Source organism: Rhyacophila brunnea, unplaced genomic scaffold (assembly GCF_057557595.1).
Source record: "Rhyacophila brunnea isolate RB1 unplaced genomic scaffold, BYU_Rbru_1.0 scaffold_22, whole genome shotgun sequence".
Classification (NCBI taxonomy): Eukaryota; Metazoa; Arthropoda; class Insecta; order Trichoptera; family Rhyacophilidae; genus Rhyacophila; species Rhyacophila brunnea.
In genome coordinates, this window is record NW_028232882.1 from 20,357,286 (window position 1) to 20,487,562 (window position 130,277).

Sequence of the window (130,277 nt, forward strand, 5' to 3'; positions counted from 1 at the left end):
ATTGAACGAATAACTCACTTCGTATTTTATCTTGGAGAGAACTGTCACTAAGTGTCATCACTCATCATACATTGGGAAAAACTACCTAGGTACTTCGCTGTTATCTTTTATAATTGTAGGTGTCTATGTAAACTGTACCTGTCAAATCGGAAATAAACTCGCCAGCTCCGCCAGCAATTACAAGTCTTCATACTTTACACATCATCTCCTCATCTAACATCATCATCTCCAAAGCATTCCAAATATTTGACAGTTAGTAGACTATAGTAGACAGTTGACGCAGTGCGTAACACGCTTTCCACCTAAAGCATGCGCAAAACAACTGTGTAAAACCAGAATTAAACAAAATTTCGTGAAGTGGAAGATGAAGTGAACAAAATGTAGACCTATTGAGCAAGCAATGTAAATTTTTACGTTGCACTGATTTAGCTTCCCTGGCGTAGAGAAGAGAATGTTCATACGTGAAACAGTTTCACATTGATCTATTTATTTACTGCGTACAATAGTACATTATCTACCTGCATACTTATATTTCAATAGATCGCTCTTTTCGTATTCACTGTAAACCAACGTTTTCTAAACTTTGTATTTCTAACTATCATCATCGGCCGGGGTCAATCCACTGCTGGATGAAGGCCTCCCCAAGCTTCTTCCAACTCTCTCGATCCTGTGTCGTTCGCTGCCACGTATTTCCGCCGAACTTTACCAGTTCGTCAATCCAGCGGCTTTTAAAGCGACCCTGTGGCCGTTTTGTGACCCTAGGGTACCACTGGATGACGGCATTTGTCCAGCGGCCCTGCCCATCTCCATTTCAGCTGTTTGGCAACGTCTATTACATCGCGTACTCCTGTCTGCTTCCTAACCCATTCGTTTCTCTTACGGTCCTTTCGCGTGATGCCCAACGTACACCTCTCCATGCCTCGCTGTGCGACTCTTAGCTTTTGGACATCTCTCGTGTTAAGGGTCCACGTCTCGCAGCCATACGTGAGCACGGGTAGCACACATTGGTCGAACACCCTACGCTTAAGACACAATGGTAGGTCACTTTTGAAGTCAGACGTCCGAAAGCACTCCATCCCAACTTTGTTCTTCGAGCAATTTCATCAATAACTACGAGTATAATAGTAGTTAATTATACTACCTACACCACGTTTGTTTTTATTCATTATTCTTGGCGTTGGATCAGTGACGTCCCTATACAGAATGCCGCCCCTATGCAGCGCCAAAATGCCGCCTCACTCTTGATACAGTATTTTTTTATCATCCTTTCATGACTTCAATATCTAAGAAATGTGTTGTATGGATACATTACTAACAAAATATAGACTGTAATTATTCGCAAATCTGCTCGTGTCGTTTCTGGTCACCAAGGACACCGAAGGGCAACGGAAATAAACTAGACATCGCGAACCCAACAAAAAATTAGTCTTGTTAAACCTTTTATGTTAATTAATACCTTATGTTTCCAACCAGTAAGCTGGATTTTTAATAGAAAAATATTTTCGTTATTACTAAGTTTAGATAGCTATTTCTCCTCGATTTGCCGCCCTTCGAGTAACTGCCGCCCCCAAGCGACGCTCAATCTGCCTACCCCCACGGGAGGTCACTGCGTTGGATTCCTTGACCATTCATATTGAAGGAAATAGCAAAACATGTTTTATTATTAAAATTGTTAGTGTTTTATATTTCTGGCATGTTCGACGAAGTAGATCGTCAATCGTACAACGATGTCCAAAACGTTTTACCTTAGAATTGCGGATTTGAATAAATAAATATAGTGAAAGAAAAATTATATCACGGTATAGATAAAGAAGTTCCCTGTTAGTAAATATAAGGTTTTAACTGATAAGATACCCAAGATCGAGGAGACGGGTTAGGAAAATAGGCCTCGATAACTGCGTTCCGGCGGGTATTTTATACGCAACTAGTCTGTAAGTTTACGATGTAATTTGTAAATTACATTCAATTAATAAAACAGATTGTTTGAATTGATAGACGTTCTACGTTCATTAACTTCACTAGAACCACTGAATCTACATGTGTTATTCCAGTAATAACGTATGCTTGTGAAATAAGAATTTAGCTAGAAGTTAAAATATGAACACAATGCAGTATGGAGATACGCTTGTTGGGCATTAGATTCAGGGATCAAATTAAAAACGTAAAGGAGCGAATTAAACTGGTGGACATTATACAATGCGTGTAGACATCTAAATGGAGATGGCTATTCCACATCATTAAATCGAAGAACAAATCATTTCTGGAAAAATCATGAGATATTAAACAATAGGTAAAGATCAGCATATCCGCTGAAGTAATAAGATAGACGAATTGATACAGTTCAAAGAGAGGTCTTTATTTTAGCTGTGGATTAAGAGTCAGTGAGATGAATGAATTAATATTTCCCCTGTAGAACTTTTAATGATAAACCAAGACCGATTTCGTCGTATATAGGTACAACATCTTCAATTAGTGACAAATAGTTTTATTTAAAACATATTAATAACTTTAGGTCGTTAGGTAGTAAGAATCTTTAGATTCTATAAAATAGCATAAAACAAAACGAACCTATCATATAGGTACAACCTTTTTTATGACCACCACAAGTATGCGTAGTTTATTAAGAATTGATCAGTCACACGAAAGTCACTTTCTAATAATATTAGTTTACGATATTATGTAGGTACCTAACCATATGTAATACATGCATTCGTTATTCGTTATAAGGAATGAGGAAATATCTACATATTACAAAAATGAATTATTAAATACACTGTAGGTAGAGACTTGTATACTATTAATTATTATCATGTCTGGCAATTAAATGCCATCAACATCATCAGCCGGGGTCAATCAACATGCCGATGAAGGCCGCCCTTAGCTTCTTCCATTATTCTAAGACCCTAGTTCTTCGCTGCGAAGTAAATCCGCTGAACTTTATAAGTTTTTTGATCCAGCGACTTTTAGGGTGTCTCACTCATTGGGTAGAGGAAGGACAGATTCTTCTGACATTGCAGCCACGATGAAATCATTTTGGAACGTGTTTTCGTTTCGTTTGAAAGTAATTATAGTCTCCTGTACTGCCAGAAGAATCGGACACCATTTTTCTTACCACTGTAGAACTGCATTTGTCTAGCGGTTGTCTACAGTCTACAACTCTACACCTACACAATGCCAATTCATCAGTTTCTGTGACCTCTATCGCACACGTACTCTTGTCTGCATCCTTATCTATTGGTTTACTTTATGATATTTCCTCATTATGCCCTACATTGCAGTTTATTCGTCGTTTTCCGGGAAAACATTTTTATTCAAAATAGTCTGCGCTCTATTGGGAGACCACCCAAAGTCGCTCACGCCACAGCTTTGGAAACTCTGCTCTTAACAGATACACAGAATAGCCGTCTGGTTAACTTTATTATGCAAATCATTTTTTGAAAAACTTTCACGGGCAAACAAGTCGTTGGCTGCCTGAGTTTGCAGACCGAAACAAAAAAAAAACGAACGCTGTGATTAATGCTATATTATATTTTCCCAACACCTTGCACTTGCAGTGATCTTGAATTTAAAATCAACTCATTTTTTTTATTAAAACAGTCATCATTATCAGCCGGGGTCGATCCACTACTGGATGAAGGCATCCCCTAGTTGTGTCAAATCTTCTCGGTTCCTAGTTCTTCGCTGCAACGTACATCCACCGAATTTAATGATGTAACTTGTTAGTGGTTTTACGGGGGGCGCTGTTTGTAGTCGTTACAGTGATGCCGTATAACTGCAATTTTACAGCGGTCGTCTTTCAATGGGTAATTTCCCTCTCTCATAACATTGGCGAAGAGTAGAGGTAGGTTGTGGAGATCCAACATGAATAGTGCACGTAAAACTATGTCAGCCATACCTATATGTTTTCATTGAACTAATAATACAAATTGATGGTATTGGTTAGTTTTTAAAAGGCATTTAAGCCCAACAAAACCATAATAGATAAAAAAAATTCTATCTTTTCATTCATAATTTTAGACATTTTACAGGTATAAGAATATCTTGTATCTATTATGGTTTGGTTTAGGCATGGTTTACTTGCATTACAACGTTTTTCTTAGCTAGTATTCTTATTTGTCCGGTGGTTCTTTGTCCGGTACAAATCTTGCAATCGATTTTTAACTAACTTCCCGACTAGCTAGACATTTGAAACTTTTAGAATATATCAGAACACGATGCCAATGCATTTTTTAAATACTTTTAGCCATCTTTAAGAAGAATTGAATTAATTTTCAGTTAATTCTGTTTTTTATGAAAACTTATTTCGACACCATTATAGGTTGCTAGGGGTCTGGGGTCCTAGCAACAAAATTATTAATATATACGTGCGTTACTATGGAAATCAATATGACATGTCAAAATGACATTTCAGTATTATTTCTATCAAGTACAAATTTTGTTGATCGTTTAAGCTAGTCAAGTCAAGTTTATATGATTCAACAGAAAATTTAAAAACGTTGTAGGTATATAAAAAGTTATTTTTATCTTGTAATTATTTTAAACTAACCAACAATATCCGCAATTGGTATACTTCGCTCAATGAAAACAACAAAGAATGTCTGAAAAAATTTGTGTGTGTGCATTATTTATGTCGGATCTCCACAACCTACTTCCACCTTTCGTGATTTCGCACTGTGAGGCTCGAAATGATAACCAACACTGTGGTGATCATGGGAAGAGCCAGTAAGTATTTTTAATGGCAGTAAAATGGAAATTCCATTTTTAAAAACGATACATGGATTTTGCATAATTTATAATGGCAATGTTGGCATTTTACTTGGCCTAGAAAGTGATATTGTAATGCTAGGCTAACAAATTTTCTTTCCGTAAATAAATGGGTCAATTATATTTAAGTTAATATCGATCGCGTATTACGCTGCCAGGGAGAGAAGAGCGCTGTATCTTCTAGAACAGACAAGTCCATTGTCCAACTATCCAGCATCAAAACTTTTAGTAATCTACCGCAGTCTCCCCTTGTCATTCTTCAAGAAGAAAATATATTAAGCATTCACTATCAAGAAATACTCATCCCTCGGGAAAATGGTAAGTCTACGACCTACGTCGTCTTTTGTGCACTCTTTGGACCTATATCTATCTATAGTCTATGCTTTGGACTCATCGTCGAAGTGTTTCTCTACTGTGCAAAGAGCCTACTGCGTGAAAGTAAAGGGAAGCTAAATTTCAGTTTAAAACACGGGGTTTTACATCGTCGCTTTCTTTCACGTATGGAGCATGCCGTGAGTGATACAATACAATTTATCAGGTAGTTAATACGACGAGGTCCCGTGGGCATCCTCATGGTTATTTGAAAACGAATTTCAGTAAATAAAAATATAAGTAAATAATTAGTGGTTAATACTTCCCCTTTAAAACGTCAATGGAATCATATTAAGTAAGTATAAAATAACGAATTTACATACTATTTACATTGTGCTTACATCTACAAGTATGACACCGCTTACCTACTGACATCATCTACTTCTACTATATTGATTTCCCTGATCTGTCGATCTTTGGTTTCGTCGGGGGTTCCGTCAAGCCAGGAGAATCTTGGTGTCTGTTGACAAGATGGTTTTGGATGCCTCTGCGATGGATACACTCGCGGCACCTCACCTGAATAACTCAGTATCAGGAGCTCTTTTAGATGAGTCTAATAAAGCGAAAAAATACGACTGTCTGTCTCCTGAATTCCTGTCTCAAGACATTTGGACCCTGGGAACCCTCTGTTTTGAAAACGGTGGCTAAGATCGTCGCTTGACTGACAAAAGAGGTTAGTGCCGTTTAATTGAGTACCTGACGAATAAGCATTACAAAGGTAATGCAGTCTCTGTTTTAGATACTCGTACTTGAGGTATCCAGAGGATTGTAGGATATATTTTGTATATTTGGAGAAATTCAGTGGTACCTACATCAATAGCTTTATAATTATTGTTATTAGTAGTATATTAGTGGCTTAAGAACCTCCGTTATTGGTACGAGTGCAGCTCCACTGAACTGTTCCGGGTAGAAGACGACAAAGCTAAGATCCCCTTGATGGTGGCCGACCTCCGCTAGGGGATGGCACAATAAGAAGAAGTAGTATATTGGTTTATATACTTATATGTACTTATATCGTTGAAATTTACACCTTTCTCAATTGTTTTGTTTTACTCTCTTACTATTATAATATAGTATTGTTTACCTATTTATTAATCCTATATGTAACACTCAATGTAATATATTATGTAGCTACCTATTCAACTGTTTGTTTGCAAATAAAAAAAATAAATTATAAAATTGAGTTGTAGGTATTTTATGATTCTGTCCAAATTGGATTAGACTGCGGCTCTATATTGAGATATACATGTCACCGAGGTCGTTTCTGCAACTAAAACCGTTGCAATACCGCAGGCATGCAAAAAGCGTATGACACTGACGTAGAAGTCAATATAATATAGAGGCGCACAGTAGCTGTCATTGTCAATTGTCATATACCTGGTTGTCTGCCAGTGAGCCATTTATGAAGAAGGCCACACGGACGTCAACCATCGGCAGCATTCAGGGAAAGAAAACAGCAACGATGAGTGAAGTTCCTGTTCCTTAAGCCGCGTTGACACGGTCCAAGTACGATCCAAGTACACTTGGACCGAGCGCCATCCAAGCGCACTCATACGGGACAGCTTCAACTAATTACTCCTATCCAAGCTACTCAGACCGCGTCCTACTAATCCAAGCTAGCTTGGATAGGAATAATTAGTATGAAGATGTCTCGAACGAGTGTGCTCGGTCCAAGTCAACTTGGATCGTGTCACCGCGGCTTTAGCAAGCTTACAATAATTATATATTTTAATACATGCCTCTCCATTGGGAATGGGACAACTGGACGCCAGGACAATTGGACGCCGCACTGTCGTAGACACGTATACAGAACGTAGACGAGGAATTTTAATCAGTTTCTATCTACTACTTAGTATTTTTAATTCACTTCACTATTAACATAATGTTTTTTTTATTGCGGATTGAGAATTAACATGCCTAAGGCTTTATATAAAATAAAAAAAACTATTTTTCGTTGGAACTTAAACATATGCACGATTAAATCATTATTTACGGGTGCATATTTAAATTCTCACCAACTCTTAAATATAAATATAATAATTTAAATATACTTACTTAAATAATAATATTAAATATTTTTTTTAAAGTACCTATAAGTACCAAACGTATATTTATTTTCGAATTGCGTGGCCTCCAGTAGGTTGTCCCGGCGCCAAATCGTCCTAGACCCCTCTCCATCGTCATGTTCTTGTGGATTATTGAATTCGCATCCTTAGGTATATTGTCCTTTTTACGTACCTATATATTTTATGACAATCGTTGACATTTTATACGCCATCGATCAACTTTTATCAGGTAAACTATACCTTTTCCGAAAATTCTAAAGACTCAATACACGCACAACTATCTTTATCTATATGCATAAAATCCATTATTAAAATTGGGGACATAGCTTAGCTATCATGTTATTATACCTACAAAGTATAAAGAAGCTTTATAGCATCAAATTATTGGGCTCTTGAGTCTTGGGTTGGTTTCATGAATGTTAACTCAGGTCGAAGCCATGATTTATTTTAGTTACGTCCATTTATGACCTCAATTTGTTTGAATTATATAAGCAGTATTGCCAAACTAGCGCTTTTCTTGCTAGATCTAGCATTTTTAAATAGGTATCTAGCTCGCATCTGGTGTATGACGTTAAATTTAGTGTTATTCGACACAGTAAACAATTGGTGTAAACTTAGAAATCGAGTGCATCCGTTGTTATTCCGTTGTATTCAATTTCTAAACTATCCTAAACGGCAATTTTTCGAAATACGTTTTTTACGTCAATCGATTCTCGATGAAATTTTCCAACATTTCTGTATAAACCTAAATGCATAGGATTATATTGAATTTAAGAAACAATTATTTTCATTTCTTCTTCTTCTTCTTTCAATGTATTGCATTTTTCATAAATTTTAAATTGGAAAAAAATTCCCAAAATTTATTCTACTTAATTTGAAACACTTTTTTTTTTTTTTTTTTTTTAAATATTTCTATATTAGGTACAGAACTAAAATCGAATTAAGTATAGGTTCGTAATTTCTAAATTTCGCTTTCCTGCACATTTTATGGTTTGGCGTTTAGGATAGCTTAGAATTATTGAATATACCATAATATACCATATTATGGTTTTTTTCTCCCAAGGTGCAGAACTAACCTGCCATTAGTAATACCAATTGGGAGAGCAATAACTATGTTTAATCAAATCGCTTCGGATATTGATATATATATTCCACTTACGTGAGGTGGATTTAGGTGAATGTCGTTTTATGAGTTTTTAAGATAGGGTCTATCAACCTAGTTCACTCTGTGTGCTTCCATGTACTTTTATTTTTCTTGTGTTATTATTGTATTATTTACTCACATTACCTACTGAAGGCCTCCGACTTCCTGACTAGCTCAGGCACTTGGAAGTGGAGGTTCATTAATATGGAGGAACAGGCAGGAATCTCATAGATGTGGAGTAACCAAGAAGTTACGGTAGAGAAAAAAAGTCGATAACTCAAGAAAACACTGGTTAAACCTCGTATTATCAATGTTGTTACACAATTTAACTTATGGTCACCCTTTATTCAAAAGTTTATAATCAAATGTCAATGAAATAATGTTTATATGTAACTAGATTCTCGTTAAACAATCACAGTAAGTCGAATGTCAAAATTATTTAACGTCTACAAGCCACAATTATCCAAAAGGAAAAGGTCTGAATTGTTCGCATCCGACATTCACAAGTAAATTATGAAAAGTCATTTATTTAAATCTTGAAATTCAAAAAAAAACATTTAAAAACGTCTGATTTATTTATATCTCGAAGTCCACAAAATAACCACATTTATTACTGATTAGTTAAAAATTAATTCGAATATTATTAATTAATTATTTTAAAATTAACTTGATTATTATTAACTAATTATTTAACATTAACTTAATTATTTCTAATTAGTTATGCAGACGAGATCGTAAGGGTCCCGGGGCAACAAAGCGTCGTAGAGGCGACCCCCGGAATCCACAAAACAGACTGATATCGGATTTTAGAATCTTGCCTTTTTATCCGTTAGGGGTGGTCGTATTTCTTACCCATTCACACCGATACCGCCATATGCTACACATTTATATAAGGTTGACGGATGTCAGTCTATCAACCAAACATATAGTGATATCGATGTACATAATATGATTAATATTAATATTACTTTAATTACATTAATTACCATATACTATTAACGCCCGTCCATATGTCCCACTTTATTATTTCGCTAACCCATTGCATATTACATTTAATTAACCATTATATTACAATTATACATTACCAATTATCTTACAACCAAATCATATTTTATATTTAATCTATCTTAATTAACCCTTTACCTAAGCATATTATATTTAGTCAAAATTTAATCCAATTATCTTATTATCTATATGTACATGGTCTGTGACCGACTTATCTCTTCCACAGTTCACCCTGAGAAGTGGTGGGACTTGTCAGAGCAAAGTGCGGGACTTCTACATATATTAAATATTGTTCTGCTTTGTCGAGGGTCGTAATCATCTAACCGGTGGTACATTGACTACCAGGATCAGACCGAGCGGTTGGGAGGCACTACTCCTTATGGGAGCGCCCCCCACAGGGGCGGAAAATTAAGTGTGCGTCACTACCCTGTAGTTTTATTTGAAAATTGTGAACACTTATTTTAATTACTTATGTCATGTCGTGAACGATTTGAATTTATAATTTGTCATGTGCATTATAATATGTAAAATAAATTTGAAATTTGAATATGAAATTTATAATAAAGCTAGACTATTAGGTAAACCAGATTTGCTTGAACATCATAAACATACTGGTCTTTTATACTATATTAATCATATATATTATGTTATATACACAATGTATTTTATATTATATACAAAATTTCTTACCTGCATTAATTTTTAATTTTATTAGTAGTAACTTCTAGGTATACTTAACACGAAATTATTCTGCGAAACCTGTTTTTGTAATAACAATGTTAATATTTATAACATATTATTTGAAATGCTAGTTTCTAGACATTTTTTTAATTTTGAGAAAATCTAACATTTTTTTCTGCTATCTAACATATTTTCTCACCCTTTCTTCGATATTATTGTGAATGCCAGTTGGCAACACTGTATATAAGCCACCATTTATTTGTACAATAATTAATTATTAGTTATGTGCTATTTTAATGAATGATTCCGCTTTTTATGTACCTATTCGCTAATTTTCCTAGTTTAATTCAATTTCGTGTATTTATGTATTGACTATCTTACATAATTACAAGGGATGTCAACCCTGTATCTATAGTCTAAGATGTCAACGGTTTTTTTAGTCGTGGATGACCAAAAGTACGACTGATTTTGAGGACGTACCTACGTCCTAGGACCTACACGATAAAAAAATAAACACATAAAATCCAACTACCAACGTAGACACAGCAAAAATATCAATGTAGGTATTTCATTTCTAGAATCACACCATGAATCTGATGACATATAATAATAAGTATACCTATTGAGTGGTTATGTAGTTATTTTATACCGCTTATACCCATTTGATGTGGATAATATTTTATACTTAATTTGTAATCATTTAAAAAAGAATATGTGTTACATCGCGGCCGGTCATACGCCAAAAAGCGTTACATCGGCGCGTCACACGCGAAAAATACATTCCGATCTGTTTTCCCAAACGCTCCAAAAGAAGTATAACTTCAAAAAATTAGTATAGATAATAAAAACCGATTGAATTAATAACTTACATTGCGATAAGGGTCATTATTGTAAATTGGCGTTACGTTGATATAATATATAGCATTGTTGTTATATTAGGGGTTGACGTTTGAAGATATGTTATCAGACCGGGCACAACTAATCTAGCAGTCGCATGATGGAGGTTACCATCAAGTTGGCACACCATTATGGACACATATTTTTACAATCTTATGATTTTTTTTCTGCATTTATTTTACATTATAAAAAGGATTCCGATTGGACCCAATCTAAATCGGCTCTATATAATTTTGTGACGCCACTGTAGAACAATACTGATCCATGAATGAAGTTCACGGCTAATGAACTTCGCGTGTAGCGTAGAAGTAGGGTTGCCAACCGTCCCGGATTTTATAGGATAATCCCGGAATGAATGTTTCTGTCCATAATCATCGTTTGCATCATATCCACGACGCATAATCACCTGGAATTTTAAGAAAGTACACATAGTTTAATGCATTTATCAGTTTATCACATACAACTATTTTCATAATAAGTAGGTACTTACCTATTAATTCACAAAGTTTATTGTTTTTTTATCTCCATTTAAGTGACATACTAATTAATAGTTTATGATAACAAGATGGCCATCTCGTTTACCAGCTGTTGGGCGAATGTAATATTATAATTGGCGAGTGTTGAATGCTTACTTTTGATCCATCGTAAAGGAATGCTGTTCTGATCTATTTTAAGCCGAATGTTCGGATTCAACTCACAACTGGCTAGCAGGCACAGTGTTTTATCAAAGTACATTTACATCCAGTGCAAGAACCCAATGGGTTAACGTTAGACAAAATGGTTAAACCTTAAAATTATGTTATTCAGTGACTTGTGGTGAATTTTTCTTGTAGGCATTGTAGGATGACTAATCTAATTTTGACGAAGGGGCTGATGATGTAGTACCTATTTCATGTGATGTTGCATTTAGATAGTTCTGATTATATTTAAAAACACATGTAATACTACTTTATCGATTATTTCTGCGGATGCTCCTTGTATATAGCATCTATGAGGCGCACGCCACTGATATTCATATATTCTCCGTCAGGTCTTATTGAGTAGAGGTATTGCGAAAATAATTACATATTTACCTAATACTTTAAATTCTTGTTTTGGGCAATGTGTGCCGGAATTGACTTGGCAACCCTAAGAATAGTTGTGCATCCCGCGGCACGTGACTCGTGTCGCATGCTACTTCTGCCGAGTCGTACAATGTTTTCAACCGTACTATAGTTATGGTATTTGTACTATAATTTTTGTCCGCGTACAATTTAAAGCGGACCAACGAAATGAAACGCTATAAATACTATCGGTTATGCCATAAAACCCAAGAAATACAAAGCATGCCGAGTGTCCTCAAATATAACCAATATTGAATGTGCATTTCGTTTATATATTATGGACACATGTAACTATTGAAAATAACATATTCTTTAACTTAACACATGTTGAAGTTTATTCCATATTTCCCACACGGAAAATTATACGTTCTTACGGCAACACTCATTTGGTAACCTATTTTTATCATAGCGAGGTGCGAATGAAAAATCCCGCGGCTACGTGTACATTATACGATATACGTATTAAATTTCACCGTCGCACAGTTCACTGTGAGCTGTCGTGTCAGAAAGGGATGGCCGTATATGACTGGGATCTAAAATTGTGGCATTGTTCGTGGAGCATTGCAGACAGTAATGCTCCAAGTTTAGTGATATCAAATGAATAATACATTTATTGGATAAATGTCAATAGCAAATATTGTTTATTTCATGCATAAATTTCCAAGAATTGGATAATTACCATGGGGAAAATAAAAACCCAACAATTATGCGACCTTAAAATAAAATTGCTATTAAGGATTTGAGATCACCCCACAGGAAATAATCACAGGGGTCAATCGAGCGACCATACAGGCCAGTTTACGTCCCCTCTCAGGGAAATCAGCCACCTGGGGGAGGCTTGTCTCAAAAAATCCATTGACATCTTGGCGGTGTGGGCTGTGGCACCATCTTGCTGAATCCACACATTGTGCAGTTCCATTTCGTCGAGACCAAGCAAAAAAAAAACTCCTGGATCGTCAAATAACGGTCTGTATTCACGGTTACAGCACAACCGTTTTCTTGAAAAAACTAGGGGCCGATGATTCCTACTATTGAAATTGAACACCATACCGTAGCACGACCCGAATGAAGGGGTCTCTCATGAAGTACCCTGGAATTTGTTTCACTCCAGTACCAGCATATTCTGTTTGTTAACAAAGCGACTAAGGTGAAAATGTGCCTCGTCAGACAACACAAGTACGTCGTTTGCTGAGGTGTCAACCAGCAGCTCACATGATGTTTGTCGGGTTATAATAACATACACATAAACGACAAACCTTAAATCTCATTGAGCTCTTCCTCTCCCCTCTGTGACCCCCACTAACTTCCCATGCTGTTTTTAAAAAAGGAAGTCCCCACGCCCCACCCTGTACAAGCATGTCTAGTAGGAGATTGTATATTATATTTTAAAAAGAATAAAACGCCTTTTTGAAAAAATGTTTCAGAATAAATTTAAAATTTGGACAGCTGATTATTTACTGGTCACTTCAGTTTTCATCAATACCTTTTTAGTACAGCTAGTATTGCAGCAGAATTGTAAAGATATATTACGTACTACAATTTTCTCTAAAATGTACTATAATTCCGTTAAGAAAACGTGGCTAAACTAGTGGTGTAGCCTGGCATGCGACTATTGCCACTGGAAGTGACTGACACATTTCCCATGACTTTTCCCGACTGCGGAAGCGATCGCTGAAACTAGACCACTCCGCATTGTTTATCAAAATACACACATTATGGGTTTACCTATGTGAATTGCTGATTTATTTATAGCGGAATGTATTAATTATTGATGAAAATGGAAAGCTACTGTATGCCTACAATGGCTTTGCTGCTCACGATTCGAGAATATATTGATTCCATGTTATATTACATTGTATGTATTTAATTATCTATTTAAAAACCAGCAAATATTACCACTTGTTAACATTCTCATATTATGTCTACGTATATGTTCTGTCTTTGTCCTGGTGTTTCAGACCCAATTATTAGTTTGTGAGCTGCTGCTTCTGCCTGGCGGAGTCTTTGTAGAGTCTCCTGACTTTACCGAGCACTCTATCGCTGGAGTCGTACATTTGTCAAGCGACGATGCTCAAAACAGCTGATGTTTCTTCCTCATCCATTATGTTTCTATTGATTGTGTATGTTGCATTAAGTTGCAGTCAGTATGTTACAGCACCCTATCGCCATTATAATTAGCTTCTCCTGGATAACACACTAATTTCTCGATATTTTAATCACTCGATATTCTAATACCGTATTGTAAGCAGCTGTCAAACTATAGATAATATAATTTTGTTTTTTGATTTTTCAAATTTAGAATTTGCGTTTATACGTGTATGTTTAATACATTTTCTCCTGTTTTTTTCTCATGCGTTGCAGATAATTAAAGACAAATGTACTCACCTACCTACATAACAAAACATAATTTGAAAACACTTCCGAGAATTGATATAGGTATACTTAACCACTAGAAAAAAAATTGACAAAAATACGCCACCCAGGATTTGAAACTGTGCCCCTCGAAATTCGCGCCCATATACACTGACCACTATACTGTGTCCTATCTAATTGCGACAGAGTTAACTAGGTATTTTTTTTAAAAGATACTAGCTAGGTACAATACTGAGAGGAGTGGGGCCTTGATAGGTAATTCATCCGGATCACGATCCTCAGTCATGAGGTCCTAAAATAAATTAAAATAAAATAAGAAGTAATATTTCATTCACATAAATTATTTGTAATTTTCCGTTCCGGGGAGGGGGGTCCGGAGCCGAACCCGTGTTAGGGACAAAGCACACTGCGACTGGGCATGCGATGCGCGCGTGGAGCGAGACGCATGAAAAGCAAATGCCATTTAGGCATAAAGCCCATTGACGCAGCGAGTGAGGCGCTCGCGCAAAATTTCTACAAGTGGCGCGTAAATCGTCGAAAATACAACGTAATCAAATACGCCAGCGCACACTGGATTTGACGACGCCTTGTGCCCCGCCTGCCGCATGAGTCACCGTTTTTCGCTTCTTAGCGATACGATTTAACGAAAATACAATGGAGTCCATTCATTGAACACAGCAAGCAAAATCACGCTCCTCGAAGCGTCGTCGATAAGACGGGCGAGAAGCCATTATTAAGAACAGTGTACGCTTTGTTTAGTTATTGCGTGTCCGATATTTAATTACAAGCCCCGAGAAATAATATAATATTTTTATTGCTTTGTTATGAGAGACGCTGTAATAATAATTATTTTGTGCTTATTGGGCCCCTTATTACGTCCGTCTTGATGGGCTTTATGCCTTAGGCCCTCTGCGCCATACGCGCATCGCACGGCTTCTTGCACTCTTCCAGTGTGCTCTGCCAGTTACATTGATCTACCCGCGCTGGTCGTACCCGTGAACCGTAAACGTACCCGAGCTTGATACGACAGACATCACCCCATTAAGTCAATCAATATTACCAGTCACAATAATATCGTATATTTTGTATGAAGTAAAGGTCAATTAATAAATCCACGACGCATGGACGATGAAACAACAATTTATTTTAAACTACCTTCGGTCCGAGGAATCGTTGTAATAATGAACCAATTAAAGCGGGCTATTAAAAAATAATAATCCCATTAAAACTGCACCCACATGCACTGTTTATTTGGTAAGCGAACTCTTTTGAATACGCCTACCGCATACCTCAGCGTTTCACAAAATATGTGCCGCGTTGGTTTAGTGTGCCGAGGCGAGGTGCCCCGATGTGCCACCAAATCAATGTTTGTGTATTTTACACGGATTGTTCTTTATATTTGCATGACTTCGTTACATTTAGAATTTTGCTGCATCCTACTGCGAATGTGACAGCAGTTTTGTAATAGCATTTCATTTCACATATTTCCATTTTTAGCTCTACGTGGTCGTCTTTTCGGTAGGCACTCGTAGTTTAAAGTCTTGTAAACTAAATCAAAGCATACTTCAATGCGTGGTGACCTCAGTTATGGGGAACCGCTCCTGTGACATTCACAGGCATATAAAAAAACTGATGAGGTGTTATAACCAAGCACAGAGCCACGCGATTCGTATGATGTGGTACGGGGCGGTTTGTTTTGGACAGGAACAGGAAAACGACAATTACAGTTTATGACCATAATTATGAATACATATATATAATTATTATACATGCAGCCGGCACCTAGTAAGGCTAAGGCATAAAGCCCACCAAAAAAGCGTTCGGTGCGCTCACTACTGAGTAGGCCCCCTCCCACCCGCGCATTATCCTTCACCTATGTAATAAGGGGCTCAAGGAGCACAAAATAATTATTATTATCAGCGTCTCTCATAACAAAGCAATAAAATTTTATTAAATTTCTCGGGGCTTGTAATTAATATCGGACACGCAATAACTAAACAAAGAGTTCACTGTTCTTATATAATGGCTTCTCGCCCGTCTGTCGACGACGCTTCGAGGAGCGTGATTTTGCTTGCCGTGTTCAATGAATGGACTACGTTGTATTTTCGTTAATTCGTATCGCTGAGAAGCGAAAAACGGTGACTCATGGGGCAGGCGGGCACAATGTGTCGTCAAATCCAGTGTGCGCTGGCGTATTTGATTACGTTGTATTTTCGATGATTTACATAGAAAATGCGCGAGCGCCCCGCAAGCCTACTTTAGTGGACTTTATGCCTAAGGGCCATGTAGCCGAGTGACTTCTTACTTGTGTGACCTCAGGTGCGTGGCATGTGACGACAATATCTGATTATCGCCCTTCTCGCTTTTAATTTTACCTGGGATCGACGTGTCTCTGACCCTGTCTGTGTACCCTTCTAACAATTTTGGGTACGCTAACATTCGATAGGGCAGACATTTGATTATGATTTACAAATTTAAAATATACAATTAATAATCACCTAATGGAGTACAACGTAGTGTTGATCTTAGATAAATTACAGTTAGGTCCTGGCTTTAAAACCGCCTGAAGCCTGTTACGGCTTAATTCCCGATGGGGGTCAATAATGTGGATGTTAGCATTTATTATCAATTCAAAATAAATTAAGTTTAAATATTTAGATTATTTCATTTATTTTCTGTTGACAGTTCTAAGCCAAAATTAATTTTAAGGCCACTTAGTATACATACTTTTATAGCATGTTTCTCTTCTTCTTTATTGTTCCCTCATGGCTGACAATCGTGACCATCTTGAAATTCAGTCATATTCTGAGCGACCAAGACTTTCCACCAGGGAACTCAGAAATAATGGGAACTGAAATATACAACGGGTAAGGCGATAGCAGGTAACCGACTCGAGTAAGGATGAACCCGGGTTAAACTTACACACGTGTCTAGAATACGTTTAACATCGAATACTGAAAACTGCTCTCGGTTTATGCATTTACGCTCATTAAATGCTGGTGTATTACACACACTATTGCACGTGCATAATGCGTGCTTCATTTTCGTAGGACACTCACACATTTAAAAACCTGCTTCACCATGCGGCGTATTGAATATAGCCTATTGGTATTCTATTTATTATCTGTTCTGTGTTTTCCACACTTCTTGATCCTTTGCTTCTCTCAGGATAGAGTGAAGGCTGCCCTCAGTAAGCCAGTGACGTCCCTAGATAAATTGCCGCCCCTAGGCAGCGCCAAAACGCCGCTCAATTTTTTAGACAGTATTTTTACGAGTATCATCCTTTCATGAGTCCAATATCTAAGAAATGTGTTGTATAGATACATTACTAACAAAATATCAGACTGCAATTATTCGCAAATCTGCACGTGTCGTCTCTGGTCACCAAAGACGTCGAAGGGCAACGGAAGTAAACTAGATATCGCGAACCCGATAAAACCAGTGAGCTGATTTTTTTAATGGAAAGATATTTTCGTTATTATGTACCTACTAAGTTTTGGTAGCTATTTCTATATATATTCCAAATGATTCTCCTCAATTTGCCGCCCTTCGAGTAACTGCCGCCCCCAAGCGACGCTCAATCTGCCTACCCCCACGGGACGTCACTGCAGTAAGCTCATTCACTTGGTCGCTCCAGTGCGCCGACGCTCTTCGTCTACTTCGCCTTCCCTGGAGGCTACCCAAAACCACCAGTCTCTCAGTAAGTCACCCAACATGTTTTGCGAGCAGCTATTATTTAAAAAGGCCAAAAAATAATTACTTCGCACGTAGTAATATCACATGATATTTCAAACTTTATTCTTTTTTTGTGTGTTTCCTCGACAATACATTTGAGGAACCCTGTGTAGCAAATTATTATAATTGTATTCAATATTTACTTCCCGTACATAGTGTTGTACGATCAGCTGTTAAACACAAATTTTACTCGTCTATTTTTTTAATATGTGGTAATAAAATGTATGTCTATCTAGTGTTATGAATGTAGGGGCGGATGATATGTATGTAAAGAGGACGATTAAAGCGTACACATTAATTATTATCAGAATGCAGATTTCCTTATGATTGTTATTTCAGGCTTGCTAATGGACAGGAACCGAGTAACTTCGTATCTGCACGACTTCAGATGAACGTCAAGTGACAACACTATGTAATCATCACCCATTTTTACTAATCGATGGCTTTATCTTTACCTGAATGCCGACACTGGCTGATGGCTAGGTAAAGATATGTTACAATCTACAATGACAGATACATAAAATACCTACAACTAAATCATACAAATTTAATACATTTTAAATTGAAGCAACTCCCAGTTAAAAGACCACCCGAAGTCGGTTCCGGCGAATCTCCGAAGAGGAATCAATATAGTGGATGTCAGTAATTTTCATGCAAATCACTAATAATTACCAAATTCGGTTAGATATCTTTTCTGAGCATCGACAATTTTACGATAACGACTTAGTTACCTACTGACTGTTTTTTCGAATCCAATGAACAGTGATGTCCCGTGCGGGTAAGCAGATTGAGCGTCGCTTGAGGGCGGCAGTTACTCGAAGGGCGGCAAATCAATGAAAATCATTTGGAATATATGGAAATAGCCAGCGCTCGAAGTGAAAAAGTTTACGAACCGGAGCACTCGACAGTTTTCTGAAGAACAATACATAGTTATCATAGTTAGAAGACATAGTTATCAAATTTAATGTGTATTTCATAAAAATAAGTGTGTTAGATTTTCTATTATATGGCCTATCTACTATTATACGGTCAAATATTTTTTTCCACGAGACGGAGCAATAATTTTACCGATTTCACGAACAGGAACGGCGTTCCGGTGCGCTCCGTTCCATTTCGAACCCTGGAAATAGCTAAGTACCTTAACTTAGTAACAACGAAAATATCTTTCCATTAAAAAATCAGTTCACTGGTTTTGTCGGGTTCGCGATATCTAGTTTACTTACGTTGCCCTTCGACGTCCTTGGTGACCAGAAACGACACGTGCAGAATTGCGAATAATAAAATTAGTCTGATATTTGGTTAGTAATGTATACAACACATTTCTTAGATATTGGACTCATGAAAGGATGATAAAAATAATGTATTAACAAATGAGGCGGCATTTTGGCGCTGCCTAGGGGCGGCATTTTATCTAGGGACGTCACTGCCAATGAATACTCGAAGATGTCTTCTAGAAAGTTGGGAAAACCGCGACTCCGCTGGATCGATAGAATACGATAAAGCGTTGGAGCTGTCTGGCGTTATGTATCTACCTACAGGAATAATTATATGGCTAGACTGCTAGAAAACGGAATAATGGATGACGAGAATTAGAATCGAGGAAAGCCATGATTGTAACAAGGTATTCAAGAATAATAAAACTATTATTGGAGTTTTGTTTATGACCATTACAAAAAAATCATGAGGAAAGTGAAATAAATATTATTAATTATTGTCTATTAAAAAGATGCTGATTTACATACTTACCTTCTAGGTAAAATTTATACCTATCTGATGCATTGTGTTTTCCCTCGCTTTCTAGACATTGCCAGTATTACAGTTTTTTTTTTAAATATTAAACGAGGAATGAATGAAGAGTAATTCATTTGTCATAAAGACGATTATTGTTTTTGCGAACGTTTCTATTCCGTGTTGCTCTGAATTCATTCATGGAACAGCCATATGTGTGCGTTATGGATTGTATTTAACATGATCTATTGAAATATATATATCTTAATATGAAAACACGCGTTTGAACATTCATATGTTTAATTTACATTTTTATCGTTCCGGTTATTGGAAGAGTCGGACGACGCAATGATGTCCAATGCGGTTAGGCGGGCAATAAATACATTGCAAAAATTAACAAAAACAAAATGTTTCGTGGAGGTGAGATTGTTTTGTACGTAATCGTTTTATAAAGCCAAATAGATAGTGTTGCATGTCAGAAATTAAAAGATTTTCATTCCATTTTTCAATTTATGAAAAGACAAAAGAACACAATTCATAAATAATGGATTTAAAATAAATTTAAGACTGAAAGTGTATTATTTATTAATCGAATGTAGTGACCTAAAGAAAATTAAATGCTCATGTTATTTAAAAGTACTTAAATATAATTAGTACTTTTTTTTTTTCTAATTGGCGTTATAATCCCGTCTGATGAAACATACGGATAGTAAGAACTAAAAATAATAAAATCACAGAATAGGTCACCGACCACCGAGTCGTGAAATCAATCCGCGCACCAGCCTCGGGCTTAGTTTGCCATGACTGAAACTCCTTAAGGCTATACTTCAGTCGAGACATGGTCTAAAAAGATCGTGGGTAGGCGATGCGCGGATTGTGCAAACGACGTTTGTCATATAAATCCAACATGCGTCCATTTAATGTTATGTTTATTGTTATATTTTTTCCCGGCCATGTCCGATCCTAATAGGATCATATGGGCCTCCACAGAGTAGAGGTTTGTATTAACACGTTTGTATTACGAGAAATGGATGTTAGCCACTTGCTCAACCTATTAGGTCCATACCCTGACTCACACACAAATTGAAAAACAATATGTGTACTTGCCAGACCCAGGATTCGAACCTGAGACCCACGGCATCATAGTCCAACGCTCTAGCCGCGCGGCCACCGTGGGTGTTAACTTAGTTGTAAGTACTAATAATAATAGTATATTCATTGACATGTTTTCTTTTTTAAGTACATACGTAAAGTTTTTTAGTCATCTTTACACGATTTAAGAATATTTTCATCCGACGCCATGACAAAACAAATCGACGTGCGGACACCTCGACTGTCGGTCGCCGATTGGCGACTAGTGAGAAATTTCGTCGCACCTACTGTTGAAAATTATTTACCGTTTCACTGAAGTACGCTCTTGGGGAAGGCATACATGTTGCACGACTCCCAGCATGTGCTCTGTCGTCTGAATCTCACCACACTCTAAAGTGGGGACTCTTTCAAGTCCCAAATAATATTCATCATATAAGAATAAGCACGTCTGTGGGTCTATTCACTCTATTCTATACTTATCGACCTCTAAAGTGATAACGTGATAAATATTATCAAACTTAGGGTAGTTTTCTATCAAAGTATTAGCACTTATTGTAACAATTACCTACAATAAGTTGGCTAATAAGTAGCAATTTTTTTGCAATAAGTGTTTTATGTTAACAGCAGCAAGAGAGGTGCTGTTAAAATATTTCACTTATTGCAACAATTACAACCAATTTATTGTAATTGTTACAATACGTGCTAATACTTTGATACAAACCTACCCTAGTATTTATCGTATTTATCATTTTAATACTTAAGCGGTCGATAAGTATAGAATAGACCCACTGGAATGAAAAAATAATTTGTTGATATGTCCTTCATGCAGTTCATTCGACTGAACAAGTCGTAACTGTCGAGGAGTTTTGACGATCTGAAAAGACGCGCAGAAGAAGAATGAAAAAGAATGTTTCCTAAAAATTAATCTTATATGCGTCGATTTGAAAGTTGATTTTTTTTAGCTGGGAGAAATCTTTGTTCACTGAATCGATCTATGAAGTAGGTAGGTATATAATAGAATCTATTTACTAATTACCCGAACATCTACTAAATAGATGTTCGGTAATTAGTAAATTAATATTATTAACATGCAAATTTAAACAATTTATTGTTGCTTACATTTTCAAAGCTGATAAGTCCACATATGGTAAATGTGAAGTGAATGTATGACGTATGACTTCTAAAACACGCTAATAGCATAAAAAAGGTTTAAAAAGGTAATTATTACATATTTACAGAAACCAATTAATCAAATTTACAAATAATTTCCGACGTATCGTCGTATAAAAGTTTCATAGGCTAATAAAAAATAGCTAACCTATTGTTCTAGTATTTAAGATACAATTCAGTGGAAAAAGTAACTAACATTAAAATCAACCCCTTAACCGGCTCTCACATCTAAACTCGCCTCGTCTGCCGCACAGCCATAAATCAAACCTTCCAAGAACGTCGATCTGGTGTTGCATATGAAGATCGCGCACATCTACCTAGGACTCGCACATTTCCTTCGAAACGTATAGATATTTGGATGCGGCGATCGGCGAGCAGGTATAGGAATGACCAATTCGTAGGTATTCATTTGCGTGCACTTCGAGACTAGCAGCCCGAGACGCATGCAACATGTCGATTGTAACAGTTTTTTTTTTTCAAATAAAGATGTCGCATTCGACTAATCTGCAGAGCTCCATTATTGGCAACTTGTGTTTCGTGAATAACAATGACGTTACATCGACGTATTTGACGCGTTGCAGGCGGACGAATTTTGATGTGAGAGCCGGCTTATTCTTGAAACACAACAACGTCGTTTAGGTACAACAAAAACATTAAATACATTATGGATATATCCAGATTTGCATAATTCACATGGTATGGAAATTTTGATTATATCCCAAAACGGTTAAAAAAAAAACACGAAAACATCTGTCGAAAACGCCGGCTGACCGAACCTTCAATTATTGAGAACATCAAAAGATCCATTACGAAAACAATAGACAATTATTTGAGGTAGGAGCAATAAATAATAAGACACACAACACGTTTGAGGCGAAATCAAAACCGTGCGCTCCCATTAAAATGGCGAGAGAAAAATGCTGCGATAATAATATGTAAAAATATAAAGAAAAAGTGAGAAACGAGCCACATAATTGATTCGAGATTGGCGTGTGATTTCAGCTGTGCAGTGGAAGATAATAATCATTATTGTTAACTGGAGGAATCATCCGGCGATACCTAAGATACAATATTATTTATTACTATTTTTCGTGATTTAGTTTAGACTTTAGATTATATATTTTTGTTCAAGGATGTTGAAGAAGAGCATCCCTAGACAAGGGGAAATGTAATATGGTCCTTACTACCTCCCCTATGCCCGTGGCAGTCAATGTTTTAGGCCGGGCAGTGACGTCCCGTGGGGGTATGCAGATTGAGCGTCGCTTGGGGGCGGCAGTTACTCGAAGGGCGGCAAATCGAGGAGAATCATTTGGTGTATATAGAAATAGCTTCGTAAACTTAGTACTTAATAACGAAAATAACTTCTCATTAAAAATTCAGCTCACTGGATGGAAACAGAATGTATTAATTAACATAAAAGGTTTAATAGTACTGTATTTTTTGTCGTGTTCGCGATGTCTAGTTTACATCCATTGTCCTTCGACGACCTTAGTGACCAAAAAACTATAGTGTACGGATGATAAAAAATAGTGTATAAAAGATTGGGCGGCATCTTGTCTCGGGGCGTCACTGAGGCCGGGTCCATTTTGGTCGATTTTTAAGGCGTCCCACGACGGCCGAGCGGCTTACGCATCGGTTTATAATATCGTGGGTCCCAGGTTCGAATAAACCCTACTTGTCAGAAAGCAAGGCAGAGGAATTTTTCGCGCTTTTGTAGCTTTTGTAGCTTCGCGCAATGTAGCTTTTGGCGACCGCATTTCAACGTCGCCCATACAGACTACGGCTCCAAACCATACTTATCGAACATTAGTACGTACATCGCATTAGCATATCGTATAGAATGTAATGCCAAATCCTTCTCACTCACGTTGTTGCAAGGATAATAAAATTACCAGGTCGTGTAATCTCAAGAAATGCGAATCAGAATTAGCCAACACGATCGTATGATTTGATACCATGACCATGTGACTTATTTCTTTAGGGTTTTTTGAAGTTGCATGTTGTGTATGCCAATAGGACACAAACAATTCTTGAGTAAAGGCGGCTAATGTGTAATAATAAAATTGTCAGTAGTTGTCACAGTCGACCGACAATTAAAAAGAGTAAGGCCCGTTTCAGACGGGACACCGGTGTCGCGCTCGATATAATATAGGAGGCCTTTGTATTCGAATAAAGGGATCTTTGTATTATGTTTATGAACGACCCAGAGCTAATGAGTCAACGCATAATTTAGCGTTATAAATTAGTACATAAAACTGGCTGCGGTAATAAAAACAAGTGTATCGGCGGCTTGAGAATTTAGCGGCCGATGGAAAAGTGTACCGGACACGCGTTGACTCATTAGCTCTGGGGCATTCATAAACATAATAGAAAGGCGTCTTTATTCGAATACAAAGGCCTCCCACATTATATCGAGCGCGACACCGGTGTCCGTCTGAAACGGGCCTAAGAGTTTGCCAATAGAGCCGTGGTGAACATTAATTTGTCTGATATTTTGTTCCATACGTCATAATCCCAACATTATTTATTGTACTTTACAACGAACCAATAATACTATCACTTTTCGAATAATTACTAATGTATTTAATTCAAAAACTATTTCCGTTGCTCATATTGGAAGACTCTATATATGTACCTAGGCCCTAGGGGGTTACTTACAAAATGATATTTTTGTTTCAATTGTATTGTTACTTTGTCTAAGCTAAGCAATGACTCACCGTGTAAAACAAAAGACAAAGTAGGCCGCAGGCTCCAAACTTTGTTAGTAAGGGAGTGATTTCGTAAATATTAAATATATCTTTAATATTTAGGTAGGTATACAAGTATTTATATTGTTTCCTTATATCGCCACCCTAGAAATCGTGGTGAGTAAACACCAGACAAAAGAAAGGGTGGGATGGTTTGGCGTGTTAGAGTGGGTGATCGACGGGTTGAGATCAGAGGTGGAAATGGAACCGGAACTGAACCCTGGAAAAATAAGAACCCATTTGTTATTATTGGGGAATCGGAACCCTTTCAGAATGACGGAGTTTCGGAGATTCTATGTTTCTTATTTTTTCGATCATCATTCACACAATATGCTGCAGTTATTGCAAAAATTGTAATTGATATAAGTACCTATACTATGTATTGTGATTGTACATTGTAATTTTTTTTACTAATGTAATTGAATGTCTACAAATTGTCATGTCCTTATGCTCCAGCTGGTAAGAATATATTGAAAAAGATAGTACTCGTACCTACCTAAAGACTTGTTGAATTTTAAAAAAAAACATAAAACACCCATAATATACGTAGGTATAAAGTAACTAGGTATTTAAAGTACCTGAACACAACCCTGGAACAGGGGTTCCGACTTTTTACTTGTTGGAACTGACTCACCTTTCGATTTCTCCACTGGTATTGAATCCGGAACCGAAGCTTTAAAATAATCTGGGTTCTAAAAGCTTTAATTGGGATGGTTTGTCGGTGAACAAATTAGATAGGTATATAAGTAAGTGTCTATAATCATCTGTCCCATCGCTAATGTCCATGCACAAACATTTGTTTGAAATTATCGCACTTCCACAGCTGCGCAAACATTGCTATCAAATTAAATGTAGTTTGGACAGACGATATCATACAAATTTGCGTTCTTTAATCAAAACAAAATTTCAAGAGACCACGCTTCGCTACTTCTGATGAAACACTCCTTAAAGGATTCCCTCAAACAAGAGCACACTTGTGTGTTTGTCAGTATTTTTGCAAATACGAGTAGTTTCCATCCGCGACGGAAAACAGAAAAATATAGACATTTTTATCTAAACATTTGAAATCTTCCTACGCAAATGTTTGGAAACATTTTTTTCTTTCGTACAGCTTTTTTTAACAATGTTCATTTGTTTGCATACAATCATAAAATTAATGTATCTTGGTCTAGTTTGTTCAGGGTTTATGCATGCTCAGTTGAGTTAATACTACTACTACTTTACCATGTTTGATCCTGAGTGGATCATATGGACCCCCATAGAGTGTAGTTTGTATTAACAAATTTTATTTCTACGAGAAATGGATGTTAGCCACTTGCTCAACCTATTAGGTCCATACTCTGACTCATACACAAATTGAAAAACAATATGTGTACTTGCCGCCAGACTAAGGATCCGCAACTGGGACCCACGACATTATTACTACTGATATATAAGTAAAAAAAGTCTCACCATCATAAATAAGAAAATAATGTAATCATTAAAATCTAAATACAAAACTCCATCCATTTGACAGTAATATTAAAAAAAAACGTTTGTAAATGGAAATTACAGAGGAAACTTTAAATGAATGTAATATATTTTTATTGCATTTTACATTCGAAGACATCAAGATTAAAACGCTGGTCTGTCTATGGCGTAGTTATACGTGAAGATGAAATTTACGTGTCTGCTAGTAGAGCTGATGCGCTATAAATAATACACAATCTTATTATTTTATTGTAGTAACCATATACTAATATTGGTAGGGAATGAGACGATTTGGGATCGGCACAACTTACCTGGACTTTTGTCATCTTTGCAATATTTTGAAATTTTCCTTTTATACTTTTATAAACACTTATGTGATAACCAATCAGTGTTTGACTCGAAAAAAAACATACGATTACCAAGAGCATGGCCCTCACTTGGGGGGGGGGGGCTGACAGGGTTCTAGCCTGGGGGCCCGTGCTTAGGACGGGCCCAGCGTGGCGGGTCGATCACTTACGCGAGATAAACATACAATACAAATTCACGCTAATCGTAAAAAAGTCGCCTGCAGCGCTATTTTATTTTATAATTATTTTTAGTGTGTTTCCTGGCTAATAAAAACGACTATTTTATCCAATACGGCGAAAGGCCGCATGTTACTTGGCTATCACAAAAGGGGGTCACGATCATTGCTTCATAATATGATACCGTGCCGACAATTCAAGTTGATTTATTTAAAAATGCCAAAAATCTCGGAAAACCCTTAATCTTACACTGAACCCTGCAGTTCTGCAGAATACCATTTGGAGATCACTATTGTATTAGTAGAAAATAACACGGGTTTTAAGCTTAGCGATAGATAGGGGGGCCCGCCAAACATAGGCATACACTAGGCCTGGGGACCGCTTTAGGATATGGGGGCCATGACCAAGAGATAAGCATGGAAAAGGAATTTCAACATAAAAATATAAAACCAACAAATTTAATGAGAAGAATGAAACTGTTCGATATATTTTTTTAATTATTTCAGGTGTTTCAGAACAGTAGTTATTTATGTCTTTCCACAAAAAATTGACAGTTAGGTACGCTTATAATATCAAAGTGCCACTAGTCTTATTCTAATTTATTAGGTACACACATCGTATCTAATATTGTGATAAGATTTGTCATTGAAGATGGGAAATAATTAATTAATTATTATACAATGCAATTTTGTTGGAAGATTTTACTAAAATTTTGCCTGATACTCGGTATTGATCGCGTATATGCGCTGGTTTTACAATATTATACGCGAGGAGCAGACCGAGCCTTTAAATCGAGAACGATCACAGACACCGATAGCATAATAATGTAGAAATTAGCCATTTTTTATTATTCGCGTCTTTGTGGCAAGTATTTTAATCGTCATAAATCTGTGAATGATAATCACAGTTTAACAGATGTGCGATTGTATTTAAAATTGCATTTCATATGGCAACCTCCATTATTGAGAAAAAAAATCTAAAATGGCATTGAAATTACTAAACCATTTTTCGCATATCTGACGTTTCTAAAATATTATTATATCGTATATATGCTGTGGTGGGTTTAGGGAGGCACTGACTGGTTGTAAGCCCACTTACGATACTCTTAGGTGCTAAGCCCACTGGAAGCGGCGTGCCTATTGTAGATGACACGGAGGCTGTTCCCACAGTATTCATATTCTAAATAGGCGTTATTATGAAATAAATCTGGATTGGACATGCTCACAGAACAGATTAATAAATAGAATTTAGATAGGTTATAGCTATACACTACATTTTGAAGAAGCAGGGTTTTGAATTTGTGCGTGTCCTACGAAAATGAAACACAAATGATTATAAGCGTGCAATAAATAGTGTGTTGGAACCTTCAAATATACCGAGAGCAGTTTTCATAACGTAGGACAAGTTTAGAATGACGTATTCTTGACGTGTTTAAATTTATCCCATATTCTTCAACACTCGAGATCAGTTACCTGTTACTCCACATCCGTTAGGTATCTATTTCATTTCCCATTAATTCTGTGTCCCCTGGACATGATTGTAGATAGTGTATCTAATACATACCGTCATTGTTTTTATCGTTGGTAGACTTCAATTGAATTTGGGATAAGCAACCGCTATACGAAATTTCCGATCATGTTATTCGGAATTATTCAAATTACATTTTTAATTAAGTGTATATGATTATTATTCTTCATAATGTTGGCATGCTTGTAAAGTAAAATATGCCTGTAGTAGCGGTTAAATTAAATGTTAAACTAGAAGAATTACTGCTATGCAACATTATTATAAAAGCTCATCGCTCCAAGTGAAAAAAAATATGAAACGAATCGTTCGAAGATTTCTCGAAGTGTAGTCGATTTATTTTTGTTTAACATCATCATCATCATCAGCCGGGGTCGGCCCACTGCTGGGTGAAGGCCTCCCCTAGTTCCCTCCACTCGGTCCCCAGTTCTTTGCTGCCATGTACATCGACATAACTGTAGTGCGTCCCTGTGGGCGTTTAGTGCTCCTTTGATATTACTGTATTACGGCATTTGTCGAGCGGTTATCCACTTGGCTGACAGGCCACTATGTTTGTTATTTGGTACGATACCTTAGCCTTAGCTTAGATGGACAAATGTAATAAGAGTTTTAATAAGATTATGGCAGGAAATGTTTACTAAAGATCCATTCTGACGCATGGGTCTGTAGTTTTAGACCTAATTATATGTTGGACTCTTGTAAAGGTCTTCGAACGCCAAATCGATATATTTTTAGAGCAGCATTGTCTTACTGGTGGACAGCATCTGAATAACAAAAGGGCTCTCGTAAACGAGCCTGCTCATACAATTTCGATTCTTTCATAAACACATATGTAGATGAAAAATTAACACTACTTAGGTATGTATATTGCAATACATGTGCATGTGCAAATTCACGTATTTTTACATCATTGTTTTTCTGCTCTGCTTACGTGTTTGTTTACATATTGCTACATAATAGAAATATATTGAAACCTATGATACCATTAATTTATATATTATGAAAGTGGGGTGAAAATAGGTTACTTGGGTTAATAATGCATATGACTGAAGACCACAAACGCTTGACTTACAGACTTATTAACAGGGTGTAATTGGCGAATGCAAAATTGTTAGGTATAATTTAAATAATATGGCCATAAATGAAAACTATCGGAGGCCATTTTTGGTTGAAAGTAATGAATCATACATTGCCATGTCGGTACAGGGATTACCTTATGTAGTTTTCTAGTAATAAAGCCATTCATCCACACATTCACGAAGTGACGAGTCATCCAAAGGTATAGGGGGGGAGGGGTTCTGCCTCAAGGCATTAGACTCCGGTGCCTCAAAGTTCCTGTAATATTTTAAATAATTTTTCGTTTTAACATTCGTTATTGCACACTACCAATAAACCAACGAAATAAACAAGGAATATTAAAAAAAAAAACTAGATAGTGGGACCCTGCTATATTGAATTTAAATCAAAGAATTCGTTTATCGGGCATCAAAATAGATGTGTCCCAAAATATTTCATTATCAAAAGGCTATACTTCAGCTGCGGCATGATCTAAAAAGATTGTGACTATGCGACGCGTGGATTGTGCAAATCACGCGTGCCGACCGAAATATAATTTGTCATAAAAATTCAACATGCGTTCATTTAATGTTATGTTTATTGTTATATTAGTAAGAATAATATATTCATTGACATGTTTTCTTTTTCGAGTACATGGGTAACGTTTTTTAGTCATCTTTACACCATATAAGAATATATTCCTTCGACGCCATCACAAAACAAATTGACGTGCTCACACCTCGACTACCGCTCTCCGATTGGCGACGAGTGCAAAATTTCGTCCCACCTATTGTTGAAAATTATTTGTTGTTTCACTTATGTACAGGGGTGGATCTAGCCCTAGCGGTAAGCGGACTAAGTGGCCGCGTGGGGCCCCGAGATCTTGGAATGTCTTTAAAGAATTGTCTTACAGACGGATTTTGATAATTTCTGATAATTTTTTGATAATTTCTGTGATTGGGTGCGGTTCATCGTATACTTTATTATGGTCTCGCTACTAAACAGTGAAATGCGAACTATTGAAAGGATCTATCCTACTGAAGTCATTAGAAAATTTCATCAATAATTTCCGAGAAGTTGAAGAAGATGAAAAAGTTGAAAAAGAGGCAACTGATTTATCAGGATTATCCATTAATGATGAATATGGACAAACTCGCAGACAACAAAAAAGAAAAATGTTTTTTGATGAAAACAAAGAAGTCGGACATGAATTTACAACATAAGTTATGTATCCATCTTAATTTTCCTCTGCATTCAAATCATACAACATGCTGAAATACTTACACTCTTTCTCTGTGTGAAGTGGGTTAAATCAATTCGTGTAGAATTTTAGATCAATATTAGCTGTATTGTCTGTGCACCTAAGTAGCTAATTAATGTCGTGTACCTACATGGAATCTAACTATTAATTATTTGTCAATTATCTGACATTTGGTGAGACATCGCCGAAAAATATTTAAAAAGCGAAACCGTTTTGCAAGGCGAACAATATTTCAGAAGGTACCTTTACAAAGTTTATTAAGGTTAAAGCCTCTCAATATGGCAACACTCGCTCGTCAAGTTTGTTACTAGCCAATGTTCGTTCCATATTTAAACATAAAAAAAGATCCGAATTCATCCAAATTAGGAATAGTATTTGCGCGGTCGCGAATCGGCCTCTGAGAAGTATTAATGGAGATAGTAAGCCGACTACAAATATTCACAATTCATTATTTTTTATTTATTACGTCTTGTTGACTTCGAATGGCAATGATGATCAGATTGATTAGTAGAAATATGAATATAGAAGGTCCTGGACTCGATTTGTCAGTCTTGGGAAACAGCACTCATTGTCATTCACGCAAAAAGTGACACGGTGTATATTAAATTTAGATGAAGTTATTTCCTTCCTCCCACTGTTGAAAAGGGGATAAAGAAACACTAACAATAACAAGCAATGCGTGAAAAAGACCTTTAATACCCTCACGTTGTGTGGACTGGTGCCTATATAAGCCTTCTAAGCTCAGGAAATAAATATAATTAATTTATAAAGTTTGTATTTTTTTTGAATTCTATAAAAAAATTGATCGAATTATACCATTAATATGCGCAGATGCGATTTTTTCACATGCGCAAAACATGGGTGCTGGCTAATGTGTTTGTTGTTTATGATTCCTATTGCAGGCGTTGTTAAACCTAGTCCAGACAAAGAACATCTTCTCTATTAGAACGTATTCAATGTTTGCAAAAAATGTACTTCTATTATATTATGTACTTATGACTTCCATACTTTAGCCCCGAGTATACTAGCCAAAATATCTATATTTACCCAAATGTTACGTGATCAGTGATGAGAAAGCTTGATCAATATCAATAAGACACAATAGACATATGGAACTACAGATAAGTACACAACATCCGCCACAGGATTAATAACGCAGAAATTTATTCCAAACATAAACTCTACTATTACTATTGCCAGGAACATAAAAATATCACACGAACTCATACAGATACTAACAGGCCACGGAGCAGTGCGAGTCTATCTAAAAAGATTTAAATTGAGGGACGATGACTGTTGTCCATGTGACGGCTATACATCTCAAACTGGGTGGCATGTCATCAACGACTATCCTATACTAGAAAATGAGCGATGGACTCTCAAAACTCTATGTAAACAGCATAACCATGCTATTGACCTTAAAAAACCTTACGAAATACTAAACAACACAAGAACACTTTACAAAATATTTAATTCTGGCCACAAAGAAAATTGAAGTTTAAATGGAGTAACTTAATTAACTGCACATCAATGTAACTACCCCCCCACCTCAACACCACCTTGCATAAAAAAGCAATGGCATAGTTATTTAAAAAATATATATATTATTTGCAATGTCAGTTTAAAAAAAAAACTATTGCGTCGAATGAATTAAATTTTCTTTATAATTACGCGCAGATGGACTTGCGGAAGTGGTTGACCGAACATTTTGGTTGACCGCAGTCCACAGAGGAATGTCGGAAAATCCGGTAGAATGACTCATGCTGTCACGATATTATATTATGACACAAATGCGCGCACTTTTTGATAAGAGATATCAGCAAAATAATTTATTTTGCTGAGCCAGCTGACGTAGCTATTTTCTTGTAGGTATATAAAAAATTGAATTGCTTAAGCGTCAATTACATTGAGCTTCTTTACGAGCTGTTCATTGGCGAATTTACAATCTGCCTGTAAGCCGCCCAGTGTAATCATCGAACAAGCTAATAAGCAGGTTGTAAACACTACCGAGAAAAGTTGAAAGCCGGTCAATTTTACACGCTACACGCCAGCGTGTGGGCCTACTGCGTCTGCGCAGTAGAGTGCAGTAGCAACCTCCCGGTAAAAAAACGAACTACGTTCTGTCAAAATAGTCGCTGGCTTGTGGCTCTCAGCGAATGGAAAGTTTTGTGTATAATCATCAAATCGTAGTAGCTGAATCGCCCGCTTTTAAATTCGCCAATAAACAGCTCGTAAAGAAGCTCAATGTAATTGAGGCTTTACGCACAAAACTTTCCATTCGCTGAGAAGCCACAAGCCAGTGACTATTTTGACAGAGCGTGGTTCGTTTTTTTACCGGGAGGTTGCTACTGCGCTCTACTGCGCAGACGCAGTAGGCCCATACGCCGGCGTGTAGCGTGTAAAGTTGACCGGCTTTCAACTTTTCTCGGTAGAGTGTTTACAACCTGCTTGTTAGCTTATTCGATGATTACACTGGGCGACTTTAGAGGGCTCGCACATCAGAACTCGCCGCATGCGTCTTACGACGAATTCGTCGATTTGACGTCATCGTAAACCAAGAAACAAACGTTATCAAATGGAGCTTCGCAGATTGGCCGATGCAACTGCGACTCTGCGACATGCGTCGAGTTGCGTTGGCCAAAGCTTGCATGTCGATGTCCGGCCAATATCGACTCCGCGCATGCACACAGCTGCACAATCGGCCATTTCTCTCCAGACTGTTGCCGCGTTTGGCAGAGCTAGAGCTAGCAGCGCTAGGCAGATGTGCGAGGTTGTGGTCATGCAAAATTCGCCGGCAGTCTCGGAAGTTTTGATTTATGGCCATCAGGCACACAAGGCGAGTTGTGATGTGCGAGCCGGCTTACAGGGAGATTATAAATTCGCCAACAAACAGCTCGTAAAGAAGCTCAATGTAATTGACGCTTTACACACAATAATTTATTAAGAACGTACATAAGTGAAACGGCAAATAATTTTCGACAGTATGTGGAACGTAATTTCGGCCGCGTTGCCAGTCGGAGAGCGATAGTTGACCTGTGAGCACGTCAATTTGTTTTGTGATGGCGTCAGAGGAATATATTCTTAAATCGTGTAAAGATGACTAAAAAACGTTCCGCATGTACTTGAAAAAGAAAACATGTCAATGAACATACTATTATTATTACGAATATAATAATAAACATAACATTAAAAGGACGCATGTTGAATTCTTATGACAAATTATATATAAATGTTCGGCTCGCGTCATTTGCACAATCCGCGCGTCGCCTAGTCATGATCTTTTTAGACCATGCCTCAGCTGAGGTATAGCCTTAATATGTGGTTAGTGATGCAACAGACAGCGTGAAGCTTCATAAGCCGTCTTGTAGGTTTCCTTTTAGCAATGGTATCCGACAAGGCGATACGATGGCAACAAAATTATTCACTGCTACTCTGGAAGATCTATTTAGGCGAATTGACTGGGAGAATAGTAGAATCTCCATAAACGGCGAATACATTAGTCACATGCGCAGACGATATTTTTGTCTTTGCGAATGACCCAGAAGTTCTTCAGACCATGATGCAGGCGCATGTAAATGAAAGCCGCAAAGTAGGTGTAAAGATAAATGTCTCGAAGTAATGGTAAACTGCTTCGCCAAACGAAAAGCGATCCTCATCAATCGTAAACAACTAAGTTTACCTTGAACAAAAATGTCAATTGACGGTGATAATATGTGTAACGAGATTATCCGAAGAACCAAACTGGCACGTAGGTCAGTAGTTTCCAAACTTTATGTTACTATGCCTCCCTTTTAAAAAAATCTAATCTTGGCGCCCTCCCCCACTTTCTTTCATTAAATAATACAGACACCCTTTTAAATAGGCAACAATGTACAGATACAATAATGAATAAAAAATATTAAAAAAATAAGGATTTATTACTTATGGTATATCCATTTTTAAATTAATTTGTTTTTCATGCGATGAATGTGCTTGTTTATTAGCACAATCAATTTTAATAGTAGTCAATCCTTTCCAGTTTCCTAAATTATACACGGGAGTTATTATTTAAGTATATCAATCATCATATAGGCATCACATCAAATTGCAACGCACAACAACATATTTAATATATTTAATCACCCTGGAATAAAGCAGCGCCGCGGGCGACTTTTTTTACTATTAATAAAATATTGTGGAAAGTGCATTAGCAAACTAACCAAGAACTCAGTAAATAGATTTTTGTGTGCTTGAATATACCTTTCTGGCGCAGAAATGATTTAAAAGTGGAAACATGGCGAACATAATTTTTGTATTTTGATTTCCAAAGCTCCAATTTTTTTATGAATGCCTTCACTTTGTCTTTTTAAATGAGTGAATGCATTCATTAGTGGTCCTTGCATTGATTTACTCACTCATTTTTTTTTAATTTCAACTAAATTGACAAGTTTAACAACAAAATTATCGTTCCTAAACAAATTTGCCTCAAATTTCAACATTATGATATGGCCCTTTTATTTCATTTTTTCACGAGATAGCCAGCGCGCTTCACAATAGTATTGAAGTGAGGTATTATAAAATTAGTCTCCATATTTTGGGACAGGTTTGCAAACAACCTTTTATAGGACTGTTTTTTATGGAGCTTATGTTTATAACTAGCGGCCGTTTTATAAACTATACATTTGCAAACTGCAAACCTGTAGCAACATTTTTTTAAACCATGTCCGATCCTAATATGATACGAGTGGAGGTTTGTATTTACAGATTTTTGTTTTTTTTTTACGAGAAATGGATGTCAGCCACTTGCTCAACCTATTAGGTCCATACTCTGACTCATACACAAATTGAAAAACAATATGTGTATGAGTCAGATATTGCCAGACCCAGGATTCGAACCTGGCATCCACGACATAGTTGTGTTGAACTTTTCGCGCCTCCCTTTTGCAACACTCCGCGCCTCCCAGTTTGGAAATCGCAAATTCAAATGTAGGTAGTGCAATTGGGCGCCTGGATAGTATCTTCAAAAGTTACCTCCCATTGTGTTTTAAGCGTAAAGTGTTTAATCAATGTGTATTACTAATGCTCACGTATGCCTGTGAAAAACGAATTCGTAATTTAATGAAATCCAAAAATAATAAGTAGGTAGCGCAACGTGGCATGAAAAGGTACATGTTGGACATAAAGATGAAAGATCACAAAATAAACCAATAATTTATATAGAAGCAGACAAGAGTCCGCGATGTGATATGGGTCGTTAAGCAATTGAAATGCAAATGGGCTGGCATGTCGCTCGGCAAATGGACAATCGCTGGATGCGAAATGTCGTAATACAGTGGTACCCAAGGTCACTAAACGACCACAAGGACACGTTAAAAACCTATTTAATAGACGAACTCATAAATTTCGGTGGATGTAAGTGGTACTAAGGACAGATAATGGTAGAGGGAGCTAGGGGAACCTTTCATCCAGTAGTGGATCGACTCCAACTGATGATGATATCGACAAACAAGTTGACCCAGAGTCGCGTAAGAAGACATGCTTTTATTGTCTCCTTCTCCTTCAAAAGAAGGAAATATTTTCTATAATTAAATAGATTTATTTCAATGCTAACCACAGAGCGGTTAGATTGTAAGCATGTGAAGCTATGTTAGTTGAATCATGGATGTAAATCGACTGTCACCATTTCAGTAGGTACATATTATGTTCTTTCGTTGACGGAGTGAAAGTAATGGTAAAATAATATGTTACAGGAGTGTCAACCTTTTTGTATTATCTCACGGCAGTCACTTAAAACGAAACTACGGGTCCCGATTTAATATGCATACAAACTACGGTCTCCTGACAGTCAAATACCTCATACTCCGCCAGGCTGATGCAGTAGCTGAAGTAGCTCACAAACAAATAATTGAGTCTGATATTTAGATTGATACTAACAGAAGGATACACTACTTCATATTCATTAATTTTATAGTTCGTTCCTCTTTGCAGAGAGTCACTATCTCCAAAGATAACATCTTCCGCAATGAAAATATGAAAAAGTCGATGATTTTGCAGATTCGTAGCTGGCGATATTATTATACATTCGTTATCTCGGCGGTCTGGTATAGAATCAGCGAAGCGCTGCATCGTAATTTTAATACCATAATTGGAAATGTACAGACTCGAATGAAATGCACGTGTGAGTGCGTGACTTATTATGGTGATCACCTACATTTGGGCTGATGCCGCGGTATTCTGTGCGCTGTGCTTGCATACCGATTCAAATATGGCCAATTCTTACATATTGCATATGATTTGCAAAACAGTACTCACATGTGATTTGATTTTGTCCGTTTCCGTTTATAACAGTAGTAGGTATCATACAATGATGCAGGGTAGGGATGTGAGACGAAAAATTATTACGAAATATCCAGGGCACGAAACGGAATGGAGTGAGATGAGCGCAGGTCCGGTTCGTGGGAAAAAAACAATTACGTTCCGTGGGTCTATTCTATACTGTCTTATCGACCGCTAAAGTGATAAATATTATCAAAGTTAGGTTAGGTTAGGTTAGGTTTGTATTAAGACGGCACTTCAGTGAAACGGCAAATAATTTTCAACTATAGGTGCGACGAACATTCGGACCGGCTGGCGACGGGGGTATTAATTCTTAAATCGTGTAAAGATGACTAAAAACGTTACACATTTACTTGAAAAAGAAAACATGTCAATGAATATATTATTATTATTAGTAATAGACCAATAAACATACTATTAAATGGACGCATGTTGACTTTTTATGACAAATTATATTTTGTTCTGCACGCGCTATTTGCACAATCTTCGCGTCGCTTAGTCACGGTCGTTTTAGACCGTACCCCAGCTGAAGTATAGCCTTAAATTATTAGCACTTATTGTAACAATTACAATAAGTTGTTTGTAATTGTTGCAATAAATTCTATATTTTAACAGCACCTCTCTTGCTGCTGATGAAATTCAGTTGAAGCTCACTTGAGAGCGTGGTGACCTCAGTCTTGGATCTGCTCTTGAGACATTCCCAGGCGTAAACAACCAGGTGCTTCACATCCAAACGTAGGGGCTCGTGATTCGCTCGATTAAGCCCGTGTATGGTGCGGGGCGGGTGGTTTGGAGGGTCAATGTTTGTGATGTCAGATTAATGAGATGATTATATCACACATATTCATATTATTTATTATGTTAATCTTTCTTCAGTTTTAACAGTTAATTTTCAATTTACACAATGATCATTATTTTAATCTTACCTCTGTCAAACGTGGAGGCTTGTTACAATAAATGTTAAGATCTTTACTGATAAGTGATAATATACCTTTAGGTCGCACGTCTTGTACTTGGACAGCGACCGTGATTGCTACTTGACTTTGGTAGACATCGGTTCGCCATTCGATAGCCTTCGGGCAATATCGTTTTATACCTTTATAAAGTAACACAGTTAAGAGTAGGTACCTACTTAAGTAACTACATACTGCTATATTACTTATGTTTATGGCAACATTGAAGTTGATGCATACACTAAAGCATCGATACTCAACCTGCGGCCCGCGGGCCGCATGCGGCCCGAAACACATTTATTCTATAATATTATAATATTATATTATATCTTGAGATTCGTTTAGACTTTGACGCATAGATAGTGACACCCGAAGAGGATTGTCATTATGGTCCACATCAGATCTGGTATAAGAGTGTCGCTATTGCAAACGATTAATTTAAAAAAACACGCATAATTTTTAAAATCTCAAATATGTTTTGTAAAAAAGGGGGGGGTTTCATGATTTTTTTCGTCACACCAGTAGTGATGCGGCCCGCTTTATTTTACAAATATATGTATTTGGCCCGAAGAAAAAAAAGGTTGAGTATCATTGCACTAAAGGGATAAATCAGTGGTGCGTAAATTGTGACACCCGAACAGCATCGTTGGACAAAATCACAGGCCACTATTTTTTTATTTATTTAAAAAAAGATACATTGAAAACACAACAAATTATTAATTCAAAACGTTCACAACATAATATGTATTTAGAATAAAAAGTACAAGTAAATCAACTAGAGAAAAAACAAAGCAAAAATAATTTTATAGAAAAGAAATAAAATAAAAAAACAATATTAAGAAAAAACAAATTAAACAATAAAACAGAATATAAATAAAGCATCGCTAAAAATGTCTACATCTCTAGGGAGTGCATTGACCAGCCGCACAGCCCTCGCTATTGATGTCTAGTGAGACTGACACGAGGAAACAGCTTTCACCCAAAATAGGTATTTAATTTAAGGTAATATTTGAGAAATTGTCAAAAGGAAAATAATTATATAAGTACATAGTAGATAGAATATAATATTATTAATATTATCAAACTTCATAACGTATAACATGAAATAGCTGTATGCCCGGCACGGCCCCCACAAGGTGGGGGGGGGGGGGGGGTGGCTGTTCGATCAGTTAAGTGAGATAAACACACACTCTACATTTGCACTAGTTCACGTGTAGAATTTTATTTTATAATTATTTTTAGTATACTTACCTATTTCCAGACTAACAAAATGACTATTTATCCATTATGGCGAAGGGTTGTATATTAGTTGGCTATCATAGAAAGGAGTCGCAATTAGTGGTTCATAATATGGTGCGAGTGCTAACCAGCTCAATAATTAAAGTGGATTTATTTAGAAATACAAAAAAAATACCCGGAATACCCTTAAGTTTATCTCGCTGAGCCAGTGGCGCACCCAGGATTTAGTATTGGGGGGGGGCCAAGGAAGAGAATGTAAATTAGTCCCATAGGATATTTTTCTTCTTCACAGCCTAATTTTTCGTTTATCGGTATTTTGTCTATTGCACTCGGTGTACCTACACCATGGTCCCCACATCCTGAAACGGGTCCTCGGGCTACGATATTTGGCGGGCCCCCTACCTACCGCTAAGATTAAAGGCAGTGTGAAACACTACATCAACGTTCTTCAAATTGTGTTTCAGTTCAAATTAAGGGTACTTATACAGTGAATTATTGGCGATTTTTGATACATCTACTTTACATAATAATCAAAAAATATATTGCACAATTATATAAGTAATTGGAAATGTTCATGGCCATGAAGTATAATAGCGCCGCAGGCGACTTTTTTTACTATTAAAGCTAATTTATGATATGTGTTTATCTCACTTATCTGGTCAACCCTACACGCCGGGACCCCCACAGCCCGGGCTCGGGTCAGCCCTCCCCAGCCATGACCTACACCACTCCGGAATTCGGGTGGACACCGACAATTTTTTGACAGTTACATTAGGGATTGTGTTTCTAAAAAAACCTGACAGTTGACAGACATAGTGTTTCGAAATTTTTGTGTTAGAAAAAATTAAAATCTAAGAATTTTTTTTAAAAAGGGTGCTGGAGAATTATTACAAATCATTTTTTTGCCGTGTCTTTATTTGTCTAAGCCCAAAGGTAGGTATAGTTTGTTGGCTTTCAATTTCAATGTTTAAAATCATTCTGATAATTTTCATTTTTGGGGGGTGCCAGGGCCAGTGACTAGAACATTACACTGTCCATAACCTTAGCGATATATTAGTGGGCCTGCCAAACATCATGGCCTGGGGGTAATCGGAACCGGGATTGGAATCCTTGATTTAGATTCTTGAGAACTCTGAACATTAACTGGAGCTCCTTAAAAATGACGGGGTTCTGAAGGTTCCATTCTTCAATTTTTTTCTTATCTTTTTTGATATTCGGGTTATTATCGTGTATTTTATATTTTGAGAATTGGCGTTGGAACGAGCCCATAACAACTGCAATGAAATGAAGGAAATAAAAACCAACAAAGATGATGATTACAATCTATTATACCTATTGGCTATGCAAACTTTTAATTATTTATCTTTTACGTATGGCTGTGGATATTGACGAATGCACTTATATGCACGGACACTGAATTGCATTCAACCATACAGGCATACAATTCTATTAAGGCTATACCTCAGTTGAGGCATGGTCTAAAAAGATCGTGGCTAGGCGATGCGCGGTTGCGGGTCGCGGGTGCAAATGACGCATGCCGAACGAAATATAATTATCATATAAATCCATCATGCGTCCATTTAATGTTCTGTTTATTGTTCTATTAGTAACAATAATAATATATTCATTGACATGTTTTCTTTTTCAAGTAAATGGGTAATGTTTTTAGTCATCTTTATATGATTTAAGAATTAATACCCCCGTCGCCATCACGAAACAAATTTACGTATTCACACCTCGACGTTCGCTCTCCGATTGCCAGCGAGTCCAAAATTTCGTCGCGCCTATAGTTGAAAATTATTTGCCGTTTCACTGAAGTATCGTCTTAACAGCAGCTATCTATCACCAGCCGAAAATGTTCAGTGTCACTGACGTCAACATATAATAATCACTTACTTCTCTATAATATTATGTAATAATATTAAATTAGAACAAATAAATGACATTTAAAAATGTCACAGTCTGATTTGTTGTGAGTTGTGACAATGTGCACCTGTACAAAAATAACAACTAAATCTATCGATAGTTCTTCAAATATAAACGCCGACAGAATATGTCTCCATTTTTTTAATACCTCTATGGTCTCGAGCATAGAAGTATTAAATAAAAGAGGGACAAGCAATCGGCTTTCTCATACAACTGAATGAAGCAGGCCAACAATAGCCGACAACTTACGAGAAATAGCGACGCGATAAAAAAAATGCAGGCCATCACGGAGGATTTACTTTGGTCATTATAACGTACCCATATAATGTAATGTTAACGTGGAAATTTTGTCGCAAATTGATTACCAGCCTGCCTCACCATACTTTTTCACCATACTTGCTTTCTTCACCATACTTTCATACAACCTGCCGCCCCTAGGTCTCGAGTGTCTACTGTCACCCTATAATTTTTAAAAATGTACGCCAATTTCATCCACTATCATTTGGCCAAAACAACTGATTATATTTCTTTAAAAACTGATAAAAACTTATTATTTGCTGGTTAAGTTAAATTTTCATTATAATCAATAATTATTTTAAATATTAACAAATAATACTGTATCTGATTCGTAGAATCTCTTTGATCTGATCGGAATTCTCATTAAATGGATAAGTATCTGAGGTTTTGCTTACATTACCGATATACCTAACAAAAAGCGGTAAATGTTGCATAAATTGTTCAGTCAATCATAATATAAAAATATAGTATGCAAGCACCATTAATTTTACGGCTTTGTTAAAGTGAACAATGTTGTTTATTTTTTTATTATCCACCGGAACCAGTAATTATTTCCGTTTTATTTCTTATTTAAGCAGCAACTTACTGTTTGTCAGAATTTCTTAATCAATTGTAAATATACCTAACTTATTCAGTAATCTAGGCCCCGTTTATTAACCTCCATATATCAATGCCTCCAACACTGCTTACAGCCTCCTCGCGTATGAATGAAATAGTGTCGTTGGTTATCAATGTTATCAGCATGGCCCCCACAAAGGAGGGGGGGGGGCTGACAGGGCTCTAGCCTGGGGACCCGGGCTTAGAGGGGGCCCGGCGTAGCAAGCCGACCAATTAAATGAGAAAAACATCCACCACAAATTCGCTATAAGCGATAGTGCCCATAGAACGCGTCGAGCGGGCGAAGTCGGCGTATTCATAACCATAATGACACGTCTCTTGCCGCGCATTACCCTTCACCTATGTAATAAGCGGCCCAAGCAGCACAAAATAATTATTATTACAGCGCCTCTCATAACAAAGCAATAAAAATATTATATTATTTCGGGGCTTGTAATTTAAATTTACGACGACAATATTTAACCAGTGAAATATAGGACACGGAACAAAGAGTTCCCTGTTATTAAATAATTGCTTTTCGCCCGTCGATCGACGACGCCTCGAGCCGCGTAATTTTGGTAGCCGTGTTCAATGAATGGACTTCTTCGTATTTTCATTAAATCATATCGCCGAGAAGCGAAAAACGGTGACTCGTGCGGCAGGCGGGGCGCAAGGCATCGTCAAGTCTAGTGGGCGCTGGCGTATTTGATTACGTTGTATTTTTGATGATTTACGCGCCACTTGTAGAAATTTTGCGCGAGCGCCGCACTCGCTGCGTCAATGGGCTTTATGCCTAAGCGATGGTGCCCACAGAACGCGTCGGGCGCCGCACTCGCGCAAAATTTCTACAAGTGGCGCATAAATCATTGAAAATACAACGTAATCAAATACGCCAGCGCCCACTGGATATGGCGACGCATTATACGCGCGCGCCGCATGAATCATCGTTTTTTCGCGAATCACCGCTTCTCGGCGATACGAATGAAAGAAAATACAATGGAGTCCATTCATTGAATACCGCGAGCAAAAACACGCTGCGCGAGGCATCGTCGATCGACGGGCGGAAAGCAATTATTTAATTACAGAGAAGTCATTGTTTTATTTTATTGCGTGTTCAGTTTATCGCTGGTTGAATAATGTCGTCGTAAATTTTAATTACAAGCCCCGAAATAATATAATATTTTTATTGCTTTGTTATGAGAGGCGCTGTAATAATATTTATTTTGTGCTGCTTGGGCCGCTTACTACATAGGTGAAGGGTAATGCGCGGCGAGAGACGTGTGATTATGGTTATGAATAAACACTGCATACGCGGACTTCGCGCGCCCGACGCGTTCTGTGGGCACCATCGCTAATAGTAAAAAAGTCGCATTCTCCTCAGTGATTATTAATATTTAAAATTATGTATCTGCGCGATGTAATTTGATATGAGGATTGATATAGTTAAATGATAATTCACGCGTATAATTTTGTTTTATAATTATTTTATGTGTGTTTCCTGAATTAGGCGAATACATGGCGAAGGGTTCCATGGTACTTGGGTACCACAAAATGAGGTCGCGATCAGTGGTTCATAATATGCTGAGTGCTGACAACTCAATAAATCAACTGGATTTATTTAAAAATCGGTAAAAATACACGGAATACCTTTAACGCTGGGGTTCAATGGAAACCACTTGGGGAACACTACTGTAAAAAAATCACACTGCCCTTAACCTCAGCGATAGGTAGGTGAGCCAGCCAAAGATCCTGGCTTGAGGCCTGCTTTAGGATGTGGGGCCCATGATAGAATCCATTTGTCAATGAACGATTTTTGAATTGACTACTATTGAAATTTGATTGTGTTAATAAACAAGCACATTTTTTTTTCAACCATGTCCGATCCTAATAGGATCATATGGGCCTCCACAGAGTAGAGGTTTGTATTAACAGATTTTGTTTTTTTACGAGAAATGGATGTCAGCCACTTGCTCAACCTATTAGGTCCATACCCTGACTCACACAAATTGAAAAACAATATGTGTACTTGCCAGACCCAGGATTCGAACCTGAGACCCACGGCGTGATAGTCCAACGCTTAAGCCGCGCGGCCACCGTGGGTGTAAACAAGCACATTCATCGCATGAAAAACAAATTAATTTAAAAATGAATATAATATAAGTAGTAAAACCTTATTTATTTAATGAAATAAAGGAGGGAGGCGCCAAGATTAGATTTAAAAGGGAGGCGTAGTAACACAAAGTTTGGAAACCACTGGCTTATGGCTTACAGCCTCCTCGCGTATTAATGAAATAGTGTCGTTGGTTGTTATCGCTGTTATCAGCATAATAAAGTAACAATAATAAATAATGGCTAAGTTCTTAATGATATTTGCGAAGACATGGGGATGGCATTATACATCATTCATAATATTATTATGGTAACATTGTAACATGCCACGCAATTCTTTTCTAAATCTACACGCAGGCTTGCTAACTTACCAGTTTTCTAATCAGATTTACCATTATTCAATAGGCAGCTAACTTATAAAAGTCGCGTCTGTCTTGTAGCGTTAAATCTAGCGTTTTTCGACATCGCAAAAAGCCGAAACTTCTGATAAAGTAGTTAGAATATTTCAACAGATTTGCTTGAAAATCAACATGCTGACCTTTTGACCCATCTTATCAATAAAATAAATGTTATTGATAATTAGGTGTGAAACAATAAATTCTTCATCAATCTTTGTTCATATAAAAACAATGTTGATTATTGAGTAGGGTAAAAGATAAAGGGCTATTCTCCATTTTTGAAATGCATAGCAGGCACTCTCTGTACATAATGAAAGTATCTGAGTTTCTTTCTTCTTTCGACCATGTCCGATCCTATTAGGATCATATCGTCACTGTTCTGGCAGAAGACATTAATTCGAAAAAATGACATATTGAGTTAGTTATACCAAAATTTTCCTTATTTCAAACTTTACCGTCTAAAAACCTTCTTAATAAATAAACAGTCTGTATTTTAAAGTCATTCTTTTTACGATTACTTAATAAACTCACATGATAGACCATTTCAAACATTTTAACAACTTCAAAGTCAAATAACTCAAAACTAGTATTCTCCAGTTAGTGTGTTCTGCCAGAACAGAGACGATATGGGCCTCCACAAAGTGGAGGTTTGTATTAACAGATTTTTGATTTTACGAGAAATGCATGTCAGCCACTTCCTCAACCTATTAGGTCCATACTCTGACTAATACATACATTGAAAAACAATATTATGTGTACTTGCTATCCCCAGGATTCGAACCTGGGACCCACGACGCTATAGGTCCACGCGGCCATCGTGGGAGTTTACTCTTTAAATAAAATATATTAAAACGTATAAGTAATAGATATATCTAGGTAGGTACCTAAGCACTCCTCAAAACGGTGTAATTATTTTTATCCGCATAATTATATCAACGCTTAGGTGATTAAGAGAAGCCCTTTTTCATTTTACACACCTACTCAATTATGATGCATTATTTTGAAATGCTAGTTTCGAGACTATTTTAATTTTGAGAAAATCTATCATTTTTTCTGCCATCGAGTTTACTTTTTTATACACTCTGACATTTATGTTTATTAATGTCAACACTGCTTACGTGTATTACGTGCAGTTGTGGTTTTTCGGTGGTCAACAGTAAATACCATATTGCAACGATTGTATGACGCGTGTGTTTTTCCCCTTGTGTCTCTGAATTCGGGATACATTTTTATAATCGATAGCGTTTCGACGTCTTACAATCACTGTCAAAAATTATATTTTAATGGAAAAACGCATTCATCATCGGAAACTGAGTCTTAAGAAGTTATAAATATATCGCTTTAAAGGATTGAGGTTTATAATAATAAACGTGTGGTCATCATAACTATAAGCCCTTTTTTAAAATGTAATATTCCAATGAATAATAATAAGATAGGTATATCTTTGGGAAAGCAGAGAAATTGGGGAGGAACTGAGAGTGTATTTCACTATGCATACCAGCATACTTCCATAATATTAATGATGAATGAATAATAATAATAAAATTCTAATTTCATAAACAATATATCAGATCAGCCCATTGAATCCGACGATAAAGCGCTGATGCAAAGTCGATCAGCTACACACAAACGGATATTTCCTCAAATTTAGGGATATCATTTTTACTAGTGAAGAAAATTTGTGATCTGTGTTTATCTCACTTATCTGGTCGACTAGCCTCGTCGGGCTCCTGACTAGGGTCCTGTCAGCCCCCCTTGAGGGGGTCATGCCGAAACACACGCCCAAGCCAACGTGAAGTGTCTCTTCACGACCACTTCAATCACCGAGGAATTACCACTCCCAGGCCAATTTTTAGATGCTTCACATCACCAATTGATGGGTCCCGTGATACTCTCGATTAAGACCGAGGGTGGTACGGGGCGGGTTTTGGTGGAGGGAATTTAACTTCAATGTCCGCTCACGAACTCAAGTGCTTGTAAAGTGGTCGCATCAATGAACTCCTAATATTCGGCGGAGACATCAATTCTCAAAGCACACAAGTCGAGACCTTTGGACTATGGTAAGATCACACATCCACTCAGGAGCACAGGTGGCATGCTCGCGTTGAACAAACGACATTATTTGTTAATATCAAAACGCGTGTAAATTTTGCCGGGCGGGGATTCGAATCCGTGACCGAGAATCTGCCATTACTCCAGCGCGGTAAGTAATGCCTTATCCGTATATAACAGCGATACTCAACCTGCAGCCCTTGAAGCTTTTATGTGCGGCCCGAAACACATTTATTATCAGGAATTTCGTATATCTTGAGATTCGTTTCAACTTTGACGCACAGATAGTGACACCTGAAGAGGATGGTCATTATGGTCCACATCAGATTTGGTATAAGAGTGTTGCTATTGCAATCGATTAATTTAAAAAACGCGGGCCGCATCACTACTGGTGTGACGAAAACAATCATGAAACTCCCCCTTTTTTACAAAACATTTTTGAGATTCTAAAAATTATGCGTGTTTTTTTTTAATTAATCGTGTGCAATAGCAACACTCTTATACCAGATCTGATGTGGACCATAATGACAATCCTCTTCAGGGTCACTATCTGTGCGTCAAAGTCGAAATGAATCTCAAGATATACGAAATTCCTGATAATAAATGTGTTTCGGGCCGCACATAAAAGCTTAAAGGGCCGCATGCGGCCCGCGGGCCGCAGGTTGAGTATCGCTGGTATATACTATATATAAATATAGCAAATAACGCGATCCTTTCATTTGTGTTACATACATTGGCTCTTATAAAAATACTGCATTGCTTAGTTCCGCGGCTGCAAATTCGCGCAGCCATTTATAATAATAATTATTAACATGCAGATATAGAAAAATATTTATTCATACATGGATGTCGAGAACCGCCTGATTGCGGGATATATAAATCTTAAAACCAATTAAAATTTGGTATGCTGTTACTATAATTGAGAAAAATAAAATAAATTATCTTCTAATGCCACACAATTAGAATCATCTACTTACTAGTTGATTGCTGAATAACATTTGAAGCTAATAATAAATACGTAGGTATATAATATCTATATTATTATAATAACATAAATATATCTAGAACTTTGGCAACCTGTTTATTCCTTGTTGTCTCCATTATTCTCGATTTCGAGCACTGGAGCAATGAGATTTTGTCCGGAGTAGGAGCGGAGCCGGAGTTACGAAAAATTGTAGTGCTCCACTGCTCCAGATGTTTTTTTAAAATTAAATTTTCGTTCGAAAATCCAATGAAAATAGTATATTTTGACACTTCGCAATACTGGAATTATTTGAAATATGGCAACACTGCCGAGTAATAAATAATCTCACTTTTTTTTGACAGAAGAGACGATTTGCTGTCGTTAATTTTGTTTAATAGAATTAATAATGAAAATGACGATTATTTTAAAACTACTTATTTTTATAAAATGTGTACCTCTACATAACTTATTAAAACGTTTTACCCGGAGCGGAGCAGACCCTGGAGCGGAACCGGAGCAAGTATTAGGTCCCGGAGCGGAGCAACTCAAAAAAGGGTCCGCTCCAACGCTCTGATAATATGTATTCTGAATTCAACGAAAACAAATAGCTATGACTGAAAAAGTGTGCATTATGTCTGTCGGATCGCCCATAAGATACCTAAACTATTGCGGTTTGGTTCGGCAGGGTTTAATTGAATTTTAAAAACTAACCAGCACCATCTGCAAATAAGTATGACTGACAAAGTTTAGTGTACACTATTTATGTCGAATCTTAACAGCCTCTACAGTGAAACGATATTAGTTTTGAACATAATTGGTCAGATTCTTTTTTCTAGGATTTTTTCTAATTTGTGTTCTCTGAGATTTAAAAAAATATGTTTTTACCCCTCGCCACTGCATTATACACAATAAATAAATTAATGAATGCACACAATATTATAATAGTTTTCATTAAAAAAAATAGTAGCATATTTTACAGCCATAAATATTTAAAAAAAAAAAAAAAAAAAAAAGAAGACGTGAAATGTCGAATTTCAGACGTCATTATTTTATAGAATTTTCCCGCCGAATTAGAGAACCGATAAAAGAAAATAGAAACATGGCGCCTGATCACACATTTTCTTCTGAGTGACAAAGCGATCAAAACAATGTGACTAATGCTTGAATGAATGACTAATGCACCAATAAATGAATAAAATAAAATAATACAGACGTGTTGAAATGAGTCAGATGATCGTAATAGGGATACGTCTGGCACGTGTCGAGTGAGCAAAATAATTACTAACCCCGCTAGACATCAGCTGGCGTCTCTAAAAATAATAAATTGCATGGGCTAACTCCTCCTATCACCTATATACGATGCAATAAAGGGAACACCCATACATATATAGATCAGGGTTACCACTCACCTGTATGTATTTCGTTATATTTATTTTAATTTCATGGGTACTAGATGATGTACAATTAATTGTCTCAACATTTATTATGCGACTCTGGAACGATAGAAAAAAGTTTATATTCTTGCCAGTCTCGACTGGCCATTTCCTGACCACGGACATCGTTATTTGAATAGATAAGAAAGTAGTGTCTTAAAAGTTTGCGGCATTTTACGGCGAACGAGAAGGTCTTTACTCGTCGAGGATTAACCGATCAAAATAGGAATCACGCACACTGGTGCACGCCGACGTGGGCCTTTGGAAATTGCTTCTGAGACACTCTCAGAACAACATTGTAGGACACATACTATTCGTTACGCCATGGTATACGTCTGCATAACGAATGTGTAGACGTGGCGGGTGGTGGGGGCAAAAGCAAGTAGTGGAAAAGATAAAAAAGTAAATACATTCAGTAACTTGTTACTTGTCTCTAAACCATAGCGTTGGAGCGGAGCTCGAAGCAGGAGCACGGAGCAGTGGAGCAATGGGGTTTTTCCCAGCGCAGGATCGGAGCCGGAGCACCGAAAATTTGTAGTGCTACACTGCTCCGGATGTTTTTTTTTTATTATTCAATTTTCTTCCTAAAATCCAATGAAAATATTAATACACTTTGCAACACTGGAATTATTTTAAATACAAATTAGAAAAAATACTATTTTGACAAAATAGGGAGATAATGAAATACAATTTGCTGTGGGCAATTTTGTTTAATAGAATTAATAATGAAAAGGACGAATAATAAACCTTATTTCAAAACTACTTAGTCTTTTAACATTTGTACTTACCTATACATAATGATATAATACATATTAAAACTTTTCACCCGGAGCGGAGCAACCCAAAAAAGGGTCCGCTTCAACCTATGGTCTAAACACAATCTCTAATAGCTTGACTCACTGTCCAAACCTTTCGTTCCCCCGTTTGCCGCCCTTTACTATGTCCCACCCCTATCCAATGCATGATCTGCTTACCTTCACGAAACGTCACTGCGCGTCACGGCCTAACTATAGTGGACCTTGTTACCGACCATACTTCTTTCCAACGAGAGTGATTTGACAATGTTATCCACTAGAAGTCATTCATTGTGCGTAGATAGACAATTTATTGTTTATCATTTTATTAGTCCCGTTTAGGCATGAGTAAAACACATGAATGGTCAAAGTTCTGAACAGTTTTGTGACCAAATATGGTCAACGTCCGCTCCATTAGATGTCATTGATATCAGCATTCAACAATGAATGATCTCGCTGTAAACTTGATAATACAATTGACGCATGATTGAATAACACATCATTATTTTATGGGCATTCCCATTATCATTATCCATTGCCCACATGTTGTATACATACGCTGTCATTGTGATTCATGAATAGGGAATCCAATCCCGAGCCAAAATTCTGATCCCGGGATTTCGGGATTACAATTTGACAATCCCGGGATCCCGGGACTGGTCCCGGGATTGGCATTTTTTCCATTGTTAATTAAAAAAATTTATATTTACAAATAACATTGATAAAATCGATCAAAAATAAATCTAGTATAATTTTTATACTATTTAAGACATTTATTGTTAATATTGTATACGTCCAAGATTGGAAATACACAAGTTTAATGGAGTAAATAATATTGTAAGTAAAATAAATAATAATGTGAATTTAATAGGAGATTGCTGTTTCTGATAGTAAAAACTTAATGAATGGATTAGCGAGATTTAAAATAGTAAAGCAAATAATCATGGCGTACTTATGGTCTTTCCGCTTCATAAATCTAATTAGTCAGCCAAATATGGAATTGCCGTAAAACGTATGATATCATGGTGGTATTACTTTGTTAAAAGTGCGAAGCATTGTTTTTTCCAATCTTTCCATTTTTAATAATTTATGTGAAAAAATAAAATGAATCGGCAACCTAACTTCATTCAAACTCAGTTTATTTTAATGCAGTTATTTTTATTAAAAGTATTTTTTCTGTTATATTTTCGCTTTTATTTAATTTTCCATAAAAATTGATAAAAAAATCAATCCCGAAATCCCGGGATTATGTTTATCAATCCCGGGATTCATAGGTATCGAAAATAGCTCGGGATCCCGGGATAACGGGATTCGGGATCCCGGGATTGGAATCCCTATTCATGAATAATATAATTGGGCCCACCCTTCACCTAGGTCAAACAGCCATATTTAATGTGGCATATCATTCCTCTTCGACTAGGTACAATTGATTTGTATCGTGATGAAGATTAATATGAAAATCAATTGTATTGTCATTCATGACGTAGTCTTCACTCTACGTCTACACAGTAACGTCCCTAGGCAAGGCGCCGCTCTCAGAGTAATGATATATAAGAGAGCAGCTATTGTTCGGCAAAATGAAGCCGTGTTTCATGCGTATAATAACGCTCAGTAGGACCACGATTTTATTATTATCAAGTTATAGGTACCATAATGTTGCTTCTCAGTACGGGTACCAAATTTAAACGCAACATAGTTAACCATACGCTCTATTAAAATAACTAAAAATAATTACCACTAACTTTATATTTAACACAAAAACAATAAATTTCAAAATTTAAAAAGACGAGACAGGTCTATCCTTGATGCATTACCACGAAATTGATACAACCCATTCTAAAACAGCGGTGGAGGAGGTTAGGAGGTTTCTACGTAAAGACCTAAATCGTCAATTACATTGAGCTTCTTTACGAGCTGTTTATTGGCGAATTTACAATCTGCCTGTAAATTCGCCCAGTGTAATCATCGAACAAGCTAACAAGCAGGTTGTAAACACTCTACCTAGAAAAGTTGAAAGCAGGTCAACTTTACACGCTACACGCCGGCGTGTGGGCCTACTGCGTCTGCGCAGTAGAGCGCAGTAGCAACCTCCCGGTAAAAAAACGAACTAAGTTCTGTCAAAATAGTCGCTGGCTTATGGCTTCTCAGCGAATGGAAAGTTTTGTGTGTAATCATCAAATTGCAGTAGCTGAATCGCCCGCTTTTAAATTCGCCAACAAACAGCTCGTAAAGAAGCTCAATGTAGGTAATCGACGCTTAAGGCGCTGACAGGTTTTGAAGCCTCTTGTGAAGATTTTAACTGTACAATACAGCAATAGTAATGTTTCCAGTGTTTCTTTATCCTTCGGTTATAAAACTATTTTCTAACCGTGTCGTCTGCTTCATGGAAGACCGCTACTGCTTTCAAAAGTTGTAATATTCGAATGTGTTCCTTCATTTCCCGCCCCTAAGCAACGCATGGAGAATTGGCTGACAACAGTTCGAGGAAGCATGTGCATCGAGAATCTTGGGATATCGGGGTAAGTATTCTTCACCCCGATCTAAGGATCCAAAACTTAGATAGAGCAATACCACTTTTTAGAATTATTAATATAAAAATACATTCTATTATTTATATGAAAGACATTTTTTAATTATGATTTATTATGAAGACGTCTTGTCAATTAAAAAGATGCTGATCTTGTAATATCGAGTTAACCTGTTTGGTAAGTAAATACATGGCCCCAGCAGGGCTGACAGGGCTCTAGCCTGGGGGGCCGGGCTTTGAGATAAACACATCACAACTTTACTTTAATAGTAAAAAAGTCGCCTACGGTGCGGCGTTATTTTACTTCAAGACCATTAACATTTTAAATTATATGATTTTGCAAATGTAATTTTTGATTATTGTGTGACGATACTTGACAACTCAATGTTTATTAAAGTAGATGTATTAAAAATACAAAAAAAAATCTCTAATAATTCACTGAATAGGATATATTCATAGAATAACCCTAATTTGACCTAAAACACAATTTGGAAAACGATAATGTATCTATGCGTCACACTTCCTATAACCTTATCAGGGCTCGAAATGGAAAAGTTTACGAACCGGAGCGCTCGACAAATTTTCTGAAGATATTTACATAGTTATGAAATCGTATGTGTATTTTATAAAAATAAGTGTCAGATTTTTTATTCTATGGCCTATCTAGCTCAGACGGTCAACATATTTTTTCCACGAGACGGAGCGATAATATTACAAATTTCACGAGCCGGAACGGCGCTCCGGTGCGTTCCGTTCCATTTCGTGCCCTGAACCTTAGCATAGGTAGGGGGGGGGGGGGCGCCAAAAATCCTAGCCTGAGGGCCCGCTTCAGGATGTGGAGGTCATGGGTGAATCTTCAAATAATCGTACCTACCTACATAATTATTATGAAAATTAGAATTATCGGTCATATTAATTAGAACTTACTGTTAAATTAAATTTAACAGTAAGTTGATAAACGTTTTCTTTATTTTGGCAATTAAATTAGTAGGTCCTAAATATTATTTTTTAACGATTTTATTTGAAACAAAATCACTTTGATTATACTAAGTTAGGTTTATTTTTGACAAATGATATAGGTGTAGTGTAGTGGTTAGTATGTACCCACCTATTGAGCATAATGAAAATGCATGCCCTTTCTAAAAAGTAGTTACTCTGATTCACCCTCATAATTCATAATATATACGTCTTAGCCAATAATATTATACGAAGAGGTTCTAGGCATTGTAGATGCCTACCTATTATAAATAGATCAGTGGTGTCCTGAAAATATTTCGCATGGGGTTGGCGTTAGTATGTTCAGAATAACGTTATGAGTGTTATATGACTATTATTATAAATATGAAATTCGCAGCCCTCGAAATGGCAAGATAATTTTCCGAAAATATTAAAATGTGCTGGACTGACAAATGCAATAACAGTTCTCAAACTTCTACAAATATTGTCAAAAAAAAAACTACATCTACATAATAATATGCTGTCAACAAAGAGTTGTAACTATTGATTTCCGATATTTAGGTATGTGGACGGAGTTGGCAACAGAAAAGTCACCGACGTAACTAAACAACACACATTATGTAAATACAATAAACTAAGTATAAAATATTTATAAGTACTCTAATTAATTGAATTTTTTACTATTTCATTTGAAGCATTCTTTACGATACCTACGGGTTTCGCCTTTCGGAATTTTCAGGTACTATACGCACTCACCAGGTAGATACAAACTGACACAGAATACAATCGATTACCGTTTAAGTATATCATGGACCCCATAAGGGGGGGGGGGGCTAACAGGGCCCTAGCCTAGGGGCCCGGGCTGAGAAGGGGCCCGGCGGGGCAGGTCAATCAAATAAGTAAGATAAACATACATCACAGATTTGCTTCACTAGGAAAAAAAAGTCTTCAAAAATATTATTATTTAATATTATGTGGTTGTACTTACAATAATTTTTAATTGTGTATCAATACTCGACGACTCAATAATTCAAATGGATGTATGTATTAAAATAATATGTACCTATACAAAAAAACACTAAATATACTTACACATAAATTTTACCGCGTGCATCATTTTGGAAAAAGCTACTGTAGAGCGTCACACTGCCTTTATCATTAGCGATAGGTAGGGGGGCCGCCAAAGATCCTGGTCTGGGTGCCCGCTTCAGGATTTGGGGCCCATGAAGTATATAACAAATTGACAATATAAACGAACATGAAGTTTGGAAATAGGTACCCTAGTAGGCGTAGCGTAGTTCATAGATAATATTAGATTTTTTTGACCATGTCCGATCCTAAGAAGGTCATATGGGCCTCACCAGTGGAGGTTTTTATTAAAAGATCTTTTTTGTTTTTACGAGAAATCGATGTTAGAAATTTGCTAAACCTATTCCAAGCCAATCCTCTACGTAATGCTTCAAAACACTGAAATATAATAAGTACTTTTATTAGTAATCGCCAGACCCAGGATTTGAATCTGAGACCCACGACATAACTATTATAAGCCGACGCGTTCGATACTCACTCGTCACTATGAATCCATTCAGAAAACGCATTAAAATGTTTATCCATAGACAATGTAACTAGATATTATGTTATAAAATATTTTATTAATAGTTGACAGCTTTTTACCTCTGTCCTTACACGCATCAAGGATGCAGGCCATTAATACGGCTGAGTGACCTTGGCGGAGGGTGAACTCAGGATTAATCCATGCGGTCACACCACTGGAGTATTGAATTATAAGAGACTCATCGCGGGTGAGTCATCTCCCTAAAAATAAGAGGTTTCCCCAAATTTATGGCGAATACTTTAGCGAAGGGTGAATTAAAAACTTAGCAAGTACTTTTTGAAATATAATTATGTAAGCTATTTTATATTTCCATATTTCATTAAATGTATCCATTTTAACGGGAAGCAAGCATAATATGCTTATATATTCATATATTATAGGTATATACTTATATAATATTATTATGTATAAGGGTCCATTTAGAAAATATATTCAAAATAATTTATTATTGATTTAAAGAGAGCACATAAGTGAAACGGCAAATAATTTTCAACAGTATGTGGGACGTAATTTCGGCCGCGTTGCCAGTCGGAGAGCGATAGTCGACCTGTGAGCACGTCAATTTGTTTTGTGATGGCGTCGGAGGAATACCTATATTCTTAAATCGTGTAAAGATGACTAAAAAACGTTCCGCATGTAGGTACTTGAAAAAGAAAACATGTCAATGAATATACTATTATTATTAAATGGACGCATGTTGGATTTTTATGACAAATTATATTTCGTTCGGCTCGCGTCATTTGCACAATCCGCGCATCGCCTAGTCACGATCTTTTTAGACCATGCCTCAGCGTTTACTCCGCACTTTCCGAGTACACACCCCATACCCAGACACTCCGAGAGAGTCTAGCGATGAACACATGGCCGGAAGCAATAACTACGCATACTCATCTACGAGTCATTGTGACCTGTCGGATCCACAACTGGTTATAAAATGCTCGTGGCCTAGAAGTTATATTTATTATGATTGTTAGTGTTGTGTCAGAATATGAATGCAAAAATTGGATGCCCCAGATGATTGCACCAAATTCGTGAGTGCCACGAGTCTTCCACTGGCACAGGTCTTGCGTGTCATAGAATGCTCAGAGGAGTGGGGCTAACCCTTTGAAAAGGTTTTTCGACAGCCAAATTATTCGGTATGGGTATACGATCCTCAGGCCCTGACGAACAAGAAGTGATAATATTCTTTTCACTTACATAGGTAAATTATTTGTATTTTTATCGTTTCTGGGGTGAGCTCAGGGGCCTTAAAGTGGGGCCACACCGGCAACAAGTCGCGCGACAACTCGTTAAATTTTACGATAATTATCATAATTGCCTAAGAAATTTTACGATAATTATCATGCTTATCGTAAAATTTAACGAGTTGTCGCGCGACTTGTTTTCGGTGTGGCCCCACTTTAATGTTAGAACTTGCGAGTTGAAGTCGCCCGGTCGACATGACGTCATATGACATCATTGTGACGTACTACCGGAGTGATAATAGCATTCGAGAAATTAACGCTACTAAAATACTGGCGTTATCCATTGTCCCCATACACAAAAATAGGTGTTTCAGCATAATAATATCTATGGTGAGCAGTGTGCGTTGGGCGGTTGCCTCGAGCGTGTATTGGCTTACGTCACAATTACGTCATATCGTCGGGTGACTTCATATCACCAGTTATAACATAGGCCTGCAGGATCCGAACCCCTCTCTTGTGATTTCAAATTAATATCACCTCCTTATGTGCATACATTACCTATAATATAGTGTATTATTATCATGCGGCATGTCTAACGCGGCGTGAATGATACAAACGGACACTAACCGTTTTTTTATTCAAGATTCGTTGGCCGTGCGCACACGATAACCACTTGTCGGTGTTACATTGGCAGCTATGTGAGCATCCCATCAGTCGCTATATTAGGTGTAAACGTAAACCATATTTTTTCAGCGCCAACCACCCTGCCTGTATATTCATAGAATGAAATTGTTTTTTTATTTTGTAAATTCAACAATTTAATTATCACATAGTACCATCTATATGGGAATGTATTAAGCACAGTGCTGTATCGGTAATGTAGATCGCAAATAACAGAGCGAGTTTGCTACATTTTACGCTAGATGGCTTTGTATACATTACAGAGTAATTGGCAATATCAAAATACATGGCCGCAAGTGATCGCAACGCAAAACAAAATAATGCTATAATATCACAAAGTGTTCGACCACTATTCTTGTCAAAATTAGTTTAATTTACCCATAAATGTATTCTTAAGTATTTTCGCTCAAAGATGACTGCGATAACCGACAATAGGTTAGTTCGAAATATCACTATCGACATCGGATTGACAGATGCGCCCATTACAAATGTCAAATGATTTGATCGTAATTTATGTATTATTTTTCAGGAAGCGTTCCAGAGAAGACGACAACTGTGATTTCATGCCGCTGTCCAAGAGGATTAATAATTTACACATAAACAATGTCGCCAGCATGGTCGTAAACAATGTGCCAGAACATCAACACAATCAAATCTCATTGCGTGAAACATATCGAGAGGAATCAGCTGAGGATATACGTCAACCTCCGTACAATCCGGGAGTCAGTTCGTCTCAAAGCAGTTATTATTATGAAAATAAATTACTGTACGAATTATACTTAGAACGGTTACAAAGGACTGGTCAGCATCATTTCTAATTGTTAAAATTAATCCGTGTCATTGTCGCTTTATTAGTTTATTGTATGGTGTGTCATTTCAATTTATGAGTGATTGTGTGTAATTTATTTATACTAGTTATGTCATTTGTGAATATCTCCGTTGTATGATTTTAAATATGCCAGTGAAACAGTTTTCTCGAATACTCAACCCAGTGCCTCCCAATAATTGAAAAAAAGAACAATCTAAATTGTTTTGATTGAATCAGTATTTTATTGTATAGCGAGATTTTTTTATAAATCATATTATTTTGATGGAGATGAATTAAAAACAACTTCTAATTATGATGTGGTTTTATTTCTTTTGGTAATGCATTATTTATTTCTGATTGCGCCTGAAGCAGCAACGAAGAATCAAAAGATTTGTTTTAACATAAATTTCAATAAAAGCGCCATGAGTTCAGCGATGCATCTAGCGGCGAATGAATGAAATTAAAGTGTCATGGCGGAAATTAGTTTGGCGTAGGTGTTCTTAACGAGAGGAGCCCTATCCTTCGAATTTTCATGTAATTGTTTACTATTTATAGTCAGAGCACACTTTTGGATCACGAAAAACTCGCCTCCGGCCGGAAAATTCTCCAAGGGTAAATATATTGTTTTCTTTATACAGTGCACACATCCCACGTCCAGTGTTCTAAACGGTTGACCCTATTCCGCCGTGAAACTGTGCTTTCTAGTTTTTGTGTGAACGTTTGGCATTTCGAGACGTCAGATTGGATACCGTTATCGAAGCCGGAGTGCGCGTTATCGCTTATCAGCCCAAGAAGCCAGACCCTCCCGCCTCCTTGGACGTTCCGTGCGACACAACCCCTCCTCTCGCGGTTTGTTTCCTGGCAAACGGGACGGAGCGCCGTAATTTGGTATATTTTACGCATATGGAGGGGATCTTGCAGCTTGGTGGGGATGCGTTGGATGGAAACTTCGTCTCTTGACCAAGGAAACGAGACTGGTAGGGGTGAACAACCTGTAAACTAATCTCGATTTCCGCATGGTTTTATTTCATTCACTATTTTCTTACGCGGCTAGCGTAAATTTCTTACATAACTTTTTTTGTTATTATCTCGTCTGTCAGGTTAGGTGCGGCTGCAAAATGCAAACCCTCACCGTAATTCCTAACGGCACTCGCGAATCTTTGATAATCCAACAAGAAATTACGGGATATGTACCGGTTACGAGGTTGCCCACCTCTAATTTCCAATGGGAAAATAAATAAAAATCGATTTTCTCGAATGACTAATAGGTATTGTATTAAGCTAATAGTTTAGTACTAAATAAAAATCATGCCCACAGGTGCCCGATGCTAACAATTAGATACTAAAATACCCTGGTTATTTGTTTAGTTAGATTGATAAACTATTCTTTTTATAACATTGGGCAATTTAGTTTCTTTTTCGCGTTTTGAACAGGTTTCTATTATTCTACTCTTTATCGTTTATGAATCGCAAAATTCTCACGAAGCACGCTAACCTCGTTTCGAAAACCGTTATAAGAATAAAGATGCCGCCGCTAACGCAATGCCAGATTAATGAGATTTATTATATTATTAAGTTTTTAAATCTGTAAACTGTTCCTTTTGGTATTTGCGAGTAGATACCATAGATTAATAATTAAAAAAACAAATACTTACCTACCTACCCATAATATTTTTGAAAAATATTGATCGATAACGATTAATAGAGCTAAATAACGAGGATAATTAAATGAGCCTCATTATTTTGTTTACACGTAAATTAAATCTCACACATCCTTGTGTGTTACTATTTCAAACCATTGGGATAATAATTCCAGATTGTAGTAAAAAAAAAGAAGTCGACAACGTCTTACCTTACAATAAAATAACCCACATTTTACTTTCTCTTCGTGACTTCACCTGGCTCGCCGTGAAATGAAGGAGAAGAATGAAACCATTTTATTATTAAAAGTTGCTCATAATTTGAAATAATGTTAATATTATTAAAACTTTAAAAATTGTAGTTATTGTATTTTTACGATAGCTACCTACCTACTTTTAATAATTATTCGTGAGACAATAGAATTTTTTCACAACAATGGCTGTAATTTTTTTCTTCAATACCAATTATTTCACATTCAATATGCAAAAATAGACAAGTAGGAATTTCAATATGACTTATATCATTGAGATTTGTTTTTTGTGTAGAGAGATAATGATGTATTAATTATTAATATATTCTACCAAGCACATAAAGTGTATCCTTGAACAGGCAATGATATTCGGTTAGAATTCATTATTAGTTTTATTTAATAGTGTGTACTTAAATATTTGGTATGACGTGTTCACTATTCTATGAAATCAATTTTACTCAGTTGTCTATTGGCTCAAATTCTAAAAATGTTGGGAGACCTATTATATTATTAATAACTACTGATATTATTCAAATGAAATAATCTACCACAACAATTATCTACCCCGGTAAAACTTGAACTTCGATCCTATAGATCAGTGATTCACATCCTTTTTATCAGTAATTCGTTGAATTATCCATTTTATAATTGCACGTGTCCCGGATAATAATATATTTTCTCTTAGAGTCCTAGCTAGACAATACTATTAATGAAAACACGACAATATTAAAGAATAGATGGCGAACCTATGACACTCTTCACGTAACGGATCATTTTTGTGTGACACGCAGGCAAAGCTCAAATTTTGTTTGCAAAATTTTAGTACCTACTTAGTTTCTTACTTATGAAGTAGGTACCTACTTTAGCTTGATGTATTTAAAATCCATTGAATTTTTACTACATTTTTATTAGCTTGTATTCTTGTTTGTCCGGTACAGATTTTTTCTTGTGTGTCCAGTATAAATTTTTCTTGTTTGTCCAAGATTTGTATTGGACGATTGAATATTTTTAACTAACTTCCCGACTAGCTAGACTTTTGAAAGTTTTAGAATATATCAGAACACAACGAAAATGCATTCTTTTAATACTTTTAGCCATTTTTAAGCAGAATTGAATTCATTTTCTGTTAATTCTGTTTTGTATGGAAAGTTATTATTGTTGGTTGCTAAGGGGTCCTAGCAACTAAATTGTTAATATATACGTGCGTTACTATGGAAATCAATATGAAATGTCAAAATGACATTTCAGTATTCTATATTTATTAAGTATTTCTATCAAGTACAATAAAAAGTTTTTATTAATACATAGAATTGTCAAGTTTATATGATTCAACAGAAAATTTAAAAACGTGGTATATGAAAAGTTCTTTTTATCTTGTAATTATTAAAATTAACTTCAAACTGGTTTAAAACCGTTAGGTGATAATTTGAATATTATTGCTGAATGTAGTTTTGAAAGAATATACTTAACTCATTATTAGATACAAATTCAACAAAAAACATACATACTTACCACTATTTATGCCTAATCATATGACTACGAACAACGATTTTCGCCAATGAATTATTTCAAATAAAAAGTAAAACAACGCCTTACTTAATCATTTGATTGAAACATACGTAGGTTTCACTTGTACCTCAACCTCTACTATAATTCATCAATTAGGTATGACAAATCTGATTATTGTTACGGTTGTTTGCTATCATGGACTGTATTTACATCAACAATATTGCAACGCTTTCTCTTGCCTGGCACCTAGTCTAGGTTTCTGTTAACACTACTAAAACCCACACATGTGGTATGTTTATACTGATGACATTATGATTTAGTCAGCAGGCTACGGGTTGTGCGCTACTGCCATATATGCATAATTATATGGGTGTATGATGTCAATAACCTGTCATAGCACAGTGATGTTTTGTTTTTATAATTCTAATAATTATAGTTCGTCGCAAAATGTACGAAAGATAAATAATTATTTTATATAATATATTATATAATTCCATATTGTATTTGCAATTAAGCAAAAACATATGAACTTGACGAGTCCAAAAATGAAATATGTGACACCAAAAAAAAAACTAAAAGCTAAGCAAGTGAGCAAGGAAGGCCAAGGTTGTAAGTACGCTAAATGGAAGCCTTCAGTGGCACGTTTTATAGATCAGAGCGTGCGGCGTGCATGTTAAACTTATGTACACAACGTGCATGCTCTGCACTGGAAAACGCTCCCACTGAGGCCTAACGCTAAGGGCGCAGACACATGACACTGTGGTTGGCGTTTGTCGACGAATGTCTTTCATGATTCCAAATGCATCCGATTAGAATCTCTAATTGGATAAAAAATCCAATTGAAGATTCTAATCGAATAAATTTGGAAGTGTAAGGACCTGCGTCGACGCACGCCAACTGCAGTGCCAAATTGTGTGTGCACCCTTAGATTCGGTCTATTGTCCCAACAAACCACTGCCACTGTATAATAATGCATAATTTTTTTCTATATTTAACTTAAAAATAAGTTGGCAACACTGATTAGTTTACATTATTAATCAGTTTTATTCAATAATTAATATGTATAAAATTTTTGAACAATCACATTTTCCCAACATTACCAAAAAGTAACACAACCTTGTAATATTGGAGCGGCTGTATGTCATAGTGTAGAATAAAAATGGTGATTACCTCATTTTTACTGTGTCTAATGTTATCTGTTAGAAAAGTCAGAGTCTGATACATAATAAAGAAAAAATGTGTTCATTATTAATAATCAAAATAGAAACATCTCGACAGCTCCATGAATCTGAGTAGTGTGTTGGTATTAGGTAGGTATACCTCAACACTAACAGCCAAAAACTTTCTTTTCTTTAACCCACTTTCCGTGGCAGTGGATTGCCTATTGCCTCTTTCTCAGTTGGTCGTGTTACTCCTACTACAATCTTGTCCAACCTCTCTCTTTTCGCTTCCATTTGTCTCTGCCCTTCTCCTGCATTTTTTTCCTTCTATCTCCTCCAGTCTCCCAACACAACCTGAGTTGGGATGCTTTTTTTGTCTGTGGTGGGAAGCGAACTGTCCGTCTATGGTGCTCAATTATTATCTATTACAGTGTCTGTGGTGGTGAAATGTAATCATTAAACTGACAGTGAAAGTTTTTTTTTTCTCTCTCTCGAGGGGGAGAAAGGGTGCTTATGGTTGTAGGTAGGGAACAATATTATTATTATTTATGCGAATGATGTTAGCACATCCAGTAAACGACTACACCATTAGATTATTATTAAATAATTACATAATTACTGCAATATTTTCTAAATATTTAACAAATTATGTACTTACTCAATTTAATTTAAAATAATATTATGAAGAATTACTACTTAAAGTTTTTCAGATAAAACAGCTAGGTACCTAGTTTGTTGAACATAATATTCTTGAAATTAATTTGTATAACAATTAATACAATTTAAAATAAAGTAGTATGTACCACTAAAACTTTCATTGAACACCATTAAATTAGTATTTTCTAATGAAAACATCAAGTTTTAATTACAAATATTACTTTCGTTGATAATAATTTTTAATGAAGTTTAGTAAGGTACTTATGTGTGTGTTATTCTACTTTCATTTGTTCGGAAGTTTAACTTTCTTTTTTTAGTTTCTAATAATTACATTTGTATGCTTCTTGAATAGCTGCATTTATAAATTTGCTATGCAGGATTTTACCTTGTTTTCATTTTATTATTAAACGCAATATTGGTAATATTTAAAAAGTATTTTTTTTTTAAATCAACATTGTGCACGAATTTGGTGAAATGAGAAAATTAAATAAAAGATTTTAACTTACTTTGAACAATCTAAGGAAAGCAAAGAATTTGGACCATAAATCGAAGGCGCATTTCTGTTATGACATTTGAAATTATTTTGCTAACGCGTGAAGCATATTTAAGTTGGTAAATACAAGAAAAATTAACATATCGACAGCTTCATCTGCAAACCGGCTAACTCCATTTGGGCAAATTATTCATAAAGGAGAAAAAACATAATAATTTAACTAGTGAATTTAACAATTCCAAAAATACACTTGGAAATATTTTTTTTAACAAATAAGCTGCACTATGAATTAATGCACTATTTTAGCTTCCCTTTTATATATAAAGAAAATTTATATATCTAAAGAGCAGAGTTGTTCCATTTATGATATTGTAAATTTGGCACCTGCAGTTGGCTGTTTTGTGTGGAGAACGATAATGCATTTATTTATAGGTTTAGGAGTTTGAATCGATATCTGAGTTGGCATTCTGATTTTCTGACGCACGCGATGGCTGCCATTGTGATTACTTACTCGAATGCAGATATAAACAGTTTTATACAAATTTTACAGGATTACAAATAATAATGCCGAAGTGTTGCATTATTGGGTGCTTATTTACTCATCTTATTTTTATTCGCAATGCATATTGACAAATAAATGCCACAGTTGTAGTATGAAATTCTCAGCAAATGAATGCAAAGTCACCTGTAGCTAATTTCATATTATTATGTGGTCCTTTTTTGTTTCAATTTCATACATGTAGTCTCTTTCTACCTATATATAAGGAGGTTTTCCACATCTTTGGTTTTATTATCATTACTTTATTTATTCATGTCATGCTGTGAACATCTTGAATATGTATACGTAGTACACTTTTGTATCAATCAATAAATTTTAACTTGAATTTAAACGGACGATTTCAGCCACGTTACACAGCAATACAATTAAGCATCTGGCTAGTTAAAGGTGACTAGTTAAATGAGATAAACATACACCACAAATTAAAAAATCAGACGACAGTACATACCTATTATATTTTATAATTATTTTTGGTGTGTTTCCTGGCTAATAAAAATCACACACTAATAAATGCAAAGAAATAGTAATATTATATTCTTGGTATATAAATAGGTACTGTCACAACAAGAAGATTTAGGCACAAGCCGGAAGTCGCTGTCGTCGACTAAATAGGAGGAGTCTTAGTAGTTCACAGTTTTAACACATGGACAACTCGTCGCTAACCGGAAGGCGCTTCAATCAAAGTGCAGTTAAAAATGGGAGGAGCTTGTTAGTTCACAGTTTTAACATGTAGCCAAGAAGATCTTGTTGGACAGTAGTGTATCATTTGAGAACCAGACCTCATTTAAGTGCGTAATCGAAGGGCTTGGTCAGTAGAAAATTTCTAATTAATCGTTTGGTATAAATAACAAAAGAAATTCTTCTTTTTTCCACTTCCACAGTGTGGAGGTTTGTATTAACAGATTTTTGTGTTTACGAGAAATGGATGTTAGCCACTTGCTCAACTTATTAGGTCCGCACTCTCCAAATATAAATTGAAAAAACAATATGGGAATTTTCAGACCCAGGATTCGAACCTGGGACCCACAACATTATAAGCCGACGCGTAAACGGCGTTAGAAATAAGGATACATTAATTCAAATTTAATGAGCTACACATCTACATAGATGTTATCGTGCGACTTATATTATTATGGTTGACACGTCGTACTGTAATACGTCTATACAGCGTGCAGTATTAATTTGTCGAACACGTTTGCTATAACTAATGAAATTATAAATTTAAGCAATAATAATCGTTGGTGACTAAATGTGCTGTACATGAGATAAAAGTATCAAAATGCGTTACTGGCATGGTTCACTTTTATATTACATTGTACCTTGGACATTGGCAACAACACATCATGAAGATATTATTATATTATATATATTTAAATAAATTCAAAATGTTAATATACTCTGTTAATGAGACCATGTCCGGAAATTTGTATGTATACAGTTGGCCATATCACAGTTCATCGGTGCTATAGAATTGAGATCAAATTCATGTCTAAATAAAATACATAATAAAACAACCAGAATACAAGTGAAATCAGGGAACTCAGAAATAATGGGAACTGAAATACCTAACAGGTGTGGAGAAACAGACAAGCGATCTTGAGTGTGGAAGAACATGGGATAAACTTAAACACGTGTCAAGAATACGCTTGTATTTCATTCTGACGACTGCTCTCGTTTTATGCACTGACGGTCATTCAATATTGGTGTATTTGAAGGTTGCAACACACTTTATTGCATGTCTATTTTCGTGGGACACACAATCGAAACCCTGCGTCAAAATATAGTGTATTGGGATATAGCCTATCGGAATTCTATTTATTAATCTGTTCTGTGGGAAAGACGGAAGAAAATAGATAGGTAAGTAAATTAGAAATACAATCATATCGTATATATTTATATAAAATTGTGTATATATACAAATATCAAGTTCATGTTCTCATTGAATTGAATAAAATTGTGCACATTCCTATCTGCAATGGTCTACGAACGACAAGTTATTTTTTTATCTTAATGCTATACGGTCATCTTTTTCTGTTAAGACAGTTCACGGTGAACTGTGCTATGGTGAAATGCAATATGTACAATTTACATGTAACCGTTAATGATTAATTCTTGAAATCCGTGTATTGTAACAATCTGAATTAATAACCGCCTCTGTGGGTCTATTCTATATATACGCAAGGTGGCTATCGATGGTAGTTTATCATATTTATAAATAAGTGCTATGTTTTAACACCCCCTATTTAGACGGCTAACTTATTGTAACAATACCTCAATACATAAATATGAAAACTACCGTCGATAGCCGCCTTGTGTATAGAGTAGACCCACTGAAATAATTGTGGCTATCACAAATTAACCCAATGTCTTTTTGGACTCCTAACCCAGTACCTTCCTCATGTTAATCATAATATTGCTCTCAGGCGACAACTATTCATATTTGCGGCTGATAACATTTTTTTTCGATTTTCTCAGAAAGTAGCCGCCTGTTTCCCAGAAGACTGTGGAAGACAGCACCACAATGAACTTCACTCCGTTCGGGGGTCAGTTTGCGGGCTCCATCCCCGCCTCCGCAGTGCATCAGTTCACCACGGCCAAGTTCGCCCAGAACATCACGGCCGCCACAAATGGAGTCCAAATAGGACAGGTGACTAGAAGCGATATTATTTCTTTCAATCACATATTATCTGTAAGTTGATTTTTGCTGTGATGCAGGAGTACCTAGTTAATGTAACTTTCCGAATATATGTCTTCGTGTTTCACCGTCTGATTAAACAGGTAAATTTACCATTTTCCGTCCTAACGGAGTACAGGTTATGTTATCATACCTGTTTTACATGGAATGGTTGTTAGCCGTTTTCCCAACCCATTGGTCAATCACGCATAATAAAATTGATGAACAAAACTAATTTTGCCAGACGCAGAATATAAAGTTGCGACCTACGGCAAGCAGACATCCGCCACTACTCCACTGTGGATTTGTTGTATGATTATTTATGTCGGTGGTATGAGCAATCCCCATGGATGCAAATGCAATGCGCAATGATAGGTTGGTGGCTGATTCTTTACGCAATGACAAAATTTAAACTGCTCTTTATCGAAGATGTTACATGTGGTATACAAGTTGGATATGATTTTAAATTTGAACACCCAATCACGGATTTATGCCTTTCAGAAAAGTTAATAATGAAGCTGTCGATAATGAATATGATTTTGAAAGAATAATATTCAATGGACTACTAGGCAAGAACACACATTTTTTTAGGACACTGAAATAATTTTTATACACTAAGAGCGCTGTGAAATGAGGATGTTTGAAAACCACTGAATTGTATCTTTACAATTTACTGAACATAAAATATTATATTTTACCTTTTTATAAAAGATATTTCACTCTTTGGGAATCGACCTTGTGCTAAAAAATTCTACAACTTCCTTAGTTGGACTATTTGTTAGGTAGGCCACCCGGATTTTGTCTATTGTGCGAAAAATAATATAGCCAGTGCGTAAAGGTGGTTAGACGCTGTCGTGAAAGCATTACCCGTTTCATATAATGAAGTAGGGAGTCCTCCGATCTCAACGACAAACACCATCAAAGTTCATACAATAAAATTTTTGATTATACCAAGCCTCTGTTAGTAGAAGATTCACTATTGATACAGTATATCTATATATATGTGAATCCTAAACTCAATACTTCGAAACGGATGGCCCTGATTAGAGAAAATATATCTCTGTTAATATTTTTTACCTTTTCAATGTCTTAAGGTTATTTACATTTATATTTCTTTGACACTATATATATTTTGGTTTAGTACATTGAAAGCTATTTCAGTTGTTGAGCCATTATCAAGACTACAAAATTAATTGACCCGTTTGACATGTATCTTTAAATGGTTTGTATATTTCCCTTAAATTTCAAGTAAGTATTTATTTATTTTTTTGAGTTGGAAATGGATCATGACAATACTTACACCATCAATAAAATATCTCAACTAACCGTTCAGTCGCACCAACAATATTTTTGTGTTAATCGTTTGCAAATTAAACCCGAGGCAATGTACATCAATAAGTGCTAGTGTGATTACCAGGTGGTGGGGGTGCTGTCGAGCGGGGAGGGGGGCGTGCACTACCTGCGGCCCGTGGACGAGGGCACCGGCTTCCAGTCGCTGCCTCACCAACCGCAGCAGCATCAGATCATCACGGTGCCTATCAGCATGCCCGGAGCAAAACCAGGTAAATATCACTACCATTACAACTATTTATTACTCGCAGATTTTTACTTGGATCGATATTCGAGACCTACACTTTGCAAGTTGGCATCTTATTCTTAGCTATAGCATAGTGCAACTTTTCGACTGTATGTTTCTTTCCAATGGACGACAGAGAGATATGAGTTGTGATTTCATTTTAAAGTGTTGGAGTGGTAAATGATAACAAATTCATGCATGATCGAGATCTCACTTAACGTTTTCATTTTACTTTGAAGATTTTTACATTAAATAGAAATTTTTTGCACGCCAATGTTCAAAGCAAGCATATTTTTTAATATCAACTCATTCTTGAGGGGCGGGGAGCGCAGGGGGGGAGTCATCCGTATGCTTATCCGCCTACAACTGGCATAAATTCAGGAATTCTACTGTTGTTATTCGGATTAAGTTAAATAAACAGGTAAATTGTTTCTGTACAAAAATGATTCAAAACAGTATACCATAAAATTGAAAAAAAATCCGAGAATAGTAAATAAATGCAGAATATTTCATCGTGACTTTTTTTCATAACAATCGATTTGTCATACTACTCTGTTGGTCAATGCAAATGGCATACTAAAACCTGCCTCGTTTTCAATCGATCTGTGTTTCATACTTGTGTCGATCATAAAATTCTATTTATTGATGAAGAATTCGCAGTTTATATTACACCACTTTTTCTGTTAAGTCCACTTCGTATAATATTTTAAATCAATGATTTGACGTTCGTATGACAGGTGACCCTCAGCAGACGATACAGATCCAAGTGGTGAACTCCAACGTGACGACGCTCGCTCCGCAGGCCAGCCTTCAGCAGCCCAAGTACCAAATGGCGCAGATTCCCATACAGACTTTCCAGCAAGGCGAATTAGGTATACCATTAACTCTAATAAACTCAAAGACCATCGCATCATGTTTCATTAAATTTTGTTGCAAACTTTGTAGGTTAGGTTAATCTGACCAATAATTATTTTGATATACAGTAGAATGCATAATTAGAATTAATGTTTTTTTTTTAAATTGCACTATTGTAATGAAAATTTTGTCTTTAGGCACAGTATTGACACTAGCTTACGCTCAGCAGGATGGGTCAGAAGGAGTCCAGATCCTCGGGAACACGGGACTGTCTGATGGTAAATATAATGTATACATAGTATAAAAATTAAGATTCTTGGCAATTGGATTAGGAGTTTTTTTGAAATTAGCATCAAGTGTTTCAGTTTTCTTAACAGGTATAGCATTTTTGAAAAGGCATTCAGCTTACAAAATTTTCATGTGACATAATATGGCACTAAATCTAGCGTTTTTCGACATCGAAAGCTTAAATAGCAAAACTTTTCATAATAAAACTAAAATATTACATCAAGCTTGTTTGAAAATAACATGACTGCTCTTTTATACACTGTATTTACCAATAATGTAAATATTACTACTATATTGACCGAGGGTACTTGATGGAATTTGAATTTAAATCCATTAGAATAATGTAAATGTTACGGACAATATTTTAGTGATGACCAAACTTTTTACATTCAATGGTTTTTAACTGCGTGATTTATATTTTATTAGATGTGAAACAATAAATTCTTCTTTAATCATTGTTTTTTGTTAAAACCATGTTAATAATTATGACTTATTTTTTTGAAATGTTATTTTCTAGTATTTTTTTATTTTGTGAAAATCTGGCGTTTTTTTTATGCCATCTAGCCAATTTTCTGGCATATTTTTGTGAATGACAGTTGGCAACACTGAAGTTGTTAGATAGCTAAACAAGACTAACACATGCCTTGCAAATTCGGAACGTGCATTTCCAAACGCATATGAGTTTTGTGCTCTATTATCTATGCTCCGTGACGCTAACAAGTGACAGCTAATGTTTGTCATGTGAACAACCAGTGTAAGTTATTAATTGCCATCATTGAGTATTATATAGAGATTTACAGAGAGATAAAATGACAAAAAATACAATTTACAACGAAGAATCTGTGATTAGAAATCGGATGACGTGTGACGGCTGTCACTTGTGAAATATATAAGATGGCCAGCTACAACAATGGTGCCTTTGGTGGTGAAACCAAGAAACTACCGAAGGTCACAGTGATAGCAAAAATTTCCGCAGGTTTGGGTTGGTGTTGTATCTAGGTTACAGTGGCGAAGGGTGGGGGTAAGCTTTTAAGATCCGCCATAAATAGTGCAAACTAAACTTTGTCAGTCATATGTATTTGTTTTCATTAAAATAAGACTACAATTTACAGATGGTGTTGGTTAGTTTTTAAAATTCAATTAAGGGCACACATGCTTACCTAGAGTTTCTGTTTTTTCATTTAAAGTTGAACTATGACATTGAATACTAGGTATGATTTTTAAAGTGAAAGTGATATTATGTTACATCTCTTTTACGCATGCTAATATGATTAAAAAGTTTTTCTTTCTCTTTCTGTCACATTCGAATTTGATTACCAAAGTTTAAACATTTACTATGCGTATTAGCTGACGTGCTTCGTCGTTTACAAATTATAACATGAATTTAAAAAATATATGTATTTATAATATTAAATATATTTTATAATGTACACAGATTTTTTTAACAACTATATTATATATACTTTTATTTATTTGTCGCATATTCAAAATGTTCTTGCTATATTAAAATCTTTTTTTTAGCCGGCCAAGTAAATCCGTATTTTTGGCCATAGACTAATAGAAAAAACTCTCTGCTGTCAGATTATGTTGATAGCAAATTGCAAGATACCTAACGAAGGAATTGTGTTTTATATCAGGAATAAGAAACACTATCTGTAAGTACAATATTATGTTATTTATTACTGTAGTAGTATTCTGTGTGTTTTGCATATATTATTCAAGTGTTAATTTATTGTTTTCTTAGTCTACATTAGTTGCGTGGTTAGTTTAGAGGTTATTGCGAGAATGCCTGTGATTTCATATTTATTTGTTTGATATAATCTAAGGCGTTCTAGTTGTTATTAAACATGTTACCTACCTGATTACTTTATTTTAGTTAATCAATCTTTTTTGATGCTTTGTATTATCACTAATCCGTTTTAATTACCATTCTTCAAACAGTCGCACACTATAAAAGATTAAAAATCACACTATTAACAGTTCATATGTTATGTTTTTTGCAGATGGAGAAAATGTCTACCGAGATCTTTGCTTGTCGACGGTTTCATATGAATAAGATGGAATGAAATAAATCTTTTAATTAATAATGAAATAAATCCGACTTTCGGCGTACGATCCGAACATGGCGTGATTCATATAATATTATTTATGACGTAGACCATCAAGCATATATACCCATTTTATAGATTTAATAGTACAATTACAAAAGGTAAATATAAAGTGACTAATGTTTGTAACCTATAGCTATGTCTATCTCGCATACATATTTAAAAAATAAAACAATTTTATAATTACATTTTTGCACTAAATTTATTATCGATAATGATATAAAAGTTGCTAAATTGATTCATAATATTCTAAAATATAATATAATTTTGCATATCAGTTACTTGTATCATATCAGGTATGTCATTTGGTAGAGCTTACTCTCCAAGTCTTTTCTTTTTCATCCTCAATATCACTTTGATATTAGAAACATTGTCTTTCTAACACCATTTCAAAGACTTTAAGTTTTCTAGATGCTGTATATTAATTCTTCTCTTCGGCTATATCTGCATCTTAGTTGCAGCATATGGATACAATGCGGCGCCTCCAAGAATCTCTGTCACTCTAGTTTTTTTGCATCGTTCCAGGTCATACTAGCAGCCCGTAACTCCGCCAGATATGCTATATAGATAGTATTTAGCGGCCATCCAGGACGCCGGAATCCGGTTGGCTTGAAGAACAGGCAAACCAGATTGGGATTCTCTTCAGGCACTCGCAGCACGTGGCCGGGCCAGGTACAAAGTTGCGTATTCACTCTCAACGTGATGCGAGGCTATTTGGTGCGTTCTTTTATCTCCCGTTACTTCTAAAATTACCGCACACCCAGTATCCGTCGTAAACATCTGTTCTCGAAGCTCAGTATACGGTTGCTTGGAGCCTTTGTAAGGTGCCATGACATAAAAACTAGTAAGATATTTAAAATAGCTGCTAGAATGAATACATTGTTGAAAGGAAATGAAAACTGATAATATGATATATCAATTAATTTGTCCATCTGAAGTTGTAGATATCAGTTAATAATTATGTGTTATACCAGTAATTAAATGCTGACTTCAAATGAAAATTGACTATTAAATATTGAAATAATATATTACCAGTTTTGATTTTTTTAAGTACTATACTATATCCATGGTTCATATTACAATGTCATAGTAAAACTTAGAAGAATAAAATATGTCGTAAGATGAAATCAATCTTGGGGTTTTAATATAAGTTAAATAAATAGTACACAGCTAATTTGTTATTACTTTGAATACATGCCATGTCTTTACATCAATAAAAAACAGAAAAACAATTTAATAATGTATAAATATTTATATAAGACTTAACAACGTCTAGTTAGACATCTAGTTAGACACGATGACCTCCATTTAATTTCCTCTTATTTTAAAATTCACCAAGATATATCCTAATAAGTAGGTAAGTATATTACATTTGTACATATAATAAGTAAATCAAGTACTTAACATAAATAATTATACTGTAAAATTAAATTACAATTGAAGCAGTATATATGGACCCCACAGAGTAATTAACAATATAATAATTTATATAATTATATCGGGTATATACTATATTGACACATTTTAATGAAGTCTATTTTTCTTGGTACCTACGTTCAATGATAAATGTTGTTTTATATTGTAACATAAACAATGGTAATATGCATTGATCTTTCTGATTTTTAAACTGTGATATCTATTTTATATATCTATTGATTTCTATGTGTATTATTGATACATTATTTATTTCAAATACAATAATTTCAAAACTAACAGTAAATAATATATAGAAAGCGTCATGTTGTTTAGTTGGAACATCTACTAGGAAATTCCATCCAATCCAAATTCAATTTTTACCAGGTGGGTACTTGTAGGTCAGTTATTTTTGGAATAAAATGAATCCCTTAAAAAATATGAAATAAGAATAGAATGATAAATATTTGTGAAAATTTACCAAATCAACATGTTTAACGTGAATATTTTCACACTAAAATGATAAATATTGTTAAGAAAATATACACAAACAGTTCATTCAGAAGTTATGACGTTTAAAAGATCCCGCGAGTTAACTCGTGCGTGGCACTGATCATGAGGTGATATCAGTTATAATCATTTATGAGGAATGGTTATAAGCCATTGGCACAACCAATTTGGTTTTTGACCTTGAGAACAAAATGTACTTTTTACACGGAACCAAAACTCACGGCTGCAGAGACGAATGCTTATACAAAATATGGCGCAGTGGAATCGCCAGCAAGATCAGGTATCATTATTTAGATGTAAGTATACATATTATTTTGAATTTCATAAAATTACACTCGTTCTGGGTGTCTCGTAACAGTAAACTATATTAGTAAATTAGATATATCTTGATGAACTATAAAATAGTGATGTAATATAGACTTGTTGAAAATATATTAAGCATATAAAAATTTAGAAATTCAGCCTTTCTGGTTCTCTAATATTCATAGATCTACTGGTTCTGGGATCTACTATTTCTGGCAGTAGACAATTCATATAAAAGTGATATATCTTTTTTTCAATCTTTTCAATCCAAAATGTCTCGTCTTTTTTGATTAATTCTATTTTAACAGGAAAATTATGTCCCGTCCAAACTCCAAATAAACAGACATCTTTCTTAGTAATATGAAGCTGCCCCTGAATCTGGAAGTACCAATCGTGATTTTTATCTATTACCATATTCCTGTCTTTATCTACTTTCCAAAATTTAATTTTTTTCTGTACAATAGCTTCATCTGCACTTATTCCAGCAGCTGAGAAAGGACATTTTATTTCAATAATTGTATCATCATCGCTGATGCCATCTGGCGTTGCACCGATAAAATCATACACATCATCGATAAACAATCCACATCTCTCAATCTTAATCCGTTCTTGTACACTAAGCTGTTGTAAAGCTATTGATTCATTTTCTTTACCATATTTTACCGCTTTCACGTTGGCTAATGATTGGCTATATAATAAACGTTTTACCAAAGGCCCAAATTTTGTATTTTCTCGCCGCTTACACACCTTACCAAAAACAGAGGCAGTAAGAAGGTTTCGTCGCCTTTCTAGCCATTCTGCACATTCAGATTGTAATACGGTGCGTCTTTCTATATCCCTCCTCTCATAGTTTGTCAGTTTGAGTTTTTTCAAAAAAGTTTCTTTTAACAATTGATATTGATTTTTGTCCATATCAGGTTTTTGGCAACTCTCTCCATAATCTGGATTAGATAAAGGAACAGTATGTATTGGTTTTCGCCAAGATTTTCCTATTTTTTTTTTATTTATTTTCAACCTTCTTGATTCTAAGCGATTTATGAAGGCTTTTGGGCTATTTTTATAAACTTGTTTTTGAATTGTGCAATGTAACTTATTTGTATTAAATGCGATTACCGCCGCTGCACATCGTCCCATGTACGATTGTCTTTGAGAGTAGTTAATTCTCTTGCCGCCTACAAATTTTGCAATCATGTTATTAAAAGATTCTGAAATATTAGTAGAAAAATTATAAATTAAACTTTTTGAATTTAGCACCAAACGAGAATTATATATCATTAATTGAGAAAATAGACTGCATTCTTTTAATGCTGGTACATAATTTACATCAAGCATGTCCTCTGTATTTGGTTCATTTGTACAAAAATATGGTAGACAAGAAGTATGGTCTCCAAAAACATGGTGCGGTCCATTAAATAAATCTTTTTTCAGAGCGATAACCTTTTCTTCGAAAGTACTATCTTGTAGTTTTCTATACTTGATTGCACCTATGACGGCTTTCCGCAGACGTCTTTTTCTTGACGCAATGATTTTTCTTACATTCAAGGGATATCTTGTGTCTTTGGTTAATGCCTCTATTTTGCCACAATAATTTCTAATTAAATGGTTTTTACATTCAACTTTCTCGACAGTTACATTCGGATAAGGGTGACAATCAAGAATTTTTTTGTATGTGCTGGAATCTCCATCAGCAATCAATTTTGAATAAATCAATCCATGTGTATTAATAGATTCTTTAAAGCCTTCTAATATTGCTGTAGATTCCATTCCACCTGACGGACCGGTATAATTTAAAAAGCATTTATGTTGTTGAGCAGGGATATTTTTATTTTTAGCTTTGGCGCACAAATCGCAATATTTATTTTTCACTGACATGTACAAAATCTTTCCGGTTCTTTGACCAATGATCGTGGCAGCGCCAGATGCTGCGGAATAATTGCATCTGTATGAACGTTTCGACCAACAGCCGTCTGCAACAACTGATATCATGGGAATACCAGAAGAATCGACGTCACCATTTTCGATTGCAAGTTGTCGCTCTTCTTTCGCAGCGTTTTCCATACTCTTATTTTTGGTTTCTTCAAACCACTCGTACACCTTCTGTTGACTCTTTCTGTATGTTCTTGCTGTAATCGATGGTACGTCAATTGCTGAACACATTTCTTCCAGATTTGAAAATCCACTGCCGATACTGATTATACTGGATACAAATGCGTCACACAGATTCATTTTGTTTTTGTTCATTTCAGTGGTATATAATTTTAATTTTTTACCACAAAGTTTACATTGAATAAAAAATGTACTACTAAAGTTATCCCGATTTTCCCCAAAAATTTCTAAATGTGATAAATTACAATTAAATGGAGAATCATGGTGGCTAATTAATTGAAGTTGTTGGAAAAAATATGAAAAGTCTATAATTCTACGGCCTTCTACACGGAATTTAGGGCTTGAATCTTCAATTTCATTTTCTATAATAAATTCTTCGTGTTCGTGTTCAAATGTGGGATGAAATTCTGGTTCAGGTAGTATGCTTTGAGGATTTCCATGCTCAGGCATAGTCTTCGGCAATATATCAATACTATAATACATTCAAAAATATTAGTTTAGTAGATAGTTAACAGAAAACAAAATGTATAGCTGCTATTAATTATTGTACCAGATTATAATTTTTGTCACAGACACACTAATTTCGAATAAGACATGGCACAAACATAATATAAAAATAATATAAGTACAAATGATCATTATACTTAATTGTGTGTATTAATAAGTAATACGCAAAACTTCCTTTTGCAAGATAAATAAATATTGTGAACCAAAATTTTCTGTGAAATGTGGTTTTTTCAACTATGTATAATTATGTCAAATTATAAAATAATAATTTCAAACCTTTGTGTTTTTAATGTATTAATATTTCCATCTTTTCTCCTACGTCTTTTTTTGGAACTTCCAGCCATCGGATAGTGAGTTCGTGGCATTTTTTGTAAGTACAATCGATATAAATAATTGTGATAATATTGTTAGGTACCTATGTCAAAAACCGAGGATGAAAATTTCGCATTCCCGCTGAAATAAATGACGTTCATAGTATTGCCAGGCTAAACTTTCGAAATTAAAGTTAGTTTTTAAAAAAAAAATTACATTGGAAAATATTATGTAAGTACAGGCATCCATTATTATGTTATTTGATGAAAGTATTCTTTAAAATCATCTGTATTATTATAATCTCGCAAATTCATAATTTAGTAAAAGTTAAATTTTCTGTAATATAAACATCAGTAGGTACCTAACCTATGTTGATTCATAATTTTGGCTAAGTAAAAAATATAGATATTTTTACTTCGCGATGTGTTTGGGGTGTTCTAAATTATGTAAGTATGTTTAATAACAAATGTGAAATTCGTAAAACCTCATGTGTATTATTTATTAAATAAAAATAGTAAAACTAATAGTAGATACAAATGGTGAAAAACTTCATTCTCTTATTTACTAAAATATCAATTCAATAATATTTTAGTAGATATGGCAATACTGGACGACCCGATATATGTCACTGAAATAAAATAAAATCTATCACAATTTATAAAATACATACCTACTACAATCATAATTATTTTGAATGTAGAGGGAGATAGTTATAGAAAGGGACAGAAAACTGATTGCTATGTTGCAATATTAGGCAAAATAGATTGCAACAGTGTTAAAAATTATAATGTATGATTTAGTATGACATAACGTAGAATTGACGCAAATACAAATTTCTTCAGATTTTTTTTTGTTTTGTCCTCAAATGTCAAAATATGTTTTCCTTTTGAATAATATGTTCGAATTTGTGTTTGTTTCGCCTATTTTTGTGTTCAATTTGTAGCATTCACTTTTATAAACATATTTTTGTACAATACTTGTGTGTTGGCGTATTTTTTTGGTCATATAAAGTTAAAATAATACCAGCTAAAGATTCCATACATCATACACCAATTCGCAGGTGGGTCTGGCGGATATCAAGATGGTCGAATATTTCGTGGAAACAGTTGTTTTAAAAAGGTCTCTATTTAGTATTACAAATTTATAACTAACAAGATATTTCATCATTTATTCAATGATTAATGATAAACCTTCTGATACGTAGCTTTATATTATTTCGTATGTCTATAATTGTAGCATATTTAAATAACAAAATGTCCACTCGCTTCCATTAGATTTAGAACCAATAGAAACTGCAAATATTATAATTATACTGAATATATTTTACTACATTATGTTTTATAACATTACAACTATCTATAATAAATCGTTTGAGATAATAATTAAGGGAAAAATTTGTCATCATCACAGCCTATTAATGTCACAAAAATATGGCTTCGTTCTCAATTATCACGTTTCACGGTTTCAAAGAATATTATTTTACGTCATAAAAATACTTTATGTAGTTATCAAATGTTTTACATAAATATTTGACGATGAATAAGCTTCATAATGATATAAATAGTTTTTCTACAAATCTTACGTACTATTCAGGCTTAACCTCTGAAAATACCAGAAAATAGCTGACATGGAACACCTTCCCCCTTAAACCCTGCAAAAAATAAACCATAATAGATAATAGTCAAAAAATACTCGTCTATAAAATATCTAAAATTATGCAATTAAATCATACATAACTTTTATAGGTAAAATGATAATGATATTTTATAGATAAAGTAATATTTTTTATCTATTATAGTTTGGTTTAGGCAGGGTTTAATGAATTTAAAAAAAAAGGACCAACAATGTGTGCAATACATATGTACATATTCTTAATCCAACAAAAACAAATAAGTATGAATGAAAAAGTGTGGACAATATTGTCGTATCGCCCAAGGTATACAGGATTTAATTGATTTTTAAAAACTTACCAACACCATCTGTAAATTGTAGTCTTAGCTTAATAAAAACAAATACGTATGACTAACAAAGTTTAATGTGCACTATTTAGTATTTATGACTGATCTTAACAGCCTACCTCCACCCTTCGCCACTGCAAGGTTGTGATGTTAGAAAATTTTGGGCATTTTTTTTTTAAATTTTCATACAAAACAGATCTTTCGAAAACCTAGTCATTCGTTTTATAACAAAGTTAATTTTCAGAAATCGCAGTCCTGATTCCTAAATACTTTTCCTGAAAATAAAAAAAATTCAATTTGTCATATTCCACATACCATAAAATTTGAAGATGCATTTGGAATTTTTTTTAAAAAGAGATTACTTGGTTATGCAGGCATCCAAGTGGTAGCGGCGCTGCAGCCACAGGAGATGCAGATCCTCACGAGTCACCTGCAGGAGCAGGCGGGGGCAGGTGCTGGTAAGAGTCAGACAGGCGAGTCAGTTGCCTCTGCCCAACACCAGCTGCAGATGGGGAACATCTTGCAAGCGCAGCAGATGGTTAGCATGGCGGAGGATGCCAACGGCAAGAAGACCATCACCTTTAACAACAACAATAACACCACCTTCCAAATCAAGCAGGAAGCGGTCTCCAACGATGACTCCGTCACTATTGAGGTTAGTGTTTCTCACTCACTGTGGCATAGTTAGTAGAATGGCCGTCTATGAAGCTGTGGATTGTAGGGTCGATCCACTGCAAAAATAAAATAAGTTGAACGAATGGTTAGAAACCGTTTTATATTAATATAATCTCCACTCTGTGAAGCAGATGCTCCACTTTAGACCTGCCACCCATTACGACGGCTACATGTAACCAAAAATCGTAAAATATAAGTCCACGAGATCCTTTCAATGGTGGTTCGGACATGGGGATCTTACGTAGATGGATGCCGAGATGCAGAGGGGTAATAAATTTCCTGCCTCCATGCCGTTTAGTCTTGATAACGATGCGGATGGTTAGACTTGCGATACCTTGGCAACCCCCATCAAATATCCCTGTGTCCGTACCAAACCAGAAATGTTAACCTAGATTGCTATTTAGTGCTTTGTGCTTGCCTCTAGTCATCTAAAGACCAAAGCATCAGAAAATTGGAATTCTCTAATATTATTTAACTTATAGGTAGTTGATTTTTTGTTTATTCATTTACAAATTAAAACGCTGATATATATTAATTGAAATATGATATGTAGCAATATTTTCTCTAGCGCTAAATGCTTACATAATAATTATGCGGTTTAAGCAAATCCGCCAAACTGGCGACACGCCATTGTGTGCTAATTTTTTTCATTCAATTTATAAGTAATTACCATTCATTTACCATATTATAGGATAGCTAAATTCACATAGATTTCTGACAGTTTGTAAAGTGTTCGAGGGCTGTTCTTTGGTTGGCGTATCAGTATTAAACGGTATGTAGCCAATGAAGTGTCGACTGGTTGATATAAAGCAGTTTGATGTAGGTCAGCTCGAACTGAACGTGAGTGTAGGCGCAGCGAGAAAATCAAACCTCATTGGTGAATACTAAAAAACTCTGTGTTCACTTAACTAAGAATCACAATCGATTCATTGGTGACATTATAACGTTTGTCTCTATTATGGATCATTTTGCGACTAATGGACAGTCTTATTAACATAATATTATGAGGTTGTGGTCATTTTATTTAAATCATAATTTACCACTGTTCTCATATTGTTTTGTTTCACTCTCTCTTATTATGGTGAAAATGCTCAGTTGACAATCAAATGTTTTATTAATATATCCGTGTATAGCGTGCATATGTTGACAAGTCTAAAAACATCAATTCTCAGAACAGCTATTTGTAAGAATGTGGTAAATCAGATTATATGTTTTTGGATGATTTTAAATTTTAGTGAAATGCTTGTAAATTCTCAACAAACTAAAATTTAAAAACATTCCTGATTTACCACACAACCTTACAAATAGCTGCTGTGAGAATTTATGTTTTTAGACTTATCAACATATATATAATAATACAACGATATAATAATATATTATAATAATATGTAATTGTTTGTTTACATTTAGAGTGGACCTCAGTGGTCGATTTCTGCCCAGGGGGCGGAGATTGCGGAGTACCTTAGTAGAATTCCTAGCGCTGCGCAGTTACCAGTTTCACTACATCAATTCTTAAGGTGCTTATTAATTCTTTACCAATATGTATCCAATTCCAGATAGTGATCGGAAATGTCTCGTTTACATTATAGTATTCACTGACAACATAAAAACCATCTATATCTCACAGATTTGTAGCGACACCAACATCTCAGAAAAGTCAATAAAAATATATTCATGCACACAGACTCCGTTTAATCTTCATCTTTAGGTGCCAGATCCCAACGCCATATACATTGATGCACTTACTGAGCTTGCGTCAGTCAAGAGAATCTGCTTCTACATAAACTTCTGGTGCCCTCTACCTTCCCCTGCATTATGAGTGAAATCAAACTTCTAAATGCGGAAAATATGTCTGAAGTATGCAGCTTTTCTGCTCTTGATAGTAACTATACATTATCTTGTCAAAATTCCTCCTTGATTGTGTTCACGAAGAATGATCTGACATACTCCTGTCTTCAGAGCATTCATAAATAATATTGGCTGGATGGAAATTTAGCTATTCAGTCATGACGCATGCACATAAAAGATTGTGTACCGATGTATTCTGCTTCAATTACGGGAAAAATATTTTTCAACCTCTTATACAAAAAAAAATCTTATACAATCATCATCCATTGTCATTTTGTTGATGTTGCAAGTGCGGATAGTATTTCCAACAAATAATATTGTGTTGACGTTGCATGCATCATTATAGTAAATTACACGTGTTTTGTGAAACTTAACTAAAACAAAGTGCTCGAATGGCTGATCTGCGTGTTTAGTAGCAGGTGTAAACCTTGAGTTATTAATTTGCATACGGCATATCGATATTATTGAACTGTTCTTGATTTATACGATTATGTTGCAGGTTTAACAATGAAAAGAGGGAGACGGGCAGCGATGGAAATTCCGGCGGAGCTAGCACTGATGACAAAGAATGTGGAGGCGACGAAATGATACTTCCCGACATTGCGGCAAATGCCAATTCAGGTATGTTTTATTCATTCCTTTGTCTCAAAGATATCATTTTGTCATTTTTGATTTTACTTGATTCGTATCGTTTCCCTCATAGCCTGCTGCAGAAGCGAGAGAAAGAGATGCGCTTTAAAATGAGGCGTAGTTTCCCTTTACCTTCGGACACATAACGTAACATCAAATCTTCTAACAACTGACATCCATGACAACGATCAGCTGATATGCGCTAGCTAAGTACATTTAAGTGGCGGCTCATCTACATATTGTGTTAGTTTAGTACGACGATCGACTCCCACGCATCCACGCCGTGTCCCGGTCGTCCTGTGTGAATCGTACTTTGTTTATAAGTAGCGTTTTATCAATATTATTTTTTTGATGCTTGTTACGCCATGGGAGTTTAAGGCCATGCATTAGTTGAGGCACGGTCTAAAAAGATCGTTGCTAGGCGATGTGCGGATTGCGGGTCGCGGGTGAAAATGACGCCTGTCAAACGAAATATTATTTCTCATATAAATCCAACATACGTCCATTTTATGTTCTGTTTATTATTCTATTAGTATCAATAATAATATATTCATTGACATGTTTGCTTTTTAAAGTAAATGGGTAAAGTTTTTAGTCATCTTTACACGATTTTAGAATTAATTGGCCCGTCGCCATCACGCAGCAAAGTGACGTGCGTCCGACTCCACGTTTTCTCAATGAATGCGAAGCAAGTACAAATTTTCGTCGCGCGTACAGTTGAACATTATTTGGCGTTTCACTGATGCGTCACCTTAAAGAGAGGGTCAAGTGCCACTTTAGTAGAAAGGTTAGAAAATATTGTTCTATGGGCATATTATGTGATAAGTTATTCCAATATTTGCCATATCTCTCAAATTTTGTTTAATGAGAGAGAATTATTTGATTGCAGATACGCCCGCATTGAAAACAAAGAAGAAGAAGAAGTACAAGAAGAAACCACCCAAGCCGAAGAAGCCAAAACCCGGGCAGGTGGTGATTGCCACATCTCTGGACGGTACCACCCTCTACTGCTGTCCGGAGTGCCACATGGCTTACCCCGACAAGGACCTGCTGGAGCAGCATCTTGTCGGACACAAGATCGAGAGGAGATATATCTGCGGTATTTGTGGAGCCGGGTTAGTATATCACCATCTTCTTACTATGTACTAGTTTATAATATGTAAAACTTCTGGCAACTGACGATCGAAGCAGCGATATTTTGCAAAAAATCTTAGAAAGCAATAATTCTTCTACGGATTGGAGCCGTTATACGAAAGTGAACCTGTTAAGGTTGCTAATACTTATATTTGTTGCAAGCCATTCGCGTATTCATTTTTAATAAACTTTACATTATTGTTTCGCCCGCATCTGTTGAAAACCGATGGAATTTTAGATTTCCTCAAATGGTAAATTCTGTCAATGGTTTTATGTGTAGTTGATGCCAAGGTAAATCTTGAAACATGCATTAGTTACAGTTAGTGGATGTTATTGTTTTATTAATTACTAAATACACAACTTCTACCCGAACCCACACTAAACATTATATGTAATGCAAATGTAGCCTGTGAAAAGACAGATGGTATCAATTATTACACGTAGAAAGTCTACCAAATACACTGAACTATAATTAGGTATTTAAAAAATACAGGTGAACAATCACAAATATCGCAAATTATATTATTACTAAACGTCAACTGCAAAAAGGTAAGATGGCACCTACAATACAAACCAAACAATGCTGCTGTATTGTTTTAATATGCCAACTTACAAAATGTCTGGGACTCACGATTGTACTCGGTCAAAACCAAATGCCGCCTATTCGACGCTTGCATTCTGACGGTGCTGCTTTACGGTAGCGAATCATGGCACCTTACGAAGGCTCAGAGCAACCGTATACTGAGCTTCGAAAACAGATGTTTGCGACGAATACTGGGTGTGCGGTGGTATGACTTTAGGAGCAACGAGGAGATAAGAGAACGCACCAAGCAGCCTCTCATCACGCTGAAAGTGAAGAGGCGACGTTGGACCTGGCTCGGCCACGTGCTGCGGATGCCAGAAGAGAACTTCAACCTGGCTTGCCTGTTCTTCAAGCCGACCGGATTCCGGCGTCCTGGAAGGCCGCTAAATACAATCTACAGAGTGTATACGGCGGAGCTACGGAATGCTGGTTTGACCTGGAACGAAGCAAGAAGACTGGCGAGCGACAGGGATTCTTGGAGGCGCCGCGTGGTGTCCATATGCTCCAGTTAAGGGGCGGATATGGCAAAAGAAGAAAAAAGAAGAACTTACAAAATATAATTTTTTTATGGCTACCAGTTCTACCACACTAAAAATGTTTCAAATAAGTGTTTTAGTGTTCAAATTTCATAAGGCACTCTCTAGTCAAATTGTTAATAATTGTGTGTTTTGAACAGGTTAAAGAGAAGAGAACACTTAGAGAGGCATAAACTAGGGCACAATCCAGATCGGCCGTTTGTGTGCCCCGTCTGCCAGAAGGGCTTCAAGAGGAAGGAGCACCTCAATCTGCACTCTGTCATACACTCGGGAGAAAAGACAGAAGTCTGCCAGGAATGCGGCAAAGGTTTGTTTTCTATAATATTTTTTTGTAGAAATTGGATTTTCATTGAAATTTTCACAGGATTATTAACAATCGTGATATTATGAACGTTGCAATGAACGTGGGTTTCCACCTGTGTACGCATCATTTTACAATGCGCCAACGTGTACAGTATTAATTTTATCCCCATAGACGGACAGTTCTCGTGGCAGTTTGAACATGGCACAGACAATAACTGTTCAATAACTGTACGTTAGTGGCCACACCAAAGATCAGTTTAACTACCCCATTTAAATCTGTCGAACTGTCAACAGACGTGCCCATATACGTACAGTTATTGTCTGTGGCAGAGCAAGTGTCAAAAACTATGGCGGTTAGGTTCGCGGAGATATTACACAGGGGTATTGTTTCAATTAGTTTTAGGTAGGGTATACTTGAACGATGATACACGAATAATTTTACTTTGAATTTATTATGGTTATAATTGTTTTTATTAGAAACAAATTGACATAAAATACACACCTATGACGTTGGTAAAATAAATCATGATTTCGCTAGTGGATTGTGTATTTTATCGATTCACCGAAACAATATTATACACATTCGTGTAAATATAAAATGTAATCTTTTCTTTTGAATAAATTATTCCCTTTAATGGACAGTATTAATTAAGTAAGAAAATGGTAATATTTATAAAGGTATTGATTTTATATACAATAAATTTAAACATGCCACAAAATTATATTTACATCAATCATCAGTATTATATAATTACTATGATATTATTAAAATATATAGGTACTGTGACACCCCCGTATGGTCCCCATTTGGGGATGTCTTTGTGTATCTGAAGAGGCCCGAATCGGTGTCGAAGCCAACAAATAATAATGGCTGATTGCGAAAATAATTAAATAATAATAAAAGAGCCCAGCCGGCAATGCCGTAAATTTTGTTAACCGTTGGAGATTTGCAACGTCGCTTTCTTTTCGACGACGGTTTCGTTGAAAAAAATCACAAGATGGCGCGCAGATCGCGACGAACAGCTAAACCGCGAGCACGCCGATTTCGTACGGATAAAATAAATTATTCAAAATGTAACCATATAGTATAATATTAACGTTAAATAAACTCGCCGTTTTCCATCACAATTCCGGTGTCATAATTATCCACCTTCATCCCAAATACAGACGATAAAAACAGAAAACAAACACAAAGTGACAGTTGAGAAAATTTTCACATACCAAAATGGAGGGGAGTGATAGTACTTAAATTTTATTTAGATTTAGCGACATTGTCATTCACAATTAGGTATATTAATTTATGTTGTGAACGTCTTAAACTAATAATTTTTAATATTCACTACATACAATAAATAAAATTTGAGTACTGAGTTATTAGTCTATATTTTCACAATAACTTAATATTTATAATGCTCTCTAAAATTTTAACATTTATATTATATTGTAATAGAAAACGCTAATATTTATAAAGGTATTGATTTTATATACCTACAATAAATTTAAACATGCCACAAAATTATATTTACATCAATTATCAGTATAATAATTAATTACTATGATATTATTAAAATATATACTTAAATTTTATTTAGATTTACCGAGATTGTCATTCACAATTAGGTATATTAATTTATGTTGTGAACGTCTTAAATTAATAAGTTTTAATATTCACTACATACAATAAACAAAATTTGAGTACTGAGTTATTAGTCTATATTTTCACAATAACTTTCATTTTAACATTTATATTATATTGTATAAAATAATATGTTTACATAAATAACTATTACTTTGTTTTACTCTCGTAAAAATAAATAAAATATAATATTTGCGATCTCCGCGTACATAATATTATTACATTTTTAATGTATTATAAAATATATTATAAAATGCAATAACAAGCAACACCAGCCGAAGTTGTATCGCGCGGTATATTCTACTTTACGTTACCAACATCTAACGTCACCCGAAAACTTTCGGCTAGTTGAAATTCCAATAGTTTTACAAAAACACGGGAGTAGGGGGTCGCTGGCAGTTTGAACATGGCAAACATCTGAAAGGTCGAAAAGTGTCCGTCTATGGGCGCAGCAGATTATCTACCAAAGATAACTGTATAGTTATTAACTGGCATGTTCAACCTGTTACGAGAACTGTCCGTCTGTGGCCGGCAATTGAATGACTATGACAAGCCTATGAATGAAATGAATAAAAAAAACATTAAGACAGGGACAATATTGTTGACCAAATTGTACGGTTTCCCTGAAATTTGTTGACTGTTCAGGGTTCTACCGTAAAGATCATCTGCGTAAACACGCGCGGTCGCACGCCACACGGAGAGCGCGGGAAGAGCTGGCAGCCGCTCAGCAGCAGACGCAGGCTTTGCAGCAGGAGCAGGCGCTGCCGCAGATCGTCTCCTGCGTGGGCAGCACGCCCGACAATTCCATCAGAATGCAGACCACCAACAGCGAAATCACCATACACGTAAGTAATCTGAAAAGCAATGTTCTTGTATAAAGATTGAGCTGAGAAAAAATATACTGAAGCCAATAATTAAACCAAGTGCAAGTTATTTCTTAGTTTATTTGAAGCAAGTTTACACTTGTGCTCTAAGATTTTAGAGGGATAATATTATTTTTAATTAAATATTTTATTCGCCAGATTGGTGCACAGGCATAGTTCTCTTATTATTTCTTTTTAATAATAAAGACCGATCGTCAAATCTCATCGATGTCGCAATTTGTCAATGCTGTTTATGCTTTTTGCGTCTCTGAATGTGTCGGTTTGTGCACCACTGATTTAGATATACAAACAGATTTTAGAGTTTCTGAAAATATCTGCAAAGCCATATTTCTCAATGACACAACAGTAAAACTTGATGGCAAATCGTATTGGACGCACGATATGTCTACTGCTCTAATTACACCTGCAGATTCACACATCCAACAATCTACGCTGATCATTAATAGTAATTAAACGGAACGATTTAACTCGATCGTGTTGAAGCTTGATTTGACTGGTTTATAACATACTCTCTGTGGCTAGTACATATTAACAAGCAGTCTTTCCTTTTAATGTTCTTTAATTGCTAATGGAAATTTGAATTTGAAAGTTGAAAATGTCCTTCTGAGGCGGACGAAATCGGTCCTAATCTATTGATTAAAATGGAATAAGTACTACAAAAAAAAAATTGCGTTTTATTAAATAAAAACAACAATACAATGCAGTTCCACCATGAATTGACAGTTAACAAAATAAAAGAAACTAATGGAAATTATTGGAGATTGCATTTGAACAAGTGACAACTTTCTAATTTATTACATTACAATATATTATTATGTTATTGTTTTTTTATTATTTGTTTAAATAATGAGTGAAGTCAGGCAACCTTCATTATGTGAAAACTTGTTTATCGGTAATCTTCAACCCAACTGTCTCCAATCGTCGACTGTGTTGCGTACGAAATTAAACGATTCAAAATGACATTTCACAATCGGGGCAGATGGTTGGCGTGAGATGTTATATCTGATTGAATTTGCAAGTCTGTCAATCAATGTTCCCTGTAAGGTGTGCGTGTACACACCTACCAAAATGTGTCCGCATACATGTTTTCATCCCCCGCACAGTCTTCAGACAAAAATATTGTAAAAGAAATTTTCCTTTGCCAGATTTTAGTTTTGCTAGTGTTTTCGCTTTGCCTAAGGCGTTGAATCGCCTAGGGCCGGTTCTGACTATATATGTATAAAAAACTAGGTACAATAGAAATGCGACAAAATTTTGAGAAAACTTAATAAGAAAATTATTTTTTGCAACACCCCATTTTTTATAAATGTTTATTTTGCATAAAAGTGTTTATATTGAACAAAAACAACCCAACATACAAATATATAAATTAAATATAAAAAAACGGTCTGCTAATATTTAATATATTATTTTATCAAAGAATACTTTTTTTTACTTTATTTCCAATTTTTAACGCCACTTTTCAGATGTTCTTCACTTCAGAATAGAAAAATTAAAAGGAACGTTGCTGTCAATGTAATTTGCGCTTTAGTTATTCGTAGATAACTTGAGGCGACACACTATCTGGCCAACTGTCTGGGCCGATGATCCGCATCGTAAAAATATCACTTTATATTGACAGTCTGTTACGAAATACAAACGTTTTTACGGTAACATCGGTACCATGCGATCTGTCATATTATTGATGTTTGACTTCATAAACTGTGGCTGATACAATGTTCATTAATTTAGACATTAGGTTGAACACCGGACATAAATTAATGATGTACATTTTCAATTTACAGGTACCCACCAGCAATACGGCAGTGCCCGTCCAAATTAGCGTACCTCAACACATAATGGCGATGGCCAGCAATATGAATCCCGGAAGTCAGCAGACCATCATCCTCAAACCGGAAGACGAAGAAGCTCTCATCCAGCAGATGGCGTCCGCCTCTAGGGCGTGCAATGATTCGCAATCATAGGGAAAGCGCATAGCTAATAAACACTAGAACAAATTCATTATTAGGCGACACTATCGTGAAGTATTGGACTTACTTAACCTTCAATTTTGTTGTATCATCAGTGGAGCATAGGCTAGAGTGGCAGCCTTGTGTCTCATGTTGTTTTTTTTTTTTTTAAATCGTAATGTCTGTTTAAACGCATGGAATAACGGTTTGAGCAAATGGCCAACAGCCCTTTTGGATTGTAATAATCGTGGAGGTAATGAGGCTTCATTTGACAATCATGTTTGCTGTAAATGTACCACATTATGAGTAAAGTTTGGTGGTTTGGGCAAGAATCGAGAAAGAGTGGGAGATTAAGCGATAAAATAGGCACAATCTAAACATCGTCGGCGGTAGCGACCATCGACAATATACCCATTAGTCCCGCATATTTCCTTAATAGTATTAACCTTTTCTATGCCTCACGATATTACTATGGCAGTATCTGACAGACCGCAGATTTTTAAAGACATCCGTTGAATGTAGAGCCAAGCTTAACTAAAATCGCTGTAATACCGATAATTTGTGGCTTAGTATTTCATAATTATTCAAACAGATGTCATTGTGTGTTTAATTTTTTAGATTATGCAACGACAGTGGCTAGTAATTTGGGTTTAAAGTCGAATGAGATAATTTGCGAAATTTGTATGTGCGGCCTGTCGATCACAGCTGAGGCCGTAGTAAAGCGAGAAAACTCGCTAAAGGCATAGAACCTGTAAAGAAGTACCACTACTGAGCCATTCGCCCAACCCGTTGAATCCATGCTCAGGATCAAATATACATTAAAAAAATAACATGGGACTTAGATCTCTACCCACGGTATAATAGACGGCTTCTCTTACATTACATTGAATTGAATGTAAAATGGTAAGTAGGTGATTAGTTCAATACTTCTCGATAGTAACCAAATATTCATTATACAATGTAATCATTTTCGAAATAGTCTGTTTCATTTTCATTCCAGATAGTTTGATGTTGATATTTTTCTCGCTTATGAGAATCGCAAAACTGCCAAAGACTTGTGTTTCTGTTTTCAACTACACCAATCATTTCGCTAATTCAACAGAAAGTCAGTAATGATGAAGCAAGTGGGAGCGAGGAGTACAGTCCGGCAGAGCGGTGAACGAAAGAGATACCGTCGCTTGGTTGTCAAAGATACAGGCATTGGGTTAGCTTCACTGCGGTCTACTAGAGGGGACGTCGCTCCAAATGCTTCCAAAGTATTTTCATTATCTCAAATTCTCGATAATAATAACCTAGCTGGAAGTATTGTTTACTGCATTTGGTTAAGTGAATGTTGAATGTACTCATAGATAATGTCTTCCACTTAATAGTTTCAATGTTTCAAGCCTTATGATGTTATAAAAGTAATATTTATTTTCGACGTTGTACATCGAAATTGTATAGACAGATTAATTGTTTCGATGCTTTGAATTAACGCTTTGGGATGGAAATATATTATTAGGTTATGAGTACCTAAGTGTTATCACGTGTATCAAAATATTTGGGTCATTTAATAAATATAAAGCAGCATGAAACCTTTTTGTGCCAGTGTAAAATAATAATATAACGTAATGTATGTAATTTAAAAAAGCAATAAAGAGTTTTAGGTATCAATCACGTTTGCACAATTAAAAATTGGCACGATGACAGCATATATGACGCATCTGATTACAGTGACGTGCGCTCAAGTGCTGTCACACCGACAAATTTAGTCCATTGTTTCATCATGGCGTACGTCAAATTACTTGCTACATTGCATGTATAGATAATATTTTAAACAGAAACCAACCAGCAGACCATGGATAATATACGTATACACTAAACTAATACGGTCATAGATAATAATCTAATAGAAAATCCATAGAGCAAACCACTAAAAACAAAGAGCATACAGTTTTGATGCGAGTTAAAAATGTTAAAAGTTGCAGAAAGTAAAAGAAATGTTCACTGATTAGAGCGGTGTGATGATAATTCATTGGTGTTTTGTAAAAAGGGCGAATTGACCAAAATGCTATTTTACAGGAGGATTTTTAACTTTTGACATTTATTTGTTAATTACCTGTGGATGATTATAAATATCTAATAAGTTTATAATAAAGCTTAGAAAGAATACTGTCATTATAATAGGCATCATTATATAATATTTTAAAAGGCCTAAATATGTCACATTCGCTTTTTATTCGTAATACTAAATGGATATTCGCCCTTACGATTATCGTTTTTAAGTACTTTCCTGTGGAGATACAAATTCGCCGTTTTTACACAACAAAGCTAATGGGGTACATATTGTATTTTCATTAAAATCTCGATTTAGCGAAAATGATTGATTCGCCCTTTTTACAAAACACTGACGATATGCGTGAGGTGACCTCATTTTTGGTCTGACCATTTCGGTAGATTTTGCTAAAAGTAATATTGATTTTTGGTACAAAACATTTTAAATACCAAGAAAATGACATTGCACATTTTTTCCCGTAACGCGAGCTTACCGTGAGCACACATGATAACTATGTGTTCGGGCCATAACCGATAAGTCAGACAAATGGTCAAAATTATAACCTACATATTATTCTATGTGTTTCTATGTAACAATCTATATCTTCTAAAATGTGTCAAAATCAAATAGGTTGAAAAGATGGAGCTTAAATGTATAAAATTTAAGCAAAACAAGGATCTCTGGTACACTGATTAAGTTAGCTGCAAGTGACTTTGCGTTGTAGGTTCACTTGCAGATAACTTCACATTACTGATATGACATTTACTTGCCAATTTGCAGTGTATGAAAAGATAATTTGCCACGATGAGTAGGTAAACACCCAATAAAACTACACTTCGGCATTATTATTTACCTGTAAGATTTGTGTAAAACTACACTCTATAATAAGTAATCACAATAAACCTAAAACTCTTTAGTGTTTTGTCTAACAAAGAAATATTTTCTATATTTGGCAAAGCCAATAATATAATAAAAAAATATTATTAATGTATCAATGTCACAGTTTTAAATATGTAAACAATAAAGTGCATTTTCCAAAAAGCAATTTATAAAGATCAAACTTTTAGATAAGTATTATTTTGTAATAATTGTTAATAAAAATTTAGATCTAAGATATCGTACATTGTAAATCCGTGTTGGCGTCATTGACCATAACTGATCTGTCCAAAGACATTGAAGAGAACCTTCTTTTATTCAGATGGAGTTGAAAGTGAAGCATAAATAAGGAACCCTAGTATACTAATTTACGTACACACTGTAAAAAGATATAGGAGCAATTGTTTGATGATGCATTAATACGTCCAGTGCTCAAATCACGCCTGGCGTGTGGCTATTTGATACATATACATTCACTGCTGACTGCTTAATTACCACATTTAATTATCATGCTAATTGCTACGCGCCAGGTGTGTCTTGAACAGTGATCGAGTTGTGGTAACTAACAGCGCTTTCGATAGGGGAATCACTGAAAATTACATGTGTCAAAAAAAGGGATTCTTCAATGTAACATGAAAGCAGAGAAATTTTATCTCGTAAATAATGAGCAGTTTATACTATAACTCCTCTGTACATTGTACTAATAACTAAATAATTCTCTGTGAGTGGTATGAATATATTGCTAATTCAAAAATCATCAATTTTCTATCACTTTTAAATTTTGGCATAGTTTGTAACGGATTTATTATATTTTCTATGTGTAAGGCCTCATTGGCAGCGTATTGCGAAGCGGGGCGTGCGGCGTGCATGTTAAACAGGTGTATACAATATGCACGCTCCGCACTGTAAAACGCTGCCACTGAAGCCTTATGCTACGAGACAAATAATATGTTGAAATGTCGTATTTATCCTTTCATTATTATATTATAAAACTATAGGGAAAGCCGATCCAAGGATGTTTGAAAAAATGTGTTATTTTTAGCACCTTGATTGTCCAAAGTCTCCCTATAAAGTTGGTACCTATTCCTATCATATTTTTTTTTGCCTCTGCTAAGGAAAATGTCTGACGTAATATTTTAATAATGTCAATAAAGTCATCCAAATGGCGAGAATGTCTTCTCAAACCTTCCAATAAACCTTCTTCACATCCGCCACAATATATTATAATTTATGTACGCATAAATAATTAATAACTATTTTTTCGGTGTGGAATGCAAATGTCATTGATTTCAAAATAATGTTTTTTTAAATCGGAACTGCGCATTTCAGGCTTCATTTTTTGTTAAATTATAACATGTAGGACATTTAAAGAATAATTTTGGCGAAGATTTTGAGTTATCAATATATTTAATGGCCATGTACAGATATTACATACCTTTCCTCTCTATCAAATACGTGTTTGTAGTATTTTTTTTATACAATCAGTGTCTAAAATATACAATAGAACCTATTTCGATGTGATTATTAGAGAATAATATGCTTCCAGAAATAATTCTGTAAATATTGACATTGTAAATGTTTTTTATATTTAAAATTGATGGTTCTCGGTGGCAGTTTTCCTTGAATTACATGAGCTGCTCGCTTGGTCAGTTCCAAAATCTTAAAGAGATATAATAAATCCTTACAAATAAATTCCATCATTGTATTTCTAACCCTCGGCGGTGGATTATCATCACAACTATTTAAATACTAAAAATGTGATAGGTTTAATTTCAATCATAGGTAGTGTAAAAATCAGTCAACGTTCTCGTATTTTAATCCATTACTGTCGGTTCTAATACATGTCCGTTATTATTGTATTAAAGTATGATTAAAGTGAGCTGTGCATTAAAAAATACTAAATCAGTGATTCTCAACTGGGTTCGCATAAGAATTTGTAAGAGCTTCCGAAAAAAGTACAACTTCTGTAAGTGAGTGAAAGAATCATTGATTAATCATTTCACGTTATCTATTAATTCAATGAAGCATTTTAAAAGTTAAGCTTAGTTAGATATTGGCGTGATTATTACTGTTGATCAATTTTATATTAATATACTAACAGAAAATCATTACATTATAATATATACATAATGCGGAAGTAATAGCAAAGATGTTTGTCATATATTTTTTACCCCTGTCGTACCTATTATGTGTCGGCAAGGTAGGGGTTTCACAACAAAGGTTTCTCTAATCAAAAAAGGTTATAAATTACTGCCCTAAATGTTCAATGACACACTGAATAAAGTTGTAAATTATGTAGTACACCGGTACATAGCTTTATGGCTGCAATATGTTCCTGGAAAATTTGTTAATGTTATAGTTAAAATTGCTTTTTATTTAGGTATTTCAAAATCACATTTTCAAAAATAAATGCATTCTGCACCGGGATCAATTTGATGTATGATGTTCATTCCTTATTCGCATTGAGAAAGCGTTTTTGATAAATCATTCAAAGCCGAGTAGTTCTTGTCAAGTGTCATTTTTGTTCAATTATATGATGCAGCTGTTCTTTGGGTAGAAATATTTGTAGAAATCTCCAATGGTTTATTTGCCCATTTGAAAAAATATTTATCCCGTTGTCGAAATTACTTTTTTTTTGGAAAAATTGACCTGTGAACGAAAATTGCACTATAAATTAACATGGCTGTTAAAACGAAGTGTATTGTACAATTTCAACAATTAAACATTAAAAAAAAACAGAAGTAGATACTGATTTTGACTATACCTCACTTTCATAATATGGCCTCTTCTCCTCTGAGTGAGGATCCGGTATTCAGGCCATCACTTCAATTCTGTTAAAAAACTATTACTTTCTGATGTCTTTCATTCTCCCCAATTTCAGGCCACGTTTTACTTCCTTGACATTCTCAAAGACACAAGTCACAGCTCTATTCTGTGTCCCTCAAATTTGGGGCATTTTACCACTGTGTGCAAAAATATCGCGGAGCTATGAATCACTTCTTCCCTATTAAAATCTTCTTGGATGTGTATAAAACAATCATTTCAAGATGTTTTAAGAATTACATGATAATGGTTTCATGGTACCTAAATGTATTTGTTTGTAGTGACAGTTTGGAGTGGAAGTAGGCTGTTGTGATCCGACATAAATAGTGAACACCATCCATACTTATTTGTTTTCATTGAAATAAGAATATTAAATTGCAGATGGTGTTAGTTAATTTGTATTCTTATTTCAATGGAAACAAATAAGTATGGCTGACAAAGTTTAGTGTGCACTGTTTATGTCGGATCTTAATGGCCTACCCTACCCTTCGTAACTGTTTGTTTGAATATAATGACATTGTCCAGTCGTCAAACAATCATTCGAATCTAATTAAAATATTTAAACTGTGTGACGTCTCAATTTAGTTTTGATATTAAATCGAATCATTAATATTTCGATATCCGATTTCATTAGCTGCTTATGAAGGGAACTTATTCTCTCTTTGTATCTAATAAGAGTTACTATGGGGAGTTTTGTAAATATGATGGAAATGTTTGCCTTTATCTCGACTCTGGGTGGTTGTTTAGTTAAGTCTATGAAAATTATTTAATTTTTATACACCCGTATTGATTACATATATTGTTTTAGTGTTACCAAATCAAAACATATTCAATGGCATATCATTAATATGTGTGACTCGATTTTTGATAACTATTCATAATACATAATAATTATTTTTAAGCATATTTATTTTTCTTCAAACATTAGTTTAAAATTATTTTTAATTAACCATGAACACACTTTTCACTGTATCATTTTCAACTCTGGCAATAGAATTTTTTCTATCGTATTGAAATTATCTACTACTTACTAAATCCTATTCCAGATCAATACAGGTACTACAACTGTCTGTATATAAATTACACAATTGTTTTTAAAAATTTGCAACTTTGTTAAAAATGCAACGCACTAAATAATTATTAAATTAAATTTAGTTTGGACAGTTCTCGTCCTATATATTTTTGTGCTTTAATCAAAAAATATTCGATGATGAAACAAAAAAAAACTTCTGTAAATCATGCTCTCACTAATCGTCAGCTGAATGGGAATTATTTATTTCGACTGTGGAAAGGAAAAAGGGCATAATCCACACAATTCAATTTTTACAGGATTCACAAAAATATTTAAACGTCAAAGTTAAAATACAAAAAAGATATAACCTAGAAGTGCATGATAATTAATAATTTGGTTTTTATATACTTAATCCAGTGGTCTCCAACCTTTATGTTACTACGCCTCCCTTTAAAAAAAATCTAATCTTGGCGCCTCCCCCCCTTTATTTCATTAAATAATACAGACACTTTTTTAACACACAAATTTTTACTACTGACTTATATTAAATTCATTTTTTAATTATTTTTTTTTTCATGCGACGAATGAGCTTATTTATTACCACAATCAATTTTAATAGAAGTCAACCAAATTCATCATCGTTCATTGACAAAAATTAATGGATTCTATCATGGGCTCCACATACTGAATAGGGCCCACAGACCAGGATCTTTCACCCATATATTTAAAATATTTAATAGCCCTGAAACAAAGCAGCGCCGCAGGCGACTTTTTTTACTATTAATAAAATAATATGAAAAATGCATTAGCAAACTAACCAAGAACTCAGGAAATAGATTTTTGTTTGCTTCAATATGTCTGGCGTAGAAATCATTTAAAAGTGGAGAGATGAAGTTTTATTTATTTGTAGATATAATGGTATAAAAATTAATTTATTAAAAAATTTTGGCGCCTCCCCTGGCAATAGATCGCGCCTCCCCTGGGAGGCGCGCCTCCCAGGTTCGAAACCGCTGACTTAATCTGACATTAATTAATGACTTAATTAAAAAAAACATAGAAAAATGATGGTTAAATCGTTTTTCCCACTTCAATTCGTTTTTTTTTTTTTTTTAAATTGATAGTTTAATATATTAAATCGGCATTTTCAGCTACATCCTTTGGACACGTGTATTTAGTTGTGTACAACGTTATTATGCAATACAAACAGAGTTATGACCTTTTTCCTTCCTACAGTCGTGTAGATAAATGTATAGATCATATTTTTGTAGGCGTATTGATGAAAATACTTATATATAAATGTGTTTATATAAATAATAAATAATTTCAATTGGATTTTTCAAAGAACACTTGTGTAAAAAATTTCACATGTGAGTTAGAATAGTTCTGCATTCAGCTGATGACTTGTTTGTTTGTATGTTCATTTGCAAATGTGCAATTTTTAAACAATAGTTATTTGTTTATGGGCAGATGTATTTTAGTCTGGACTATGCATTACAATGCGACATCCTACGTATAATTGTTTATTACCAATTTATTGTGACAGACAGTTATTTCGTACTAAAATATCTCTTAACTTGAAATAGAAATCCACTGTATCATACTGGAATATGTATTTAAATCTGAAGCTGAGAGGTAAACTGGGTTATTCGAATAAAACAATATTTTCATTCGAGGCAAAAAATTTAATTCTGTTTTTATTTTTATTCACCATTCATTTGTTTAGTGATCAAAATTGGTTACGGCATCATACCCCGTTTACATGTGCATGGATTTACTGCTGACAGTACGTATTATCGCAGCCATAACGAAAAAATGTACATGTAAACATGTATTATTCTGCAGTTGCAAGATTGCATGCAGGAATCAAAAAATTTCGGAAGCTTCTGAAGCTTTTTTCGATCTGCCCCTGCGCAGTAGAACGGTGGTGGCGAACCTACCGGTAAAAAAAACGAACTGCACTGAGGCCGATTTTTACGACAGTGTCAAATAGTACCATAAAGTGACAACATCATGTCTCGCATACTCTTGAAGAATGAGATTGGAGAGAGTCAGCACTTTTACGTGTAAACAGTTATTGTCACGATAGTTTAAAATACACTATTGCTGCCAGTAAATCTATGCACGTGTACAGGCGCTATAACATTCAGTGGTGAAGAGTGGATGTAGGTCGTAGAGATCTGACATAAATAGTGCACACTAAACTATTAAATAAGTCATATTTATTAATTGTTTTCATAAACTTATTTTTCTCTGAGATTAAATTAATATTCTGTGAGAACATTGTATTGTATGATCATTTTCAAAGATTTTTGCTTTAAATGTGTATGGGTGGTGTCAAATTGTTTTTCTTTCTTTCAATATACCAGTTTACACTCCTGGGTCCAGAAATGGCTCACGAGGCAGTCTGACTATAGGGACGATAGTGTTGTGAATGGTGATTGGCTAATAGGGAGGCAATATTTAAAATGACTAACCTATAAAACCGGTCTTATGTAAATCATTTGACATTAATTACTTGATAAGTTTAATATAAATGTACTTTTTTGTATCAATAGATAAAACTGATTATTATAATAAAAAAAGCTTTCCGTCCCCGACAAAAAAGCATTAGTTATTTAATTTATCTATAATTATTATTTTAGTGATGTCTATTTTTAAGTTGTAACTATTTATTTTCCTGTCGACTACTCATTATTTTTCTTTTATAATTCATGTATCCACTGTATCTTGAAATTGCATTTCAATTCTTGGCAGAATTTATGAAAATATTTTATTTTTAAACTATATTTTCAAAATTACTATAATAAAGATTTTTATACAATAAACTGCTGTTACTTATTTTAATTTACCCATTTGTCCAGTACTGCATACCATCTGAATTATTTATAATCTCATCCACAGAGATGAAAACTTAACAAACGTAATGTGAGTATATTCTATGTATTTACCGTCATAATACGCTGGCATGTGGATATGGGCTAAGCGTTTCTTAACCTTTTTGATCTGCAACCCAATTTAGGGTAATTTATTTTGGTTCACGACCCAAGACAAGATAAATAAAATACCACGTACTGACAAAAATTTGTTTTATTTTAACCCTTTGGCTGCTACGATGTTGTGCAAAATCCGGTCGAGGATTGCTACCAATAATTGTCGATAAATTAAAGTATTGTATTATTTTTAGACACCTAACCACTCTAATTGATTCTACAATATGCGTGATTTGTGAAACAGGTCTTCATGGTGTTTGTTTATTGGAACATTTAAAATATGTATTGCAAATGATTTTATTTCATTATTTTTTTATAAATGAAACTGTTTTTAAATAGCACAAATCCACTCTACTTTAAACACTGAGTTGAGTAAAAGTCTTTCCCATTATTTCAAATGCATAAAATAAAATAAAACATTGTCCTTCCACCAAGAATTTGACTGTAAACAATTTTTTATATGGTAAACTGAAATTTGTATTTGGAATTATTTTTATTGTAAAAAGGGTGATGCCATGAAAAAAAATACAATAGTTATAAACCTACCCAGTCACAAAACATATATGAATCGGGTTATATTGCACAATAATAAAACTAAATAGATAAAACAATGTTTCGTACCACTGGTGCAGTAGTATGTTCCCAAATTAACTTAACATTTCAGGCATCAAAAGCAAAACGACGATCGTTGTTAGCATTTCTGGCCATTATCAAAAACAACGATATATCGCTGCGTAGCATTCTAAGGGTTAATAATACTAAATACAGTATAATGTTTGAGGCTTTCACGGTTTGTTTTTATCGTAGTAGATTTTTGGGTTGCCACCGTGTGTCCTTCTTCACCCACCAATACCATTTCCAGGATACTTCAGAAACACGAAATTGAAACAATATTCTCAACATCGACAAAGGTCCGAAATATGTCAAGACCAGTAAAGGACTCGGCAGGTGTATACCAGTTAAGCTGTCTCGGATGCCCGAAAAAGTATATAGGCCAAACTTCTAGAACGGTAAAGAAGCATGTGAGTGAACACGAGAGGGCATACCGACTTAAACACTACACAATGTCAGCAATTGCCGAGCACTCGATGGATACAGGACACAAATTTGACTTTGAAACCAAAATATTAGGTAGGAATAAAGGATATTTCGCACAATTGGTAAAGGAGGCAATCGAAGTCCATAGAAACCTTGAAAATATTAATAGGGATGATGGAGTACGATTAAAAACGTCATGGTTTCCAGCACACTATCAGCACAATCCACTATTCGAAATGGTATCTCTGGTTGTAACGATTGAGACATTACTCTGAGCAACGTTTGCTCTAAGCTAACCAGATTCCTTTTGACATTCTTAGAGGAACGTTTACATTCATATACCTACACTACATATCATCATAAAACATAATTTCATCTCATGATAATGGCCTCTGCAACGAGCCCGAAACGTCGAGGAAAGGAGGAAGAAGGACACGGTAGAAACCCAAAAATCTACTACGACTAAATACAGTTTTGGTAAACAACAGTGTTGCCAGAATATTGTTTTGTTGAGAATATTTTGTGACCCACTAAATATACGAGGGTGGGTCAATAAGTCCTTAGAAAAGCCGACAGGTGGCGCGACTAGTACTGTAAGCGGTTTGTTTTCATGCAGCGGCACTACCGATTCAGTATGCTGCGAAGTTTCAATCAGATTGGTCGGGTTGTTGTGTGTTTCTCGTACATTTAAAAAAAAAATTTGCTTGTTTACAAAAATGGAGAAAATTGAGTTTAGAGCTGTTATTAAACATTTTAATATAAAAGGGTTAACAGCAAAGGAAATAAAAAATGAGTTGGATTTAGTTCACGGCATATCTGCTCCTTCACTTGCAACTATTTATAACTGGTTAAATGAATTTAAACGTGGTCGTACATCAACAAAGGATGAACCACGCTCAGGACGTCCTGTAGAGGTGACTACACCAGAAATGATCAATAAAATCCACAATATGGTGTTAAGTGACCGAAGATTAAAGTTGAGTGAGATAATTGAGGTTACAGGGATCTCAAAAGTTAGCGTCATTTCTATTTTACATGACAAATTGGGCATGAAAAAAATTTCTGCAAGATGGGTGCCGCGTTTGCTCACAGTCGACAATAAACGCAATAGGGTGGTGGCCTCTAAAGCCCTGTTGTCGCTCATGCAACGCAATCCGGATGAATTTTTTCGTCGCTTTGTGACTGTAGATGAAACATGGATACACCACTATACTCCCGAGACGAAAGAACAGTCAAAGCAGTGGATTGCGAAAGGCGAACCATGTCCAAAGAAGGCGAAAACCGTAAAATCAGCTGGTAAGGTTATAGCTACTGTATTTTGGGATGCACGTGGAATTATTTTCGTTGACTATTTGGAAAAAGGAAAAACAATAACAGGGGATTATTATGCATCTTTATTGGACCAGCTAAAAAACAAAATTGAAGAAAAACGGCCTCATTTAAACAGGAAAAAAATCCTCTTTCATCAGGACAATGCCCGTGTTCACACATGTTTACGATCAATGGCTAAAATTGAAGAATTGAAGTTCGAATTGATCGACCACCCACCGTATTCGCCAGATTTAGCCCCCAGTGACTTTTTCCTTTTCCCAAACTTAAAAAAATGGCTAAGTGGACAACGTTTTTTTCAAATGAAGAAGTCATCGATCGGACAAATGCTTATTTTGAGGACCTTCCGAAAACTTATTTTTCTGACGGTTTAAAAAAAATTGAGAAACGTCTAACCAAGTGTATTGAGCTCCAAGGAGATTATGTCGAGAAATAAAAAAAAATTCAAAAATAAAAACTGTTTTAATGCTTTTTTCTAAGGAATTATTGACCCACCCTCGTACCAATCTACACAATTTTGGGTCAAGACCCACAGGTTAAGAAAAGCTGGTCTAAAGGGTCGTTCGTCAAATATTGAAGCTCGATTTATATAGGTATATTAGTTATAGGGGCATCGACACACAGTACTGCAGTTGTAGCGCGTCGACGCAGGTCTTACTGATTCCAAATGCATCCAATTAGAATCTCCGGTTGGATAAAAAAATCCAAAAAAGCCAACTGCAGTGTCGTGTGTCTGAGCCCTAAGGTCTTTGATGACTGAGCGATAACGGATAGCGATAATGAAGTAGTGGGTCCAGTGTTGCCATATTTTGAAAGTGGAATTATAGTACAGTGCCTTCAAAATTATAGTATTTCAACAAAAAATATAGTACGCGTTGAGTGACCAATAATTTTCTGCATTTTCAAAAAATTAAACGTGGGGTAATTAACGTCTTGTTTTTTTAGACAAAATATCCATGAAGGGTAATTAACGTCTCGTTTTTTTAGACAAAATTCAAATGTCAACTCAGTGGTTTCCAAACTTTATGTTACTACGCCTACCTTTAAAAAATCTAATCTAGGCGCCCCCCCATTATTTCATTAAATACACCTTTTTAAATAGTCAAAATTCGTTCATCGACAGATGGATTCTATTATGGACCCCACATCCTGGAGCGGACCCTCCGGGGCAGGATTTTTCAACCATATATTTAAAATATTTAATAGTTCCGAAACAAAGCAGCGCCGCAGGCTACTTTTTTTGCTATTAATAATAATGTGAAAAGTGCATTAGCAAACTAACCAAGAACTCAGTAAATAGATTTCTGTTTGCTTTAATATATCTGGCGTAGAAATATTTAAAAGTGGAGACATGGCGAACTGTTTTTTCGTCATTTTGATTTCCTAAGCTCCAATTTTTTATGAATGCCTGACCCTTGTCGTTTAAAATCAGTGAAAGCATTAGTGGTCCTTGGATTGATTTATTCACTCATTTTGTTACAATTTCAACCAAATAGACAAGTTTAACAACAAAATTACCGTTCCTAAACAAATTCGCCTCAAATTTCAACATCATGATTAATTTGACCCTTATATTTAATTTTTTTACGAGATAGCCATTACGCTTGACAATAGTATAGAAGTGAGGGATTATAAAATTAGTCTCAATATTTGCAGAAAGGTTTGCAAACAACCTTTTATACGACTATGTTTGTGTAGTTTATAACTAGCGGCCGTTTTACTATAAACTATGCATTTGCAAACTGCAAACCTGTGGCTACATTAATTGTGTTAAACTTTTCGCGCCTCCAGTTTGGAAATCGCTGTGTTAAGTAATTTACGTCACCTTTTTTCAGACATGGGGATTATTTTTTTTTGCTTCTCATGGATTATGTTTGGCGTTGTTTTTCTTCTACTGGGAACTTTTTTCCGATTTCTCAAAATTATAGTATTTTGGGCGTACTATACCTATTTTATATCGTACATAGTACGCAGGCGAAAATTATAGTACAAATACTATAATTATAGTACGGTTGGCAACACTGAGTGGGTCTCGGGTAGGGCTGTCATAAAAGAAAAAGTATCAATATTCTGGTATAGGTATCGTATCGGAAGAAAAGTATCAAAGTATTGATTCTCTTTTAACGATCTTAGTCTAGGGTTCGAATCCCGGATCTGGCAGTTGTTTTTTCAATATGTGTTTGAACCCACCACCTAATAGGTTGAATAAATGGCTAACATCTTTGTATTCTCGTTAAAAATATATATAAATTTGTTAAGAAACTTCTTTGTGAGGCTGCCAAAATCTACATTCGATTGTAGAGCCAATAAAGTTATAAGTACTTGTAGTTTTTTTTTAAAATTGAAACCTGATTAATCAAAAATATTTTCCATACAATAGAGAAAACTTAAAAAACTAAATTTTAATTATAAACATATTCATAAAATAATAAAATAAGATAAGAAGTACTAAAACAACAAAAATACTGTTCATCGATTGTGAAATTCCTATATCTGTAATTATTTTAACAGAAATGGTACAGCCATTATAGTAATTTCCCGTATTTGAACGTTTGAGGAATTAACCTTTTTTTAAATTGTTTATCCTTGACTTTTTTGAGAATAAATTGTATTAAATTGCAAACCTCATAAGCTTTCTGCTAGGTGCCTCAAGTAGGCAGATATTCACCTTAAGATACCTTCACATTACGAGGTCCTATACCCATGCTACATCTTAGAGGCTGTGATTGAGAATCCCTGACAAATAATCACAAAAGACCAAACTTAAGAAGAAATATTTTTTAAGAAATTTCGAAAATTCTCATTTCTCCACAAATCATCAACGGGATTGTCGAGAAATTATCAATATAGCTTAGTGCCGACCACAATCGAAATTTAAAGAAAACTGAATAGCAGTTTTCAAGAAAATTTGATTTCTCGGTAAAAACAAAAAAAAAATACTGACAAGAAAAGGTCATTGCATAATAATGTCGATTTATTGAGAAAATAAATAGGTACTCTTGATTTAGAGAATTCTCTAATCTCGAGAAATCACAAGCTCTATTTCAACTGGAAAAAATTATGTCTTGATATTATTGTTTTGATTGAAAATTTTCACGCAAAATAAGGTTTGTTCATTTCAAGTTCAGCATTACTATTTATATTTATACAGTGGCGTACCGCGTAGTAGGAATTTACCTATACTATTCATCTTCACGATTCGATATGGATCATGACTGCCTCCTAAAGTTGTTTCCTCAAATTTCACAGTTATTGAGAAATGGTTGTAGGATTTTTGCCAACGTAGGTACTAGGTTCGTTCTTTGTGTGCGAATGCTGGAGCGGGTCTAGGACGATTTGGCGCCGGGACAACTGGACGCCACGCATTTCGAAATTAAATAGACATTAGGTACTTACTTAAAAAAATATTTATGTAATTGTGCCGCAGAGGTGGATACGAGCTTTTATATTTTTTTTACGAAAACAGTTTATTCGATGTAGACAATTATAATAAATACCCTTTTCTGTCGGCGCATCGGTTTTTCGATCCAATAATCATTTTGATACACCATTATCACAAACTAAGGTTATATGAGGTAATATTAGGTTGGGGTAGGTTAGATTAGGTTAGTTTATGTTAGGTTAGGTTTGGTTTGGTCTAAAAAGAATGTTGTAAAATCTCATGTCCACCTCTGCGGCACATTTACCAATATTAATATTATTATTTACATTTAAATTATTATATTATGATTAAATACCTAGTTGGCGAGACTTTAAATATGCACACGTAAATAATGATTTAATCGCGCATATGTTTAAGTTCCAACGAGAAAAGAATTTTTTTATTCTATATAAAGCATTAGGCATGGTAATTCTCAATACGCAATAAAAAAGACATTATGTTAAGAGAATGAATCAAAACCAACAAGTAGTAGATATAAACTGATTAAAATTCTTCGTCCGCGTTCTGTATAGGTACGTGTCTGCGACAGTGCGGCGTCCAATTGTCCTGGCGTCCAGTTGTCTCTGTTGGAGCACACATAGGATCGTGTTGAGAATAATTAGAATTAGTTAGATTGCCGTGACCCATGGCGTCCGAAGTAAATATTCTGCCACTCGGCGGACACAATATCCGAATAACCGAGGACGCTAGTAATTTTATTATTAATAGCTAATATCATTTGATTTGGATTAATACCAGAGGGGTATTCCGTTAGTAGATACTAACTTAGGTAATGCTATTATGTAGGGGAAGCCCGAGTTAAGCGGACCCTTAACAGAAAGATGATAAAAAAACAGATTAAATATTAAAATTATGATTCACTCGTATATTATAATATTATCTATTTTATAATCACATTTTGAAATACGAAAAATAAAGGCGTAGTACTCGCTTTACCCGAACCCCCCCTGGCTAAAGGAATAATGGTTCAAATGAGTAGCTAGTCATCAAATCCATTACAAAACTAGAATTCGGTCTTCAAGATCAGCTTGAATGAAGTCTTCCCACCTAATATATTTAATTATTTTCTTCGTTTTGATATTATTACTTTCGCTTCTTTGGTATGCTGGGATCGGCTACAGTGGCGCACCCAGGAATTATTATTGGGGGGGGGGGGGCCAAGGAGGAGAATGTAAATTAGTCCCATAGGCTCTTTTTCTTCTTCATATAAATATTTTTACATATTTTCACAATACATGGCGATATACATAGGGACATTTTCAACTAGTTGAAAATGTCCCTCTGAGGCGGACGAAACCGGTCCTAATCTATTTAATAAAAGTGGAATAAGTACTAAAAAAAAATTACGTTTTATTAAATTAAAACAACAATACAATATTTATTCCGAATTCCACCGAAAAAAATGTTTTTTTGATTTACACCACCACCGTAGTGGGTGTAGTCGTTCTTTTCACAGAGTGTTGCAGATTTTTGGTTTTTTAATATTGAGGTTCCAACATATTAATTGAAAATGGACACAAAAAGTATTATTGCCTTTAAATTATACACAACCTACTCAATACAACACAGCCTTATATCTCGTTTATCGGTCTTTTGTCTATTGCACTCGGTGTACCTACACCATGGCTCCCACATCCTGAAACGGGCCCTCAAAAATTGACGCATTCAAATTTAGAGAGATACTACAACTAAAAACTCGTAATTTTGCGCTAAATATTCTGTCGATGATGCAAGGAAGAAAGCAGCTGAGGAGAAGAGTCAAGAAAAATAAAGTTCTGTATTTAATTAGGTACTGAATAAAATCTTTCAACAATGTTAATATTGCAAGTTTTGTGGTTAGTAAAAAGATTTCCAAGAGAGGAAATGAAGAGTAAATTGAGAAATCGATTTATTGATGAGAACCTAGAATCGTGTTTAAAATTAAATCAACAACATACGAACCTGACTTACCCAAACTTTACAAAAAGATGCAAGGCCATTATTCACATTGAGTTTGTCAGTCATTGTCATGATTCAATTTTATGGATACCTTACTTACAATTTAATTTTTATTAATAAATAAGATCATTATTACGTATGATATTCAGTTTTATTCAGTGTACCTACCTATAATTTAATTAGGACTTTAACTAAACTACCTACGTATATAATTTAAGTTTAAGAAATTTGGCTCTCAAAAGAAATCTCAATCGTTGTACTGTTGATATTTGGCTCTATTGACTAATGAGTTTTCCGACCACTGGGCTAGGTTATTTGACGGGCCCCCTATCCACCGCTTAGATTAAAGGCAGTGTGAAACACTACATTAACGTTTTTCAAATTGTGTTTTAGTTCAAATTGAGGGTACTTATACAGTGAATTATTGGCGATTTTCAGTACGTCATCTACTTTAATAATGGAGCTGTCGACACATAATAATCAGAAAATATATTGGACATTTATATAAATTAAAATGTTCATAGTCATGAAGTATAATAGCGCCGCAGGCGACTTTTTTTTACTATTAAAGCTAATTTATGAAATGTGTTTATCTCACTTATTTGGTCAACCCGACACGCCGGGCCCCCCACAGCCCGGGCCCCCAGGCTAGACCCCTGTCAACCCTCCCCAGCCATGACCACCACCACCACCGGAATACCACTCCGGAATTCGGGTGGACACCGAGAATTTCATTAGGGAACGGGTTTCTAAAAAAACCTGACATTAGTGTTTCGAAATTTTTGTATTAGAAATTAAAATCTAAGAAATATTACTAAAAAGGGTGCTGGAGAATTACAAATCATTTTTTGCCGTGTTGTTTGTCTAAGCCCAAGGTATAGTTTATTGGCTTTCGATTTCAATATGTAAAATCATTCTGATGATTTTCATATTTTGGGGGGGCCAAGGCCCCCTGGCCCCCCCCCTGGGTGCGCTACTGATCGGCTATGTATAAAGATTGCAATACAGGTATCTATAGTCTATGACAGGTGTTTTGAAAATCGGGATTTCGCTATTCATCGATACCAGAATACCGGTTTTAAAAATATAAAATACCAGAAAGCAAAGAAATTAAAAATACTATGTAAGTACTTATATATTATGAAATGACTGAATCACCCGATAAAAGTGAAATAATAATAAATAATTACAAGATAAAAGAACTTTTTATAAACTTACAACGTTTTTAAATTTTCTGTTGAATTATTATGCTCAATATGCTCAAACTTGTACTTGATATGAAGTAAATACAAAACAAACAAATAATATAGAATACTGAAATGTCATTTTGACATTTCATTTTGATTTCCATAGTAAAGCACGTAGGTATATATTAATAATTTAATTGCTAGGATCACCCCCTTAGCAACCAATAATAGTCTTTTACTTTTTACGGATTCTTCTGAAATAACTTTCCATACAAAACAGAATTAATTGAACATGAATTCAATTCTGATTAAAGATGGCTAAAAGTATTAAAGAATGCATTGACACCGTGTTCTGATATACCTATTCTAAAAGTTTTAAATGTCTAGCTAGTTGGGAAGTTGGTTAAAAATCGATCGCAAGATTTGTACTGGACAAACAACCACCGGACAAACAAGAATACCAGCTAATAAAAACGTTGTAAAATATCCACCACATATTTATTTTGAGCGTAAAAAAGTCGACTTCGGTTTGGATAGAATATTTGTTTCTGTAAGAACAGCTAAAAGAAGCTGCGTTTAGTTTTTCACGGAATTTGTCAAGAGCTAAAAAATCCTGTCGATTGCGTTTTCTGGATGGAATTTTAAATATTTTTTTTGCAAAAAAGTTCATGGCACTGAGAAAAAATTAGGCTGCCGTGAAAGAAAATAATAAATGTAATACTGAAAAACCGGTACTGTATGTATTGCAATCCCTAGTTTAAACCAGATTTACTCGAACCAGTCTTACCACCGCCATCTTTAGATTAATAAAGCCTGAGCATAACTTTTTGCACAAGCGACGAGTGGTCCACTTTTCACCTGTCAAAATCAGATCTCAGATTGCTTGACATTGATTCGCCCTTTCTCAGTTTCAGTTCTCAAATCAAATATATTAACTTTACTATCAGTGTTATTTATAAATAATATACATTCATGTTATTCAACAGCTGTCAAAGTCAGACTAGCAGTGACGTCCCGTGGGGGTAGGCAGATTGAGCGTCGGTTGGGGGCGGCAGTTACTCGAAGGGCGGCAAATCGAGGAGAATCATTTGATATCCATATATAGAAATAGCTACCTAAACTTGGTAATAACGAAAATATCTTTTCATTAAAAAATTCTGATCACTGGTTTGAAATAAAATGTATTAATTAACATAAAAGGTTTAACAGGAATGTATTTTTTAATCGGGTTTGCGATATCTAGTTTACTTCCCTTGCCCTTCGACGTCCTTGGTGACCAGAAACGACACCCGCACGGATGATAAAAATACTGTATAATAAATGGAGTGGCATTTCGGCGCTGCCCATGGGCGGTATTTTGTCTAGAGACGTCACTGCAGACTAGTCATTTACACAAAAACCGGTGGTAATATCGATTTCCAAAAAATATGTAGCATTGATCTATGCATTACATTTGTACAAAGTGTATTAATGCTAGTGTATTATTTATCATTTAACTCATCTATCCAAATCAAACCACTCACTGTGTCAAGGCAGCTGGAAATATCGAATACTCCTATTTTTATTAGCAGTGTATCCATTTATTATGAATAGTGTAGGAATAGTGAAAGACTACTCCAACAAGTGAACACGACAGACGCGTCGGCATGAGCACTCTATAGACAATGACAGGCAATGACAGGTCATCCATAGACAACGGGAGGGGCGAAAAGTAGGACCAATCGTGTAATGTATCGGCTTTCTTCTTCAGTGGGCAATGGTCTTACTCAAATTTTCAGCAAATATTGACAATTAACGGTTATGTAGGTATCATATCCGTTTTTCCCGGTAGCCTCTTTTAAATTGAACTCATCTAAAATAGCGATTAAAACCAAATATCCAAACACCCAAAAAGGTTAATCACACGTTTTATGTACCTACTATAACGTAATATTATTAATTTGATTCAGTAAATTACATAAATAAGAGATTAAATGTTAGATGATATACCTAAGCTTAGGTAATTAATTGGTCCCAGGTACAGAGCTGACAGCAACTAAAATAACTATCTAATCATATTAATTTTATAGGATCGAAATTGATTAAAATGCCTTCCGTGGGTAGGTAATTTGAAAAAAAAATGGTTTGTGAACTTCACGATTTTAGTACCTATTCAGCAAACCTATAGTTTTGATTACGTACCTACGTATGTTTATGGGTATCGATCGCAAAATAGTACCTAATGGATTAATGGAATCTGTATTGTTTGGAAACATCGAAATAATAACATACAAGGTACAAAATGAAGGTACAATTTTATTGTTTCAATATGTAGGTATCTAGTTACTTTATGAAGTAATCCAGTCTTTTTATAATATATGGCATATATTTAAAGTTTTTTTGTTTGGTTTTTGGTTTTTTGAAAGGTTTTATGAAAATATAATTAAAACAAAAAGTATTGACGAAAACAACCCTTATATCATTCCCGCCATTTTTCAAATCGAATTCTCACCCTTACCACCAGATGCCCTCGGCGGGCTGCAAATGTTTGCTGACTCAAATTTATGTCAGAAACACAGCGGAAAATCGCGTGGAAACAAAAGAAAATGCTGTGAATAATATGGTTAGTAGGCATGTAGTTATTTTAGAATGGCATATATCAGTTTTAACATATCACCGCTGGATTTTGACACCCCTTTCGCGGCGCGGGCTGCCGATAAAAACAAAAAACCGAGCCGTTTTCCGTCGGGGATGGGGTCGTATGGCGGGGGTAGCGCATCTTGCGATCTCCGTCAAACGCGATAATTACTCCGTACCCCCTTTGCCGGCGATCCGCGTGACAGCCTCACGCCGCGAAATGTCAAGACCAGCGATGAACTACGGCGAAAGGGGCGAAGAATGAGTGCGAGATTGTCGTCCGAGGGTAGAAAAATCGATGACCTCTTTAACATTGGGATAGGCCCAAAGCTAATTAATGTTGTTAATTGCCAACAGGAACATTAGCCGCGAGACGTGAACAGCGTAAACAATGAACTTTTCACCGTTTACCGGCCATTTTCCCGGAACAATACCGACCATACACCAATTCGCCGCGAAATTCACGCACGATGGCACGGCGAGCGCCCTGGTTCAGAGCCAGGACACGGGGAACAGGTACCATGGAAACAATGTGACGCACTTCAACCAGCACCATGCGTCCCTCGGGATGGCTGTCAACGTGGGGAAGTTCAGGCAGCCCGAGAATGTTGTTGTCAGTCTAAACAATGTGCCTAACTCTGGAGGGAATGCGGTGCAACAAAATATTATGCACACAGGTATGCAGTGATTTTATTTATATTGTGGCTGACATGTGTACATTACTGTGAAAATTAGTTTAGACAAGCGTGCAGATTCTGTTTCAAAACCTACCCTCTCGGTCAAATTTACCAAACCAAACACCTGTCTAACTAAAGACACGTTTTGAGGATATTTCTAAACATCCAAAACAGAAGCTCTATTCTAGCAGTCGTTAACACTTTTAGCACATGGATGCACACTTTTTCTTTTCTTTCACTACAATAGGCCACGAGGCTAACAATGACAGTAGTGAAGTTGTAGCAGTGAAACAAAAACAGAAACACGTAGGTAGGCTTTGAATAAATCATAGATGTATATTGTGACCTCACCAAGAATGAGATGAGAAATCTGTACCTTATGCATTGGACTACGAGGAGTGCCTTAAAAAGTAGATGTTCATTATTCATTATATGGTAGCCTAGTAGGCCGAGTGCTTGTCTCTGAAACCGTAGGTCATAGGTTTGATCTTGTGACTGTTAAAAATGTATATTGTTTTGCATCCAGTCCGAAGAAACCTGTTAATATTATAACCTCCACTCAGGAGGCTCACATTATCCGATTGATGGTGAAGATGATAGCCTACTTTATTTACTTTTTTATGGCAATATATTATAATTGCAAGCGCAGGTGCAAATTTTTTTGTTTACCATAAAGACGACTACTAGAAGAGGGCTACGAAGACATATCACTCCATTGAAAGCATGATGGATAGCAAGGAGTATGGGTGTTTTGAGGATGATACTGATCTCAATATTGCAGACGGTTTCCTTATTGAGACAGGGTGTTCTAACAAGACTTGACCCCATGTCACAATTCTAATTTCACTGAGAACTATGTGAATATTGCGGCTAAGATCAGGTTACACTATAGATAAAAGATTTTCATGCAATTCGCAATTCAATGAATAATTCACAAGATTTAAGAAAATAACATTCTAATTATTGAACATATATAATTTTGAAAATACTTCTGAGAGGATATATTATAACTAATGATACCAATGAATTGATACCCCGCAGGAATCGAACCTGCATCTCTCAGGTATCGCGCCCATGCATATAGTCCACTATGGTAAAGAAGTCATACTTAATTACGACAAATTTTAACTATTGGCCTTTTAATACTACCATAAATCACCGATAAGTCAAATATTAAAAAAAAATAAGTTCAACAACGTACCCTTCAAAACACTATTCTATGTAATAGATCTGTAAATTGAGAATGCTAATCTTAACTTCCATCAGTGTCCATTCCAGTGAATACGGGCGCAAAGTACCACACGATAACCACGGCAACCACATCCTCCTCGGTGAACCTAAACAATCTGAGCCAGCAGTATACGGGGCAGATCAGCATTCCCTACACGCAGCACAGCTCCAATGCCAATTCGGACTCCATGCAGGTGCAGGTGCAGCAGCAGCAGACTCTCAAGGGCGAGAGAGCGGGGGAGAAGGGAGGCCGCGACGGTGGCTACGACCAGGACATGATGAACGCTACCATTCTACACCAGCAACAATGTAACAGATACATTTTTATATTGGCGTTAACCGTATCTGAGCAATTCTCAAGTATTATTCATCAGAGCATAGGTTTTTAACCCTTTTCTAATAGTGACACTGCAGATATGACGTTCGCCATTACAACACACTTGCATAAGCAGCATTAAAAGAAAAAAACTATGAAAATATAGCAAATTCTATTGATAATGAGTTTAGAAAATTATTTGATGTCAAATCTTTTGCGACACACATGCAGCTGACAGTGACTAGCAGAATAGCTGACATTGCAGTACAGTAGATCCCTGCTTCTAGTAATAATTTAAGAATACATTAAACTTCCATTCTATGGTAGGATGTGACTAATCTATTGGAAATCAGATAAGGTAGGATTTTAGTCTGAATTAAATTTGGATATTTGGATTTTCATCCTTTTTTGGTTGGCAGAACCCTATTACCATTTTGTAAAATCTCAGGGAATCCCTACTGAATGATACATATTTACATTGAGTGGGGTAAATTACAAAAAAGCCATGTAAATTAGAAAACCTTGCCATGCAAAGTGCCGCTTATAAGTAGATTGCCGCCTCTTGCTATATTATGTATTCAAATTGTATGTAAATTCTCTTTTTAGCACTACAAAAGGCCATGAGGCCCAATGACAGTAGTGTAGCAAATCAGGCTATGAGAAATCACATAAATATATCAAGCACTGGACTATGAGGGCCACCTCCATTTAATTACTCACTCTCCATATTTATTTTCTGCAATGGACTTAAATATAACATTAGTGTACATATTTTAAACGATTTCACAGAAATAAAATTAATAGTGCATAGTAGGTGGCGACGCTTATTACTGATTGAGCCTATCATCCATTGTTGCTACAAAATTTCCTCTTCTAAATTAAAAAAAGTCACTAGGTAGGTACTTCTTTGATATGATATATATTTAAAAACAGGTCATGTTAAACCTTCTTTTACTCGATTACAAAAAAGTTTATGCAAATTGACGCAGAACTGGTTGGGAATCACTGGATTAGACAGATCAAAAAATAGTACACACTAAATATAGCTATAAGCCAGGACATCAGTATTTGATTAAGTTGTGGTTTAAAAATCATTGACTCGTGAGCCCCGTTTTGTAATGGAATTGTCTTCCAGCAGCTGTTGGTCAGAACAGCGGGCAGTTGCAGCAACTGCAGCAGTCGTCCCAGCAGTTGGTGGTCGTGGTCCACGAGGCCAAAGACCACAACACTTCCGGTAAGAGCATTAAGCAGGAAGCCAGAACTGAGCACAGGGAAAGAACTCCAACAAATGGCAATACCGATTTTTTAGGTTTGTGCATTGTGGTGTCTTTTTTTGGCTAGCTTACATGTCATCTATGGCCTCTTACAATACTGACTCTTATACTGTGACCACTCATAGAATACACCTCCCGCCGTTGTGGGAAGTGCACTTTTGGATTGGTCGCAGTATACTTTGTGATATATTTACACATATAAGGATCAGTTCAGTGTCTCAGCTCTGCAAAATATTTTCGAAATTAAATCATCAATCGAGAAGCGGCGAAGGGTGGAGGTAGGTTGTGGAGATCCGATATAAATAGTGTTTACTTAACTTTGTTAGTCACGTCTTGTTTTCATTGAACGAAAAATACAAATTACTGCAGATGGTATTGCTTAGTTTTGGAAATTTAATTAAACCCTGCTTAAACTAAACCATAATAGATAAAAAAATATTCTTCTATCTATAAAATATCTAGAAGTATGCCATTAAGACGATACATCAGTGAAACGGCAAATAATTTTCAACTATAGGCGCTACGAAATTTTGGACTCGCTGACATTAGGAGAGTGAACGTGGAGCCGGGAACATGTCAATTCGTTTCGTGATGGCGACGGGGGTATTAATTCTTAAATCGTGTAAAGATGACTAAAAACGTTACCCATTTACTTGAAAAAGAAAACATGTCAATGAATATATTATTATTATTACTAATAGAACAATAAACAGAACATTAAATGAACGCATGTTGGATTTATATGACAAATTATATTTCGTTCGGCATGCATTATTTGCACCCGCGACCCGCAATCCGCGCATCGCCTAGCCACGATCTTTTTAGACCATGTCTTAACTGAGGTATAGCCTTAAATCATAAATAATTTTTTATCTATATGGTTTGGGTAAGCAGGGTTTCATTGAATTTTCAAATCTAACCCAACACCATCTCCAATTATTTTGTATTCTTAGTTCAATGAAAATAAATATGTAATATATTAACTGACAAATTTTCGTGTCCGGAAACTTGTACGTATGCAGTTCGGCGTATCACACTTCACCGTGAAATGTTGTATCGGAAATATATGGCTGTATATTAAAGACTGTCCAACCTAAAATGTAACCTGTAACATAAAATTCATGTCTAAATAAAACACGGTTCTTGTCGGTTTATACTTTACAGGAAGCCAAGCAAACAAATTTGGAAAGCAGCCAATATACTGGATTATTTGTTAGGTTAGATTAGGTTTTCATTCTTGAATTCATGAGTTTTGCCAAAATCAGCTATGAAAATTGAATTATTATTCATATTGAATCTAATAAAATTGGAGACCGTATAGTAAACGATCATCTGTTTCCGATAAGAAAGCTCACGGCTAACTGTGCCACGGTGAAATGTTTTACATACAATTTACATGTAACCACAAAGTTTAGTGTGCACTATTTATGTTGGATTTCCACAACCTACCTCCACCCTTCGCCATTGTAATCGAGAGGCGGCAATAATTGGGAAAAAAATGTCACTGAAATCTACATGACTTAAATTGATGATTTCTTGAAGGTTAATTAAAATAAATCAAAATATGTAATACTTAATCCACAAATACCATAAATAATGATCTCGTCCACTTATGCAGAACATGGTTTTCTGAAGTGGACAATTAAATAGGAAAATTCAAAAAAAATTGCATTGAAATTTTTAACTAAACACAATTATCCATTTGACTGTACGACAGACTTACTTACATTCATGCATCTTTTGCAAGAATTATACCTATTTTAATGGGACGTATATTTAGTGGGGTTTTTTTTTTAAATAAAAAATCTTTTGAATAAAAACAGGATCCAACTGCAAATAGATGACCTCTACGGTCTGTGGCAGTATTCATAGTTAGTGTACATTTACCATTGATGAACGTGTTATAGTGCCTGGAGATGCCAAAAGGCGAAACCCGGGCCGCAAAAAACGACTCAAATGGAATACTACAAAACTTAAATCAATTAGAATTTAAACAAACATACTTTGTGTTAAATTTGATGTACTATAAATTAAAACAATGTGGATTAAGTACTACATATTATATTTTTACCAAGCCTATTATGCCGTGAATTTAAAATAAAATTGAAACAGTTTCAGATTAATTTAGACGAATTAGATAATAGAAAATTATAGTCAAAAAGATTATGAAAGTAATATAATTTTTTGTTTTTTGTTGGCATCAGGTAGTGGAAGTATGGCGATGCCGGCGTCCTGGCAGTCCCTGGCCGCGCCCGGATCTGCCGTGGCCGATTACCTCTCGCATCTCCCCGCTTCTACCCTTCCCCTATCCCTCCACCACTTCCTCAAGTACTCTGCAGATACCATTAAGAAAGACGACAGCGTCAACCTCATTGCAGCTGCTGCCAACGTTAATGGACTTAATAATGTTGTGAGTTTTCCCTAATTCATTTCTGTAATATGGTTGGCCAGTTGGGCCGTTTGGGTGGTTACCGCGTCGGAGTCATGTTATCGGATGTCAAGAGTCTCGGGATCAAATCCCAGGTCTGGAAAAATTCACATATTGTTTTTCAATGTGTGTTTTGACCTATGAACCTATTAAGTTGAGCAGCTGATTGACATCCACTTCTCGGAAAAAAAACTGTTAATACAACCTACACTCTCTGGAGGGCCTTTTGATCTTCTTAGAATCGGACATGGAAGAAAACTATAAATATAATATAATTATTACATTGTCCACTTTGGATGAGTTCATAAGGGGTCCGCTTATGATACCGGACCAAATTCATATGTTGTTTTTTCAATGTGTGTTTCGATAAGTTGAGCAAGAAGTTTACATTCAATTGTTAAAAAAAAGAATCTGCTAAGAAAACTCTTCATGAAGCGGCCAAGATCAGCACTGAGTTGTATGGCTATACAATCAGGAAAAATCGAATTTTATATCAAAATTATTTTTTATTCAAGACTTACACAAGATTTAAGAATGCAACATTCTTCATTGATTAATAGAAGGCCTTCAGAAATATGCCTGCATATTTATTTATAAACAGTAAAACAGTATGTAAAAACAGAGTACAGTGAAACCCTGATTCTACGGTTTTCAAGGGACACTAAAAAAACTATGAACGTGGGATATATAAAAAAAAACTCGTTTTTCTTCTGGATTTTTTTCGACGTCTTGAATTATTTTCAGTTTCTCAGCTAGAGTTCTAGTTTTCTTCATGGGGGCCATTTTATTCGCGACTTATAAAAATTTGTGATACGACATGGGAGGCAAGCCTAAGTGCCGACCGACCTATGCAAACAAAGCGATGCGACTGAAAGGTCTGTATGTATCATAAACAATTCTACGAAACCAAATTGAAAAATATCTAACAAAAACGGTCAATCGGGATAATATTTGTGACGGGTCCATAATATTTAGACGATAGATCGAGGAAAACGATAAATCGGGGAACGGTTAATGCGGGATTATTTAACATTGTTCCTATGGGTGTTTGGCGGGACTTTCAAAAATGAACGATCCGTACGGGAAAACGATTTATGTGTTAACCGTAGATCGGGGTTCCACTGTACACAGAACATTTATTATTTTAATTTAAAATGGCTCCTAATTCTCAAAAGTTTCACATCACTAATTTAAAACATCCATCTGGCAGAAGCTTGTGTTAGATAACCTTTTTAAATCACGTTGTACGAAGTCATTGTATTATATCCCCAGATGTCCTCGAACGCTGTTAGCGGAGTAGTAGTCCAATCGTCCACTTTGGGACTGAGCCAAACGGGCGCCAACACGCCGGGAATAACCCCCAGTAAGAAGAAGAAGAAAAAGAAACCGCCCAAAGAGAAGAAGCCTCGGCCCAAGCCGGGCGAGATCCGCCTCACCACCGCTCTGGATGGCAGCACCCTCTACTGCTGCCCCGAGTGTCACATGGCCTACCCCGAGAGAGGCATGCTGGAGCAACATCTAGTTGGACACACTATGGAAAGAAGGTATATAACATGTATTTCTGGTACGAAATATGTTGAAAATGTATATAATTGAAGCAAAAAAAAGGATTTAACTAACTGATCAAGTTATCTACAAGTGACTTAGCATTGCAGATTCATTTACAGAGAACTTCACACTACTACTATGACATTTATTTGCCAATTCACAGGGCGTATGAAAAGACAATTCGTCATGATGGAAAAGCAGCCAATACGCCTACACTTCGGCATCATTATTTAGTTGAAAAATCATGTCAAATTTGTGTATAACTGCACTCGAGTATGTAATCACATTGAATATAAAAAAATGGCAGGCATAAGAAAATCAGAATGGCATTTAAGCAATTTTAATATTTGTGGAGTTTACCAACTTAACCATGTTTCATGTGTGTGCAGTTTCAAATGTCATAACAGAACTAGGGTTCCTTCTATTTATACTCTTTATTCAAATTCTTTGGTTGGTACTATAACATTATAAACCGGGATAAAACGACGAACGGGTCAGGACTTTGAGACCCATCCTCAAATTATAACAATATATTATGGTAAGCCTAGATATGAGGACATACTTACCTTTCGATTCGATACAACTCTTTCAATAGAAATTGTCCTCAAGCAATACTCGTTTGAAAACAAAAGATCACACTGTTATCTCAGCATAATGATGAAAGAAGGATGTTTCCTCCAAATGCCGCATTTAAGCTACTGTGTTGATTCCAGGTTTATCTGTGACATTTGCAATGCGGCTCTGAAACGGAAAGACCATCTTACGCGGCACAAGCAGTCACACAATCCTGAGCGGCCGTACGTCTGCTCCGTCTGCTTGAAAGCCTTCAAGCGCAAGGAACAGCTTACTCTCCACTTTGTCATCCACTCGGGCGAGAAGAGGCACATCTGTCAGGAATGTGGCAAAGGTGAGTCTGTTACTTGCATCTGTTTTCTCAGCAACACAACAGTCCATTAATTTTCCATAGAGGATGCCGACATGATTTTTTTTTCAATGCAACATTTAAAAGGGCGAAAATAAAAACAAAATCGATGCACCGCTAACGGGAAGATATGCTGTCAAATCAATGGTAAGATATGATGCTGAAATAAAGGTTATTGCGGCTAATGATTAAATTAGTTTCAAGTCATTGTATATTAATTTGTAGCAAGCTTCACACTTATTCTCTGAAGTTTATTTGCGAAGGTCGCACTGAGACAAAAACAACTTACAACACTACACATTATTCAAATGAAAAATCACATCAAATACAAATGTTACCAATACAGGCCACGATTTTCTTTTCTAAGTCTTACAAACATTGTGACAACTCAGGGATAGAGATAGGATACTATAGATAGGATAGATAGGATAGGATACTCAAAGATGTCAATTTAACCATACTAAAATTGCTTTAGAATCGTTATCAAAAATATTGTAATAGGTACTAAACATTTTTACTAAGTATAGTCCAAACACTTTTTTTAATGAGCCAGAAAGCATAATACCTATTACTGAACTAATGCGACTGTTATGTTATGTGTTGTGTCAGGTTTCTACCGCAAAGACCACCTGCGCAAGCACACGCGGTCGCACATAGCGCGGAGAGTGAAGGCTGAGCTGAGCCAGCAGGGCAGTGCCAGCAGCAACGGCGGCGCGGGGGGCAGCCTGCTGGCGCTGGCCGTACCCGCCCCTGCGCCCCCTCCGCCGCTGCCCTGACCCCCCCTCTCCGCCGGCGCCGCCCTCGCCACGCCTGCCCACCTCAACAACCTGCAGCTCGCCCAGCCACCGCACACGCACGCGCACCACGCCAAACCCATCGACTTCCTCGCGTTCGTGTCCGCCGCCAAGGACGCATTCTAGACGCGCGCCTTGTTCATTTAACGCTCTTAATACATCATTAGCCGAAAATACACTTACATTCTTTCATGTTGGCCACAATTTGGTTGCGTATGGGAAATCGGCTACATATTGTTTAAAAGTCTAAAATCACTAAAGAGAGTCAAAGGAAGATTTTGCATTTATGACTTACTTTGTATGTTGTGTGTCTAATTAGTATATATGAAGTCAGAAGCCATTCCTATAACCAGTATTTACTAGGTACTGTTTATCCTATTTCAAAATTTGCTATTTGCACGGCCATCTTCATCTTTGGTGCTGTATTCTATCAAAGATCACTGACCAAATTGCTGTAAATATCCGTATCCTGGGTGGGTTATATCAGATCAGTAACGCTTAAGACATTGAGTCACATGCAGAGATTGCGTAACAAAGAAAATCTCCTGCATTATGAGCTGGTATAAATGATACTTCTTTTGTTCTTCTGCAACGTTTATGTGCTGAATGCTAGCTAAGTTCACTTGCCTTATTGGCTCATCTTGAAATCGCATTATTGGTAAAGTGTTCAGTTCAGGAAATTGTCATCGTACCCCGATATAACCACTCGTGTAACGCAATTGAAATGAAAAATCTTTCAGCTTGATAAAATCAGGTTTTTTTGCTCTCCTTTAAAGTTGGTAATTCTGTAGATAAGACTGTATTGTCAGAATGCTTGCAATATGTAGCTGGATTCTTCAACGCAACGATTATGTTTTTTTTTTTATATGAACTAGAATTTCATTTCAGTTTTTAGATTTCCTTATAAAGACCATTCCGGATGTTTTTTTCCTTTTTACACATTTTTTCACTAAATGGCTGAAGTGGAAAATATTTTTTTAGAAGTATCAGTTGCTATCCATTTGCGACAACACCATTGATTATTATAAAATCATAATTTGGCAAAAAATAGCAGCTTTCCATTTCAGTCTACCAATCATTGATTGTTTTATTTCCACCAATGAAACTGCAAGTTCTTAACTCCATAATATAAGAAATCATGAATTATTATTTAGGTAACATAATACTTTCTACAATGACATACAATGTCAGACAGTGTTATATTAATTATACAGGCATATAGATGCTAATTTGCCAATAATATTATAGTAATTTTAACACTTTCTAGTCAGCGTCTCTAGTCACAAGTACCTATGTACCCATTTATTTTTACTGCTACCACATTATTAATAGTACAGTTCATTTTGTTTGCAATGCGCAGATCTACACATTCGATACAGTGTTGTAAAAACAATCGTTCGCGCTTGCAAAAAAGTTGTAAGGTGCTTAGCAGAATTGTCACTTTTGAATAATTAAAATAGTTGCTGCCTCTTTGAAAATGCAGCAAATTCGAAACAACTTGTTCTGCGGGTCGTTTGGTTACCATCACTGTGCGAACATGTCAAATCGCACAGCGTATAAAAATATCAATGCCCACGCTAGTAATAACACCTGTTTTGTACATGATGTTGAGAAATATCCTTCGAACAAATAAAACACTACGTATATCAGTATATTTTATATTAATGGATGCACCCAACATTAACATATATTTTTAATTTATCTTAAACGACTGTACTTTTATCAGATGACATTAAACCCGTGTTGCTATGATCCAAGTACGCTTGGACCGAGTGCCATCCCGATTCGATTTTTACATTTCGGAAGGCAATTTTGTTGGCTTTTCATAATTAATTCAGATTTAGCCTAATCCAAACCACGATACATTAACCCATTGACATCATATTTTAATAATTTATGCGCAAAATTTCCTGCTACAGTTCTAATGTTTCCGACCATGTCCGATCCTAATAGGATCATATCAATTTACTACCCGTTATTTTACTAATATGTTATATATCATATATTCAGGTGCCATTTTTTAACTTTTGATTAGGTACATCATAATACATAAATGTTATTAATTTCGTAACACACCGTAGCAAGCCGTAACAAACCATAGTGTATTTATATGTTTAATGTATTATTTGTTATTTTGCATTGAATAAGGTGTTGTTGTTTTAATATTGTTTGAGATAGAATAGAAATCAGACAATCATAATATGTTTCTTAGTGCAATGAAGCACCAATTTAATTATAAAGCACCATATTGTAACATACATTCCATTTCATTTTAACATCCTGTCAAAATTAATATTTAATGCACTGGCAATAATTAATTTACATTGTTTTTTTAGACATTTCATTTATGTATTTTAAAAACATCATTATTTTAACATTTATTGTACAAATGACAAGCTCACAATATCATAACACCAACAATAGTATGTATTATTTAGGTGTTTAATTATTTTTTAATACGATATAGTCTCAATTATCCAGATTTTTTTAGAAAAAGGTATGGATGAACAGTCAAATTTTCAAAAAATTATATAAAAAACTGTTTATTCCAGTACCTAGTAAAAAGGATTATTTTTTATTCAATTTCTCTGATTACCTTCATCGCACATTATTCCAGATATTTAACTCATTTAGTGCTGACAATGTGACTGGCATGTTTGCATTATTTGGCCATTAGATATAAGGTAATTAATTAGTAATTATCTGGTCAACAGTGAAGGTTTTACTGTACCGATTTAAAATGCAGCCTCATAAACATACTTAATTCGAGCCAACATGCTTTACCAATAGCTACCATCAATAATGACAATGAACGTCAAAACGAATGTTTCGAGAAATCCTGACGCCATCTATGAATCGAACTTGGTAACCTGGTGGGTAGTTGTCAAAAAATATCTGCACGGGTACTTGAGTAGGTAGCTTTATTGATAAAGCACTTTTGTGGCATGGGGTAGATGTGGGTTAAAGTCAAATCAGATTTTTCTGAAGGTATGTTTCTGAAACTGTTCAAACGAAGTATATTCAATGAAGAATGCCACATTCTTAAATTCTGTACACTTATTATATAATTTTACACAAATTTAAGCTTAATTTCATTAAAATTTTGTTATAATTCTCACAGAGCTCAACTGCACCTTTCATGGAAGACCACACAGTGATGTTAAGTTGTGAAAACCTCCAATGTGACAATTTTTTTTACAATGTACGGTTTAATTAATATTTCCTGTTTGTTTAATAAAACCTTCGATGTAGCATATTTAATACCTTTAATTCATGTGGTAATCTCATCAGAGTTGTATGCGAAGCAGTTATTGGCTGATATTATGTACTGGACGTTTCCGTTTTTTAATAATGCAGGCAGCAGGAAGCTAGGGGTCAGTAGAAACAGTACTTCTTGTCCCAATGCATGAGCTCACTCCATCTGTTTTATATTCAATCCATAGTCGCATCGGAGATTTTACCAGCTCAATAACGGTGTGTAATAATTTTAAGTTCATTTAAATTTTGTCACAATTTTCCTAGAGTTCCTCTGTACTTTTCATTATGGAAGATCATACAATAAAACATTTCTCTTTGTAAACTAACCACAAATCGACGTTGATATTTTGACTGCTTGTGTTGTTTTTTGTTTAGGTATGGGTCTTGTTAATTTCCTATGAACAATGTATCGTAAGAAACCATTTTGTTGTATGTTGTAATTCATTTTGGCGTGTTTGTTTTAGTTCTGTACCGAGTGAAGATATTACCGTAGTGTTTTTTATGAGTCATTGTTAATGTTAAGTTGTGATTCCCGTACGGAAATGTTACGCATCGTGTGCATTGACGTTTGCACAAATTTCGTGTGGCTTCTGAGAGAAATAATTTACTTGAATCCGATAATGCAATGAGTGTGGAATGATTTTACAATAATGTTAATGCGACTTCAGTGTACTGAGACGTTGAGATTGTAGCGTGTGAAATTGATTATATTGCTATTTTTAATTGCTAACATGGATAATCACCGATTTATAAACATTCAGTATCCCAACCGACAAAAGTGTGTTTGTAACAAGGAATCTGGACTATGTATATAGAAGGAGTGATACATTAATTATATTATGACATTTGAACACATTTACCTACAGTAATTAAACTGCACAGATATTAATATTGCAAAGTTGGCATTTCTGATTTCCTAACTCAAGCAATGTCAGCCACTATTGTGTGCCACATTAATTGTGCCTACCCTGTGTACTTACTTTGTAATTTACATAATTTGAAGCTTTTTATTATAAAAATATGTCTAAAATGATCAAGAGTGATGTTAAAATTATTATTAGTAATTTTTGGTTTATTGCGAAGAAGAAAAGGAGTCGTATCTAAAAAGAGACCTGATACATTATTTAAACACGAGTTGCCGCCATGACAGGTATGTCACTGAGAAGTCTTCTATATGCGACTACAGCGACTTCCTGTTATCCCCGATTTCTTGTTGTCGGACAGTAGTGTATAGCTCTTATCGACTAGCAATTTTATCCATTCATTCTGTTTGGAAATCGGTGATTACCAGTGTGGCATAACATCAGTACAAATAATGAAGTAACCTTAACATCAGAATACCTCACAAGATAATTATTTCATAATATGTAATAATTACCTACCATTGAAGAATAAGTATATTATAGTATTAATAAAACATAATTTTAACATAGATATTGCCAATAAATATGACATTTTTGTAATAATGTTTATGATCTTAGTTAGTGACAGTGTATGGTTTAAAATCAAATACTAATCTTAAGTCGGAGTATATTGTCCAGAGTAATGAAGATGATCTTGTACATAAATCGCCTAAGTTTTTGAATTTATTTATTCGAGAGAAAATAAATAAAGCCTTGTTCAGACCGACATACATCGCCTGCGAAGAAATGAAATCATTTAAAATGTTTTTATTCAAATTCAGATGTTTTCTTGTGTCTCGCCACGGATGTAAAACATGTCGTCATTCTATATTGTAAACCTAGTAAATCACCACAGTAAAAACCATTTAATTTCCGGTTTAAATAGAAAGAGCTGACGTCGTGTGCAAATTTTCTCATTGTATCACCAAGAATTAAGTTTTAATCAATCAATTTTTTAAATAGTAACATGTGTTAAAGATGTAAGAATTTTACACACTTTGATTATGCACACAAGTAGATATTTACCAGTTTTACAAGACATGCTAAGTACACATATTATATATTCTTGCTCGATCAAACATGTTGACTTGTTTGTACTTGACTTGGAAGCGTGCTCGTCGTTGCCTCCACACGCTCGAGCAGCTCGACACAAGACACTCAGTCAAAGCGTCTTGAGCCATGGACGACGAGCGAATTTCTGTCGAACATCGAGCAAGAATTACCGCCATTGAATCTTTTTCGCATCGAGCCGTTTGCTCAATATCGAACAAAAAGCATCGAGCGAGATGGTACACACGTCGAGACATGTTCGAATGTGCGTAAAACTATCGAGCAAGAATGTGCAATAGATCGTGGCTTATTTGCAGTATATATTTTAATGTTTCATCGAAAGTAAACGCTTAGTCTCATGGAATGTTCTTTTGATTAAAGCATGCAAATTTATACGATGTGTATAACTGTACAAATTACATTTAATTTGATAGTAATGTTTACAGTTGTTACTTGATCGTTGAGTTTCAAAATTTTTTTGTGTATCTGCATTTGTCTAAATGTTTAGAAACAATTGTATAATTTGTTTCCGTGATGTATATTGGTCTGAACTAGGCTTAATAAATGATAGCTGTCAGATAGGGCGAATCATATTGTACTCAGATTTCATATTATTATTATTATTATTACATACGTATGTAGATCTTTTGTCAAAATATGTTATCCATACAAGTATTCGAGACCTATTGGGAATAGAATTTATAAAATGCCATTTAGGTGTGTAAGGTTTTTTGAAATAACTAATGTAAAAGATGTTAATTCCATGTACTTATGTATCTTTGCACTTTTATTCCATTATTGAGTTGTTATTACCTCGGTCACTCTTAGCGATTGCCTAGAGTAACTAAGATAATAGGAATTCAATAATCCCGACACAATACGTTCCATTCGCGGTGGGTACAATGGAATAAAGGCCCTGACCAAGTCCTAATACCGTATTGTCAAACAGTGACAAAAGAAGATAAGATTTGAAAAAAGAAACAAGTGAGTGTTATCCTGTAGAAAGCAGTGTTGCCAATTCTAGGTCAATGTTATCTCAATATTTATATTGAAATGAATTCTGAATCAACATTAAAAGAGTCTGAATTGAAATGGCAGAGTTGTTAAATACACACATGAAACCTTTCTAGAGGCTATCATTCATGCTGATTATTTTATAAATAGTCATTTGTATTAACAAAAATACTGTCATGTTTTAGCTTGATCGAGCTATGTTCAGCAAATTAATTTGTTATGTGGGCTGCACAGAGATGGAAGTTTTAACTTTTATTGACGTTTTGTGTGAGACAAGTTTTACATTTTATTTGTGTAACAAGAATATAATATAATAATCTGTCTGATAGTTTGTATAAACCTAATTGTAGATTATGTTGCATGGTATTAGAACTTGGGCAGCGGTAATATTTCTCCTTCCAATTAAACCTTTCCATAGTGTATTTTATTTACTACAATTTTTAGCAAGCAAATATTATTATCTATGAACGAATGTAAATTTTAAATATGAAATGATGTCACCCTGTTTAAGAATCCTTATGTTCCGATTTCCATAACGCGCTGAATTACTCACCCGTGTTTTTGTACAGATTTCACAATATGTTGGTACATAGAGAAAACTACTTCATATTCACCTATAGTGGAGTAGGGGCTATATTACTCGCACATTGCTTTTTCTATCAATACGTGTGTTTTGATTCAGCACATATACCTAATGATTTGATCAAATAAGTAAAAATCAGTCCTCGTTAAAATTCTGTTATGGTACCTCCACGCCGTGGAAATCTTTCCGTCTTCAAGTGGAAATGCTACCTTATTGAATGTCAACATTGAATATGTGTGCGTTCAACGCAATAGCAATATTAGGACTTTCAAGGTCACAATAGATTGTTTTGTGTAATTGTATAATGAATACACGAGTATTTCTTCGTTGATGTTGAGAATTGTGGCTCCATTTAAATAGACCCCTCGTTATATCTCTTTAACATGGCAACATTGCTACATGTGATCAGAGCTGTTGTCATTTTTAAATTGACATAGTACTAGAAGCATGAAAACTGCACAATATAAATTTAACAGTTACCATAAACTTTAAATAATTTAATGGTTGCTCTATCAGTGGTCAATGCTTGAAATACATTATCATCACGTTACGTGCTGTCACATGCTGGAAACAGTAAGCTGCCGCTACGGGGAAAGTCATTTTTCTTTGTGTTTAAAAAGTTATCAGACTGATGCTCCCATCCCGTAGCACATTTTGAACCTTTAAACGAGCATTGTCAAAATCTGCCGTAATCGCCAGAACAACAATTAGGTCACCACACGCGTACTGCGCCACATCGGTAACTGCATGTCTAAATGAACGTTTTTTATTATTTACTACATGCCTACACATTTTCGACGTCAAAACGACATGTTCTTTGTTTTTAGTGGTTTTCTCTGTGGATTATCTAATAAATTATTATCTATTATCTATGGTGTGCAGGTTGGATTCTGTTCAAAATATTATCTATGGATGCAATATCGCAAGTAATTTTAACGTACGCACACGTAGAAACTGTTAAAATTAATTGAAATTAGCATGAATAATGATTAATAATTCAAAATACTAATACATTAGAGTTGGCACTCTCCATCATTGAATTTATAGAAATAGTGATCATTCAAAATATTCTGCGGAAAGACCATAGACTAAATTTTGTCACCGTACCAGCATGTGACAGTACCTTAAGCCTCTTCAAATTGTCATTTTCACTTCTGGCTACGTGGTCGAAGAACCGCAGAAACTCAGAGAAATATTTGTCATTCACCTAATACGGAGACATACTCGAGCACATTTTATCAATAAATTAAATTCCTTCTTACATATTTCAACCACATTTTAATATGCAAAAACCTTTTTGTGTTATTATTTCAGTGAATATTATGTTTCTCTCTTTGTTTGACGATCTGTTGTGGTTGTGAACATTTATTTACTTTTAGATTATTATTTTAGGATTCTTCTTTTGATTCAATGATTAATATTTAAGATTTTTCATTATTGACTTGTGGGACACTTGTTAAATTTAATCACTAAGCTTTCAAAGCAATAAAATATTCATTATTTAATATGCCTAAAAGGCAAAAGTCATATTTTATCTGTTAAGTAATATGTATTATAATTTATATATATATATGTAAAAACTATGACTTTCTTCTAAAAAAAGTAATATATATGACGCGATTTTAAATATAATTTACTTTCTTTTTCTTTTTAATATGAATCTATCCGTTTAACATCTACATTATATAATATTTTTTGTAAAAATAAATCCTTAAACTGATATATTTACTACTCTAAGTGTGGATATATAAAAAAAAAACAATTTTAGCATACCTATTATTTTTCGCGTCCGAGAGGTAGGTTTATAAAACGATTTAGTAATAATCTCTTTCATCAGCCATTTTTCAATGTAAGTAAGAATACAACCCTCATAAGCTGGCTCGTACGTCAAAACTCATCTCGTCTGCAACGTGGCGAATATGTCAATGTGACGTCATCGTTATTCACAAAACACACGTTGCCATATGGAGCTCCGCAGATTGGTTGAATATGACTTTTTAGTATGAAAAAAAAACATCTAGTGCTGCTATCAACAAATCGCATGCGTCTCGCGCTGTGAGTTGAAGACGCCAGAACGCATACGCACACTTACGAATTGGTCATTCCAATGCCGGCTCGTCGGTCGCCGCATCTAGATATACGTTTTGATAGGTATATATGCGCGCTCTTTATATGCAACATCGAAACGATGTTCCTAGAAGGTTTGATTTATGGCTGTGCGGCAGACGAGGCTAGTTTAGATGTGAGAGTCGGCTAGTTTAGATGTGAGAGTCATGCGTTGCAGAGTAGGTAATTTTTAGCAATGATCAGATGGGATAATTAATTATGCCAAACCATTATCGTTACATCACATCGACAAAACATTTAACTATCATGTCTTGTCTATGTACTTATATATCTTCGATAGCAAGGAACGAGGAGCAGAGGGTGAACACTCGTAACATAGGGAATTATGTATAATGACCTATTTTATCACCCAACATAGCAATGCACAAACGATATGGTATCTTTTGATTTTATACATCGAATTTCAGTCCAAATGAGTAATTTATTTTGTCAAGGGAACAGAAATAATAAGGTACAACTAATACAAGCAATACTATTTCTGAATATACAATTAGGTAACGTCTGTTCCTGGGATACACTGATTGATATACAGTCCATTCCACTTAATAGAGAGACAGAGGGGGGCTAAGTCATTTTGGCCCAATTATGCGAATTCCACATAAAATTAAACAATGAATATTTTTGTTTAAAAACCAAGATTTATTTCTATATATTAGCCAGGATAATAATAAATTTTAAAATAAAATAATAAATAGGTACAGGGGATCCTCATTATCCGAGTCCCCACAGTTACAAATTTGCGGGAAACTATAAAAAACAAGAGTGCAATAGCGCACAGTCGTCAACTGTCACTTTCTATTTTTCAATCCCACACTCCTACGGTATTTCTGTCTTGCTCACATGTCTTTAACATGTCCCAATTAAACCAATTAACTAAGTAATTTTGGTCCCCGTTTTAAGCGGATTCGCTTTAAGATGTTTTTTTTCAGTACCAATTACCCTCGGATAACGAGGACCCCTGTAGATACAATTTTATTTTGCAAAACTGCGTTTTATGTGATCTGTCTTTTCTTTTTTTAAGTTTCCACTTCTACAAAATCAGCACAGTTAATCGGTGCAGATGTAGGGCTCCCTTTATTGTCTTCTTGTATAAAATAACGCTGTAGGTACTAGGTTATAATTTTTTTACCTCCTGGTTAGTCGCAGGAACAGGTGGATGGTTATCATCGTCATTGTCTTTTTCATCTAATTTTTGTTGGTTATGACAATGACATTATTAATGGACAATGCACTCAGCACAGTAGCTAGCAAGTAAATTCGCGCATAGCGACATTCGCACATGTATAGGTAGACGTCACGCAATTTCCATTATGCGATATCACGCATCGGGAATTTATAGCAATATCACCTTTATTGTAATGGCGTTAAAACAGTGTTTCTAGTGTCAATGTTCATTTAAGCGAGTGATATTGATATTAAAATATGAATTATGCCATTCGGCAGACCCGACAAAAAGCATCGGGAATTTATAGCAATATCACCTTTATTGTAATGGTGTTAGAACAGATTATGCCATTCAGCAGACCTGACAAAAAAAGTGAGTGTCATTTATTTTTCCAGATGCTTCGTCCATAATAATGTCATGGGTTATAGATAACATAATGTGTATTGTGATCTTAAATTTACTGTCCCAAATAAGCAATGTAAATCACTTTTAGTTCTTTGATTTTGTTTCTGTTCCTTGAGATTTGGCCCAATTAACCGGTGGCCCAATTAAGTGGAATCGTCTGTAATATATTATAATTCTACGATGATCTGAATAATGACTAATGTCTTACCTGACGAAAAGTGTCTACCTCATACAGTTGTTCAAGATTCGAAAGAGCTCTTTAAAGTAGATTCATCTGATCACCCCCGGAGTAACAAGAAAATAGTGACGGAGCTATTTTTCCCATTTACTTTTATCTGGTGAAGTTTTATGAGATTGATTAGTTTTACCTCTCGGATGTCGATTTTATCTCATTTTGAGAGTACCTACGTTGTTTATATATTATAAAAAAGTAATAATTAACACTTAAGAATATAATAGAGCTATATGAAATATAATAATAAGGAAATGAAATTAGCTGTTTGTTTTCTAAATAGCGGTTTTAATGCATGTGAATACTAAAAAAAAAGTAGTATTCTGAAAAATAGGCTGTGAGTTTTTGGTTAGATGCGGCGGGCTCATTCGCTCGGCAGCGTGAAGAAGTAATATATTAGATTATCATCAGATCATTTGATTGTCAGCCGTTTGCCACAGATAAAAGT

General features: G+C 35.3%; 3 protein-coding genes across 6 annotated transcripts; all 3 read left to right on the forward strand.

Moving 5' to 3' along the window:
• Positions 1 to 57,012: 57,012 nt before the first annotated feature.
• On the forward strand, positions 57,013 to 57,874 carry LOC147070183 (uncharacterized). The gene is made up of 2 exons (XM_085949937.1): positions 57,013 to 57,188; positions 57,283 to 57,874. Exons 1-2 carry the CDS (start codon positions 57,166 to 57,168, stop codon positions 57,569 to 57,571), a joined length of 312 nt encoding a protein of 103 aa, XP_085806063.1. The 5' UTR covers positions 57,013 to 57,165; the 3' UTR covers positions 57,572 to 57,874.
• Positions 57,875 to 58,043: 169 nt separating this feature from the next.
• Positions 58,044 to 90,241, forward strand: LOC147070184 (uncharacterized). Of its 4 annotated transcripts, none has more exons than XM_085949935.1 (12): positions 58,044 to 58,173; positions 66,306 to 66,477; positions 67,922 to 68,066; positions 68,818 to 68,952; positions 69,133 to 69,213; positions 78,815 to 79,095; positions 80,526 to 80,632; positions 81,463 to 81,584; positions 82,483 to 82,708; positions 83,987 to 84,153; positions 86,431 to 86,630; positions 88,454 to 90,241. In XM_085949935.1, exons 2-12 carry the CDS (start codon positions 66,352 to 66,354, stop codon positions 88,631 to 88,633), a joined length of 1,770 nt encoding a protein of 589 aa, XP_085806061.1. In that variant the 5' UTR covers positions 58,044 to 58,173; positions 66,306 to 66,351; the 3' UTR covers positions 88,634 to 90,241. The 4 variants fall into 4 exon arrangements, with proteins under 4 accessions (XP_085806061.1, XP_085806059.1, XP_085806060.1 ...); XM_085949933.1 differs by having other exon boundaries at positions 67,910 to 68,066; positions 88,454 to 90,209; XM_085949934.1 differs by lacking the exon at positions 58,044 to 58,173 and adding an exon at positions 58,250 to 58,538 and having other exon boundaries at positions 67,910 to 68,066; positions 88,454 to 89,435.
• A 19,763-nt stretch (positions 90,242 to 110,004) lies between these two features.
• LOC147070185 (uncharacterized) lies at positions 110,005 to 119,263 on the forward strand. Its single transcript, XM_085949460.1, has 7 exons — positions 110,005 to 110,581; positions 111,860 to 112,120; positions 113,266 to 113,436; positions 115,606 to 115,811; positions 117,102 to 117,373; positions 118,091 to 118,284; positions 118,909 to 119,263. Exons 1-7 carry the CDS (start codon positions 110,296 to 110,298, stop codon positions 119,073 to 119,075), a joined length of 1,557 nt encoding a protein of 518 aa, XP_085805586.1. The 5' UTR covers positions 110,005 to 110,295; the 3' UTR covers positions 119,076 to 119,263.
• Positions 119,264 to 130,277: the final 11,014 nt, after the last annotated feature.

Bases quoted from the DNA above. Each gene is read 5' to 3' on its own strand.
- LOC147070185 (XM_085949460.1), top strand. From the start codon at position 110,296: ATGAACTTTTCACCGTTTACCGGCCATTTTCCCGGAACAATACCGACC. The intron at 113,437-115,605 runs GTTTGTGCATTG...TGTTGGCATCAG, and splicing joins TGGCAATACCGATTTTTTAG to GTAGTGGAAGTATGGCGATG. The intron at 115,812-117,101 runs GTGAGTTTTCCC...TTATATCCCCAG, and splicing joins TTAATGGACTTAATAATGTT to ATGTCCTCGAACGCTGTTAG.
- LOC147070184 (XM_085949933.1), top strand. From the start codon at position 66,352: ATGAACTTCACTCCGTTCGGGGGTCAGTTTGCGGGCTCCATCCCCGCC. The intron at 80,633-81,462 runs GTGCTTATTAAT...ATTATGTTGCAG, and splicing joins TCACTACATCAATTCTTAAG to GTTTAACAATGAAAAGAGGG. The intron at 86,631-88,453 runs GTAAGTAATCTG...TTCAATTTACAG, and splicing joins ACAGCGAAATCACCATACAC to GTACCCACCAGCAATACGGC.
- LOC147070183 (XM_085949937.1), top strand. From the start codon at position 57,166: ATGACTGCGATAACCGACAATAG. The intron at 57,189-57,282 runs GTTAGTTCGAAA...ATTATTTTTCAG, and splicing joins ACTGCGATAACCGACAATAG to GAAGCGTTCCAGAGAAGACG.